General features: G+C 32.0%; 4 protein-coding genes across 5 annotated transcripts; all 4 read right to left on the bottom strand.

The window, feature by feature from the left end:
* Window positions 1–4,617: 4,617 nt before the first annotated feature.
* LOC128994829 (gamma-interferon-inducible lysosomal thiol reductase-like) lies at window positions 4,618–10,555 on the bottom strand. 2 transcript variants are annotated; one of them, XM_054419631.1, is made up of 6 exons: window positions 10,428–10,555; window positions 8,651–8,745; window positions 7,580–7,717; window positions 6,162–6,365; window positions 5,334–5,483; window positions 4,618–5,010 (listed from the first exon to the last, which is right to left on the bottom strand). In XM_054419631.1, exons 2-6 carry the CDS (start codon window positions 8,720–8,722, stop codon window positions 4,930–4,932), a joined length of 645 nt encoding a protein of 214 aa, XP_054275606.1. In that variant the 5' UTR covers window positions 8,723–8,745; window positions 10,428–10,555; the 3' UTR covers window positions 4,618–4,929. The 2 variants fall into 2 exon arrangements, with proteins under 2 accessions (XP_054275606.1, XP_054275607.1); XM_054419632.1 differs by having other exon boundaries at window positions 10,454–10,472.
* Window positions 10,556–37,172: 26,617 nt separating this feature from the next.
* LOC128995858 (GILT-like protein 1) lies at window positions 37,173–43,479 on the bottom strand. The gene is made up of 6 exons (XM_054420882.1): window positions 43,389–43,479; window positions 41,850–41,950; window positions 41,336–41,473; window positions 40,251–40,454; window positions 38,214–38,366; window positions 37,173–37,397 (listed from the first exon to the last, which is right to left on the bottom strand). The coding sequence occupies exons 2-6, from the start codon at window positions 41,928–41,930 to the stop codon at window positions 37,317–37,319; spliced, it is 657 nt and encodes a 218-aa protein (XP_054276857.1). The 5' UTR covers window positions 41,931–41,950; window positions 43,389–43,479; the 3' UTR covers window positions 37,173–37,316.
* A 631-nt stretch (window positions 43,480–44,110) lies between these two features.
* Window positions 44,111–50,170, bottom strand: LOC128995126 (gamma-interferon-inducible lysosomal thiol reductase-like). Its single transcript, XM_054420031.1, has 6 exons — window positions 50,085–50,170; window positions 48,184–48,272; window positions 47,625–47,765; window positions 47,185–47,388; window positions 46,167–46,313; window positions 44,111–44,353 (listed from the first exon to the last, which is right to left on the bottom strand). Exons 2-6 carry the CDS (start codon window positions 48,250–48,252, stop codon window positions 44,261–44,263), a joined length of 654 nt encoding a protein of 217 aa, XP_054276006.1. The 5' UTR covers window positions 48,253–48,272; window positions 50,085–50,170; the 3' UTR covers window positions 44,111–44,260.
* Window positions 50,171–52,395: 2,225 nt separating this feature from the next.
* LOC128995451 (mucin-5AC-like) lies at window positions 52,396–104,300 on the bottom strand. Its single transcript, XM_054420470.1, has 11 exons — window positions 104,220–104,300; window positions 93,710–93,819; window positions 88,712–88,890; window positions 87,667–87,797; window positions 82,109–82,284; window positions 80,746–80,926; window positions 79,983–80,087; window positions 65,155–65,268; window positions 58,245–58,550; window positions 55,804–56,080; window positions 52,396–54,167 (listed from the first exon to the last, which is right to left on the bottom strand). Exons 1-11 carry the CDS (start codon window positions 104,298–104,300, stop codon window positions 53,134–53,136), a joined length of 2,694 nt encoding a protein of 897 aa, XP_054276445.1. The 3' UTR covers window positions 52,396–53,133.
* Between the last annotated feature and the right edge of the window lie 39,879 nt (window positions 104,301–144,179).

The following is a 144,179-nucleotide window of genomic DNA, read 5'->3' on the forward strand; positions in this document are numbered from 1 at the left end:
TGGTCCCTGAGTCTAAACCAGGCTTGGGGACTTGGGCCAATGGACTTGGAACAAGTTCCCAGCAAGCCCATTGTGCTGTTGGGGTTATTTATGGGAACTCCAGTAATATTTCAAGTTTTGATTATCCTTTCCTTTAAGTAGAGTATATTGTGAATTCGCTGTATACCCAGTTATAGAAATAATTATCTTTAATCTATAATCTATCTATAATCTATAATATTATATAAAAATCTAGTGGTGTCTGTCTGTATGTTTGTTACTAATAGGCGCATAAACTACTGAACTGACTGGGCTTAAAAAATACAAAAATATAGCTACCATACCAAGGAACTTTATAGGACTATTCACACTTCGATACTGACCATGGGCTTTGCATCTTTGGCTTTAAAATTTCTGAGGTGAGGATTTTAAAAGTAAATATTGATTGGTCTCCATGGCTGCCATGAGAACACATACAATGCAATTTGCTTTGCCACCCAAATGTAAACAAGCTGAACTGTCAAACCACACTAATTCACAATTCCACAGATGGTTTATAAATAGGCATATCATATTCTCTACAATCATGTGACATGTTTATTTATTCTTATATTTGATGGTTCATTGATTATTGATTTTATGAAATAAGTGAGATTGTATATCTGTTGCTGTATCTAAGCCTAATTAATTATTTAAAATTTCCCTAATGTGAATAATTGTATTGAACGATTTTGGTGTAAAAAAATAGTGAAATTATAAAATTCACATTTACTTGAATTAATTTAACATTTTTGAACAATTGACATGTGTTTGAGACACATATATTATACAAAAATTAATATAGCGTAATTAATAACCAATTAAGTAGTTAATTTAAAGTTAAGTAGTTAAGTTAATTAAGTAGTTTTATGTTCTTAAGGTGTTTAAGGCAAACACCTTAAAAATTGAAACTTTTTTCTCAAGGAAATAATTAATTGTATATTTTTGCCATTTTGAGAGAAATATTGTTCACACCATTTGCCTTTTCACAAACTTTTTAATCATTGTCATGAAATTTTGATAATAGTTTATATAATGATAATGGATCAAATAGATTGGAAAAATAGTTTACATTTTTGAGTAAGTGGACTGTATTTTGTATAGGAGAATTTTGGTTTAATTACATTGAAAGATTCACTTACTGTTCTTGGTAAAATAAATCTTCTTAAATAAATAACTTATCTTCTTGAAGTTGAATAAAACTGACTTTAATAATAATTTTCTTGAATTTAGTTTTTGATACCAACACTTTTTTCATGCATCTTCATTCAGGTCATCCTCATTCTGACTAGCGTCTAGACTGCCAGTGCAACTCCGAGGAACGAGGATCAGAGGCGCTAAAATTGTTATCTCTATCACTGTTGCTGTCAACACGTATCATTTGTAGGTTAAATTTAAATTAAATATAATTAAACTGTCATAACCTAACCAAACTTGCTGATAATGAAAAACTCGGATGAAGGTTGACTTATCGAAAAAATAGTTCTGTTGTAAAAATAAAATTATAAAATAAATGTCTCAAATTCAATTTTATAATTTTTAAATTATAAAACTAAACTGTCATAACCTAACCAAACCAACCAAACTTGCTGATTTGAAAAAAAAATTGTTGACAAAAAGCTAGTGCTATCAGTGGGATTCGAACCCGGCACCATCCGATTATTAGCCCGACACGCTATCCACTACTCCACCAAGGCTCATGACTCGGTTCTGTATCGTTGCGGTAATGGTTGACGTCACGCCATCGACACGGAGCGGTGGTGGGGGGTTTTCCGATCTGATCCTCGTTCCTCGGAGTTGCACTGGCAGTCTAGACGCTTATCTCATTCTGTCTTCATTTGTTTATCTTAATCACAGTCACATGTTTTTTTAAGATTTAATTGTTGTACATTTAATTTTGAGTAGTTAAACTGCTTGCATTTACAGTGTTGCCAATTTTAATAATGAAATATTCTTTTTAGATTCAATGTGATATAATATAATAACATATGATAATTAGTAATATTGAAATGAATTGTAATTTAAACTAATAATAATAAATTGTAAACCTAAACATTGGTTAATGAATTTTGATTGACTTATTTGGAATAATTTTAATATGAATGAAATAAAGAAAACTAATAAATACTTAACAATCATAATTTCATATTACTACACATAGATTAGTTGTTATAATGTTTTCTAATCCAGAGGTAGCAACTACCTATCTATATTATAAATTTTGACACTTCCTGTAGATTTCACATTCTATTCTAATAATGAATAACTTTTACGAGCGTTTGATGGTCATTACAAATTACTTGTATTTTCAACCAAGTTCCTCTTAACTTAACCTACCCTCGACATAAACATTGTTTGAATGACGTTAAATATTCTAATTCTAAGCTGATATACAAATATTTCAATTTAAAAACAACCATAAAAAACTAAGTTGTGTATGCACTTGCCATTGGTGTATGAATAGTAGGAGCTATAAATAGTAGGGCTAAGTACATTTCTGTTTATTTTAGTAGTAAGAGTGTTAATGTTTTTGTTTGTTCACATAGTATATAATGAGATATTTTTACAATCAATGCTAAGTGAGCAATGCTTTTTAGAAGAAAGATCACATGTTTCTTTTCATTCAAACCGTAATATTAACCAGAAGTTGTAAATTATTGTTTGTCTATGTTTGATTTTATCATTTAAAATTAAGAAAACGCTTTGAGTTTTTATTTGTTTTATTGTTTGAAAATGTTTTTTTATATAATTAGTAAGTAACAGTTTTTATAGGTACATTTATTGGAATTGAATCTTATTTTACACTGTTTTTCATTACAGATAAAAAAAACAACAACATTTAAACATACATCAACCCCGGACGAAGGACGGGTACTCTGCTAGTTCTATATGAAGAAGATTTCACTCTACTTAGAAATAGGAATGGAATATGAAAATATGGAGCCACGGACAATAGCCAGTGATGAAACTAATATAACATTTGAAATTTAATAAGTATTAAATTTATGCTAGTATTTATTAACACATATCTGCTTCTCTCCTCAAAAGAGGAGCAACACTGAATGGCCTAGGTCCCATTGTTCTCCAATGAAGAAACTGCGATGGTGCTAGATGTCCGGACGATTAAGGATGCCGAACTTTTGAAGAAGTATAGTCCCTCCATTATCATGGTGACGTAGTCACTTTGTACCGTGATAGTCAATGGATTCATACCAATTTTCAAATGCCACATTTCAATGCATAATGAATACACACACCGATTAAACCTTTACATCAGTATAACTAATGTCACACCACTGCCCAGAACTCAGGACAAAACTAACTTGAATATTAATCTTAAAATGTGAATGCACAGAGTATGTTGCAAGCAGATAAACTGTAAGCGAATGGAACATCATAAGGTAAGCATTTTAAGAGTCAAAATGTTATAAGTAATCTAAAAAATGTTAATTCTGACCGTCTCCAAAAGTATTTACAGAATACTTATATCCATAAGTACTGGTATAAATTGATTTTGTTTATTTACATAGCACCTGCTATTTAAAATTATTGTTAGATCTTAAAAATTAAAATGGGGAACATATAACTCCGAGTCCAAAACGAAAATCAAACACTACTTGTCAAAACGTAGATTTATAAGATGTATTTATTATCTTACTAATATTATAAATGTGAAAGTTTGTGTGTTTGTTTGTTTGTGTGTTTGAAGTTCAATCACGCATAAACCACTGGACGAATTGGGCTGAAATTTGGCATGATGATAGCTTACATTCCCGATTAACATATAGGCATATTCTTATCTCAAAAATCCTTTCGGGCTCCGCCCCAGTGGCTCTGTAATTCCCCATGTTAACCTTATGAGTATTCATTTAAAGGGAATTAAAGAATTTATTCATCTGTTTCAACTAAAAAAGTTGGTTCTATGATATGGAAAAGCATTAAAAAGTTATAAGATTTACCAACAGGGTGCAGCACTATATTTTTTTGCATTTATGAAAACAGCTAATTTGAACTAAGCAGCAACAAAAAACTGTGATTCGCAATGAGGACTGTCAAAGTAGGATTGTTTACAGTTATGTTTATGTTTTTCATTTCATGAATAGTTTGTGATATTTTGCGAATTGTTGATAACTTATTTTTCTCTATTGTTTAGGTGAAGTGGTAGAACATTATGGCTATGGTAGATGTGTAATACTATAGAATACTGTAAATTTAAAAAAGCAAATTTTATCAAACTGTGTCCTCCCTTATTGCAAACGTAAAGCTTGAGTATAACTGCAATAAGCATTTTATACTTATATTCCAACCCCGTACGAAGGACGGGTACTCTGCTAGTATATAATATTTTGTACAGTAACAGATGATACACTTTTCAAACCTAACTAAATTTTCTTTTAAAGAAAGACAAAAGAAATTTCTCCTTTGTAGAGGTGTGGAGTTAGTTAAGTACAGACACATTGGTGTCAGGTGAAGATAACCGCAATGGCTGAGTGATGATCCTCTTGTTAGCGTCTGGGGGGATGAACTTCTTTGTTTTTCTTATCGCTGAAGAAGTATTACAAATTTCATGTTTTTGACACAGGTGTTAATGTATTACAGTTTCGTTTCAAAGCTTTATTTCACAATTTATTTTAAAAAATTGTCATTTAAAATTCTCAGTTCTGTATTCTGTAATTATGCTACAACATTTAGGGAGAGTCTAACAAATGTTAATGATTTTACTGTATTTTAAAACTTCTTGTTTTTGTATGCAAATTACAGATTCAATTCATTGATTGTCTCTGAACAAAACTGGATAGATCGAGCTATCTGAATACAACACAATGCCTAAAATAAGTGTAATAGTTCAACTATATATTTTTACTATGGGTTTCTTCTGGTGCATATTTTGAAACACACATTTATTTCCTACTAGCATTTATCTGGAATGTATTTACAAACAACAGATTTAAGGTCCTTTTCTGCAGCTTCCTGTTCCTCCTCGGTGTGTTTCTGGAAGAAAACAAGTTGGTTAGCAGACTTGTACACTCGTTTGACAGCTATTTCAATATTTTGTTCTATAGGAATTTTTATTTAGGATTTTTTCTTTAAATTATAAAATCAACATTTATATCACTGTAGCCTATAATGTGGTAGAAAAGTGTCTTTTTCAGAAGAGGGCCGCCACTGTTTAAACCATGGGAAAACCACAGTTAAGTTAATATTCACAGTTTTATTCACACCATAAACATTTATCAGTTTAGTGGAAAATAGTTACTCTTTACGTTATACTGTACTACATAAATTACCTACAATTTTTCAAATAATTTACTCACGTTGTTGAAGACGATGAAAGGCACATAAGTGACTTTGGGATTGTGGAAAGCGACGGTCTGATTGCCGTACGCACTTTCTAAGTTGTTACCAACAGAGTCTTTAGCACATTTGTTTATGGAACTTGGCTGCAGATTGGCTTTCCTTGCACACTGAAACACGGTTATGATTTTATATAATGGAGTAAAACCTATTAATGTACGTGTTTTCCTGTAGAAAGTCTGAAAATAGTAACCACTGTTGAAAGAGGAAACTTAAGACATCGATGTAAAACTTGTGCAAATATCTTTACCAAAACAGTGGAGTGAATGGTGAGAATTATCAATCATTTTATAAATCTACTTTATATGTTACAATAACTTGTTGCAAATATTGTAGATTAACACTGCATTGTTAAAGCCAGCGCTTGTATCTAAATCAATGTTTTAAATGAATAATTAAGTTAACGTAACGAAAGAGAAATATTTTACTTTCAAATATAACCTATTGTAATATATAAGTTTGTCAGCTAAATACACACAGAGCGGCTAGTGGAGGAATACATTTATATAAGAAGAAATATTTTCTAAGGGGCATTGATTGGTAAAATAAAGGAAACGAGCGTGAAATTACCGGTACTGTAATTTATTAAACAACATTATTGAAATTTTGTTCCAATAATTTAAGGAATTATTAGCCAAATATTTGGTCACACATTCAATGACTATGATTTGATCTCACTGACTGTGTGTGAGTTTCAGAAAATATCTTCTAGGACAAGAAGTCTACTACAACAAAATTAATTGTACAATAAAACACAATAAAAATATGCAGAGAAAGCGTGAACATACCTTGTTGCTGGCAGTTCGCTGATCATTCTGTTGCATAACACAGTCGATGTAGTTGATCGCTTTGGACAGTTGATCGACAGGACACTTGAGCGTACCGCGACTGCCGCACGCCTGGTAGATGGCGCACGCGTGCAGAATGTTACCAACACACTCCTTGGGCCCGTGTTGACATGTGAACACGAAGTGGTCGTTCTCGTATGTTTGCTGAAAAAGGAAATCTCAGGGTGAACTAACTGAAAAGATGAAACATTTCTAGACTTTTTTGTGGGTGTCATTCCGTTTTGGTGTTGTGCAATGCGCATTATTTCTTGGCGGGTTTAAATTTGATCAAAATCCTTTCATTATTCGATACACAATATTTTAAACTGATTTCTATCTCAGCAGACATTTTCATTATGTTTTCCTTCTTCCAATCATTGCTTGATAATGCAGCTTTTTATACTTACGTTTCATCACAGTTGCGTTATCTCAGGTCATACATTGGCCATCGCATCTACGTCATTCAATGGAAGGTCAACGTGGTATTGAGTAAAGTAAGAATTTCAGAACACGATAAGGTGTGAGTTCAAGCAAGATTACCATAAAACAATCTGCAGTTATTTTTATGGTGCTGTGTTCCCCACAATAGTATTTCAGTGATGTGGACCGCGTAAATACCCAAAAGTCAACATCAAAGAAACAACAACAAAGCCTATACAACAACAGTTCATACAAAAATGTTCATATTTGTAAAATGTATTAACACTAGCAGTGTTTTGCATAGTTCATTGCTATTGTCATATGAAAGTGAATAAAAATTATGGAAATTTTTTAGCTAGAGTGTAGAATGTGCAAATTTGCATTATATGCGTTCGATTTCTAATAATTTGACCAACTAAAATAAAATATACACAGTAAACTCAGTCTGATAAAGTACTAAATTAGACCATTCTAATCTGCATACCAATGTATTCAGCTTGTAGCTGAATAATCATAAATACCCAGGTACTTATGAAAAATTAGTATTTATCTGGGTAAATATCCTGGGTATTTATCCACGATTATATATACCTGGGTACTTTAATTTCCCAGTAGTACCGGTACGTAAAAAGAATTTCAACAATTTGTATATTTTTATGTAAAAAATCAAATTGAAACACCAGTTTGTACGAAATTATCATAAGGTGTTCGCCAGGGGAAACTTGTTGGGTTTGAACACTTTTCTGACAGCGCCACTATTAATATATAGTAAGTGTTGCATAAAGTATATTTATATCTGTCTCAACTGTTTCCATGATTTTAAGAGAACAATAGGTACTGCGATTCTTAACAGGCCCAGTTTTTTAAGTCAATCAACATATAATATGTTATACTTATTAATTTAAACATTTTAATCAGTATTAATAATTAATTTGTACTATTCTTAAGCTGTTATTTACCTTTGCGTTTCCAAAAGGCACCAAGTCTAGTCTGATGTTATCCTTGAACTCATTCCATGTTTTGTACAGTTGATTTACGATGAATTCGATAGAATAAGGACAGTAGCTCTCATAGAACACTGTCAGTTTAACTGAATCCTGAACAAAATTATTACATCACAATGTTGTTCGCCCTTACACTGCAGATGGCTCACCACTCAGAAAACTCACGAGAAAGATGTCTAGTTAGTGAAAAAGAGGGTTTGGCAATTGCCAAGTTAGTTCCATTACAACACAACGAAAAATATTGCAATTTTATCAGATTGCAACATATTACATTATTTTTTTAATATAATACAAACTGGCAAAAAACAAATATTATTGTTACTTGCATATTACTTGCATATATTACTTTTCGAAAGCTTTAACATGTTACCAAAACAACATTGTTTGTGTTCATTGTAGCAGAAAAGTACTTTCTAATTGATAGACTATTATTGTACTGGGTGTAGAAAGATGCGACTTTTCTTTTAGTTAAAATCTGTCTGAACAACACATTTCTTATAAGTTGAAACCTGGTAAGGTGTACGGGTAACTACACTTACAAGCAATTAATTAGTACCTGGGGGCCGAGCTATGGCTCGGTATAGTTTATTTCCATTGCACTTCATATTGAATAATCTTCAGTGTATTCTTTGCTCAATAGTAATAACTGATGATCCCCTTTTGTACTGTATTTTGTAATTTGCTAGTATACTGTGTAATTGGCTTGTTACAAGTCGTTTGTTTACTCTCTCCTTGTTATTTTGTTCAACCAACATGGTTAATTGGCAACGATAAGGCCAATGTTAAAAAATGTTGACTTTCAATTTATTTTTTACGTAGTTAGATTTTTTTGGCAGTTATAACTGCAGTAAACACATTTTTAGGCCAGATATAAATTATTTACAACATTTGAAGGAAATCTTCGAATCCGTTTTCGAGATCTTTGTGAAAGCATGCATACAAGCAAACATTGCTCATATAAGACTTAAGTATATATAGGTTAAACATAATTCTATAAAAATTCATCTTAACTTTAAATAGATTTACCTTTTTGTCTTCAGCTGTTGTCCCGTTTAGAAATCCGAAGCAAAGGAGTACGAGGATGACCGGCAAATTCATCGTCAGGCGAAGCGTTGAAAAATCTTAAAAATAACGCAGTGTACTAATCAGTTCCTTGGATAGTCAATTCAAAATTTTTATTTGCTTTCTGTTACAGATAAAAGCAGTAAGTGCAAGAGGTACTGATAAGGGGTTCACAGATTGAAACAAGACGATAAAAACACGTTACCTACAAGTACTTGCTAACTTGTGGATTGTGTTAAAAATTGGCTCATGTAGGTATTTTAATGAACAAAGAGACCGTTAAGTTAGTGTTAGATTAATCCCTTTTACTATTCGTTACACAGATGAAACATAGTCTAAAATAGTTTTTTCATTTCATCTCATAAAATTCTCATGAAACACATAAGAAACTGGAATCTTATTTGCATTGAAAGTACGGATTCTGACTGAGAAAGACTAATCGATAAGTACTATGATTTTCAACACATACACTGTTCCGATATTAAAGATTATCGTAATCTTAAACTAACAAATTTTATAAGTATCCGAGAGGTTGAAGTGATCGTCTTTAAATCTGAAGGTCGCTAGTTTGATTCCAAAAGAGATCATTACCGGTTCATTGGTCTATCAAATAATGATGCTTTATATTTTAACAATGTCCTGATGAAAAATGTAAAAAATGTTAATGGTCCACACAATTAAAAAATATTTACCTACGACCGTTTTTTAAAGTAGCCGTTTTAGTCAATTTCTTAGAATTGAAAAGTTTCTCATAACAGCATTGTTTACTTTTATAACAGCATAGTTTTACTCATAACAACACGGGTAACGGTCCAATGAGGATCAAGGATTGAGAGAGAAGAAGTAAAATTTTAATAATCGAACTTCAAGTAATCAGCTGTTCAGGCCAATTTAATTGTTGAGTGGTGCAATTATTATTTGGTACAAAATTTCGTTACATCACTGTTAGTGGCAATGAGAGGATATAAACGAAAACATAACCTCTCTTAGAAGTTATGAGTAGTGATTTTTAGTAAATAAATCACTGTCGTAGGTAAAGTAGTGTACGCAACTCACGTAAATAGTGTTAACGCAATCGTTGCGTAAACTACTATAACATAGTATACAATAATAATAATAATAATAATAATAATAATAATAATAATAATAATAATAATATGCAATTTAAAATTTGTTGTAACTTCAGTATATTGGGTAGCGAGCTGGTCTAGTGGTTTCGAGCGTGGTTTTCAAATCCGGCCAAATCACCAATGGATTTTATCTAAGTGATAATGCTGCAACCCCTAGGTCTAGCCTGAAGTAATGTGAAAAACAATTCAAAACTCGGGCTTAGCGTCCAAGGGGGGGGGGGCGATACATAAATGTTTTGTATATACTTATTGTCTTATATGCTTAATTGTCTTTCTCGGATTTCAAATATACTAGTCTTTAAACATTAACGAGATAAGACATTTGATCTGGATGTTAGACTAAAAGGAAGAAATTATGTATAAGTTTTCTTGCTGATCGTTTCGACTTCTATCCATATAACTAAAATATTTATCAGAGTTATTTATTTTTAATTTAAAAAATATTATTATGCTAAACAAAATTGTTGTAATAAATTGTCTAATTGATGTATCAAACAATTTAATATCAATTATATTTATAGAAATATTTAATCAAGTATCAAGTAATAAATGAGTTTTTATTATTTTTAATTATAAAAAAATATATGAAATACTATAATGACAAATCTTACTTTTAAATAATCGAAAACAGCTATACCAGAACCAAGTATTCTCAGAAAAGACAGTTGACCACTCTTACATCAAACAATCTGACTGACACCACAAATCTATTGACATATCATTGAACCACCGATAGGAGACATGATCAATCTCTTAAACCTGTCAAAGATTCGTCGAAACTTATCATATCTGGCTCTGAGATTGTGAATTGTTTTGTTTTCATAAACTTTGCATTTGCATGGCAGTAGTACTTACAATGAACTTGTATACTTTAATGTTTATAATCGTAATCCCATAATTACCTTTTTTAGAAATCCAAATACAGGATGACGGTTCCCCTTTATCACATGCACAGAACCATGAAACACACGTAGACAATGTCACAAGTTCTTTAAAAATCTAACACTGGCCTCGGAATCCTTTCTATTCTCAAAGAAGTATTGTTTCGTTTTGACAATTTCTGAAAGGGAAAGTGTTTACATTATTTATATTCATGAGAACGCTTCTCTTATCAGCCGTATCCAAACTGTGACTGTGATCATACCTCTTCAACATTCCGGTTCTGTTAGACTTTAAATAGTTTTATTACGTACATAAATACTTTTTGCAACAATTATCCATATTTGTGCAGACGCAGATGGCACAACATGGAATAAACATGGCCAACCTAAATAGTTGCTTGCGCTTGCTTGGTGCTTCTTGATGTCAAGGAACCCGTCCATTTGGCAATGTATGATATACTTGCCTACCTATGTTTTCAGGTCTACTAGTAAAAATATTGATAAATTCTACGGGTTTTCGACCTACGTTTTCAGGCAGTGAGATTACCTAAAAATAAACAATAACCTTGAAATGTCTAAACTATTTTGAAGGGGGGGGGGGGTTTAACTTTGTTGTTTTGCCTCTGTTGGCAAATAATTATAAACCAGGGTACAAAGAAGGGAAAAGCCTTTTCCCCAATCTTCGTTCTATTCTAACCCGTGGTAGACGGCCTTCCTGGCGAGAGCTGCGATCACAGACCTCAGGTCTTTTTTGCTTAACGACAGTAACCTGTTGATTATTTTCACCTACTGATTTTAAATATAAGTAGGTTTTCAGTTAAAACACTTTTCAGTAAGCTTGACATTTAAATTTGAATAATATACTTTCGTACGTGTGTCAGCGCTACTAATTTCATACTAGGTAGACAATAAACTTCCACCTCTAATAAAAAATATATACATACATATATATATATATATATAATATATATATATAAGTAGATATATTCATGTCACTTCTGGGCCAAAAACGGAGCCACTCAAAAATTAAATGAATTTTCCTATTTTTTTATACAATATGTTCTATTTTTTACCCTTTTAGGTCAATTTCTAACATTTTCATATTTTTCTAGAAAAAGTATATAATTTTGATGAAATTTTCATGAATATGTCTATATTTTACATAAAATTGACTACAAAACAAAATGTTTTTAAAAACAAGTAAAATTTTAAAATTTAATGAGTAGTTTTTATACAAATTTAACTAAAACAGTTTCTTTATCTTTGAATGTTTTAATTTCAGTAATAATTAAGTTTAAATCTTTTTTATTTAATTCTTTAATTGTTTTTTCATCAAATATATTAATAAATCTATGAGGTAAATGAACTTTACATTTTTCTAATTCAACAATAATTGTTGGTCCATATTTATCTTTAACTTTTTTCAAATTTTTCTATTTTATATTTTGTATTCAATTCTAAACTTTTTATTGGTTTATATTCTTTGAATTTACATTCTCCAATATTATTAATCTCTTCTAATAGATCCATTTATTACAAAAAATAATTATAGAAATTTTAAACAGTTAATAATTGAAATATATGAAAAGAATTTTAAATATCACACAACAGTTTGTTAGAACTGTTGTGTGATATTTAAAATTCTATTTTTTTAAATAATATCTGATGTATCACTTATGTTATCAGAAAAACCATTATGTTAATTTATTATGCATGGATCATTTAAAGTTGATAGATGTTTTAAGAATTTTAAAAAAATATCATCAAATTCTGGTTTTATATAAAAATTCAATTCTAAAAGTTTAAAAATCATTGGTAATAGTTTTTTAAATGATATATTTCTTTTTGTAAAACTGAAATATGCATTAAAAATTACTGTAATATTTCTTTTATCTTCAAAATTTAATTCAAAATCAATATTGAATATTTTGTTTAAGAATTGATAGTAAAATATCCAGTTTGTATAATTTCTTTGTTTTAAGAATAATTTTATATTTTTAGGTGTTATTTCAAAACTATTGTCTAAAATACATAACGTATAGATTTCATTGATTAATTGTTGTGTGCGATATGGTTGAAAATGATTAAATTCTCTTAAAATATTTATAAGATGTTTGTTTTTATTTTTTCGTTTATTAATCTTTTTTTCAAAAATAATTTTTTTACATATATTACATCCTATATAATTTTTAGTAATTGTAAAGTTATTAAAATTACGACATTTATAACATATATCCATTTATATATAAAATGTTTATATCTAAATGGAAGAACTTATTCAGTGTCATAAATGTAAGAAGAAAACTAAAAATATTAATCCAGAAATTGTTGAAATGAAGAATGGTTTGTTTAGAATTGCTACTAAATGTTCAATTTGTAAAACAAATAAAAGTAAAATAATTAAAAAGGAAATTAAACCAATAATAAAAAAGGAATTAAATAAAAAAGATCAAATAATTGAAGCTAAAGAAATTCATGCTCTAATAAGAAAAAAATTTCGAAAAAGAAAAATAGTTACATTAGGTATTGATGATTTATGGGCAGCTGATTTAATCATTATGAAAAATTATGAAAAAGAAAATGATGGTTATAAATACATGTTGAATGTTATTGATACATTTTCTAAATATGTTTGGTCAAAACCATTGAAGAAAAAAGATGGAAAACATGTATCTATAGCATTTGAACAAATAATTAAAGATTCAATAAAAATTGGCCATAAACCACCAAACTTATTACATACAGACAAAGGATTAGAATTTGTAAATAAAGAATTTAATGGAATTTTAAAGAAATATAATATTAAAATGTATCATACAGAAAATGAAGAAAAATCAAGTATTATTGAAAGATATAATAGGACTCAAAATGAAAAAATTAAAGTTTTATTTGAAATTAATAAAAATTTTAGATGGATTGATATTCTTAAAGAAATAGTTAAAGAATATAATAATTCATATCATTCAACAATTAAAATGAAACCAATTGAGGTAAATAAAGAAAATGAAAATGATTTATTAAATACAGTTTTTAAATATATCCCACCAAAAATAATTACAAAATCTAAATTTAAAATAAATGATAGAGTTAGAATAGGAAACAAAAAATCAACTTTTTCAAATAAATATAAAAACAATTGGTCAAGAGAAATATTTGTTGTTACCAGAATTAATAATACAAATCCTGTTACATATAGTATTAAAGACTTGAATGATGAAGATATACTTGGTAGTTTTTATGATTACGAATTGAAGAAAACTAATTTGTAAAATTTTATACTATATAAATGGAGAAGGAATGTTCAAAGTGTAAACAATTAAAAAATATTAATAATTTTTATAAAAATAAAAAATATAAAGATGGATTACTTTCATATTGTAAAGAATGTGATTTAATTTATAGAAAAAAGTTATATGATAATATTATAGTAGAAGAAAAAAGTGAAAAAGTATGTTTGAATTGTAAGGAAACAAAAGATATGGAAAATTTTCATAAACATTATTATAGTAAAGATAAAAAATTTGCAATTTGTATTGAATGTGTTAGAAAAATGATGAGAGTCACAACCCATTGTGAATGTGGTAGAGATTTAAAATGGCTTAGTTATCTTCAAAAACATTTACAAACTAAAATTCATAATAAAAACATAAATAAATTAGAAAATTCATAAAAATAATATTAATTTTTGAAAGTATTATTTAAAAAAATTACTGGTTTTAAAAAAGTTTAAGTTTTATTTAAAATACTTTTATAATTTTTAAATTAACACATAAATATTTATCTTAATATTTATATTTTACAACAATAATTTTTTCAAATAAAATTATTCTTAATAAATCGTGCACATTTTTCTTCTAATAAATGGAGCGTACAAATAAAAATATATTATGCCCTTATTGTAATAAGAATATATTATCTAAAAATTATAATAGACATTATAATTCAAAGAAACATTTTGAAAATAAAACTAAATATGAAACTGAAGTTAATAACTTAAAACTTTGGTGTAAACAAAATAAAATAGTTGATTATCAAAACAAAAATTTAGATCAATTAAAAGAATTAAAGAAGTCATATGATCCAACAAATTATTCACTATTTAACAGTGAAAAATTAAAAGAAATTGCTAACAAATTATCTGTTAGAAATGTTGACAATTTAAATAGAGATGAACTAATTAAAAGATTAAATAATATCAAACAAAATCCTAATAATCTAAAATATAGATCATTACAATTTATTCAAAATCTATCAATTAAAAATGGTATTAAAATAAAAGATAAAACTAGAAAAGAATTGATTGGATTATTAACTGATCATTTAAAAAATAAACCAATTCCAAAGGAAAATGTAATAAATATTCAGGAAGTGTCATCATTAAAAGGTTATTTTCAAGAGTATTATTTAACAAATTCAAATGATGATTTAGATATATCTGAATATTTAGAATCACAAAGAAATGAAATTAAAAAATTGATTGAAAAACAAGAATTTAAAAATAAAAGAGGTCAGTTATCATTATCTTGTGAATATGAAAGACAATTAGTAAATGGTGATAGTCAAAAAACCCAAATGTATTATCCTTTAAGAAGTTCAGATATATTAAACACTGATGAATTTATTGATGATCAATTTAAAAAATTAATATTAAGAGAAAATTTAAATAAACCATCAAAAGGATCTGGTTGGTCATTAAAAAGATGTTTAGATTTAAATTTAAAACTAAGTAAACATAATTCATTAAATGGTGGTTCATATGTTGAATTACCAATTGAAATAAAAAATAAAAAGTGTTGTATAAATTTCAAAAATAAAGATGAATATTGTTTTATTTATGCAATTAGATGTGCTATTGATAAATATGAAGATAAAAAGTTTGATCATCCACATAGAGTAAAACAATATAAAAATTACTTGAATGATGAAATTTTTAAAGAATTTGATTATCCAATGAGTTTAAAAGATATAAAATTATTTGAAAAAAGATCATTTGATTCCAAATATAATTATCCATCCATGTCAATTAATGTATACAGATTTGATGAAGATAAAAAGATTGTTCCATTACAAATATCTGAAAATTACAATGCGAGATTAGATATTGATCTATTGTATATAAAAAATGATAATAATTCACATTATGTTTTGATAACAGATTTAAGTAAATTTATTTCTACTCAATTAACAAAAAGTAACAGACATAAGAAATTCATTTGTAGAAGATGTTTAACACATTTTTACAAAAACAAAGATTTAAGTGAACATTTAATAATTTGTAAATCTCTTGAACCTTGTCGACCAATTTTGCCATTTCCTGGTGAAACTGTTAAATTTGGAAATTATTGTAAAAAACTTGAACATCCTTTTGTAATTTATATGGATTTTGAAAGCATTCTGAAAAAGATTAATACTTGTGAAAATAATCCAAACAACTCATATACAAATAAAATTCAGAAACATATACCTTATGGATTCACAATTTATTTAGTTTCTAGAGTGACTAATAAAATATATAAACCAATTTGTTATAGAGCAAAAACAGATGAAGAAATGAAAAATGTACCAAATAAATTATTTGAATACTTAGATGAGATTTCAAAGTATATAGCTAAAAAATATAATTCGAAAAACAAAAAGCCTATGAGTTTAACTAAAAATGAAGAAATTGAATATCATAAAGCAAGTGTTTGTCATATTTGTGAAACTAGTGGTTTTGATAATGACACAAGACGAAAGGTAAGAGATCACTGTCATTTAACAGGAAAATTTAGAGGTGCAGCACATTCAAGTTGTAATTTAAATCTAAAATTTCCACAAAATATACCTGTGTTTTGTCATAATAGTTCAAACTATGATACACATTTGTTTATCAAAGAATTAGCTAAAAAATATGGTAAAATTGATTTAATAGCAAATACTGATGAAAAATATATAAATTATTCAGTAAATTCAGGATATGGTTATGAATTTGAAGATGATAAACCTAGAAAATTTGTAAAATTCTCATTTGTAGATACGTTTAGATTTATGGCCTCATCAATTGATAAGTTAGCTAAAAATCTGAAAGAATTTAAACACTTGACTAAATTTATAAAAAAACATTGATATAATTGAAAAAGATGATGAAACATTTGAAATATTATCTTCTAAAGGTATATTTCCTTATGAGTTTATAGATGATATTGAAAAATTAAATTATGATAAAATATTAGATAAAGCACAGTTTTATAGTTCTTTAACTGATGAAAATATTAGTGATGATGATTATAAATACTATCTAAAAGTTTGGAATAAATTAAAAGTTAAAACATTAGGAAATTATTCTGATTTATACAATATTCAAGATGTGATGCTATTAGCTGATATATTTGAAAATTTTAGATCAGTTTGTTTAAAGAACTATCAATTAGATCCTGCACATTATTTAACATCACCATCATTAGCATGGGACTCTATGTTAAAATTAACAAAAATAGAATTAGAATTAATAAGTGATTATGATATGTATTTGATGATTGAAAAAGGTATAAGAGGTGGAATTTCTCAATGTGTTACAAGGTATTGTAAAGCAAATAACAAATATACCAAAAATTATGATCCTAATAAACCTGAAAATTACATGTTATATGTAGATGCAAACAATTTATATGGATGGGCCTTAAGTCAAAAACTACCATATAAAGATATTAAATGGATGAATCCAAATGTATATACAACTGATGAATGGAAAGAAACTATATTAGAATTAGATGAAAATGCTGATTATGGTTATATTTTAGATGTTGATTTAGAATATCCAAAGGAATTACATGATAATCACAAGGATTTACCATTAGCTCCTGAACATTATAATAATAAGCTTTGTACTACATTATTTAATAAAAAAGACTATGTGGTTCATTCAAGAAACTTAAAATATTACTTAAAAAAAGGATTAAAATTAAAAAGAGTCAATAGAGTGATTGCATTTGATCAAGACAATTATATGAAAAAATATATTCAATTGAATACAAAATTAAGAGCTCAATCAAAGTCAGATTTTGAAAAAGACTTCTTCAAATTAATGAATAATTCCGTATTTGGTAAGACAATGGAAAATGTTAGAAATAGATGTGATATAAAATTAGGTAATGAAGAATATTCATTAAAACTAGCTAAAAAACCAAACTTTAAAACATTTAAGATATTTGATACCGATTGTATTGCTTCTCACATGATTAAAGAAAAAGTAAAATTTGATAAACCAATTTATATAGGATTTTTACAGTTTTAGAATTATCAAAGCTATTGATGTATGAATTTTATTATGAAAAATTGAAGAAATTTGATCCAAATATAAAACTATTATATATGGACACTGATAGTTACTTTGTGGAATTAAAGAAAGATCCTTATAAAATTATTAAAGAAAATATAAATGATTTTGATACAAGTGATTATAAGAAAGATCATGAATGTTTTAATGAAAAGAATAAAAAAGTAATTGGAAAATTTAAAGATGAATTAAATGGTGAAATTTTAGAAGAATATTGTGGATTAAGATCAAAGCTATACAGTTATGAGTTTGATAAGAAAAATCCAGTTAAATGTAAAGGAATCAAGAAAAGTGTTGTAAATAAGTCAATTAATATGAATGATTTTAAGAAATGTTTGTTTGATGATGTGGAACAATATAGAGAGATGACATGTATTAGAAGTTTTAAACATGAATTATACACAGTGAGAATTAACAAATTAGCTTTAAGTAATAAAGATAATAAAAGATTTGTATGTGAAAATAGAGTAGATACATTACCTTGGGGACATAAAAATATTACTAAATGAGCGATCAACCACATGCATTAATTATACCAAAAGAAGTTTTAAATATAAATGATAACCAAATAATATATTTATATCCAAATATGACTTATGGTAAAATATTTTTATTTAGATATAAAAATTATAATATATATCAGAATAAAGAAGATAAAAATTTAAAACCATATAGAACTAAAATTAAAGAATTTATTAAAAAATATTTTTAATAAATGGAAATAATAATTATACCAAAAGAATTAATAAATAGTAAAAATGATCAAAAATTATATTTATATAAAACAAAAATATCAAATAAACATTTAGTTTATCTTTTTAAGTACAACCAATATTATGTTTATCACTTAACATTTAATTTTTGTATTATGCCATTTTTACATATAGTTTTAAAATATGTTAAAGATAGTTTTAAAGAAAATGATCAAAATATAATTAATATGTAATATTTATAGTTGAATTATTACAATTTATAGGTATATTACTTTTTTCCAATTTATTAAATTCTTTCTCTTTTATTAAGTTGTTTTATATCATTTTTAATAGAACTATATAATTTACATTTATCATTTTTATAATTTATTTCTTCAAACTCTATATTATTTAGTTTTAAAACTTTTATAAACTTATATTTTTAATTATTTAAACAAGTCACAATATTAGTGACTTGATTATTTCTTAATAAATTCTATAAAACCTATTAGTTTATTTAATAATTAAACCTTAAATAAACCTTTACAAACTTGTTTTTTTAATCAATTAATCTACTTCAAGATTTTTATGATATAAAAAACTTTAATAATTTTGATAAATTTCATATTTTTTAATAGTTTATTTAATAATTAAACCTTTATAAACTCATTTTTAATCATTTATTAACGCGTCGCGATTTTTGCAACGCGTCAAATATTTAATAAATTCCATAAATTTAATAATTTATTTGATAATTAAACCTTAAATAAACCTTTACAAACTTGTTTTTTTAATCAATTAATCTACTTCAAGATTTTTATGATATAAAAAACTTTAATAATTTTGATAAATTTCATATTTTTTAATAGTTTATTTAATAATTAAACCTTTATAAACTCATTTTTAATCATTTATTAACGCGTCGCGATTTTTGCGACGCGTCAAATATTTAATAAATTCCATAAATTTAATAATTTATTTGATAATTAAACCTTAAATAAACCTTTACAAACTTGTTTTTTTAATCAATTAATCTACTTCAAGATTTTTATGATATAAAAAACTTTAATAATTTTGATAAATTTCATATTTTTTAATAGTTTATTTAATAATTAAACCTTTATAAACTCATTTTTAATCATTTATTAACGCGTCGCGATTTTTGCGACGCGTCAAATATTTAATAAATTCCATAAATTTAATAATTTATTTGATAATTAAACCTTAAATAAACCTTTACAAACTTGTTTTTTTAATCAATTAAACTGGTTGCAATTTTAGTGACTTACATCTTAATAAATTCCATAAATTCAATAGTTTATTTGATAATTAAACCTTTATAAACTTATATTTTTAATCATTTAAATCTAATTTTATATAGAAGATTCTTTTTTTAATTTTAAATACACAATCGATCTTACATTTTCATTATTCAATAAATTTCCTTCATTATCTTGAATAGTAATTTTAATATTTTAAATTTTATTTATATTTTTTAAAGGAACATAATTAATTTCATTTGGCTTTTCACTAATCTTTAAACCATATTCAATATTTGGAAAGAAAGAATATAAAATTTCAGATTCTCTATGTAAATGTAAATGATCTTTATGATTTTCAATGCTAGGTTCAACTAAATTACAATGGATTTCAATAACATCAAAAGGTCTTAATTTTGGTAATTTTATTCCTTTTATTAATACATTTGGTTCAATCATTTCATCTTTTAACCCTAATAGATCAATTATGAAAGCTGTGACTATAATTTTAACAGGTGATTTTATTACAATAAAAGGACCATTGTTTTCTAATAAAAATTCATTTTCATTAAATTTATCATATTTATTTTTAAATTCTGTTAAACTTTTTGTAAATAATTTTTTTATGTCTTCTAAGGTGTAATATCCTTTCTTCATATTAAAATATTGATCAATTGTTTTGTTTTGATCAATAATACTAAAACCATATATATTTTTATAATCATTTGGTACATTTAATATAAAATTATCTGAATAAAATCCACAAAGACCAATACTATAATTTCCATCTAAATGAATTGGATGTTCTAATCTTAGTTCAATCTTTGAAGAATTGCCTATAATTTTAAATAATTTCATCTTATTTAAATGGAAAAATTTTTAAAGGAAAAAAATAAGATAAAATTTGATACATATGATGAAAAAATCAAGAATAATCAACCAATTAGATTGTTAATAATAGGATCAAGTGGTTCTGGTAAAACAACATTACTATTAAATTTTATCTATAAAAGATTGATACCATACACAAATTTATATATTTTTAGTAAATCATTAGAGCAGCCTGCATATATAAAACTACAACATAGATTTAAAAATATTGAAATGAACATTAACAAAAAAGTTGCAAATTTCTTTGGTTCATGTGAAGATATAATTTCATTAAATGATTGTAAACCAAATTCATTAATTGTTTTTGATGATTGTATTTTAGAAAATCAAGATAAAATAAAAGAGTATTTTGTAATGGGTAGACATAAAAACATATCATGTATTTATCTTTCACAATGTTATTCAAAAGTTGACATTAAATTAATAAGGAATAATTTAAATATGTTATGTATTTTTAAGCAAAATAATCATTATGTAAAACAAATTTTTGATCATTTTGTAGGTTCTGATATGTCATTTAATGAATTTAAGGATATTTGTAATGATTGTTGGAAAGAAAATTATGGATTTTTAACTATGAATTTGATATTAAAAACAAATGAAGGAAAATATATGACTAAGTTTTCTAATATAAAATTTTCTTCTAAATAAATGTGGTGTATGCTTGATTTAATTGTTGATAAAATATTTGTTATAATAATATTTGCCTTATCTTTAGTGTTTATTTTTTTAATTAAATTTACAGAAAATAAAAAATGATGTGTTTGTGTTTAATTTTAGATTTACTTATTATTTTTGTTTTATTTATATTAATCATTAGTGTAGTGTTGATTGTGCTTAATCGACATAGTTTATGTTTATGTTAACATGGTTTATGTTTATGTTAACATCATTTATGTTTATGTTAACATATTTTTTCTTTTAATAAATGGATAACATAACTGTTGACAAAGCTAAAAAGTTAGATGAAATTGAAAAAAAATTAATAAAAGAATTTAAAAATCAGATTAAAATTGATGAAAATTATGAACAAATTAAACAAAAAGCATATGAACCAATAACATCTGCAATTGGTAAAGTAGAAAATAAAATTGGTGATGTTTTAAATGAAAATAAAAATTTAATGGATTTAGTACCTATTGTTAATCAATTTGCAAACATATCAATACCACAATCTGAAGAAGAATTTATGTTACCTTCAAGTACTCCATTTAGACCAATAAGAGAACAAATTATTGAAGAAGAATCAACATTTATAGATCCAAATATTGTTTCACCTCAAATATTAAATAAAATCATTGGTCCAATTGCACAAAAATATTTACCTAGAGCAAAAGATGATAAATTTGGTTTGTATTGGGATAAACATAAAAAATCATTTATGATTGGTGATAAAATAACAGTAATTGATAATGATGATTTACTTGTTAATGGTAAAACATATACTGGCACTCAAGGTTTATGGAGATTATTGACATATAAAGACAAACCAGATGATAATTTATATAGTCAAGATGATTTAAATAATTACTCAAAAATTTTATGGGAAACAGATTCAATTTATAAAAATAATGATCCAAGTACTAGAAAACCAAAATCAAGTAAAGGTAATAAATATATGAATTTGATTAAATTTATTTGGGATTCTAAAGGAAATATTGAAGGATCTGGTATAAGAAAATATTCAGAAAATAAAATTGAATACAGATATATTGATGATTTAAACAAATTAGAAAGTATAATCAATTATATATATGCTCAAGAAAAAGCTGGAAATAATAACTTTATCAATGAAAAAAGGGCTATTAAAGATTTTATTTCAAACAAATTAGATGAATTAATTGAAAAACCTGATGGTATAAAATATTTAAAAAGAATATTACCAACTATAACATCACCAATTATAGGTTCAGGATTATTAAATGATTTTATAAATAATTTACCATTTGAATTTCATGTACCTGGTTTTCAATATCTAGGACCTGGAACTAAGCTTCAAAAAAGATTAAAAAGAGGTGATCCTGGAATAAATGATTTAGATAAAGCTGCTAAAGAACATGATATATTTTATAGATATCATAAAGATACAGAATCTAGAAATGATATTGCTGATAAAATATTACAAGATAAAGCATGGGATATAGCAACATCTAGTGATCATGATATAGGTGAAAGATTAGTTGCTTTACCAACATCAGGTGCTATGTGGTTAAAAAGAAAATTTGGAATGGGATTAGAAATAGGATTAAAATTTTAACCTATATAAATGGAGAAAGTTAAGGTAAATTTAACTGATTATCAAAAATCTAAAATTAAATCTGCTTTTAATAAAAATAAAAATTTGACTATACAATTTGAAATAGATCAATTTAAAAATGGTAATGATGTATTATTATTAACTAAAAGACAATTGAATAAATTAGAAAAACATAAAAAATTAAATACTGGATTAAGACTTGAATTTTCTTATAATCAACTTAAACAAATAAAAGATGGTGGTTTATTAAATGAAATATTAAATGTTGCTGATTATATTCCTGGCATAAATAGTTTAACACCAAAAGTTAGAAGAGGAGCTAAAGTAGTAAAAGACAATGTTATTCCAAAATTTAGAGAATTTATAAATTGGTTAGATCAAGAATTAGCTAATGTAAAAGGATCTGGATTAGATGAAAAAACATTAAAATATGTTAAGAAAAAAATTTCAACCCATTGACTTTAGCTGATTTAGAAAAATTATGTCAAAATATTAAGAATTTTAGAGGTGTTTTTATGAGAGATATGCTTCCAAAAGCTGTTAATAAATTTGAATGTGGTATAGTCAATTTAGATTCATTTTCTGGTAATGGAACTCATTGGATATGTTATTATAAAAAAGATAAAATTAAATATTACTTTGATTCTTATGGAAAAATTGTTAATAAACCTTTTAAGGAAATTGTTAAATATTTAGGAAAAGACAATATATTTTTTAATGATTCACAAATTCAAAATTATGATGATCCACCTATATGTGGTCATTTGTGTGTTTTTGTATTAAATGAGTTGAATAAAAATACAAGATTTGATAACATAATCAATAAATTAATTCTTAATAAATATGGATTCATTAAATATATTTGATCTATTTGGTAGACAGAAAAAAGATTTAATTGAAGTAAAAAATGATTATATTAATTCAAAATTAAATTCCATTTTTAATGATATTAATAAGGATTTAAAAAACCATATTAAGAAAACTAATAATTTGGTTAATGCTATTAGTTTATCTAAAAATTATTTAAGTATTAATTCTAGAAGAATTGTTAATGTAAAACCAAGTATTAATGATTATGATGTTGTTATAAAATCTGAGTTAAATGAAGTTTTAAATTCTATTATTAAGGTTGGTAATGATCATTCAAAAACTAAACAGGATTTAAATGAATTGGTTAATTCATTATTTAATCTAAAAATGTATGTTGAAGATTTAGAAAAACAACTTGAAGATAAACTTGCTGAAAAAATAAGATTAGTAACTGCTGGATTAGCACAAATATTAGAAGATAAACTTAATACAGAAAACCAAGAAGATCAATAATTTTTACTATATAAATGGAGTTTATTTACTGTCTTAAATGTAAACAAAAAACCAATTCTAAAGACATTCAAACAATAAAATTAAAAAATTAAAATATGGTTAAAGCAAAATGTTGTATATGTAATTCAAAGAAAAGTAGTTTTACAAAAATTTCCTCCTAATAAATGGCTCTATATAATTCATTTGATTATTTCATTATCAGAAACCAATTTCTATTAACCAATGAAGATTGGGATATTATTTCAGAAAAATATGAATTGAATGATGAGATGATTAGATTGTTTCAAAATAAATTGAATTGGGAAAAAATTGCTAAATATCAAATTTTGAATGAAAAGATTATTACTGAATACATAAATTATCAGTTAAAAGATCATATTGATTTGATTTGTAAATACCAAACATTATCTCAAAACTTTATTGAAGAATACAAATATATGTTGGATTGGGAATTACTTATTGAAAACCAAAACTTATCTGCTAAATTTATTGTTGATAATGTTAAAGAAATTCAATATTTTAAAGATAAAAATGATTATGATACTGTTGATTAAACATTTTTCAGTTGATTAAATAGATTTCAGTTGATTAAAATTCAAAATTAATAAAATTTTACTTGTTTTAAAAAACCTTTTTCTTTCCATATTTTTTCATAAATTTTTCCTTAATAAATGGCTAATACTTATGAAATTGAAAGAGCTGAATATAAAAATTTTTATCCTTTATCTAAACTACATTTGAATGAACCAAACAAAAAAACTGAATTTAATATTGATTTTGGTGATGGATTTTGTTCATCTAAGTTTCAATTTTATATTTCAGGATCATTAAAAAAATCTGATGATAAAGACTATAGTGCTACAGATAATGTAAAGTTGATTAATAATTTTATACCATTCTTATTTTCAAAAATTGAAATTAGAAAACATAATAAATTAATTGAGGAAATTGAATATCCTGGACAATTGAGTACAATAAAAGGTACTGTTACTTATTCAAAAACAGAAGCAGTATCCAACATTTGTAATGGATTTCAATCAGATTTCAAAAAAACATTTGAAGCTGTGGGTAATCTATCACATTTTGGATTAGGTTTCTTTGAAAATGTTAATGTTCCAATATACAAAGGAGGATTCAATATATGTTTTGTTAGATCTGAAGATAATGATGCTATTTTTAGATGGAAAACTAAAAAAGTTGATGGAACTTTTGATGATACTACATTACCAGGTGCTGGAAAAGTAATTATTGATGACTTTTTTATTAGAGTTCCAATAATTGAGTATAAAACTACAAGTAAAATTCAATATATTAATGAAATAACTAAAAAAGAAAAAATACTATTTCACTTTAATCATTGGCAATGTATTGAACAAAAGACAATAACTGGAAAAACAGTTAGTTTTGATATAACAAATATTTATCGAAACATCTATAATCCAAAATTTATAATAATTAGTTTTCAAAAAGGTAGAACTAATGATCAATTATATGACACTTCAAAATTTGATAGTATGTATATTAAAAATATTAGAGTAAAATTAAATGGTCACTATGAGCCGTGACATGCCCACCAAGCGTCCCACCAGTGTCACGCCTCAGTTTTTTTTTGTATAGTGCGAGTGCTGGCCTTGCGCCGGAACTCGTTCAGTTTGGGTCTGGCAGCAGTCCTGCAGACCCCGGGGCTATTTTTCCGCTGCCGAGCACATTTTCGGCAGAAGAACAGCGACTGTCATCGTTTCATGTCAAGTTTGGTGTTTGTAATGTTATATTTGCATCGGTTAACTTCTAGTCACTTTTTTACTGTGCTTCTTACAAACCTAATTCTTTTGACATGTAATTAAACGGTTTGCCAGACGTCAGATGAGTAAGTTGATTGATATTTTGATTTGTTTTAGGTTAAAATGTTTCTGAATTAGTCTTGGCCTTCAGCCACATGTTGTGCAGACTTTGAGTGGGTTTTGGCTAGTGAAAACCAAGTATTAAGCACCTTCTGTGCATTGGTATTACTTTTAATTACCAATTACTTGTTTTTCAAGGCGCTAGACCCATTTCTGAGGCTGGAATTGAACAGAGTTTTGTTGGGCCTTTGGCCAAGCTTTGTGTGGTCAGACCACAAGTTTTTCTGGTTAGTTTTGTAGTTTTCTTTGTTGTCAAGTTTTCAAAGCTTTCCCCGAGACTCTAGGCCAGATATTACCCAAGAAAACTCACTTTAAAACTCTTTTGTGCGGGCTAGGGTCCGTTTGTTCTGTGTCCCTGTTAACTTTTTATTAGGCCTAAGGCCTAGTTTGTGCTCAATTTTGTTTTGTTATTGTGGCCTACAACTTGTTTAATGTAAATTTTGTCCCTCTGTCCCCTGTAATAGTGTTTTTTTTTGTTATTTGTATTGTAGGCCATGTCACTCAGCCTAATTTTTTTTAGTTAAGTAATGGCGCCTCCTGGGGGCCAAGCTCGGTCATAATTAGTTAGTATTAGTGCTTTTACTTGTCCCCTGCAATTTTCATTAAGTTTGGATAATAAATGACCGAGTTATTTAAGTTTTAGTTTAGCGCATTTCTGTTTGCTGAGTGACCGTAGGTAACTGACCCCCTACCTAGCCTCAGGCTAGTTGGTAGGCATGGGTTTGTCTTTTAAAAGCTGCGGGCACCTGTGCCACAGCTTTTAAAAGCAATTTGTGCAAATTTGGTTGGTAATAACCGGAGTTATTACCGGTTTTACCTGAAAATGCACCTCCAGCCAAAGAATTTTTAATATTTTGTGTAAACTGTTTTTTGAAGTATTTATTGTAGTATTTATGTAATTGTTTTGTGTTTGATTAATGTGTTTTACCCTTCTGGACCAGATAATTCATATTTTTTATTGTTAATCCCAATCTTTATAAAATTTTACTGTCAGAATGTGTTGTTAAAGTTAGTAATATTTAAAAGTCTATTTATTGTTATGTTTTTAAAGCTTTATTCATCTGAAATAATTTGTTTCTAGTCATTGCTCATTGTAACTATTAAAGACAGTTTTATAAAGGAAAGCCTATTTAAAAGAAAAATATTTTTTTTCAAAGTCTCATTGTAACAGTTTTGGTCAGCAACCAGTGGTGCGGAAAAGTTTTTTGGATTCCTTTTCTTGAATAGCTGGGTAGGCCTAATTTTACACCCAAATGAAGCCTAAGATATGAACTATTACTAGTTGGACCTGGAATTTGTTAAAAGGGTCCCGGATGGGAGGTTTCGTTTTGCTGCTGTCCTCGGAGAGTGTCGCCTGGGGGGACACTCCATCTTCCACCTCCTGGGGCTGCCAATGGCCCAGCTTCTCCGGGGATCATTAAGCTACGCACCGTCATCCACCACCACCGCCTGCCACCAGCAAGGAACATGTTGTGCCACGCAATACGCAAGTTATAGCCTACTTTGAAATTACGAACATTTTAAAAGACTTTATATTTGAAAGGGGCCCCGCAATATGATTGATTCTTCGTTATTTATTTTTATAGTATTGTTATTTATTTAATTGTTAATTTTTTCAAAGTTTAAAGTATATTTACAGTTACCATCTTTAATTATTTCATTGTTAGGCCTAATTGTTACTGGTACCAGTTTTTGTAATTCAGAAGGGTAAATTTTTTGAAAGATTTTTAAATGAATTCTTTGGATGGCTGACATTGTTGATTATTGTTATTTGTTGAATTTTTGATAAAAATATATAGGCTTTGTTCACTGTTTGTTTTGTTTCTGACATTCACCCACGGCCTTTCACTTGTTAGGGATGTGGGGCGGCCACTCGCACTGTCACTATGGGGGGCATGCTTCCAATTGTTGTTCGTCTGGGGGCGGTGCGAGGGGTCGGCTCAGATGGTAGCAGAGCGTGGTTTTTTGGTGCTCTATCCACGAAGGGCCGTGGTTGGATTTGATTTTTGGGTGATTCTGGTCTGGCAGTCTTAGGAATTTTTTGAAGAAAAGTTGTTGTGGTGGGGTAAGCACACTGTTGTAGTTTTTTATTAGGAGCTCGCCCTTGGCCGAGTCACCGGGTGGAATCTGGTTAATGACTTGCATCCTTTGGGAGCAAGAGTGTCAAAAGCATGGCCAAACCCAAAATTGAAACTGTGTGTGTGTGTTTACCTCATCACACAAATGTTAGGTGTTGTTGTTTAGTGTATGTATGTGTGTATGTGGTGAGTGTAAGTTCGTGTTTTTTGTTTTGGTGGCTTAGGCGGTGTGTATGGGCAGGTTCTTCTGTTTGGGACCTCATCTGACTGTAGGCATTTCAGTCCAGAGCCTTTAGTTAGTTAAGTTTGTGAATTGTTCGTTGTAAAAAAAAAAAAATTTTTTTGTGTGTTTTGAAGGTAGACCGACTGACTGAGAGCAAAATGGGTTTGTTTGCTCCACTGCCCAATCCCATTGCTGGGGTTTTGAGCGACATTCGCCCAGTTGATGGTTTAGAGGAGGAACCTTTGTTGGAGTTTTTGGGAAAGGTGTTGCACCTGAAGGAGTTCCCAGGCATGGAGGACTCAGTAGTGTTGGAACTGCTGGTTCCACTCTGCCTGAGACCTCTTGGTGACAAATTGTTAGATTGTTTGAAACGGGGAGTAAATTTTGAAATTTTTCACAGTGAAGTGCTTGAGCTCTTTGTCCCCTTCAGGGTCATGGAGAGATTGAAGGTTGAGAGAGTGTTTCGACCTCAAAAATTGGATGAAACTCTCAGTCAGTATGTGGGTGACATTTGTGGCGTGTGGCGTGTCCTACGGCTGGACATCCCTGAACCCCAACTGGTGGACATTGTTTTGCAGGGATTGAAGCCTGAGGAGAGGTCCAGACTGATTTTTGCTCCAAAGCCTTCTTCTCTTGCAGACCTGGATAGGTTGGTCATCCTTTCACGGAGCGTTCAAGACGCTGATTGTCAAAGGGAGCACGTTGCGGGGCATCTTCCCCGGACTGGTCCCCATCCCGCTGTAGCATCCGTGTGTCGAGGTCCCGAAACACCGCAGAGACAGAGGCATCCTATTGTTTGCTTTGGCTGTGGTCAAACAGGTCACATGAGACGAGAGTGTCGTCAGAGGGTTAATCTTGCGACTTTGTCCAAAAACCTGAGTAGCTCACAAGGGGAAAGTTTGCCTAAACCGCCCTGTGAGGAAGCTGTTTTGGAGAAAGTCAGTAAGAATTTGGTTTCTGTGAGTACTGCCCCTTCTGGGAGTGCTGGTTTTGGGGAGCCTCTGTCGCGGGGTATGAGGGAGCTTGCATGCATGGGAGTGAAAGCGGCGCGCTCAACTTGCCCACGACTCAACATCTTCTTTGGTAAAACGGTGCAGAAGGCCCTTGTGGATTCTGGGTCAGCCCGTTGTCTCATTTCCTTGTCCCTGTTTGAAAATCTAAAATCTTCTGGGCTAATCAAGCAAGTTGAGCGAAGTACCCACATCTGCTGGACTGCATCGAAATCCCCACTTCCCATCATCTATGAAGCCCGTTTGAAATTCAAGATTGCACATTTTTCTTGGGTGTGGAGTTTTTGGGTAGCCAAGGACCTTTGCATTCCTGTCATTTTGGGAGCGGATTTCATCAAGCATTGTGGCCTGATTTTGGATTTAGGCAGAGGCCAGTGCTTCTTTCGTTTCGCAAGACGGGTGCTCATTCCCTTCGCAGATGAAATTGTGGATGGTGCAGCTGTGGTCGAGCCTGAGACACCCAGCAAACCAAAGGTTGATCCATTAGGGCATCTGACTCCTGGTGAGGCTGAAGCTATCAGAACATTGTGTTCTCGTTTTCCTGAGGTGCTAACGCCAAAGCTTGGAGTCACCAATCTTTTGGAGTACGAAATCCGTTTGACTGACACCCGTCCAGTTCGTTCTCATCCTTACAAACTTGCTCCACCCAAGATGGAAACACTCCGTGGAATCATCAATGAGCTTCTTGAAAATGGGGTAATTGAGCCTTCTCGCTCAAGTTACGCAAGTCCAGCTTTTCTAGTTCCAAAGCCAAATGGCAAGTCTCGAATGGTTCTAGATTATCGCAAGTTGAATGCTCAGATTGAAATTGACTCTGTCCCTCTCCCTGATTTGCACTCTGCGTTCGATTGGTTCGGTAAGGCCAAGTATTTTTCCGTCTTTGATTTGAACCAGGCTTACCATCAGATTCCCTTGAAACCTGAATCTCGACCTCTCACTGCCTTCTGCGTTCCGTGGAACTTGTACCAGTTCACACGTGTTCCCATGGGCCTAGCTGTGGGAGCCCAGACCCTCACCAGACTTCTGGACTCCATCTTCCATGACGTCAAGTTCAAATTTGTGTTCAACTATCTTGACGATCTTTTGGTGTACAGTGAGAGCTTTGAAGACCATCTGGTTCATCTTGAGGAAGTCATGAATAGGTTGCTTAGGGCTGGCCTTACCGTAAATCCCGAGAAAGTTAGTTTTGCTCAGGCTGAGATTTCTTTCCTAGGTCATCTAGTATCATCTCGAGGTGTCTGTATCGATCCGGCTAGAACCCAGGCTATCAGGGAGTTTCCTCCTCCCCGAGATGTCAAAGGCATTGCCCGTTTCATTGGAATGGTGGGTTTCTACCGGCGCTTCATCCCCAATGTGGCTGAGTTGGCGGCTCCTCTCAATGAGCTTCGGAAGAAGGGCGCCAAGTTTGTTTGGGGTGAAGCACAACAGATGTCTTTTGATCTTCTGAAAGAAGCTATCATGCAACCTCCGGTCTTGGCGATGCCAGATTTCAGTCGAAAGTTTGTTTTGCAAACCGATGCTTCCTCCGTCGCTATTGCGGCTGTGTTGTCTCAAGAGGTAGATGGTGTTAGGCAGCCAATTGCGTATGCCTCACGCACATTGAACCCATGCGAAAAGAAAAGCTCTTCGGTGTATGAGTTAGAGTGTTTGGCTGTCGTGTTTGGAGTGAATAAGTTCAGACGTTTTTTGGAACACAAAGAGTTTTTGCTGGAAACCGACAACCAAGCGCTCTCGTGGCTCCTTGCACATCCTCGCCAGCTTGGGAAAATTGGTCGTTGGGTGGTCCAAATATCTTCCCTCAAATTCCAAGTGCAACATGTTCGAGGCACGCAGAATGTGATTGCTGACACTTTATCCAGGATGTATCACTCACCTGACGACCAACCTTCTGATCAGGAGGAGCACACTGGGTGTGCCGTGCTCCTGGAGTTTCCCCTTGCCTTTTCTGAGTTCATCCCACATCAGTTAAAAGATCCCGAGCTGGCTAAGATCATTGGTGAGCTTCAAAATGGGGGAGCCCACCCCCCGTATTTTCTGTCCCAGGGTGCCCTTTGTTGTCGAGACCGACAGCGGGGTAAATCCAAGGTTGTGCTGCCTAGTCTTCTTGTACCCATGGTCTTTGCGTACTTTCACTCTTCCCCTGTGGGTGGGCACTTAGGGATTCACAAGACCATTGCGAAGGTTAGGGACATGTTCATCTGGAAGGGTATGGACAGGGACATTGCGGCACGAGTACGTTCTTGTCAAACATGCTCGCTAAGCAAGCCTGCTCAGAATACCAAGTATGGGTTGTTGTCATCTGAGGTGGCGGAGAGACCTTTGGAGAAGGTTTTCATAGACTATGTAGGGCCTCTCCCACGTAGCAAGTCAGGAAACAAATTCTTGCTTGTTTGTGTGGATGCCTTCTCCAAGTTTTGTTGGCTTTTTCCTTTGAGGAACGCCACTGCACAGCTCACCGTGCAGGCACTTCGTACCCATTTGTTCCAACACTTTGGAATACCCGCCACCATTGTTTCCGACAACGGAACTCAGTTCGTGTCTCACCTTTTCAAAAGAATGTGCTTTGGGCACGGTATCCGCCATGTGACCACTTCTCCTTACTATCCACAGCCTTCCCATGCTGAGAGGTTCAACAGAAATCTTCGATCCGCTCTCATAGCTTTTCATGCTGACAAGCAGACCACCTGGGATCAGGAACTTCCTTGGATCCAATTTGCTTTCAATACTGCACACCATGAGAGTCACAAGGCGGTCCCTTTCGAGCTGTTGTTGGGCTATCCACCCAACAATCCCTTGGCAAATGTGTGGAAAATTGGCGACCTTCTGCCACCCCCTGGTGCTGCCAATGTCAAGGCAACTTGGCAGGCGGCTAGGAGGAACTTGATCCGAGCTAGGGAATTGGTCCGGAGGAAGCACAATCGAGGTCGGTTGGACAATCCATTCCAGGTGGGGGATTTGGTTTTCTGCAAGGCTCATCCGGTCAGTTCGGCCGTGGACAAGAGAGCCGCTAAGTTGTCTCATCGGTGGTCAGGTCCCCACCGCATCTTGAAGTTCTTGACTCCTGTCTCTGTGCGGCTGGGAAATCCGCAGACTGGAGAAGTTTTCCGGAGGGCTCACATTTCTCATCTGAAGCCTTTCCGGGGAACAATTCCGTAGGTCATCTTTCATTACTCTTGTGTCTGAGTGGGAAGTGCACTGGGCCAGAGAGCTTGATCACCTCTTCTGTCCCTTGTGCGCTGCTGAAGATTTTTCCCTAGTAAATTTTCCAGCACTGGCCAGTGCAAACCCTGGGGGTGAGTAGTCCCTCCAGTTGAAAGACTTTTGGCGTTCCCCACTTCAGACACTTGAGTTGATCTGTGGTGTTGAGATCTTCTAGAATTGGGAGAGGTTGTTTTCTTTTTTTTTTTGGAGAGGAAGTCCTCCTTTGGGGGGGGAGGTTGAGCCGTGACATGCCCACCAAGCGTCCCACCAGTGTCACGCCTCAGTTTTTTTTTGTATAGTGCGAGTGCTGGCCTTGCGCCGGAACTCGTTCAGTTTGGGTCTGGCAGCAGTCCTGCAGACCCCGGGGCTATTTTTCCGCTGCCGAGCACATTTTCGGCAGAAGAACAGCGACTGTCATCGTTTCATGTCAAGTTTGGTGTTTGTAATGTTATATTTGCATCGGTTAACTTCTAGTCACTTTTTTACTGTGCTTCTTACAAACCTAATTCTTTTGACATGTAATTAAACGGTTTGCCAGACGTCAGATGAGTAAGTTGATTGATATTTTGATTTGTTTTAGGTTAAAATGTTTCTGAATTAGTCTTGGCCTTCAGCCACATGTTGTGCAGACTTTGAGTGGGTTTTGGCTAGTGAAAACCAAGTATTAAGCACCTTCTGTGCATTGGTATTACTTTTAATTACCAATTACTTGTTTTTCAAGGCGCTAGACCCATTTCTGAGGCTGGAATTGAACAGAGTTTTGTTGGGCCTTTGGCCAAGCTTTGTGTGGTCAGACCACAAGTTTTTCTGGTTAGTTTTGTAGTTTTCTTTGTTGTCAAGTTTTCAAAGCTTTCCCCGAGACTCTAGGCCAGATATTACCCAAGAAAACTCACTTTAAAACTCTTTTGTGCGGGCTAGGGTCCGTTTGTTCTGTGTCCCTGTTAACTTTTTATTAGGCCTAAGGCCTAGTTTGTGCTCAATTTTGTTTTGTTATTGTGGCCTACAACTTGTTTAATGTAAATTTTGTCCCTCTGTCCCCTGTAATAGTGTTTTTTTTTGTTATTTGTATTGTAGGCCATGTCACTCAGCCTAATTTTTTTTAGTTAAGTAATGGCGCCTCCTGGGGGCCAAGCTCGGTCATAATTAGTTAGTATTAGTGCTTTTACTTGTCCCCTGCAATTTTCATTAAGTTTGGATAATAAATGACCGAGTTATTTAAGTTTTAGTTTAGCGCATTTCTGTTTGCTGAGTGACCGTAGGTAACTGACCCCCTACCTAGCCTCAGGCTAGTTGGTAGGCATGGGTTTGTCTTTTAAAAGCTGCGGGCACCTGTGCCACAGCTTTTAAAAGCAATTTGTGCAAATTTGGTTGGTAATAACCGGAGTTATTACCGGTTTTACCTGAAAATGCACCTCCAGCCAAAGAATTTTTAATATTTTGTGTAAACTGTTTTTTGAAGTATTTATTGTAGTATTTATGTAATTGTTTTGTGTTTGATTAATGTGTTTTACCCTTCTGGACCAGATAATTCATATTTTTTATTGTTAATCCCAATCTTTATAAAATTTTACTGTCAGAATGTGTTGTTAAAGTTAGTAATATTTAAAAGTCTATTTATTGTTATGTTTTTAAAGCTTTATTCATCTGAAATAATTTGTTTCTAGTCATTGCTCATTGTAACTATTAAAGACAGTTTTATAAAGGAAAGCCTATTTAAAAGAAAAATATTTTTTTTCAAAGTCTCATTGTAACAGTTTTGGTCAGCAACCAGTGGTGCGGAAAAGTTTTTTGGATTCCTTTTCTTGAATAGCTGGGTAGGCCTAATTTTACACCCAAATGAAGCCTAAGATATGAACTATTACTAGTTGGACCTGGAATTTGTTAAAAGGGTCCCGGATGGGAGGTTTCGTTTTGCTGCTGTCCTCGGAGAGTGTCGCCTGGGGGGACACTCCATCTTCCACCTCCTGGGGCTGCCAATGGCCCAGCTTCTCCGGGGATCATTAAGCTACGCACCGTCATCCACCACCACCGCCTGCCACCAGCAAGGAACATGTTGTGCCACGCAATACGCAAGTTATAGCCTACTTTGAAATTACGAACATTTTAAAAGACTTTATATTTGAAAGGGGCCCCGCAATATGATTGATTCTTCGTTATTTATTTTTATAGTATTGTTATTTATTTAATTGTTAATTTTTTCAAAGTTTAAAGTATATTTACAGTTACCATCTTTAATTATTTCATTGTTAGGCCTAATTGTTACTGGTACCAGTTTTTGTAATTCAGAAGGGTAAATTTTTTGAAAGATTTTTAAATGAATTCTTTGGATGGCTGACATTGTTGATTATTGTTATTTGTTGAATTTTTGATAAAAATATATAGGCTTTGTTCACTGTTTGTTTTGTTTCTGACATTCACCCACGGCCTTTCACTTGTTAGGGATGTGGGGCGGCCACTCGCACTGTCACTATGGGGGGCATGCTTCCAATTGTTGTTCGTCTGGGGGCGGTGCGAGGGGTCGGCTCAACTATTATCCTGATGAATTAATAAATCTAGATATAAATAATGGAAAATTTAGAATTGTATATCAAATGTATCAAGATTATAAAAAGGTTTATTATAACAATAGTGAAATGTATTATGATCCAACAGAATTCATTGAAAATAGACCATTGTATGTGATTGATACAACAAAAACTCCTGTTAATATTTCTGGTTCAAAGAATGATATTATTATAAATATGGATTTTGATTATGATATAACTGTTGCTAGTAAAACTAATTGCTATGTGGTTGTTGTGTCTGAAAGATTATTAGAGTATAATGTGATTAAAAATGATATAACTGAAATCAAATAAAATTATTATAAAACCACCATTTATTTACTACTTTTTGACATATTTTTCAAAATATTATTATATTTTATAAATAATGAGACTACTATTGTTAATTTAAAATTTGTTTCATAAAAAAATATTAATAAATAAAAATTTTTGATTTTCAAGGTCACAGGAAATGAATATTTTAAATTTTATTATTTAATAAATTTGTACTTACCTTATAGATATATCATACCAAATTTCATGTAAATATCTTAAAAAACAAAAAAGTTATTAAGGTTTTTAGTTTAAGGGTAGTTCACCCTAAATTGGAAAATTTTAGTAAAAACATTAATTTTTAACATAATTATTCATAATTTTTAAGTTTCAGAATTTTTTGATAATTTTTTCAGTAAAATAGTTTAATAAAAACATACATTAGTTCACTTTTCTTTGATTTAGTTCAGTAAAAGTGCACATTTTCCAACTAATCAGTAAAACACTTGAACAAAATATGATTCCGATAAAACCACTTTAGATAAAATAGTTCACTTTTAGAGAACATTTTCTTTAAAAGATAAAAAATAGTCCACTTTTAGTGTTAACTGTTTCTTTAAAAACATTTTGTTTTGTAGTCAATTTTATGTAAAATATAGACATATTCATGAAAATTTCATCAAAATTGTATACTTTTTCTAGAAAAATATGAAAATGTTAGAAATTGACCTAAAAGGGTAAAAAATATAGCATATTGTATAAAAAAAATAGGAAAATTCATTTAATTTTTGAGTGGCTCCTTTTTTGGCCCAGAAGTGACATGAATATATCTACTTATATATATATATATATATATATATATATATACTAGCTGACCCGGCGAACTTCGTATCGCTTAAGTTATAGGTTTCCCCTAAGACAGACCGATGGAAAGAAAGTACCGTTACGTTTAATTTTCAAGATGATCTCGTTCGCATCGCTCAATCACGTCCTGGTTGAAGTTCGTTCGCTACGCTCACTCACCTTTGGGTTGGAGCTCGTTCGCTGCGCTCACTTGCCTTCAGGTTAGCTCGTTCGCTACGCTCACTCACCTTTGGGTTGGAGCTCGTTCGCTGCGCTCACTTGCCTTCAGGTTAGCTCGTTCGCTACGCTCACTCGCCTCCAGGTTGAAGTGTCCGGATGAATTTTGTTTTTAAAATTGACCATGCTAGATTTGTAACTATTGCATATGATGAACATAAAGAATATTTATTCTCAAAGTTTTCTCCGAGTTTTTATATGATCAGTTAGACTTAGAAACTCTATCTTGAGCATGCCAAACCTTACTTTTGGGCCTAAGTTAAAGTACATTTTGCTTTAATTGACATTATATTCCTCCACCTAACCCAGCTGGTAGTAAATAAGTTCTGACAGTACGAAACGTTTTTTAACTTTTGTTATATTTTACAATAGCAGAGGTAAAAGAGGCAATGAAGATTGGGTTGGACATATACAATAAATCACAGCCAAAACAATCCATACATATTTTATTATGACCATGAATACATGACATTTATATTGTGATAATATATTGATAAAGTCATAAATTGTAACTATGGAAATCATGCCACGGTGAAATCATATGAAAGCCTCTCTAGCAGGAGTCCAGTAAGATTAACATTTGTCTGGAATGTACTTGCAAACAACGGATCTGAGATTTTTCAATGCGGCATATTCGTCTTTCATGTTGAACTTCTGAAATTGTTCATAATTATGAATTAGTTTCAACTAATGTACTAGATTAACCAATCGGGTACTTACTATTGTACAACCCTTTGATTGAACCCAAATAATCGCATGCGCGTGTGAAAATAAGCAAAATAATCGTAAGACAAAATAAATTCCCTCTAAAATAAAAAGTTACAGTATCATGAATTTGAAATAGGTGCTATTTTTTTTCTTCGCGATCGTGCAATATACAAAGCACGTCCTTTTATGTATTCTTACTCCTTTAGCTTCACTGAAACACGTGTTAGGCCTACTGTCATAATCATGCTACCGTAGAAAAAACATTTTTTTTTAAAGAGGTTGGCGGCCTCTTTTAACCTTGCATTTGCCCGCCCACATAGACTAACCGCCCGTGCGTGGAACGTTTACAGCAAAAAGCAAGGAGTGAGCCGGTACAGTACAAAGGTGAACTGTACTGATAAATTTTCCCCATACCCCAAAATACATACATACCCAATACACATACCCCATCATTAGACATACCCCATGAGTTGGTTGTCAATGATGCTACTTTAATTATTTTTGTGTTTTGAATGTTCTTTACATGCGCCCCTCACTATGCCAAATATTTTTGTTTATTCTGAGCAGTTTTAAAATACATTTTTTACATTAAGCATACGTGTTTGCTTTTATTGTTTCAATCCTTAAAAAGGTAACTGGTATTTGTTTAAATATTTAAGATTTAAATAACGAATATACATTTTGAACAAACATTTTTTTAAATAAAGCAAAATATATAACCTTTAACGAGTAAATATTTTGGTAGAATTTAATCCAACTCACGTCGTTGATGATGACACAAGGCGTGCCGGGAAAGTCTGGTCTGGCACGCCAAGGCATGGTACGGCGAGCGTAGTTGAGTTTCAGCTGATATCCTAGAGACCCTTTGGCACATTGGTTAATGGAAACTGACTGAAGTCTGGATTGAGATGCACACTAAGAGAGAACAAAAGTGGATTACCAATCAGAGTGACTATATACGGTAAATCACTCCCCATCTGTCAACAAACTGTATGTATACACTAATGTACCATGATGTTGTCATTTTTATCATAATTATGTTTGTGTTATAAAATAGTTGATAATATGTTTTGCATTTGTGACCTACCTGTGACCAGGTGACTGTGACGTTTGGCTACAAAACATCACGCCACTATTCCCTACATGCATCAACCACCGATCCAAAAGTTTCCTTGCTCTCCAGATCTCAACATTCCAGCAAACCGTAACCATGTCGTTGGCCGGGTTGTGTTTCACTTCTAAATGTAGTTTTTACTTTTATCTTACACCCTAAACAGATCTCTACATCCTTGGATGTTTGGCTGTAGCTGTAGCCCAGAACATTTCTACCTTCTACTTCAGGCTAGCTCCAAATGGTTGCTTCTGTAGGTGCAGGCTTCAATGTTTCAATGCAACCGCCTTATACAGTATACTAGCTTCAAGCGAGAGTAATACAAATTTAATGGTAGTAAATGTATTTACTGTATAGGTCAGCTTGTTGACTATGTGCTCCAAAGTTTGCTTCATAAGTGCACCATAAATACAACAAACTAGAAGGATTAATCTAATAAATTCTACAACCCTCTCCCATCTAGTCTGACATTATAGCACGTATTTCCTAATGTGTATATTAATTGCAGGCTTTAATTTTGCCTGAAATGAAAGGATGGTTTTGAAAAGTTACCAACTTTGAATATTGCAGTAGAGATTAAATCTAAAGGACAAGCTATTGCCAATCGTTAACTCAAAGAACACAGCATGTGCTGACATAATTCTTTAGTTTCTTTCCCTGCTTTGTTATCATGATACTTGACACTTCATAAAAGATAGTATTTACAAGAAGTTGTCATGTCATATCAGCAAAAGGTTTACGGATATGGAAATCAGTCAGCGCACGTCCAGTAGCTCGTTTCAACTTTGTTTATTTTCATTCTAAAACTGGCCATAATTTCAACGTGTTGATGGTATATACAGGGTGGTAAAAAAGTCCCAGGACAGTTAAATATTTTAAAAATAATGTAGATTGGGCTACAATACTTGGTACAAAGTTACAAGGCATAAAACTCTATTTTAACACATATTCAATGATCCAATAACTCTTCAGGGGGACAGCCCACAAGGAGTCGGTAGAAAATCTTAAATTGAAGCATAGGTCAATATGCACATCAAATTAAAGGTCTTTTTTAGTAGAATACAATGCCGCAAACCGCACTTCAAAAGGTTGATCCTGCGCAAAATGGCAGATGTTCAAAGATTTCTTGAATCCGCCATTTTGAATCTTTGAACGACTGCTATTTTTTACTCAGGCATTCTTTTGAGCTTGAATTTACGGCATCGTAATCTACTAGTGAAGACCTTTAATTTGATGTGCATATCGACCTATGCTTACGTTAACAATTTTCTTCCGATTCCTAGGGCTGTGCCCCCTGAGGAGTAAGCGTATAATATCAATGTAAATTAAATGAATCTTTGAACAACTGTAATTTTGCGCAGGATCAACCTTTTGAAGTGCGGTTTGCGGCATTGTATTCTACTAAAAAAGACCTTTAATTTGATGTGCGTATTGACCTATGCTTCCATTTAAGATTTTCTTCCGACTCCTTGTAGGCCGTCCCCCTGAAGAGTTATTGGATCACGGAATATGTGTTAAAATAGAGTTTTATGCCCTGTAACTTTTTACCAAATATTGTAGCTCTATCTGCATTATTTTTTAAAATATTTAACTGTCCAGGGACTTTTTTACCACCCTGTATATGTCACTTTAGAATGCTGACCGTAGACTGTTAGCCAATTCTTCTATCCATATTCAAAGTTACTTACCAGGTCACTAGCAGCTGCTTGGTCTGGATGTTCCATGACACATTTGATGTAGTCCACGGCCTTCTGAAGCTTGTCCTTTGGACACCCTCGAGTGCCTCGTGCACCGCAAGCCTGGTGGATGGCGCACGCGTGGAGTAGATCAGCATGACACTCGGCTGGTCCGTGCTGACAGTCAAACACTATCCTTCCTCCTCGTTTAACTTGCTAATCATCATGTGGTTATGTTAAATCTTCACGATTATAATGTACAACCTCTACGTCAATAGTTCAACAAAATGTGGAACTATTATGTTTACCATACATAGAACTCAAATAATAGTATCTTAGTAAAAGATGTATTTTTTAAATGTGATATATGTATTTGAAACAAAACTTAATTGAATTTTAAATAGTAACCTACAACAATGTTGACAAGTAGTTTGATCAATTTAACATGGTTTAAATGGACAAAACTGAATGTATAACAAGAAAAAATCAATTTCTCAATCGTCCAACTAAGCTTATAAAATATCGTTATAATCTGCATAAAGTTTCCTGAATTTTATATATCCTACAGATATTTATTAAAATGATGGTTTTCGTGGAATTTGACACGAAATAAACATACAAAGCCGCCATTTATAAACGATTCAAGAGATTTTATCCATATTTTGTACAGAGATAGTGGTCAGTAAGATACACATTTTTACGGAATTTCAACGATGTAACTAAACCAACAGGCGGTTATAAATTATTTTTGTAAAAATCACATACAGACAGATAGGTCGAAAACGGAATGAAATAGGACACACGTGTTGTTAAATTTTTTGTTTCTTTTTTGACATGCTGAATATTGACACCCTGTATATATTCATGAAGAATTCGTTTAAATGAAACAATAAAGATTTTCCGATTTTAATACAGTCAGACCTCTTTAACCGACGAGGTTGTTACCCAAGTTGTACTGTTTGTCGAAGCTATTGATTGAAAAATAATTAATTAAAACACATACCAAATTAAAATCGAAAAAAAACTTGAATCCCTAAATATTACGAAAAATATATAAACAATCCATAACTTATGATAGCTTTAATGACAAAACTTACGTTTGTATTTCCATAAGGGACTAGGTCCAGCTCCATGTGGTTTTTCAATTCCTGCCACACCTTGTATATCTGATGTACAAATAAATTGGCGCAGCCAGGACAGTAACTCTCGTAAAGTACAGTTACGTTTACGGAATCCTATGAAATATAATATAGTTATTAGTGTAATCGAAAAATGTAATGACAACATGAATTTGTGTATTTACAGGAAAATAATAAATAAATTTGTCAGTAGTCTAGTTTAAATACACAAACACAAACCAATTTTTAAGTTAATAGATTTTATCACAGTTTAACAAGCTTGATTTCCATTAATAAACTTAAATAGATGGATAGATCAATTAGTAGATGGACGCAAATCTTTTGATTTTACACGGATTCCTTGCAAATTGTTCCTAAACTGTACAAACAATTTTCTTTTTATGAATAAAGGAAAACTGTAAATTGTGGTTATGTGCTGCACATTTATTGGCTATTTGCATCCATCAGATAAAATAATATTAAATTTGCTTACATTTTTCTTTCCAGGTGTTGCCGCAATCTCGTGGTATAAGATAAAGGTAACAAACAACATTAGTATAGTTGTTGTTTTCATTCTTGGATGTTTTCTTTTGACTGGAAATGGTAAAGACAGAAAATGAAAATAGTTATAAATAAGTTATAAATAATGTGAAAACATGTTATCTTTGTTGTTATAATATGTTATATATTGTAATAATGTAACATTTAAATGTAGTAACTCGATTTTACTTTATTTAATCACAATTCTATTATGTAACTGAATCATCATATAAACAACAGATATTTTAATAATGTAACATAATAGTTAACGGCTAAGGCTAGGCGCACACGAGCGATTATTTTGAGGCGACTATTTCATCGGCCGATCTGTGCATCATGTATTTGAATGGAAGCGCGCACACAGGCGATCGAGAATTGCGCCGATTTTAAAATCTGGGTTTTGCCACAGATTCGTAGGCGAGGCGATTGTCGCCCGAAAATCTGTAACGTACAGGTTGTTATCAGTCCGCGCACACGGTCGACTAAAAAATCGGCCAGTCGCTTGTTGTTCTCTACAGAAGTCAGTGAACTTCAGTACTTCAGTGTGAGTTGTGTTGTTTTCTTTGCTAAAAAGGCCACAGCTGTTATAATAAAAACTTAAACTTTCAACAGACATTCTTAAAGAACTTTTTACCGTTATCACGGTAAAGTGTATAGTTTATAAAACTATCGATTTAAAAGTCTCTGACTTACTATCGGATGCACCCAATATTTAAGTTGTCTTCTTTTTTTCTTTTATCTAATTAGAGGAGCACAAACACAGGTTAATTCAGCAAAGTCCATTTTAGTATAGCTTAAACGCACTCAAAAAACCATTTCTCAACAAAAAAATCGCCACGTGTGCGCCTAAACATAAATCAAGGGCGATTTATTTTTGGCCGATTTTTTTATCGGCCGATCGAAAAATCGACCGTGTGCGCCAAGCCTAAGTATGTTTAACTGTTAGGTTTTAAAGTATCGACAAACCACATTAAAGCTTCATAACAACCAACACTTTATTGAAATATAACTATTGCTGTTAAAACGACAACAGTTCTTATCTATTTTATTATTGATTTAGATTGGCGATGAAAATAACAATATTAGCTCCTTAATAAATTGAGTTGTCACATAAGTAGTTTTGATGTACTCGCTTATGGAAAACATCCAATATAGAGAATTATATTAAAAATATAAATATAGATTAAATATAAATTCTAATTTACATTAGGTAATATGTAAGAGGTTGACTTTTTGATAAAAATATATAATACAGTATCTCTGTAATTTACATTTTCAAGTTAAGCAATAGCTAGTCAATCCACAATTTCATGATATCTAGTACTGTATATAATTCAAGTATTATTAATTTAGCATTATAATTTATAATAAGTAACTTGTATTTGCATTGATACAAATATGCAAGACATATTCATTTAAATAATCTAATAAATTATACTCTATTGAAAACTGCACAATCTCCTTCATACGAAGAAGGCTTAAAGTTACTAACCTCTGTGGGCGCTTGGGTTGGTTTTCACAAAAGAAATCAACTTAAATAAGCTTGAAATACAGAAACCATGGATAATCAGCTTTACTAGTTATTACTAAGACAGAACCAGAACACTAAACATACCAGTTAGACACGGCTATTTGGGCTCTTGTTCATGTGTTTCGACGATGACGTTGTTCTAGTTTATAAAATAATGGAAATACACTCCTTTCAGAATGTGCCCTTATGTTTCATGACTCATTGTCAAATAAGCTTAAGAGGATTGGGACTATCTTATATTTGAAAAAGACTTGAAAAGCGTAACAGGGACACAAACAAAACATAGTACTGCTATATAATTGTTCTTTCTTACTATGGCGTAAACGAATCTATAAAATACGACATATCGAGTAATTTGCTTTTAACAAGAGTAACAGTAATTTAATCATTGAACATTCATTGGAAATAAATGTTAGTTTATTATTTGGTAATGATAATGTAAATTTATTGTAAGGTATGGTTTCTTAAACTCAAGGTGTTTGTTTACAATTTTGTATCTATAGATTAAAAGTAAGAAAGGGCCATGCAGCCCTAACTTTGTCTGTTAAAATAAACAATTTGTCATTTCATTTAATCTTCGATACAACGTGTATGAAAAACGTTCTAATGAAGCACTTAAAATATTTTATTTTCTTATCTGTTACGTTAGGTTATAACAGGTAGATAATAATAATACCAACGGCTAGAAAAGAAATATATAAATTTTAATCACTTTGATGACAACGAATATAAAAAAGATGGTAATTACAAGACATTTTACAAGATTAATAAACGAAATGACGTGTTGACGGTCCATTGTCAGTGTAGAAATCATGAATGGGTTGAAGATGACGTCACACGGTGATGACCTCCGGTGAATGACACAACTGAGGAAGTAGCTTACAGATCTCTCCGACCAGGTCGTCCTCAGCCAACTTGTCGTGTTTCTGAATACAATGGAAATCGGAAAACATCTTTAGAAATATTTTTTTGAGATGCAAAAACTGCTAGATGTATGCACACAGCACAAAACGTATGTTTACCTTCATGACTAACGGCATAAAAAAATAATAACGTGTAAACTGTTCTGATAGCTTTAGCCATCTTGTTTTCACATTAAAAGTATGATGTGTTATTGACCCGTGGTCAGGTTTATGCAGAACATAACGATTTTTAAAATTAACGTGAACACTTAATTGAAGAAACGTTGATGTTTATAGCTTTACAATGTTTACATACAAGTATAAGGCATAACGCATATCTTGGTTTTATAAGAACCTTAATATTATGTGTTATATCATACATTAATGTTATGAGTTATCGTTTAATAAAGTAAACGACAAATATTAGGCAAGCATGTTTCTTCTAAACCTCCCTTTTCAGCTCGTGTACAGCGCAGGAAAAATCTACTCATATTGTTAGAAAGATATTTTCCTGTAGATGTGCAGAATCCCTTTATAAATTAAAATAGGCTAAACAATAAACACAACAAATGAATTTAAAATAATAAAAAAACGTTTACATGGAACTTAAGGGTTGCCATGGTGACGAAATAGCAACGAAATATAAACAGTAAATTAAAACAAATGGAAGATATTCCAATGACATGTTTTATTTACATCGTAGGGTGAAAATATAAAAGTCTGTACATTATACATTTTTGGTTGAGTTTTCGACCTATGGACGACTAATAGTTTGTTTTAATAGGTAATTGATAAGCCAAACAACTACCTCCCTAAGCTGCCTTATATAAGCTTAAACATTTTAAGAGAATAAATTTATTCTTTTCTCAGATACACGTTTAAATACAGCCGTCTTTACAAGAAAACGCTATTGGTTAGTCGAAAAAGTTTAAGGATAATCACAAAATATTTTATTATTTTTATTTCAAAATCTTTGTACGATACAGAAGAATGCGTTAGTAAACGTATGAACGATTTTCAAAATTGATCTCAGGTTTAAAATAATTATGCTTGGTAAAATTAATTAGTCAAATCTATATTCTGGTATGTATTTTTAGATCCCCAGAAATTAACTAGTCTTACATTTTCCTATACACCTTACAAATCACGTAGGTTGACAAAATTAACATTGGACTGGAAAAATAACAATAAGGTCTTATAAATAGGAAATCTTTATTGCTAACGATCCACAATAGATTTAAGGTTACTGGTATGTGTAATTTAAATTTTGAATGTCAAAGATGTAAAATAAAAAACGATCATGACACAATTATTTACTGCAAGACAGTGTTAAATTGTGCTAGGTAAATACAAACTTTTTATAACATAATTAAAGATAATGGCATAATACCTCTGCAGTACTAGGCTTCTTTAAAACCTCAGATTAGATTGATTCGCTGCGTTGTACAAAAATAACAGAGAATCTATAATTTCTACCGAACGACGAGACGCCTAGAGCATCATGTGCCGACTGAGGCTAAATTTGGCTGGATGCAATGTCATTGCTGCCCCACCCCCTGCAACGCGTCTCTGCTTAAAACTTAAAAACGTTTTGTTTTAACGAAATAATGAACTTATAATGAACGATACTATTGAACTGAAGTAATGTGTAAAACAGTTACGGGCTTGAGCCTAGCGTTATAAGATTAAAACTGGTAAAAAACTATAATCAAGAGTGAAAAAAGGCACAAAAGTACACTATTGTTTTGGAGGAAACAGAATTGAAATCTTCACCCAGTAGGGTAAGGTATATTATTTGTATGTCAGCTTTATTCTACAATGTATAATGTATGCATACCCCATTGATGGCCACCGTAGGTACGTATCGTATTCTGGGCTGGAAGGCAAGGGTTTGGTTGCCGTAGAGGTTGAGCAGAGAATCTCCTTGTTGTCCGTTAGCACAGCTCAAGATGGCGTCCCCATCCAGACCTGTGTCTTGGGCACACTGAAATATAGAGATAATCATAACATTATGCAAAGGATAACAATCACATTAGCACTAAAATAACTACTATAGTTCTCTTTGCAAAGTTACTCAGGAAAATGTGTTGGCATGTTACTAAACCTAACAATGCGTATGGTTAATTGATTCTTATAGGTTTCTTTTAGGTCTAGGGGTGGGTTGAGTGCTCCTTTGGATCACCCCAGCCTAATGGAAGGATGGGAAGAGACTATTACAATAAAACAAAAAATAGGTAATGATATTCATTATTTAAAGTCTAGTCCTAGTCCATTCAAGAACTAGAATTTAGGATCATTGGGATAAGTAAAGGAGAGTGAGATACAAGAAATCTTAGTTAAACACTTAAGGCTTGAAAGTTGCCAAAGTACCTCTAAGCTTTTTAGTACCGAGTCATAATCCAAAATGGCAATTTATGCTAGACAATGACTGCAGAATAAATCATTAACAACCTTCAGCAAGGAAAATGCAAAGCTTATTGTGGTAAAAAAAAATACACCAGCAAGTCCTATCCTATCCTTTTAAACTTTATTCTCTAATTTATACCCATTGATTGGTAGCCAGTTAGTAGGTTCTGGACTGCAAAATAGGACGGGGTGCTTCCTTTTGATGACTCATTGCTACACTGGGTTATTATTCTAGTTGAGCCGAAATGGAAGTCGTACCGTTTCTTGTTCTCTTTTCCTCTGGACCAACTATAAAGTGCTCTTCATATTCTCACGCCTCAATTACTAGAGAAGAAAGGATAGTGGATATTTCTTTATTTGGTCCCAAAACTATCTATTGTGGTTCAGAAACGACGCGGCGTTTCCCTACTACTGTAGTCTAACCTAAGCTGAAATCAAACAAACTTTACCTGCTTGGTAGCTCGTAGCTGGTCGGGTTTACGTAGCACGCAGTAGATGAAGTCCATGGCAGGGCTCAGCTTGTCTACGTCACAGTCTTTTGTACCTTTGTCGCCGCACGTCTGGTACACGGCGCACGCGTGCAACTTGTTGGCCTCACACTCCTCCGGGCCGTGCTGACAGTGGAACTCCCAGTGACCGTCCACGTACTTTTGCTGTCAACGATAATTTTTACCGTTATATTACAACCACTATATAGTTTTGATGTAACATTACAATTCCAACTATGACGTAATACTACCCAGGAAATGTTTTAGCATGGAGGTAACTTAATGAAGAGTCCTACTTGCGTTGTGTTTACAAGATGTGTTGCAATTCATAAACATTCGTTGAACTACTAAGCAATTAAATACTGACGGACATATTGTACTGTAACCACATAAAATCATACCCTCGCATTTCCAAAAGCCACAAGGTCGAATAAGACTCCATGTCCTTTGAAAGATGTCCAGGCACTGTACAGCTTGTTGACGATGAAATCTTTACAGTCTGGACAGTAACTCTCGTAGAACAACGTCACTGTAACCGTATCCTGCACATACAAGTCATAAAATAGCCGATAAAAGTATCTTTAGCAGGAATTATTAAATAAACCACCTAAATAATATTATAAGAATTATCTTAATAGCATCCTCGGAAAAGTGAAGAAGATGTCGACCACACACTAATATTTTGTATCTTTTAAGGAACTGATTTAAAAGAAAAGTTGATCTATTCTAGATGTATTACTTTGTACTTCGACTGGCAATTTGAGATTCCACCGATATAATGTAAATAGTGGCCCAACCGTGCTTCTCAAAGGAAAAAGAATGAATTATTTAGTTCTTTAAATATTTTGTGAGAACAAAATATAAAAAAAAATAGCTCAAAGCTTCTGAGGTAAAATAAAAACGGGCAATTTGGAAATCACAAACCTTTACTATTTTTGAAGGTAAAGTGCTATTACTTACCCCTGATTCATCTGCATCGATTCTTGAAATCCCAACACTCAGGATAAGTAACAATAATTGGATCTTCATAGTCTGACAATAAAATGTTTCTGGAAAGTGGTAAGAAATAAATGTTTGAAAGTAAAACTTTTACTTTAGAATAAAATAAAACAATTGGTGTTTAATACGATACGTTACAGTTGTAGTAGTTGTTATATTTGAGGCTAAGGATGTAACTTAGAGAACAGGGGCCTAGGATTTTAAGGATATTTTTAGTGAGGATAGCAGGCTTAGCTGAATGGGAAAGAGTCAAAACCGGTATAAAAACACAAATCCTTTCACTTCGTAGACAAAATATTAGAATTTCTCATTATCACTGACAGAATTTAAACTGAGGGATAAGTTTCCTTCAGGCATAATGGGGACCAGGAAGTTCTAATAACATTTTAGCCAATATTTACACATTATATTTCATAGTTTCATTTGACCTTATAGATTTACATGTAAATATGATGAATATGAAATATATATTTTATTATGAAATATGAGTAATATTATTCCAGGAACTTTTGGTCTTTGATTGAGTCTGATGATGGAAAGGATGCCGGATCGAAATTGATCACAATTGAACGCTACAATAGTGATTTGACTAATCGTGTTTTTTTTCTATTATGGGTACATAATAGGTTTAAGTAATATGATATTACTTACCCACTAGAATTAAATTAAAAATCTTAAATTAAATAACTTTTCACTTAGATTAAAATATAATTAAAATACCCATGCTACAGAAAATACAATAATGTAGACTACGTGAATTTTAATTTGTGGGATTGGATTTTTTATGTTAAATATTTCCATAAACAAGTCATATTTATTCCCCATTTAAATATCATTAGATTTAACAAGTGCGTCAGTTTTCTTCTACGGGATTGAGAAAAAGTGTTCACGATAAAATTTTAATAGTATTGAATAAAATAATTAAGTTTGCCAAATTTGATCAAAATCCATCCATCACCTGCCAAACTACAGCGTTTTTGACCTCTTGGAACGTCAAAATGAAAAAAAGATAAATCACTCTGTGTTATATAACCTAACATTTGACACTAGCTATCTGAAGCTTGATTACAATTCACGTCTGTTTCCATTTTAACCATTCGTCTACCAACATTAACAGCTCCCCAATACTAGTTTGTGAGTTCTAAATATACATATACGTACAATGGTAATGTTTTATCGTCACTTTTGTTCTGACGTAGTATGAAGTGGTACATTACTTATGTAGTACGTCTTAAACATTTTTACCGTTAGTAAAAAATGAATTTTTTTATAACAAAAAAATTACTAAGTTAACAAAGATTTTGGCTAAGTTTAGAGTAAATCTGCCATTACGTGGTAAAGTAAAATATTTCTCAAAGCCTCTTTTTATTTTTTTTTAATCTTGGTAAGAAATTTAAAGTTTTCTTGTTAAACGTGTCCAAAAAATATTTTGTATCAAACTAATTAAGTTTCACCTTACATAAACTTTTAGCTGCCTTATAAAATGTACCAAGCTCATGAAAACGAGGCACTAAATAAAAACTTTATACGTGATAAAAATCAAAGAACTTTTAATTTCAAATCTAATATTACATTAAATTAAACATAGTTTTTTTTTTTTATAAACAAGCTGGCCAATTTTTTGTTGTTAAGTTTTCCTTCTCATAAACACCTCCTTTACAAAACTGAAAGGGCATCTTATTGAATATATAGACTGTAAATATATATTTTAATATGAGCACACTCTATAAGAGGATTATTCAACTATATTCCATTTGAAAAAAAAAAGAAAAAAACTGGTTGCAGCTAGTCAAAATACTCATCATATTTAGTATACGTATAGTTAACAGTCTAACCCTAAACAAACAGTTCACTGAACTTACTTTGAATTATAAAGATGTTAACGGTATTTATCCTCTTCACCACTGCTTACTTCTTGTGAGGTTGGTACACGAGTCGGTTCACTACTACCAACCTCACATCACTGAAATTGTCTCCAATTTGTTCAATTACTCGCTTCACTTTATCGAGTCTGTGATAAGGTTGCTTTTAACTAACGTTATCATTCCGTTTCTGGTTGTGTTTCATCATTAACGCATGTGTGACTGTTCTGTGCTAGCAAGCTGAACATTGAACTTTTCCTACAGTCACCCGACAAAATGGGCTTCTTGCACAGATTCTAGTAAAGAAAGCATTACTTTGGCGCACACCAGTATTACAACCAAACAACACAAAACAGCGTACATTTTATTATGCACGTAATCCGTGTAGCTTAAAAGTAAGTTTGGCAACACTTAAAGATATTATGACGACGATCAGCTGGTGCAGCGTTTCCCATTTAGTTCAATTTTTGGATTTAACCTAACCTAAAAACGTGTTGTACAGTGATTTGAAAGACAAATTATTTATATGATGTATAGTAACTGTAGGAAAAACATCATGTGTAACACGAGTGAAAACTGACATTGCTGCACTCGAGAAACTTTCTACACTACGCCTACTTATCGTGCGTAAACATTTCTCTCGTGTACAGCAAAGTGCCACTCCGCCCACTAGTTACACAAAAAACTACTTCGTACACAATGGAGTTAAACTACGCACACTCATTTTAATTTATACTAAGTTAAAAGATGCAGAGCCCTGTTGTCACAATATAAATACTGTAACTAGTATAAGGTGAAATAACATTTCTGTTTGTTTAGATTTTAAAAGGCCAAAAACTGTGAAAGTTGACAAAAGTAACTTGTAAACAAGAAAAAGTCCAAAACGAAATATCTTGCAATATAGGGACATAAAACTAAATGTAAGCGCAACAATAATAAACAACTAAAAAAAAGCTGAAACAAATATTATCACATAAGCCCAACAATTGCTTTGTGAGTTAAAATTATTTGTTTGTAATATTCACTGATTTCTGAAACATAATTCTAAATTTATATTTCGTACTCTGTCATTAAGTTACAAAAATCATAGGAACAACATAGGTACGTATTTTTATTTGAAAACTTTCTGTGCAAAAATCCATGTCCGATCATACATCTGTTTTAGGCTGTGAGTAGTGCCACAAAAATTAATTCTGTGGTATTCCGCAGTAATTTTTCAAATTAGTAAACAATCATTTAGGCCTACATTTACAATATCAATTCTATATATTTATATTTCCTCGTAAACAGACAGTTCGTCATAGAAAGCCCAATAAGATTAGTTTTCAAGTTAATTATTGGACCCTTTCAAAGAGTCCTCGTGTGGATTCGTGAGGCAACACGTGTGGAAATAATCCACGCAGGTCCTGCTTTGACACCCCTAAATGACGTTTCAGCCCTCAAATTGGCCCACATTAGAGACTTTGCTGTCAAGTGAACCGACGAATTAGCAACTCCACTCTGTAGGAGCGTAACACGCAGAAACGGTGAAATTGGATAATTTTAGAACAAAATAGAGTTAGTTGAGAACATGAAAATTTTTTTTGCATAAAAGTAGTTGCATAATGAAAAAAAGACACCAAAAATTCGCAAAAATGGTCTGGCTTAGATAAAATTTCATTTATGACACTTGCTGCTTATTTAGAAATATTCAGGCATGTGTTGGGGTCCCCTTGAAATTGGGGTTTATAGGTTTTAAATCATCAATGTACTCTCAAAATCAACTACTAGTGTAGAAAAAGAATGGCGTTGCTGTAGTTGGTGTGAACACGACCACAGTGAAATCAGCTGATTTAGCGAGCGGGAATGATCCATTCCCACTCTAGAGCGACAATGTGCTATTATGCATCCTGTTTACAGGTATGAAATGTGATCATTTCCATGCAGTGGTAGGAAAAATAAATTATCACAGATTTAGCTACAGAATATAAAACGCATTTGTTTTTTCACAGACACAGTCGGCGCTGTTACCTTTAGATTTTCTACGCCTCAATTCTGTACAGTGCGATTGAGAAAATCATGAACGGTTGATACAGTGCTTGATTTTTCAGATTTGTTTAAAAGATATCATTTTTTTATATTTTTTGTAATTTTTTCAATGCACATCAATCTTGAAACCAGATTAGAAATTTAGTAGAGATTATTAACAACTGTTAACTTTACAACACTTTTCGTACAAAGGGCAATTGACATTCATGAAACGTATTATTAAATTTTTTATTTTAAATTTAAGATTATGGTAGGTTAAAATTAACACAGCCTATATTCTTTATTTATCACTTAAACAAAATATAAAATCTAGTCTAAGTTCAATGTTTAAAACAACTTGTGCTGGTAAATGCAATTCTACAATTACAGATGAAAGGATAAGATTTTAATTATAAATACTTCATTAGGAAAAAAACCGTTCACTTTTGGACTCAATAGCCATACATACTTCAATAGCTATACATACTTTCTGTTTTCTGTAAACTGTCATAGTAATCCACAATTAAACTGGCAAAAATAGTTAAAAACTTTATTCAACATATCGCCTAACGAACTCGTCCTGGTTATCATAATCGTTGTAAAATTGTGATATCCAAACACAACTAATACATAACAAAAATTATGACTGATTATATCCTGTCTCGGACTACCTTCTAAGTAGTTCTTTACATCGTTGCTTCCAATGCCCGGACAATACAATTCTATACATACTACAGCACATTACACACATAAATACGTCCTGTATATTGAACAAAGCTGATCATGATAAATTGTGTTTTGTAATTTGGTTCATGCCACAATCTTAAGAGTTAATTTTGCAAACTTTTTGCACTTCACAGAGTTGTTTTCGTGTTAAATGATAAGTAGTTTAGCCATTTGATTGTTAATACACTATATTACTTGCAGACTATATTTCAGAATAAAATCCTTCCACAGAATTTCCTTTTAAATTTTAAAGAATATCAAGTCCCTTGCACATTATGCATGTATCAGTTCCTGCAACTTTGTGGTAGTTTTATTGTCATATGCAGCCGTTCCCCCAGCACCCGCACCACGGAACCTTACCACTCTCTCTACCAGTAGTACTGAGCTTTCGTTTGCAGATACTCAACCTACTGCTGAGATCACTGTTGCTTCTCTCTCGCTCACTGCAAGTCGTAGGGTCGTACCCTGTCACATCCGTCTGATCAACGGAGGTAGTTCTGTTCAAAACGCTCGGTGAAGACTTTTGCTTAAAGTAGACCGAAGAAGGTCTTCTCCTTCCTTTCTGCGGTGAGTCCTGATCGGAGGAAGAGGTTTGAGAACACTCTCCGTTTGTTTTGCGGGAGTCAGTGCTGATTTTGGAGATCTTCCTTGTAGCTTTGTGTCTTTGCGCTTTTCTCGCTGTGTTTGGCGAGGGAGGTACACTGGTTTGACCCGTGGCATCTGAGTCTGACTTCACTTGAGTTGCTGTCGTCGTCGGAGGAGAACTCGCACTCCTAGTATGCGATATTTCCGGAGCAACACGTCCTAGTGACATAGTCCCCATCACGCTGTTGATCCTCCTCAAACCCGGAGACTCGTCTGTTTGCGTTGTCGTCGGGAAGAAGAAGGGCGACTCGTGAAAAATATTCGGAGTCGACGCACTCGCGTTGGTGAAACTCGATGTTTGACTCTCGGTCGTGTTGGGATACGCGGGTATCGAGGGGACCGATCCGCACATGAACGGATTGGTGCTGGGAAATGAAGTTCTCGGAGGAGTCGTGAAGAACGGAGTGGTAGAGTTAGAGGAGGCAGGTAACGGCGGGATGGGTGGAGAGCTCTGTGTGGAGATGCTAGGTAGCGGAGGTACTGGTGGTGTGTCCTCGGAGACCGGTCTGAGCTGCACGCTGATGTGGGACCTGAAGGACTTTCGTCTGGCGAGTGACAACCCTGAGAGTTCTTCACTCCTGAGTATCTTGAGACTCACTCTGCACCCCTCCAGCCAGATCCATCGAGGGATCGCCAGCCTCGCTCTCAGTCTGACCAGACGTTCCCCGGTGTCCACACCCTTGTACAGGCGCCGTTCCACTGGCCCTGACAACCACAATATCATCAATGAATAGAAAATTGAGATTTTCAGGTAGATAAATATGTCTTCCCCAGAATTGATGTTTACTTAACATCAATAACAAGATTGGCAAATAACTTAGTGTTGAAAAGTAAATTAAATAAAATCTATTTTAATCTTAATTGCTCGGGGCGGTAATAAAAAGTGAAGAATCAAACCATGGGTGGTAATATAGACTCCTTTGTTAGTCGTTAAAGTGAACGTTTTGAGTGTTTAAATTAGCCAAGAAGAGGAAAGGTATCTATTTGATTGTCGATTCTTGTCTTTTTATTTTATTTTTCATTCAAACGGCCAAGACCATTACATTATTGGAAATGCAATTAAAATCTTAGAGGTAACTTATACACTTTACAGTATTTATTCATTAGCAGGTGTATAAAGCAATAAATACAAATTTTAACAGTAATCTTATCGCTTTGAGATAAAATCACGTGCTAGGGTGGATCTAGTAAATACTTTTTGGGTTTTTGTACACTCAAGACACTTTTGTTCATACTGTTTGTACTAGATTCACACTGTATTTGAGTAACTATGATCCCTATTTTATTATTACTCGTCAAATCTTGGAAGTAATAACAATTCAAACAGATCAAAAAGTGAAAAATCTACATGATCTATTTTTTTATTGTATAAAAATAGGATTTTCACAAAAAATAAATTATATTGTTAAGTTTACGGTCATCACTTCATTTACAGCGTACATATAGACAAAGAAAGTCGGCACTGTCTATTTATTAACTTCTTCTATTTTAAACTCTCATAGCCAGCCAACAGAACAAAGTTTAGTGTTGATATTAAATTAACGGCTGCATAAATTTAAGCGACACGTAGATAATTATTTTCACTGAGGCTTTGATCCTATACAAAAAATGTATGACGAATGTGGAAAAAGATTTAATATCACCGTATGAAAGCTATTTTGGACTATACTTTGAGAAGATGGATAACATGTTATCTAATGTTAATAACATTATCTATTTCTATTTTCAACGCAAATTTCATCTACACTTAAATATTATGTTTTGTTGAACAGATAAACATTACTAGGTTAAAATCTTTTACTCTTTGTTCTACAACTGTACGAAAGTCACATTCTAACTATTGAGATGAATGTAAAGTATTATTTATGATTGGAAATAAATAAAGATATGACAACCGAAATATTTTAAAAATTAGTTGCAACGTCAAGATATTTATTCTCACCCAAGTACTTAATCTTTTCCACTCAATCTCTTTTCAAACCAAAATGTTAAATTGGGTTTTGAACTACCGAGTAACATCACATCAGGTGTTTTTGGATCTCAGGCCTCTAGGACAGACTCCTCGGCCATTGCACCAACCTTGCTCTTCATCTACAAAGCAAAATAATGTTCAGTGACGATAATAATGTAATTCGGTAAGAATTTAGTACCCCCGATTGGACCTGACGATGAGTGGCATGATTGGTCGAAATCCACCTCCATTTTAAAACGGTTGAAGCATTAATAGTATTTTTTTATAGTGCCAGTGTAATTATATAAAAAAAAAACTTTAGAAAACTTCATGTATTATATCCGCATTGTTTCTCTAAAAAGTAAAAGCGCATTGAGAAATTTGTCTCACCTACTAAGGAGCCGAAGTGGGCGAGTACCTCGGCAACATTGTCATCAGGCACGTCGTGAGGCACTCCGGAGAGAGCTACGACAGTCGCCCCTACAGAAGCGTCCTCAGCTGTCAGCGAGTGTCCTCGCAGGGTCAGCGGCAGCCTCAGCACCGAGTCAGCGTCTTGCTGAGACGAGAAGCTGAGGTAACAGTTACCTCCTACCAGTCGCACACCACGCAGAGAGTGCATCAACTGAGCTGACAGCTGGTCTGACATGGCGTCTATCACCTCCTGCACCTACACATAAGCAGGCTGGAGGATGGTCCATAGGGAAAACACAGTATATTTTTACCCAGGGGTTTATAAACATCCATTATGGGGATAGCCATCTATCATACTATCTATACATATGGTGATATATCTATACTCTCATACCATCTATCAACAACTATCATAGGATAGTTTATAGTGTGGTTCGGGCCATAAAGACTTTTCCAAAAAGATATTTCTTGGAAGGAACTAGTTTTGCAGTTATCTAGAACCAATTTAGAAAAATTCCATTCAAGAACTTCAAGCTGTCCGTTGGAATGTAAAAAAATAAATAAACTCCTACGCACTCCTACATGAGACCCTCTAGATTTAGAATCTAGGTAGAACTACACATCCAATCAACCGAATATACAAACAAATTTCATTCATTCATCTCAACATAGAAAATCATAAAACCACTACTTCGGAAGATTTAACACAGTTTTTGGGAGTTTTTCGACGCCCTCTGGAGCAATGTAGACAAATTGTAGCAGATTATGTAAAGTTGTATAAGAAAGACCTTCTTTGGGGTGATTCATAATATTGCAGTTTGATTTCGATCCCAAGATAATCATAATATAAAAAAATGTAATTGGAAACAAAAAAATAAATACTAGTATTTTAACATGTGCATAGTCTGACGACATAATAAACTTATGGAGATCAGCACAAACTCACAGAAAAAAGCACGAGTTGGGGTTTCTTTAAAAGGAAAATACAAGATTTAAGATTTTTTTTTGGAATGCATTATTCATCTAGACAAATGTGTTAATCCCTTATTCTGGTCCCAAGTTTATTTTAGTGGTCGTAAAAACTTGAGCTGCCAAACTTGAGCTTTGCGCAACTGAACAAGTGTGACACATAGTCGTTTCTTGCTACTTATCGTATATCTGGCAGAGTTAGGGTTTCTTACAACACTTGGTTTATGGTGCCAACCGTGGAAGCACCGAAACCTAAATTAACCAAAAACAAAAGTACTTTCTCACAAAACAAAAGTCGTACTTTCTCATTGAAGTAAATTCGCAGTTTTATTTGTGATATGTGGAAATAGGGAAGATGTTATTAATGTTAAAATATGTTAATGCCTTTACTTTAACCAAACCGTTAAGCGCTTACACATTGTTGTCACGGAGTTATGGACAAAATATTTAATATTTAACTTATTGCGAACGTCTTGTTCAGTTAATTTTAACATAGGAAATAATTCGATAGAGTCACTTGGTTGTGTTTAAAATACCAATATTGTTAAAGCAAATCAGTTAAAAGTAAAAAATCTATTTATGCATAGGTTACATTTAAAAATGTAAGGTTACAGTGTGTGAATTTGTTAATTATATTGTTACTAGTAAGTAGGGGGAGCGAGCTGGTCTAGTGGTAGAGCGTGGGACTTCGGTTCCAGAGGTTCTGGGTTCAAATCCTACCAAATCACCAATGGATTTTATCTATGTGATAATTCCGCAACACCTAGGTCTAGCCTGAAGCAATGTGAAAAACAATTCCGGGCTCGAGCCTAGCGTCCTAGGACAAAAAAAAAATACTAGTAATTAACAGTACAATGTTTGTCATTAGCACAAGTGTAATGTACGGTTTTTACCACAGTTTGTATTACTATTCCGATGGTATTCACGTGTACTCATCCAACGCCTCAACACAGTGTTGCGACTAATTTACACAAGTCTGTGTGAGGATAATCTGAATATGAATTATTTTGTTATTTTATTATTTCAGCTAAGCAGTTATAAGATTTCAACAAGATTGCGGCGTGTTGCGTCTTGAATCACAGAAAACATACTACTATAACCCAGAATGCCAACCGCATGGTAAAAACCATGAAGTGTTTTGAGAGAGCTTTGCCTGTCAATCCGTAGGCAGCGCCACCAGCGTTGCTATGCTGAGTGCATGGCAACGCTGATGGCGCTGCCTACGGATTGACAGGCAAAGCTCTCTCAAAACACTTCATGGTTTTTACCATGCGGTTGGCATTCTGGGTTATAGTAGTATGTTTCCTGTGCTTGACTGCTCAATCTGACATCAGCTGGTTGGAGAACTGCTGACCGCACTATCCAATCACAGCAGTCACTTGATTCGCCCAACGCATACACTGTTAGTATGAAGGAGCTACGTAAAATCACAAGATTCTATCATCACTTACCGACAAATTAGTGAGGTGAGGGTCGGTAACGGAGAACACCAGAGTAAAGGGCTGGACACTGTTGAGTCTCAAGAAGCTGGGGGAGGTCGCACTGTAGGTCTCGCACTGCCCCCCAGGGTACTCCTGGTTCGGGGGCTCCGCCAGGGGGAAGGTGAAGCCCCCCGACACGGCGGAGGGTCCCCCAGTGGTGTGTTGGGAGGTGGTGCATGTAAACGTGTCATTGGTAGGGTCGCCACTCTGAGCAAAGGACTGTCTCCTCTGGAGAATTGCTGTAGTCACCACCTCCGAGCCGCCTGGAGTCAACACCTGACAACAAGAGGAATTTATTATGTAGCTGGGGAGGAAAAGAACAGCTGAAATTAGGATACGTATACTGAAAATCATGAACAATACATAGTAAACTCAAGAACACACACACACACAGTAAAATATTAAACAAACAAGTTGATGTAAGAGTAGTTTTAACATACTTTAAGACTTATCTGATGGTGGGGAAAAAATTGTATATCCTGAAAATTTATGAACAAGACTTATGTTAAACATAAGCTATGTAAACATATATTAAACATAAGACTTAATATATAAGAGGGTTTAAACACATTCATAGAGTTGGTGAATACTCGAGCTCAGTTTAATGATTTTCTAAAAAAATAATGCGTTATTAGTGGGGTTAGTGTATTGGGTTTCAGAGTGAGAGGGACGCTTTTGATTCCTGTCATATGCAAACACATTTGTATGGGTTTAGACAGCTTTCCATTGAATTTATTACAACGTCACTGGTGACGTAGAACCTAACGAAAAACAATCGAATAATGTATTGAATAATCTTCTTCAAATAGGTCCTGTTGCATCATATTCCTTCATAAAAAGTATACATGTAAAGCAATATGATAAGTGCCAACATAACACGACTAACGAATCGCGAGCTACCCATGTCAAAGACCATGTACTCGTAACTTTGCCACAAAAATAAATCTCAGATTTTACAAGTAAAGGGTCTATTTAAAAATATTAATCTATAAATATTACAATTTGGCATATTTCTATGCACTATCAGTTTTACTGTACAAAATCATCAAGGACAAACAAAGTAATGAATGGTTTCAAACAATTATAACTATGAATGAGAGTGGCGTGTAATAGTACTCGAGGGAGTGTTGCCAACATTCTCGGCGGGAAAATAACGGTAACTGTAGGAGAAAAAGATCACCAGGAGAGAGAGGTTTGCCAACTTTACAACAATAGCCGCTAACTTGGCTTGGTTTGGCAAACTGAAATCGAAAACTCGCGTTGCTCACAGCTTCAAGTGGACTCCTACAAAGAGAATAATATAAAACCATATCCGGTAGTCTTGTGAAATATTATTTTTTATTTTTGGGGACTCAAAAGAACCAGCTAACATATCCATACATAGAACCTAATGTTAAGCCTGAAAATAAGTTTGGAAGGACCACTGTTAATACCTAAAGTATAACCCAAGAGGAATAATATATCTCATTTAAGGTTGAATGACAAAGTTGGGATAATAACTAACAATAAGTCATAAGTCATTTATTAAGCCAAATTATCCAAATACAATCAACGTTAGCCATGTCAAAATAAACTAAAATACAAAACTTCTTATGTAGTACATTTGTAAAACTGTTTACAAGCAGTTATGACTACCAGCCAAAAAATCCCGGACGCTATAGTAAATCCCACTTAAACTGTTCTTTTAAAAGTCTGGTGATCCTGCTTGGTCTTCAACCCCAGAGGGAGGCTATTGTAAAGCTTTGTAGCGTTGTACCACAGACAATATAATACTCTAATGCGGCATTGTCTGTGGTTGTACTGAAAATGATGTAGGAAGAATGAACTGGAGTGTTTAGGGATTGGGATGTTAATAATAACACGGATAATAACGTGGAAAATAACAATACAAACTATAAAAATAGAACCATATAAGAATGTTAATATTTCTTAAATATTTTCAGAGTTCGTTTGTACACAATTCACACAACCTATTTGAAAGTCGGGTTCGGCTCGACCCACCAACCCCTTACAATGCTTGGAAAAAGATTGAGTGCACAACGATTCATATACATGTTTATAACGGAAGTTAAATAAGTTTTTCCTAAATTATAAGCAGTATAATGCAGTTTATCAGGGTACGTTGAATTTTGAAATCAGCAAAGGGGTAAAAAACACGGTCATCTCTCTAGTACAGTGTTTATTATACACTGCTACAATTGCACTTGTATGGCTAGCTAAGAACGGACGGATATCAGTGCAATATGTCTTCGACGTTAAGAATGTAGCTACGGTAATGCGTTTATTGAATTGTAGCAATTCCATTAATGAAAAACAATTGTTTCGATACTTGGGAAAGTGCTGAACGAAATATGGTTAAGCAAAGCAAAACAACCATGAATGTTGTGATTCCTTGCCCACAAAACTATAAGTGCCAACATAACCAACAAACGAATCTCAAGCTAGCCAGGTTTCCAACATATCAACTTAATCTCTAGAATTTTATTGAATACGAATTATCAAAAATTTATTATACAGCCTGTTTTCACTACTGTGCATTGAGCGGCTGCTTTGTTATACTTCATACTTAAATTAATCATTGGTCTCAGACAATAACAGATCTGCTAAGAACAATAACTCCATCCCACTCTCATGCTTTACATGACGTGTTTATTAACAGGTTTAATATGTGGGAAAACTTGAAACATGTATCTTTATCATATCACCCACCGTATTACAAATTATGGTGGTGAGATATCTAGGAGACGTTTTACCAGAAAATTAGTAAAGAATAGGTGTAAACCACAGCAAGAGGCAGTGAGTATTGTTGAGTCCTTAGATAAATTTAAAATCGTTTTCATTAGCAGAGATTCTTTAACTTATAACTACAAGGAAAAAAATCAGAAGTCTCTGCTTTTCAAGAATAGGACCTCTACTGTTGAAAGTCGTAAAGTTAGTCTAGGTCAGGGCAGATCAGGTTAGGTTAGGTTGGGTTAGGTTATGTTAGGATGGATATGCATCAGCTTCATCTTGCATAATGCAAATGTTGATACAGGCGACCATCATCTTATAAATACCCATAAGAGATTTTACAGGATTTTATAGCTATTTTCTTAACAAACATGAATGCGCAAATCAGAACTAGAGTACCTTAGAAGAGACAAATCTCTGTGAGAACGAACGCACCATTAATTTCCTACAGTGGCTGCAGAAACACTGACGCAACCTAGAGGCCACTTTTCACAGCGAGGAAAGTCAACTTTCTGTATGCATTGTTGAGTCGGATGGTAAGATGACAACGCGGTGACGCGACAACAAAGCACATACGACTAGACCCTCACAACAACTAGTTGGGACTGGCGTGGACGGCCAGAATTAGCCTATTGTATCGTCTATCTAATTATATCACAAGTCCAAATCTTGAGAAGTGACCTGCCGCAGCTTTTACCCATTGCCCTTTGCAGTGCAAACGTGTGATACTTTGATACAGGAGTTATAAGGTCAATTCTTCCTGACTTGGCATACTGAACTAGACAACCCATTCACGCGGACCAACTGAATAAAATGAAGAAAATAGTTTAATTAAACACATACAGTTATTTGAGATATTTTCTGTAGTGATACTATGATGGTTAATGTGACGTAACAGATGATTTTGTTACAGTAAAATATCCTTTCAGTTTGGTTTGTTTAATTAGGTTGCCGTAGTCGACAAGAATAGCAATTTCCACTAGCACATTCTGTCAGTGGCAATTACATTCATTTTAATTTGGTAGTGTATTTTTAAATATATAATTATTTAATTCAATAAAAATAATTAAAAAACAAAATTTTTACAAGGAAATGGATGCATTTTTGCAAGAGAAAATTAATTTTTTAAATCTTAATGCTGGATTTTGCATGATTCAACGCAATCATTTAAAATAATAAACTTTACATTATATGACAAATTAAACATCATCCCTTGAAATGGGTAGGAAAATAGACGTATTTCAACCCGAATAACGAGGTAAGGGTATAGAATGGGGGTGAAATGCCTTGTAGTTTTGTCATTGACTGAAATCAGTTTATTTTATTGAAAACCCAATGATTGGAGGAAAGGTCTAGTTTCGACAAGTTAAGCCTTCCTCTGGTGACCTTTATACAGTATAACCATAACCCCACATCTACTAAGCTAAATTATGCTTATGTAAACTAAGATCTTAGGACGTTAATTGTTGCGGTTAGGACAAAAATCAGCCTGAGAGTAGGCGATCAGAATAAAAGTGACACGTGGAATTTTAATTTCATCCAGCTGTGTTTACGCTATTTGACACGATTCTCAGATTAACCACGAAAAGACCGATATTTTTATAGAGGTGTGAAATATTTGTCCGGCCGAGGCTGATACTTAATGCTTCAAAAATTACACGTTTCCTATAACTTGTAATATTTATTACACGTTTACATAGATATGAAATAGTACAATTAGTGTCAATTGACCATACAGTCCAAAATTAAGTAAAATGATTGCCATTACCAGACAAAGTTTTACAGTGTCTGAAATAATAATAGCTAATGATTTTTAACTGGCACACAAACCAACATATTCTTTTATAATATAAAAATATTTTATATTTAGTATTTCTACTTAGGCCTATAAAATAGTATGGTACTTAGAATGGTTAAATAGTTGACCTAAGTACGATAAATATGAACATCTTGTGTCAAAATTCACAGGAATGCATGGAACCACTAACCATTTATCTATTCGAGAAGAGATTAAATAAACATAATCAATAAAGGGAATCAAAAATAAAATTGTTGCACACAAATAACAATGACTGAAAATTTGCAAAGTTTGGTTAGTCATTGCTTTGGAAGAACCACTTCCCGACTACCTTTTCCACATAAAAGTCAGCATAATATTTAGTACTTCAAAAACCTTAGAATGCTCAGTAATTCTTTTACCTGAATTGTTTGTAGTTCAAAAGCTCAAAATACCACTTTCCCCCCTGAATATTTAATTGTGCATAAGGCCTTAAAGACTCATTTGGCCTCGTTTATTCTGTGGAGTATTCAACAGTTTAATGGTAGAATGTTTGTTTTCTGTAGGTTGAAGGTAAACAGTTTTAAATACCAACAGTACACCAACAGTATTTTTATATAAGCTATGTATTTGTAAAAAAACTGTACTACCCTTTTCCCTTTAAAGGTTTTCTTTAATTTCTAAAAGCATCACTAATTTTACATGCGACATTCCAAATAATACAAAGTGACTAATTTGTAACGTTGGATGTGCCAATGTTATAATTACTGTATTTGCAGGTATAATGGTAACAAAAGTAGAAGCGATAATGGCTTAAAGGTTCTGGAACTATTTCGGATAAATTGTTGAATGGAGTTTTTACCCGAAGAATAACAAGTCCTCAGTATACCAGACTATTAAAACTAATTCAAAAATTCCACTTTTCTTATTATTTATGATTTATTTTGTACGGATAGTCAAATTTCACAGAATTATAGACTTAAATCTCCAGGAAAGGTATTGCGAGCCCCTCATCCTATTGGTATTTAATGTTTGTTGCTGGATGTTGGTGAAGATCTGTTTGTTTGTTTGTTTGTGAGGAGAATATGAAGTTTACACTTCTGACAGTTGATGGCAAACACTGTCATTTACAATAAACAATCATTTACCACAAATGGAATACCGGACAGAAGAAAAATATATATTAGAAAACCTAAAATTTGAAAAAAAATATAAATACATTTAAAAGCGACGTAATGATATTAAATTTTATAACTTAGATTTTTACACTATGTTAAAAAATGCAATATAGTTTGCTTCTTTTCATTAGCTAATAGCTACGCATATAAAGTTTAATTGTCTTACATCCAGATCCATTAAAACATATTGATATCCAAATACTGAATACATTGTAATTGACTGAAATTATATATTTAGGTTAAAAATTCATAATCTGTCTATCAAAACACGTTTACACAGATAAAATGCCTATTTAATGTAATATATTGCAATACAATAATTGTATTGTAGTGTATTGTATTGTATTGTAATATATTGAATAATGAGGTAGTATACAACAATATTGCATTACCTTTTCATTTATTTAACTAAGCTTGTGTCACTTTTTGTTTCATATACTTATTTTGATGGGTTTGGGGAAGTAACTAAAGGTTAGGTAACAAACTAAAAGTTAACTAAAACAATAAATGTATAACACTATCCTCGTATATGAGTTTAAAACATGTATTGAATAGGTATCTCATATGACAAATTACATTTACACTTTGGTTTACTCCTGAAAAAGGTGCATATACATTTCATAATTTTCAGTCGGGACCACATAACTTTGCAGTTGAGGGAGGAGCCTATTTACCATACGGTTTTGAATGAACCAATGAGAACCGTGCGGTGTGTAGGTGCATAGGTTGTGATATCATAGAACCATTATTGGTTAATGAATTAACGATTTATAGAAACATTGTTGAAACCGATGTATAGCTCGTACGACGGATTGAATTATCAAATATTATTTGATTGTATTCAATCCATTTTCTTTCAGAAACGCAATTCGACCATAGACCGTCGTCAGGACCTTACCTCGCGTTAAACTCCTTAAAACACGTACGCAGCATATACATTTAATGTATTTGTATGTGTTGTAATAATAGAGATCGATGGTTATACCTAGGGGCTGACAATGGCATAAGGTCAAAACACGATCTCAGAAAGAAAATAGTATTGAAAACATAAATAAAAACACATATATCGTTAGTAATAAGTACAGTAAAATCTAAAATGTAGAATATTAATTGTTAGTAAACAAAACAAACAATTAAAACAAATTGGTACAGGCAATTTAAAAATTAGGTCAACATGACGTATAAAACAACATACCGTGTATGAATGTCGGCAAGTAGGACACACACACACTGGCGCATCAAGATATCCTGGACAAGTGAGCTCACTGAGTGAGGGGCGGCGTGGCGTGGCGAGTGCGACTGTCGGCTGCTGGATTTAGATTATTGTATCGTCGGAACTAAACTAAATATACCCCGAGTCGACACAGTGTTCACCCACACCTAGCATAACACCTGCAAGTCTACTTTATGTAGGTGGTGTGTGTACAGGGTGAGTCATGCGACCGGAGGTGGGTACGATGTTGTATAACCCCTCACATGTGCAGGAGCAAACCTCCCAGCCCACAGGGTTGGATTCTGTCTAAAACAATGCCACTGGCATTGAAAAACGAAGAAATATTTCGGACGATCTGGAGCAAGATTGTTCTTTGCTAGATAGAAAACCATACTCAGTTAGAGGGTCTGCGGAAGATGCAACCCCATCGATCAGACTCTATTAAACAGGTGAATATTCAATCTCATAGCATGCCTTTATGCATTCAGCTCGTAAACTAGCATGTACTTTCCCGATAGCCACTTCAAAAAACTCTGGGAAAAGGAAACTCTTCCGGTAGTTTTGCTTGCTACTCCTCAGATTTTGAGCTAACTGGGTAGTATAACTATCCAAGTATACTCACATTCGCTTATGCACAAGAAAAAAGTTGGATTAGTTGACGATGGAGGAAGAATTGGTAAATAGTAGGAGTTATGTGTTGTACCTGCTGACAAACCAGTTTTTTACTCACTGGCTATAGTAGTAGCTTGTTAACTCGCCGTGTTTAATCGAGCCTTTACCACTGGCGTAGAACTAAAATACTATGCTAAAAATAACAAGTGACACAACCACCAAATATTCTAGTTGTATATATCTAATAAAAAATCATAAAACACATCAAAAAGGTCAAAGTACGTATGATTCTGTCTACTGACTTATGCACATCAGCTAACAAAAAGCGTTCATAAAGAGTAAAGGAATGTGTTGTTTGGTTTGTTGTTAAGTCTCAAAGGAAATTAAGAAGAGGTAAGTACTTAATAACAGTGAGGCATCTAACATTTAGTTTAATTGATGCTTTGAATTACACTGTAATGGGAATTACTGTTCTTAGATCACTCTCCGACTAACAAGTAGAATTGTGAAGTTCAGTCAAGCCTAATCAAATATTTTCGTTTAGTTATGGTGATTGAGTTCCAAAGTAAGCCATGTGAAGTAGAATACTCCTCACAGTCTCTCTTAAATACAACGATCAGCTGGGCTATGAGGCAACAATATAGTTCATACTAATCAACCTTATAATGTGCTTTAATTCTTATAAAAGTTTATTTAACACTCAAAACGCTTCACGTTTGTAAACTGCTCTTAAATGAGCAAATATGAAAATGCAAATTAGTTTTATGACGGATTTGCAAAAGTAAATAGTGTTTACTCCTAGATAATGACATAATTTATTTGATGGGTAATGGACCAAGATATAAGGTAGTGACGCCAATATCTGAGAATAGCACATGCTCAATGCCCTTTGTGGGTCTGCCAAATCTCTTCAGTTTGTCGACATGTTTGATTCAACACGTTCAAGATTCAACACGTTTGACAGAGGCCTGACTTTCTTTGCATATTAATCTCATCTTGTGTTTGTTTGTTTACACGATTCCGTTTGACTGCGTGTTTAAGCCTTGTTTGTTGTTTCAAATTGTTGCTGTTCTTCTAAATATTGTTCCAGTGCTGGTGATTATTTGAATTGTAGTGTCTTCATTGGATGTGTATCATATAAAGACACAGAGAAGGTGTTATGAATATTTGCACAATTTCTATGCAAGATAAATAAGGTGATATTATAGTAATATAAATTGTACAGGCTGTTCAGAGTATAAGAATAATGAGGTTTTACTCATTATTGAAATTAGTGTTTGCACATAAATTGGACATTTTTGGGTTAATCCTTATCTATAAACCCAGATTTGAAAAAAAGGACGCTTAGGACTAAATTGCTGTTTACAGAGTGGGAATTTATAAAACTAAATACTTTTCTAAAATAGTACAAATTTAAAATTAACACACTCATTTTAAAATCGTTGTAAGAAGTAAATACAAATTATTGAACAAATTTGTTACAATAATTTAATAGGTAACTGAAAATTGCTTTCGTAAGAAACAACTGCTTCACAAAATCTTGTTTCTACTTATGTAAAGACTATTGAGGTTTTAACTTGCGTTATTTTCAACTAAATTAGGTCTACTCATTTATGCACCACTCAATTAACAAATCAGTTTGAAATACAAAATTCACGAATAAAACTTCTCAACAATTTAATATTTTAAGACTTTTATTCAAGTTTAAGTTGTAAATTCAGTATCCCAGTAGAAGGAAATAAAAGAATGTAAAAAATTACTTAAGGCTTGTTCCAAACTTTACACCATAAACTACTTTTCAAATACAAACGAATAGTGTCACAAACATTGATAATTTATGTTTTGTTTCCATCATATTTGCAACTGAAAGTTCACTAATGTGTGGAGGAAGTATATGATTCATGATCGCCCTACTTCTGTCTGCTAAGTTTAGTTTACTGCAACAGCTAACATACATGCCATTACTGATCACATATGTCGTCTGACCTTAGACACATGAAATTCGTCACTCACTAAAATTTAAGTTATATTTCGACATTTATAGTTCTGTTTATTCTAATTTAATTATGTATTGAATATGAAGAATACGTCTAATACTTAGGTTTGCTGCTATATAGAACACGAAATATACTTTTACACTAAGTTAACAATTGAACTTAAAAATTATCAAAGAAATACAGCCAAAAACCAATTCATAGCAATGAATAAACAATAGTACTTGAAGTATAACGATAAAACAAAATGGAAATCATAGATACAGAAACCTTATTTAAAAAATACAAAATCGCTTGAGCATAAGCTAATTTGGCTGGTAAAAACAGGTTTTGAAAACTCTTGTGAAATCAATCAAGTATTGGTTAATTTAGGTTTTTGATTAACATTTCATACACATTAGGTAATTTTATTTGGGTTACGTAAAGAACGATAACTCTTACAAATTTAAGAATTGAAAAAAAATATAAAGACAAAGAATTTATTTTACAGTAATTGTAGATTTAATGTTACTTGTACTAAAAACTTAGGTGAAAAAATATGTTTTCAAAACACTACCGAATGGGGCGAGGGTGGCAAGTAATATCAAGGATCCCAGTGAAATCATTATTTTTTATCGCAATCTCTTAAATATTCTGTTAGTACCACATAGTACGAAATAATAACATCGTAGCCATAAAAAATCAATATAAGAATAACTTTCTAATCCATATTTCGAATATATTATTTCTGAGATTGGTGAAGTAGAAGTTTTAAATGCTTTGAAAAAATTAAAATCAAAAAGGTCATTAGGTGCAGATAACATTCCACCTTATTTATTAAAGGGCTGTGCTGATGTTTTAGTCAAACCACTTCACTTCATTTTCAACCTCTCATTGAAGAATAACTGTTTTCCAGATATTTGGAAGATTGCAAAAGTAGTACCAATTCCAAAAAAAGGTGTTCAAAATGACATAAAAAACCACAGACCAATTGCAGTTGTATCTTCTCCAGCTAAGGTCTTTGAGTGCATATTATACAACAGATTGCTCGGTCATGTATCAAATTTTATCACTCCTCATCAACATGGTTTTTTTCCGGGCCGATCAATTAATTCGAATTTAATAAATTTTTCACAGTACGTTATAAATTCTATTGATCAGAACATAGTGTTATTGTCTAAGCTGCATTACTATGGCCTATCTGAGAACACATTAAGATTATTTTCTTCATATTTATACAAACGTAAACAGTATGTAACATACAATGGTGCATGCTCCAACACATTTCTGGTGGACTCAGGTGTCCCCCAAGGTTCAAATTTAGGGCCTTTATTATTCATAGTATTTATAAATGATATAACCAGGTGTGTAAAACATAGTAAAATTTTAATGTACGCTGACGATTTAAAAATTTTCAAAAATATTAACACAATCTTGGATTCTCAACAGCTACAAACTGATATTGATGAACTAATTGCTTGGAGTAAAGAAAATATATTATTTAATGTTAAAAAATGTGCTGTTATGAGTTATACAATGAAAACTACCCAAACTATTGTAAATTTTCCTTATTCAATGGATGGTGTTGTCTTATGGAGAAAGTCAGCATTTAAAGATCTTGGTGTTGTTTTCGATAGTAAATTTCTATTTGCAGAACACGTGATGAACACTTGTAAGGCAGCTTATTCAGTATTAGGTTTCATTCATAGATCTTGCAGCTTTTTAAGAAATTTAAACTCAGTAAAATTATTATTTTGTTCATTGGTGCGCTCACGATTAGAATATGCATCAGTTGTATGGTATCCTCATCAGCTTTACCTTGTAGACATGATTGAGGCGATTCAAAAAAGATTTTTAAGATTTATGTATTTTAAAACATTTGGTCACTATACATTCAACATCTCATACCACCAGCTCTTGACCATGTTTGATATGACTAGTCTCAGTGACAGAAGGAAGTTAGCCGCCTTATCTTATCTCCATAAACTGGTGAGCGGTGTTCTGGACGATAGTGACTTGCTGGGACAAATCAATTTTCACGTCCCACGACACAATTCACGCAGCACTCTTGTATTTACCCCTCGTTACTCTCGTACCAATCTTGGATTCAATTCTCCACTAAATATTATGTCTCGCACTTGTAATTCCTTTCAATTTGATATATTTCATTTATCACTAAAAAAGTTAAATGTCTGTTTGTTAAATGAATTCAAACTTTCTTATCAGCGTTAATTTATAATTTTTCTAAATAGTACATATTTATTTGTTATATATTTATATTATATTTATTATATTTGATTCATGACCATCAGTATTATTTTAGTTAGTATAAATTCTCTTGTTACTGTATATTTAAATTTTATATTGTCATTCTTATTTATATTCTTATTTATATTTCATATTCTTTATTTATATTTTGAGTGAAACTGTCACCATTGAAGACGGACATTTTTTCCCTAGTTGTGTTATTATTAATTGTAATATCATGTTAACATTCCTGTTATTTGATTAATGCTACAAAGTAATTGGCATGTGCTGTTTTGTAGCATTGAAAATAAAATAAATAAATAAATAAATAATATATATATACAACCTTTTGATCCATCGTAATGAACTTAAATAGTATACTCTGAGTCTAATAAATGAGAAGTACAACATTATAAATGGAATGAATTATTCCCAAAAAGAAATTATAGCTCAATAGTATCTATTAATTATAATTATTTGATTATTTTCCCCATTTAAATTCGTTATACTTATTATATTGTGATTGAGTAGATGAGCGAAGGACATTATGAAAATTTTAATCATAAATAGTTAGTTTTTTGGTATTTGAAAATTAAAGCAATTCAATTTGATTTACTAAAAAATCCTGATACAAGCTACATGAAATTGTAGCTTGAGGTAAAGAATCCTTCGTAGCATTCTTCTTTGAAACGTATCGTACCTGGTGTATAAGATTAACCCTTTTATCATGGGGTTCTGAAGGGTTCAATCGTGAAGATCAGGAATACTGATTTCGTCGTGTGATGAACTGAAAAAAAATTTTATAAATAAAACTACTAGGCTATAGTTTAAACACATCAAATTAAAATGCTCAGCAGTTATTTAAACAATTACTGCTATTAAAACTTACTACAACGTTAATCAACCTTCATTAAAATAGTACTTAAGCGAAACGGGTTTTTTCAATATATGATCTGGCTGTGATGAAGTTTTAGATAGAAAGTACACGGGTGTAAGACACAGCGAGGAAGTAGGCCCAAGGGAGAAATAACCTGCACTCAATAACTCAAACGGCGTCGGCTTTTATATCCTGAGTGATCAACAACCCTGCAGGAAACAACGAAAGTGGCTAACAACACTTTGAAAACACAAGACACTATCATATCACTCATGCCACACTCTACAGTTGGGAATACACCTTAGAAGATCATCTTACACGCTAACACTGATTAAGATCATAAATACCACTTATGCTCAATCAAAATGTTAGTTTTTTGTAGGAATCAATAATCTTAATTTCTCAAAATTAACTAAAAAACCTCAAACTTCAGATAAACATGGTTTTAGTATTAATTAAACTAAGCTAGGCAAATTCGCTTAAACGGATGGTATGCATTGAGATGTAAAATTTTAAATTTAACGTATAATAAAATATAATTTATTATACATCGCGATTTTGTAGGTGTATAAGCCGGATTCTTATCAATAGTGAGTACAAAAAACTGTCAGAAAACTATTAACGTTATTTTTTAGTATCAATTGAATTAAATTTGAAGAACTTGCATTAGAGCCTTATGATGCGTTCAGTACGTATTTAATACCCTTGCAACACGTCAAGGTGGACAAATCTACAAAACTACTTACACAAAAACATTATTAATTAGTCAATTTAACTTAATATGTTTACAGTTGGACCTACCAACGTTTTGGAATGACACATCAGCACGCCTGGTGGACATCTAGGGTACGCACATCGCCGCATAACGGAACACAACTACACAAACACAACACAGTCTACACAAACACAATACACAATACAGCCTACACAATGGTAGCTGCGACGACGGGCTACCGCGGTGGCGGGTCGTGTTGTGTTTAGTGTAGGTCCGAGAAGCTGGATTTAGATCATTGTATCGTCGAACTACTAAATTTACCCAAACCATCAGCATTCTTCCCTCTCCCCTGGAATACTTATCAGTGATCTTTAATTGTTTACTAAAAGTTGCACTCATCTGGAAGCAATGTTGTACCTGATTAGAAGATGATTTTCTCTGGTAAATTAATTTTGAAAGGTTGGACGTTGGGTCAAAGTTGTTTGAAGCTAGAAAATAGTCATATAGGTTGAATCTTTCCTATTGTATAACATTGTAAAAAATAAAATCGTTTACAGAAACATCCTGATCCATTCAGGTGAGCAAATGGAGCAATGAAACGTAAAAGACGATTTAATTATATGTGTATCAAGCTAACATAGCTTTTTATGAAAAGATTACAATATATGATTATATACACTTTGATATTACTCGCATGTTTAAGGAAACACGCTTTTATAACCGTTTCTTTGCGTCTAATAATGTATATTCTAAAATATGAAATTTACGTATTTAACGTTCAGTACATTGTAAAGAACGAACGGGTTTCTAAAATATATTCCAATGGGCCATAAAAATAACAAAACTCTACCTATTTTCTAACAAATAATAAAATGTATTTTTTACAGTCGTTAAATAGGTACTCGTTCTTATTGGTTGAATTGGTTCTAACTTAACTTAAAACAATCAAGGACGAGAAAATATAAGAACAAAAGTCGTCCCTACATGGTTAGAAACATATCATAACAAAATAATTTAAAACAATAAAGTCAGCAAATAAAAAAATTAGAAATTAAAACGCTTGTGTTATTTTGATCCATGTTTCTGACGTTGTCTGAGGTGAGAATGTGACCTTGTTTGAGATTTGGTTAAAAAACATATCATGTGGATTATAAAGTCTATTTGCATTTAAACTATACGGTTCTATGGCTATAAATCTTGTACTTAGATTTCATAAGAATTATGGGTTTGGTAAATAATAACCGAAGAAATCTCGACCCAAAAAGAAACTCTGCCAAGAATTCGTAATTTTTAGGTTACTAGCTATTGTTTCCCTCTTTCCAAACTCTATTGTCGTTATTGTTGTCCTGACACAGTTTTGAATTTCATTTCTATCTCCTTATACCACTGAATACTTGAGATTTACTAAAAAAGATAACTGTTTATATACGTCAAATCTACATTAGGATTTCGATTTAAACTACAAATACATTTCCTGTTTAATACGGATGTAATATTCATAGGTAACAACGCCCGTATTCGTTTCTGTACTTTTTTTAATGACAATTTAATTTGATTATTCATATATGCCCTATTACTTGAACGTCGTTTGAAGTAGGTATTGTTAAGTTATTGAAATTTTGGGGGCGATTCATTCGAAATAAATTCATTACTACCATCTTTATAACATTGGGCAGAAATAAAATACGAACTGTACAATATGTTTAACCTCCTTTTATTGATTTATGTATACTGGTTGTTAATGAAATAGAAAGTTTGGTAATTGTGTTTTAATGGGAATAGTGATTCATTAAATAGAAATTCATTACAGTACTACCATCTTGGGACGAAATAAAATAGGAACTGTACAATATTTTTAACCTCTTTTTATTGATTTGCGTATAAATATACTGCTTTTTAATTAAATAGAAGCCGCAAATATTTTAATGAAATAAGTTTAAAGCCGCAAACATAAGAAAACCAGTTAATTCAAATAGTTTAGACTTTAAATTTATTTCACTTGAAAACAGTTTAAGATTTAAAAGAACACTAAAATTTAAAGTTGTAGAAAATAGTATCGAGGCACTATCACATAGCCTAATCCGTTTGTGATTGGTAGGGTTTGAACCCCCACGTTATACCATTAGAGCAGCTTCCTTCATAGAGCGAACGAGGTGAAATGTAGTATCTCATTAACTAGTCAAGCAGTAACAATTATCCATTACAATGTGTTTAGTTTAAAAAATATTCTATTTGAAATTATCTTAAGTATTTTTAGGTCCATAAATCGTTAAGACGCAGCTGATGCTTATATTGCGGACGATAAAAACGACGTAACATGATCAATCATTCCTTGATGAATTGTATTTTAATCAAGTATAAAATATTATCTAAATCCCCAAACCGTTTCATTGTTTACTTGGACCGGGAACGCACCCTCGACAGCTCTGAAAAAGTAAGAGACAATTAATTTCACTAATCGATTCCAAGGAAAGTGTAAAACATTTGTCAAGGGTTTAAACTGCGTCTGGATACAATTGATTATTGAACAGCTGATTAATGAAATTGTTTACAAAACTAGCAATCTTTATACTTAGCCACTTGCCTAATCATTGGTATGTTTAATGTCGATCTTTGTTCGTAGATATGCACAAGGAAAATTTAAAATTACAAACTTTGTATACAGTATAATTAATTCTTTTAATTTAATAAATTCATTATTGAAATCCGACTAGTAATTAGGAATGTAAAGGTATTTTATGTTTGCCTTATGTTTTTGTAATCGAACAGCACATTATACTTAGCTGAAAACTGAACTGCAACAACTCGTTGAAGGAAATAGTTTGCAATTTTGACTAACTGTGCCGGTACTTAAAATCAGCGAAGCCCTTACAACAATAATCGGGGTGAAGTAAATTTTTATCACATCGTTTTAAATATTAAAATAAACATTTATACATCTTTTACTTTGTGAATTACGTATCATTCTAACTTAAATAAGTTTTTATAAATTCGACAATCAAACTCATAGGCTTTTGATAAACACATGTAATATTTTATAATTATAACTGCGAAGCCCTTTTTACTAGTTTCATTGTTAACCATTATCCATGACCTTCTACACCGGCTTGGTTAAAAATAAACAAATAACCAGGTTTTATGGGTAGTAAACTGCGCCAGATAACTTAGTTTACCTTGGAACACCCTGTCGGTTCTAATAACAGCTCTTGACATGCGATAAATGGTAGATTAGTTTATAAATTGCAGTTACTAAAAAAGGCAATTAAAAATAATGGTAATTGAATATTCAAACTAAGAAAAGATCATTCAAAATATTAGTTTAACAATGTGGTTTGAAACTATTTGGCGTTTTGGAATTTGAAGAAAATAGGCAATTGTTGCAAGGTACTTAATACAAATCATGTTCAACAGAGCGTAGTTGGCATATTAACAAATGTAAATCAAAATATCGAACTTCTCTGTAAATACATTACGTACAGGTAAGGGTAAGGCTCAGTGCAAAATTATAGACACATTTATACTTTTTACTAATAACTGTACATGAATACATTTTCTGTTAATAAATCTGATAAACCTCGGTGAAATTGACTCATAGAAAGGAAAAACTAAACCTGTGTTGGGGTTAAATATTTAAACATTTTTATTTTTAGAAGAACATATTGTTTATTTGTTTCTTTATTTGTGTTTATGTTTATTTGTTTGTTTGTTTGTTTGTTAATGTTCCGCTAAATGACTGCGTGATTGGTTGCTAAAATATTGAAAATGACAAACGGGTGGAGGACTATTCGATTAATTGCTCTAATAAATTTTTCATGGACAACTTGTTTTATGGAACATGTAGACAAAACTACTAGTGAAAGTACAAAGTGTTCTCAGGTGACGGGAACACTAAAGTTGAGGGCTGCAAGTTTACAAGTTACGGCTCTGAACCTGAACAGCCGCAGTTTATGGGCAACCCCTTGACCCTCGCCTAATACCTTCTGTAAACTTGTCCGAATTTTGGTGATAAGTTCAGAATACGCTTGGTATTATACAAAATAAATAAGAGTTACAAATAACAAATACCATGTTAAGGGTTTCCTGTAATGTCATAACTCTAATGATTTAAATTATTTTAATTTTTCAAAAAGAATTAGATGTAAAAAAATGCATCGAATGAGGAAATGTCGATTAATTATTTCATGAAATTAACATTAATTGTGTAAAAATCTACATTAATATTTATGAAATTATCTTACAGACGTTATTTTTATTGTAGTTTAAGTTGTATTAGGTTTCCATATATTTTTCTTGATATAAAGTAAATAGGTACTTAAATGTAAAAGATTTTTCAAACGAGCATTAGGTCTAATCAAACTCTTCAAAACGTCATGTCATTATAAATATATCGTCAAAGTTCTTTGCACGATCTGCAATGTTTAAAGAAGTTCGTCCCCGGGCATTTTTGGAATCCATATTAGTTTTAATAACAATATCCGTTTGTATTTTTCGATCGATCCAACTCGGGAGACAGCAAGGGGTTGAGACCCTCCAGACAACCCTTATGGATCAAGATGGATCGACCAAAGCTGTCATTTTAAACCCTCCTTATGAGCGTCAGCTGCTGGTGTTGTTTTACTTTCAATTTGTTAATGAACCAATTGATCATCCACCCTGATCCTCCCTTTAAAAAAATCTTCAATTTAAAATTGTTTATCAAAATTAATACATTGTTAAAAAAGAACAATTTTCAAAACGTATAAGCTTTTGATAAACTTATACGGTATCCGTTATCCGTTAGTGTAGATGTGTTTTTAAAGATTCAGTTTCCTGTTCAAAGTTACTTTGTTAAGTAAAAAGCTATGAAGAAAATATCAGTTTATACCTACCAATTTTTTTGTTAATATTAACAATCTAACAACTTGTTTCTTAACTGTAATTTTTGAAAAATGATAAGTATACAGTAGAACCTTGATAACAAGACTCTCATGGGGATTGTAAAATAAGACTTCTTATCAAGGTTGACTTCATATCGAGGTTTGTAATAACATGTGATTAGGGGTAAAATAATTTTAAGGGGATTTGAAAATGACATTTGTTATCAAGGGCAACCTACTACGTAAAATTATAATATCTACACGAGAAGGCAATAGAGCATGTTATGAAAATTAAGTACAGAGAGACATCATTGAATGTTAACAAAAGTACTTCAGAGAACTATTGTGAATGCATTATTTCAGATAAATATACATTGCTTTAAAAAAATATCTTCAATTGAATTCAATTGGGATAAGTCCTTGCTTCTCGTCAACTTACAACTTTAACATTTTACTAACCGTTGAATGACAACCACTTTTTTCAGAAAGGGTTGCTGCTATCCATACGTTACATACCATTAATAAGTCAAACGTATGCGTAACTGGTTGGTTTAAACCATGTTATATTGGCATAAACTTAAGCACTTTCCAAATTTAAAATTTTTAGTTTTAATGTTACTCAGTAAAAGAGTTTTCTTAGCTATATTGAAAAGAAGAGAAAAAACTACCCGCTTACAAGTATATTAATTTAAACTTATATAACCATTTTGACCAAAATAAACACCAAAAAGTAATTAATAAAAAATTCCCTGTACATTACACTAGGTTCACTATATTGCATTTGAATGGACAAAGAAAGAAATAATAAAAATGATGCAACAAATAATGTATTTTTATATTTAAAAAGTAAACATGTGAAAAAAAGTATATTAATGTAATACAACACATTTTTTATGCACAAAATACTTACAAAACTTTAAATTACTATGGACTTCTTATTACACCACTTACATAGTTAGTTTTTAGTAATTTATAACCTCAGATCTTTTGGTTCTAAAGCATTATGTTACTATACTAAGCATTATGTTAGACATGACCGATATAGAAGCGGTATTAGTTGGCAAACAAACAAAATATTCTGGCTCTCGTTTGGCCATAAAATCTATATGGCGCTGGGTTTCTGGGATGGCGGTCTGGATGTAGAACAATTTACTTGCTGGGCGCGAATAAAGAAAATTACACCAGTTTTATAGAAAACTCAATGGCAATTGTTAACTAGGGTTGCTTTCATAGCAGTGAAAGCCAGTTGAGCGGAGCGATCACGATTCATAGTTGTTAATAAAGCAATAAATAAAAAAATGTTTATAGATATAATACAAAATACAGCTATTTCATCAATGTAACTTATCAGTTTCGCTCAGAACTATTAACGTCTATAACAAGTGCCATAAGTAAAGATGTGGACATTACATCCATATCCTTTCCTGTGTTTGCTTGCTAAATGTCATCTGGTAAACCCGCGGTTCTGCTTTGAACCCGACCTTGAACCTAAACCAATCGACATTTTCTCAATCTTATGATCTTAGCCAGATTTTGCAATTCAGGCAGAAATAATCCTGCATGGATCCATACGATTAGCAGATGCAACTTTTCAAAGAATTGTCTGTTTTGATAGAATTAAATAACGTCTTGATCAGCATTGTACGTGTTATTAAATTTACGGAAAGTAAATAAAAGAAACGTCTTATAACACTTAAAACATATATTTACGCTTATACTGTTACTCACAAGACGGATAGAATTGAACAAAATAGTTGTCACCATACCTTATGAGGTGTGTTTTCTTAAATTTTGTACATTTAACGTAACTATTAAAAGCATAGTTTTCAAACAAGTGTTCTACATTAAACTATATCAAAACATTGCCAGAAGTAGTTGTTCGTGCGTTTCGGGCGTTTATTGCTCGTCTTCATTTTCTACAAATATCAGGCAGTTTTTGAGAATGCATTCTGAAATTTTCCTTAATATGACACTCTCATGAGAATTATGTATTTTCTTGTAAAACGAAATCGCAAAAAATACTTTATCCTTCTTGGGCAAAAATATACCCCAAGTCGTTGCCAACACAACAATCAATACAACAAGTGTGTTACCAACATGATAATATAATTAAAAACATTTCTAAGTAAATAATAAGAAAACATGTTCATAATAGCCTATTTAGATAAAAATATTGATTTGAGAATATCTAGTCATTTAATACAGCAGAATCATGTAGGGTTTTTAATTCCCAATAACATTAGATACATTGTATTTGTTATAACCTTATTTAGCTACGTAAATCAAATCTGTAAAATATTGTACCTATTCGATCAGTGGTGGTTTCCAAATTACGACTTTACTACATGAATTACATTGTAACTTAGATGTAAACTTAAGACTTTCTCTGTATTACTATATTTGATCAGTGGTCATCATCCGAATTATATCTTTATCGAGAATTAATTATAATTATCGAGATGTATCTTTTACAAAAACAGTTTGAGTCTATTTCTGAATATTTGAATAACAGTTAAACATTTTTTTTATTACAGTAGGCCTACATTTATTTAGTTTATAGGAATATTTTGTAAATCTAGTTTTCAATAATGGACAATGTCACCTGTTCCATCAGCATTGCTGAAAACTTGAAATGTATTGTGACAATAAAGGAATATTTCATTTCATTATATTCCTTTGTACTGTGTTTAGGTCGTGGATTGATTTTAACATTTGCTATGATTCGAGTTACTTTAAATTATGTAGGCATTATAAAAAATTGAAATTGGTTTCGTCTAAGCCTTCCAAGCATTTGAATAAACAAAATTTGTAAGTTTGGGTAAAATATGTTTAGCCGTTATTAAGTTAATGTGTGAGAAAGTTTTCATTGATTACGATCCCAAAGAGCTTCGCTTCGCTCCACTCAATTACAATTTCACTTTGCAATAGAGAATGTCAATAAAAATGTTTCTAACACGCTTTTAAAAATTTTAGAAGAATCTTTTCGTACAAGTACACTTTAATTATTTAAATACCGTAGAAAAATGATCAAAAAAATTTGTTCAGAAACTCTATTTGCAGTGTTAAAACTTTACACCTGCTCTTTGTACACTAGACAAATAGAACTACTATCCAGACGTGAACCCCTTAGCAATACGCTAAGTCTCAAGTACACAAAGAAAACACAGAAGACACAGGGATGAGAAAAAAATTATCAATAATAATCGCTATATTCATTACTTGATACTTGACAAAACTTGGTCGGATGTTAAAGAACTTTAATTATTTTGATAATGATAGTAGCCATATAATGTTTCTCAAAATTTAAGTAACCAATTAAACTCGTACTAAACATTATAAGTTTTTTTTTAGAAATCAACATACTTTTTTATAGTATGTAATATTTACAAATCTTGTACGATCGTCATCAACCTAAGATAAAATATTAAATTATAGCCTCTCTTGTGAAGTCAAATTTCATTGTGATAGTGAATGTCAAGAGTTTAGGTCTAAGTTAAAGATTAAGTTTAAGTTTGGCAATTTACACTCACCGGTTCCACAGGTTCACGACCAACGTTGACAGAGTCCAGGAAGGTTTGCAGGTTCGAGTCTAGTCCATGGAAGTAACTTGTGGGTGCGGCTGTCTGCTGCATTGGCTGTTTGGAAAAAACAGAGATACATCATTTGGTAAAACTCCACCATTTATATTGATACAGTAATATAGCATGTAAAAATTATCTACGACTAGGTTGTATTTGTCAATACTAATTTTCTAGTCAAGGTATGAACATCGCTCGGTAGATAATATTTTATTCCAAAAAACTATTTAATACTACAAAATTATATCTGGAACGAAATAAAAAAGTACCTAAATAGTATCTCACAAAATTAACGTAACAACATTCGAATTACCAAAATAAAATGGGTCAAGAAAGAAAATTGAACTCACAAATTTTTACGACATCTTAAAAATGAAATACAAATTTTCCTTCACGCTTTCGTGCTCAAACTACATGGATTGAGAGGAAATAAATCAAATTATCAGTGAAAAAAAATCAAATGTCAAACAATCCTAGTAATTGATCCTTTGGTATACCAGTGCCATAATAATTGTTCCCAAATTTAAGGTAGAATAGATTTTGAAAATTTTTCTGAAACCGCTCATATTTTTGGTTAATTTACATGACATCATACCAAATGCAAAAACAAAACTAAACGCATGGCTGCTTAAACACTTTTGTAAGGTAATCTATAGTTTGATAACTACGGTGTCCATGCCAAAAAGCCATTGTCTATTCCAGTTTCCCCACCTACCACTGCCGAGTGTCCTGTAGGGAGAGGACTGAACCCCATGGTCGGTAGGAGTGTGACGGGGGTCGGAGGTACAGCAGGCACGGGGATCTGGGGGCCAGGGATATACGAAGAGTCCGGCCAGATGACGGGGGGCTCCGCCCCAGTGGTTGGTGGTCTTCCGGGCACTCTCAGTGAATCATCTCTGAGGAAAAGGAAATCTTGAGCTAATTGTACTGAAGACCAAATGATATAAGACGAAATAAATTAAAATGCAAGATAGGAAAACCGGCTATTGTATTATACAGGTAGTTTAAATAACATGTTAATTCGTTGGTTGAAACATGTTTCTTAAATTTTTCATCGCTTGGCATAGGCGAACAGTTTGGTCATTTATTGAGATCTTGTTAGTTGAATTACAATACAAATTATTTGTTTAAAATTACGGGGTAATGAACATTTGTGCTAGCAAGTTTATAATGAACAACTTCAGATTCGTTATGTTAGGTTTTAAAAGTAGACTACTTTGATTTTGATATAAATATTTATCTTCTTGTAAAACCTAATAGACATTCAAGTCTTAAACACTCTTCACAACTTTTTAACTTCTAATAATATCTTCTAATAGTATCGTAAATTTGGTAATTTCTTAGCTAATATTGTTCCATCAAGTAGGCCTACTTTTTAGCACTCTGGAAACTCCAACGTTGAACATGTTTGATTGAGGTTAAACTAAACAGAGAAAAGTTATGTTGCTAAATGATTTTCTTTGGTAAGGCCATACACTTATTTGTTGGATAAATATTCATAATATGAAGGATTTATACTTTTAAATATTCATGCGAAAAGCTAGATTTGACTGTGGCAGAGTCCAGTTGAAATTAACCTGCTACGATTTGTGAACACTTTATATCCTTGAAAATTTCTAGACTACTTTTTGTTCTTTCAATATGTTGGTATAACCGACCAGCAGCTCATTCAAGGCCATAGAAGAAGGCAAAGAAGCATATAATTTCCAAGTGCAAATTGTAGGCAGAAATTATAAATGAAAATAAACGTGAGTGTCCTAAAGTCAATTAACAATTTCTGTCGAGTCTTGCTGTAAAGAAAACTTATTGTAAACTATAGCATCTGCTGTGTGCAAAACATTAAAAACTAAGGCAAGGAATGTAATTGTCTGGTTATATAAATCTGATCTCTTCTCCAGAATCCAAAATCAGGGGAGCAAGCTGGTCTAGTGGTAGAGCGCGGGACTTAAGTACCTGAGTTCTCGGGTTCCCGCTAAATCTCCAATATGCTTTATCTGAGCGATAAACCCTAGGTGTGACAAATGACACTGGGTTAAAGCCTAGCGTACTGGGACAAATGTTAACTTAATCAACCTCACTTGAAGCTAACTGTCCTCGGTTTGTCCTCCGCAGCATCGGACCACTCGGACTCCTCCTCTACCACACTCAGCTTGTCGTTATCCTTGGTGTGGTCCTCGGTCACCTCCATCGCGGTCGGGGCTTCGCCCTCGGCACCACCTTCACCCTCATCCTCATCCTCATCTTCTGACTCCTCCTGTAATGTTAAATAGTCAGAAAGATACAAAAGAAATATGCAGATCTTTGCAAAGTTGCCAATAACATGTATTTTATCCTTTACAACCCTATAAATGCTCTATAAAAATCCTGCGTTTCATATTTAGTATATTTACAAATGAAGTGATAATGTTATAACAAATGCTTAATTGTTAAAATTATTTATTTTAAAATATGATGCACACATAAGGGTTAAGAAGAAACACAATTTTAAACATTTCTCCAATTAATCATAGTAACTGAAGCAGTTCTCAAAAATGTTACCTGAATAAAAAAAATTCTGATAAAGAAGGTTTAAGATAAGATTAACCAACACAATCTTATGAGTTACTTATATATTAGCAGTAACTATATGACTACTTTCGAACTAGTTGTATCATAAATAAATGACTTCTTACAGTACATCCCTCAAATAAAACCGAACCTGTCATTAATTCTATGAATAAAGAAAATTCTCAGTTTTTTAAGTCAATAAACTGAATGAGAAGAAAATGTTCACCATTCACACATGCCATGGACATGTAGTAATTCCATAAAACATGTTTATAATGCAAACCGAATCTATTTGCTATAACCGAAGAAGGTATAGAACAAAGAAAATATTTTTTTAGATTGATACGTGGATACATGGAAAATAATTTAATAAAAGTCTACAAATTGAAAGTTAATCTCAATACAGCCTGTGACGAGAGCCTACCGTTGTCAACCCTCACTATAGAAGGGCGGAGAGAGGGGAGGACAGGGCAGGAAGAAACGTGCCTCACACATTTTTGCGGCTAACCATAATTGGTCAAATTTGGAGGAAAATTGAATTCCCTCATTCCTCTTTGGAAAGATTGTTGATAAAACTCAATATTGGTTAACCCTTGAAGTTAAATGGAAAACAAATGAGTTATTTTGTTATTTAACAATCTAATGTAGCGTTTGTTGTTCAAACAAGAGATCTCAATCGATTATCCAAACAGTGGCCTATTTGAACGTTCAGTACTTCTTCAGTAATTTTCATTCTGTGATAAATAAAAATTATTGTTGTTGATTTTTATTATGTTAATACTTTAAAGGGATTTAGTTTCATAATTGAAACAACGCTCAACAAAAACGATTCTAATTTTATTGTTATCAAAGAGAAATGCTGTGTAGTCTATAAAATTAGTTGTCGAAAAATTAACATTTCCTATAGATGTAAAGAACATAAAGTTGTAAACTTGATAAGATTATGATCTTGAGTAAAAAAAAATACAGGAAAGTTTTGTTGTTTTCACCCCGTACAATTTTTGAAGATGAATTAAATACAAATTCCATTGTAACATTTTACATTTAGTTATTCAAACTCAAGTTTTATCACTAATTACCTTTTAGGCTATTGTTAAGTAATTGGCTGTTTAACTATTCGAAGTAGCTAAATATCCAATTCAATAGTTACAATAATGTAGAGTAGTAAAATAGAATTTATTCTATGGTTGGTAGCAAGATCAGGCGTTTTGGTTTCTCGAGCTACTTATCTGTCTTGCGGAAAGTTTCATTCAGTTTGAAGGCACTTAGATTAATGTGTGCATATTACATTTGTTTGCTTTAAATGCACAGCAAAGCTTTTCCTCTGTGAAATACGAAATACGAATTTACTGTAATACTAATAATGTAAGTTAAAAATCCGAAAAAAGTTATTTTGCAAATGGTTATTTATGCTACTTTCAAAATAGTATACAGTATATGAACAAAGAGATTTAAACGTGTATGATTTTATCTGAACATTTTGACTACCCTCATAGATTATAAATAAGTTTTATACACTTCCTACAATAACTGATGTAAAAGATTGTTGTAGTACATTGTTCATTGTACAAAAAACAAACCAAAATAAAACCACCTCTAGTCCTAATAGCGTAGTGGGACTTTTGTAAATGTTTAACCTCTCGCAAGAATAGGTCGAGTATAATCACGTTTCTTAGACGTTATAAGACATGAAAATAAGTAACCTGTCACATACTCTAATCATAATCCATTTACTGTACCGTCTCATATGGTACCTACTTGAATAAAAATGGAAACATACCATCTGATAAAAATACCCCCGCCGCAGCAAACCTGCCGACTAAGCAAATTTCCATTTGTCTGAATTGATTTTCAGTTAAATATATTTTAATAACATTAGGTTTAATGAGTTGAGTACCTAGGTTTGCTGCTACAAGGAAACTAATAAAGTGTGTTTTTGAGTAAAATATTGATAGCTTATTACAAAATAAATAAATTTGCCAAGTTTGATCAAAATATATCCATAAACAAGCAAACTACAACATTTGACAATATTCTTCATAAGAATAACATGGGAATTTTAAACTTACATTTTTTTTAATTTTCTCCGTTACTAATAACCGAACAAATATACTTTTATATACTAAATTATTTGTTTTTTAAGCTCTTTCAAAAGGTCTGAAGAGAAATTGGGAAATTTTGTGTTTTGAGGGTCAAAAGTGAGAAACCCCAATTTTTACCCCATAAAACCCCCTGTAAAGCCCCGTTCCCATGGCTCGATCATGCTGGTTCGCGAACTCATTCAAGTTTATCCCGCTTTACACCTTTAAACCAAATTTCATCAAAATCGGACAAAAATTACTCAAGTTTTCGCGTTCACGGACGTATATATATACATATATAAAGATTTGAACGAATGGTGTTTTTGGCCTCTGGGGACATCAAAATGAAAAAGTAAATCGGTCCCGGGTCTAGGTCTTACCGTGCCACCTACGGTAATACTGTAGCTACTTCCCTATATAGTCTAGGCATATTAGGAAAGTTAGCAGAAAGTTTAGGTACAGTCCTAATCATCCCTTTTCTTTATGTTTTTTGGGTCGCTGAACACGAATATGAGGTTTGCTGACAGATATTTTGCCCGGAACATTGGTTATTTTGTGAAAAACCTTAAAATTTTGGGCAATTTTTTTTGGTTTTTCGGGCAAATCTCGGTAAGTATATGTTTTTGATAAAATCCTGCTTTGTAAAATTAAAGATGACAAAATTTACTACAAGTTTCCTATATAATGTTTGTTTCTACGACGAACCGTTTCGCCACTAGAGCACACTAAAAAAGGCCAGAAGTACAAAAAATTAAAAACATTGCTAAATGCTGCCGTTTTACATTACGTTTCCATGGAAACAACCCATGTTACGATAAATTGAACTATTTATTCATGATAATGAACTGAAACACACTTCATAAATCTATGCCAAGATGTATGACTGACTGCTGCAACATTTCCCGTTCCCACAAATCCCCATTTATTTTCTCAGCACAGGGATGTTGCTGGCCACAGGGTTGACACCTATAGTGTATGGTTGACTGCTATAGTGGTTGAGAAAAAAGGATGAAATACATTAAAAGAGTTGTAGATAACTTTTAACTTTGGTAACGTCAAATTCAGACGAGTAGACCGTGTCCAGCCACTTGCCATAGTAAATAACGCGATGAAAGTAGAGAATTCTTACCCGTAAACCCCAACACATTGTTTCAACGTATCAGCATCGCTAAGAATTCTGATGAAAAACTAAAACACTTCTTGTCCTTCTTACGGAGAAAATTCCAAAAATCTGTAAATTTAAAATGCCCATGTTATTCTTAATGGAGACTAAGTAAACTGTTGTAGTTTGCTTGATTATGAACATGTTTTGACCAAATTTGGAAAATGCATTCATTTCATACTAAATTGTTACATAAAAAAAACAGCTTTTAACCCTCTCTTTTGCAGCAAACCTAAGTACTCGTTAAACATTTATTTAAATAGGGAATAAATGTGATATTTCTAAGGAAACATTTTAATGTAAATCCAATCAGGGAAATGGAAATTCGCTTAGTCTGCAGGTTTGCTGCGGTGGGGGTATTTTTAAGTGTGTTTCAGTTTGTTATCATGAATAAATAGTTAAAATTATCGTAACATGGGTTGTTTCCATGGAAACTAATGTAAAACGGCTGCATTTAGCAATGTTTTTAATTTTTTGTACTTCTGGCCTTTTTTAGTGTGCTCTAGTGGCGAAACGGTTCGTCGTAGAAACAAACATTATATAGGAAACTTGTAGTAAATTTTGTCATCTTTAATTTTATAAAGCAGGATTTTATCAAAAACCCATACTTACCGAGATTTGCCCGAAAAACCAAAGAAAGTGCCCAAATTTTAAGGGTTTTCACAAAATAACCAATGTTCCGGGCAAAATATCTGTCAGCAAACCTCATATTCGTGTTCAGCGACCCAAAAAACATAAAGAAAAGTGATGATTAGGACTGTACCTAAACTTTCCGCTAACTGTCACTTATATTCCTAATATGCCTAGCCTAATAGGGAAATTCGCTAAAACCAATGCATCACACAAATTTGATTCACATTTCCACTGAAAACGAAAATATAAAACTAAGCGTGGCCGATGGTGATAAGAGCACATTTGATGGAGGAGTAAATGTCCTCTCAGCTGTCGAGTGTTGATAGGAACAATTGTAGTGGGAGCGATAGCAGCGCTGCGGTGACAGCTCCATTAACTACTGTCACAATGTTACAGGTAGGGGCTATTGTCCAAGATCTGGTGTAAGAGTAACGTAAATAACACTACATCGTTGATAAGTGATATGGATAAAAATTTGTTGTACATTTGTAAGTTAAAATTTTTTAACAATTACTTATGATTCATATAAGATAGCCCAAGTGTCGATTCAAGTGAATCATGTTCTCTTACGATTTTTGAGAGTGCGAAGTTTACTTATTCAGCTACCATCAACCGGGCATCTCTTTAACTGAGCGTAGTGGTTAAAACATCATATCCTTCTTCAAAGAGATAGGGATAAATGGTCGTGATCCTCTACACCTCCCTTTTAGACTAGCTTGCAACCCTTCCGCAGATATGTTTTATGTGCTTTACTCTTTTCTTAAGTAACTAAATGATCAGAAAAATTAACGTAAAATGTGTATTGTAGGATTTCGGCTTATGCAGCCATTTGTTATTAAATCAGATCTTTAGTCCCAAGGTGGCTGGAAAAGAAGTTATTATAGATAACACCTGGTATTGTATTGGTTGTGTACCAATTAAAATGCAACCACCTGGTCGCACGGGGCCAATCTTAACGTTACAGGCCCACCTAGCTAGTAAACAAAAAGGAGAATTTTCTCAGGAGAAGAGAGTTTTCTCTTTATTTGTGGACTTCTATCAAATCAAAAGTGATAATTTAATATTATACGTATACAGTATACAGTTATGTAATCTGAGAAAATCTGCCAGTTAAAAATACAGAATCTAAGGTCTGGGTGTGTTCATTTTGCAATGTGCTTTCCACTTCACCTCTCAAAATCTATTTACTGTTTTGTCAGGAATGTTATAGTACCTCCTCAGTATCGGTGGAGATGTTCTTGGATTTGAGTATCGCCTCCAGTCTGTCATACTCGTCCCGCAGATTCCAGATCTCCCTGCGGAGTTGGTCGTTCTCCCGCCGCAGCTTTTTAATGTCGTGTTGACCTGTGGTAACGTACATTCAATTGAGAAACCCAATAAGCAATATTATACATTGACCAAGGTTGAGATAATTCTATAACTACTTGGTTGGTAATTATGGAATCGTAGGATATTGATGTACCTAATAAGGATATTTTAAGTAATTTGCCTTTAAAAAGGCAGTAGTATATATTTTAATAAGACTATGTTGGTAGTTTATTACTTGATACTATTTTCTTGAAGAATTTGTTAACTTAAAAGAAGCTGACCTCTCTTTTTCATTCTAAAACATCAATCCCTTAGACTATCGTGCAATACTATAACAAAAACATTTGGAGAATCTTCCTTAAAAAGATAGAGTTTAAGCATATTTTTTAGAGACGCAGTTATATACGTGCCACTGCGTTCCTCAGAGGCCTGATACAGGGTGTGTTTTAAAACGCAACACAAATATTACAAGTACTTTAAGAGACACTGTTTAACGAGAAAACAAGCTATATATTGGTATCCCTGTTTTATTTACATGATTGCCGATCAGCCGATATGCATTTACATAGTTATCATTGAGGTTTAGGGCTATTGCGAATTTTTGTAAATAAGACTCAACATGGTGTTTTACAAGCTCAAATGTAGTATAATTTTAGATCTCCGATTTGTTTACCTAATACGGATCTGGTTTCTGGATTCTTCATGCCTTAATAATAGTTTACTTATTAAGGTACTGGAATCACACTTGGAAACTTTCCTTCAAAACTTTCATGTCATACAATGATTTAAGTAGTCTTCTAAATTTTCGAGCTTGGGAAAACTTGTTGGGTTTTATTTATAATCAATTCCTAATAACCCTAAACCTCACAACAACTATGTGCAGCCGATTTTACATTCTTCTTTTTAGATTATGTTTAGATATATACTACTGTGGTTCGTTTCCACCATACCTTTCTCCACCTCCGCGTTGATGTTGATGGTCCTCAACCGCAGTTCCTCGTTCTCGTAGATCATTCCCCTGGACGAATTGCGGTCCAACACGCGGTTGGGTTTGACGTTGACATCTCGACGTCTCGCTCTCAACATGGACGACGTTCCGGGCGCCATCGAGCTGCGGTCTATGATCACACTGAAACACAACGCATCAGAGTCAGATGTCGAGGGTTCAAGTCTCTGAGATGTCATACAAATTTAAATTTTGTTTGCAAAGTTGATTTTTGTGCTACATTGGTTCACTTGTCATTGTGTGATACTTTTTGTTTAGGGTTTAATGAATACGTCAAACATCTCACCTCTTTAAAATAAATTAAACATAAAATACACAAATAATTGAATTGAAATTTTACCTTCGTCAGCCAGCTCCTGATTTGTTACGACTTGTTACGGCCGTTTCAGCATCACTGTGCCATCGTCAGACTATTCAGCCAAAAGGCGTCGTTAAAACACAAAAATACTTTTACACGAAACACACATATATTTGTAAATATGTTTTTGTGTTTTAACGACGCCTTTTGGCTGAATAGTCTGGCGATGGCACAGTGATGCTGAAACGGCCGTAACAAGTTGTAACAAATCAGGAGCTGGCTGACAAGGTAAAATTTCAATTTAGTTATAGAACCAGCTCAGGGGCTAGAAAATATGGATTATAACACAAATAATATTAGTAATCGTATTTTTCAAATTTATTAATGAAATTCATTCGATAGTTAAAATGCTAACATTCCTAAATAGTTCAGCTATAACTAGATGAAAAACTAAAAGCTTAGAATGCAATAATCTAAAATCTAATAAATTTCATGTTCGGCACCCATTTATTACTTATAATTTTCTTATTAATCTATCCTTCACAGTGTAACAAGATAAGAGGAAAAATTAAATTCAGCCACTTATAATTTATATCTAACTAACACAATACAATAAGTTAAATTTTACTATTATACTATTATATTTTTAGTTTAATTAAATCCAAGATATAAAGTAGATACCAATTATGTAAAATACATTTTTTTGACGTACCAAGGAATTGGTTAAAGAAGAATTAAAAAAATATGTTGACTCTAGTTAAACAAAACAACTGCACTGTTCAAATTTAAAAGTAAGTACTGTAGTTTATTGAAGCAAGCGCCGACATTTCTCTGTTGGCACTTGCAGTACACCAGTGAACAGCGGCTTGCCTTTATATAGATGAAGGCGTTTGACATAATACTTCTTTCGTACATTTCGGTGATATGTGATAACAATACGAATACATTATGGATGTGTTAACTATAGTATACTAAAGAATGAACTATCCATTATTTTTTCTATCTCAATACTATTACAGAATATGATTAGCAGTATGTTAATTTTACTTAATTAAAAAAATATAAAAAACCTAGAAATTAATTAAAAATTTTTAAATTTTACTATATTTTTAATAATTTGATTATACAGTTTTAACAAACATATTGATTAATTGTAAAACCTTATTATGGCTAACTGAATCTTTACGTCTTTGAATTCAGTGTCAACAACTTTACATCATTTTTCTGAGGTTTAAATATTTCTAAGACTATTAATAAATACATTAATTGAGTAAAAACCAAGTTTTCTTTGTACCTTCAGGGAACCATTCAAGCTATTTGCTTAGAAACTTTGATGTCCCTCACTTGATGGAAAATAATAGTTTAAGGTTGGTTTGTATTTATAACAGAATTTACTGAACACTTTGCTAAACATACTAATTACTATTTACTTTTTTTCTTCTTCTTATAGGTTTTTTTCTCCTACTATTGATTTTTTAAATGATAATCGTGTTGCTATTAACATTCTATGATAACACGTTGCAAATGTCTTAAATGCTTAAAATACATGTTATATGCCACCTTATAGGTATTTTTTCACATTTTCTCGGTTGTATTGTAATTTACTTACTACGATTACATGTTAAAAATACCTTAACAAGTTTGAGATGTAAAAATGTAATAAGGAAATAATCAAAGCTTAACAGTTCGGTTTGGTTATAATAAGTCAAATGCACATAATTTTAAATAGCTTAATATTAATATTAAATTTCAGTAGTCAATTGGATACAATAAATGATGATTTCTTAGTGTGGCACATCAAGTTTAAAAGCCTTTCTTCTACTTGAATTTTAAGATCGTTGGGGGCAGATTTGTTGGTTTTACAATACTAACCAATAACTCATCTGTGAAAAGTGACAAATTGCTTTTTCACAGAATGACTACCTATACAGAATTTAACTACGTGTTCTTCGACATTTAATATACATATTTATTCGTTATGTATCTTTAGATATCTTATAATCTTTAGATCAACAAACAATCTAATTGGAAACTTCCAGCCTTCAATTCATGCAAAATTACGCCACTGCTGAGAATTTTGCATAGCACAAATATATAACAAAATAATGTAAATGCGAATCGAATAGTCAGGGCTGTAATACAGGAGCTTGAAAAAATTACGCTCTTTAAAACTCAATTACATTCGTTAAAACAATAACAATCGTCAATACTAAATTTCTTTTTACATTTTCTGACGTTGAAGTATAAGGTTGTGAACCAAATTTGACCTACAAAAACATGAACAACCATAACAGAAATATTGTTATCCGCTCTTAAACAATTGTATAGCTGAAAAAGTTCAATTCCAATGGTGCATTTATTACTGTAACAAATTATTAACAGGTTATACAAGATTATTTATGGCTCATAACAAATATATAAAGAGGCAAAAATCGTAGGACATAGAGAATAGCACATAGAACTTTATTGTGCGTATTCATTCAAATGGTTCCATGGGGAAATAGCCCTTTGATCTCACCAAGTCCCATTCATATTTGGTTTTGGTTGATTCTCCACAGAACAAAGATCCGCTACGCAACTGCAGAAACCCGAGTTGGGTTCTTTGTTGGCATCAAGACAATGCAGAAGCTACTTAAGTGAGTATAACGCTGTGTGCTTGTATATTGCTTCAAAATGCTAGAAAGTTGGAAATAGTTTCTCATAGAAGTTGTGTTTGTCCTACTTAATGACATTTAACATAGCGGGGGTCTTAAAAATAATCATTAATGAACTGTACCAATCCGTAAAGTTACTCTAACTGAATTTTATCTTCTATTCCAAACTTTAGTTGGCTAAATTATTTGTCAATTTTGACCAGAGAAAAAGTAACAAGCCATAAGAATCTAGTTTTCGTCATAGAGAAGCTGGTGTTCATCAAGCATACAACTTTTTACTGAGAGGTTTGTTTATAATTCGTAAGAAAATTCAAGTATACATTACTTTTTTTTTTTTTAAACATGATATTGTATGATGTGATATATTCAATAAACATAGTATTCTTACTTGGATGTGCTTCTCAAAAACGATAGTCTACTGCAGAGTGTATTAGAATCGTATATCTCGACTAAACGTTGTAGTTATTGATTTAAGTATTATTTTTTTAAACATAAACCTAAGAATCTGTATTATTGGGAAGATGGGTACTCGTATAAGGATTGTATACACATTTTCACTGTATATGCATTCAATTGCAGTGTATAAAATACATCAAAATTTATATATTCAATTTATTTTTTTAACTAACAAAAATCATTTTTCCGTTTACTCCACACCTTAAATAATGGACGTAAGCTATATACAATCATGCATTATAATGTACAGTACAACACATACAATTTTAATACTTACCTTTTACGCTTACGTTTCAATGGTAGAAAGTATTAACACATACAATCAATGCAGACGTATTATAGACTACACAGCATATACACATCTACATTATCATAGTGGTTAAGGGTGTTTCATACGACGAAATAAAAACTATTTAAGGATACACAAAACTACACAACAATTGTATCTACGTGAAATGTTAAATCTATTCCTTAAAATATAAATATAACCTATTACACTTATAGTTTGGTACTAAATTAAGGCATCATTGTTACAATGTAGTATATCAACTGAAATCAAGCTATGAATTATATTCAAGTTATAAGTCATAACAATGTATATCCATATTGAGCTTTGGTAACAACTTATCCACCAACTGCACCTCAAGCTGTTTTAAAGCTCTTACCTGTTATCTAGTACATTAAATTACATTGGAGAAAAAGATAAACATATATATATTGTTAAATAATAATTGCCTATTTCCAAACTTGTAACTAGAATATATTAAAGTATAATAAAAATGTTTATCAATTCTGTGATACACAAAAAAGTATGGTAAATTTTAAAATGGTTTAAAAATAAATAAATTCATGTAAGTACATTAGTTTACAACGTAGTGGTAAATAGATTACCGATTGTCATAGTCGTTAACCAGGCTACTCAAAGCATGTCACTTTATTGTGTACTCATATTCAGCAATATGAAAAAGAGTGTTTTTGATTTGATGACATCTCGAATAATAAAAATTGTAAAGTAAAAAATGCAAAACATACACTGTTACACAATTTTCATCAAATTAAATATAATATTTAGGTATATCGTGGGCATTTGGGTTGAAACGTAACCTATACCAGTAAAAAATTTCATCTTTACGTTTCTAACCATAGTTATGCGGTACGAAAATAACAGTCTCGTCCCTTAATTTCACAGAATATAGGTTTTGCCGATCACTATTTAATATGTAAATACTAGGTTTATCTGAAGAACTGTGAAATGTCAGAGAAATCAACTAAAATATTTCAGAGATTTTAAACAGCTGAAACAAGATTCGAAAATTGTCTTTAATGGTTCAAACATTTGACAAAAATACTGCATTGCAAATACTATATTTAGCAAGCATTTGTGTTTATTTATGTTTCCACGTCTATGTTAATATATGCAAAATATACCTAAGACCTCAGTAGATTGAATAATGAATGTTACTTTATGCTACATTACGGTTATGTTTACTTCGCGTCCCCAGACACAACCTAAGCACAACTCCAGTGTACGTACGTGTATCCTTTGGAGCGCAGGTAGTCGCTTCCACAGCCACAGTAATCTCTTCTTCTTCTTCTCCAAGACTCCGACTCCAGTTCCCGCCAAAGACTGCGTGTTTCCATCCGCTACCAACACACACACACTACTCACTATACTACTCTACTGTACACCGTGCAGGGGCTCTAACATTGTCAACTGTCAGGGTTATTTCCCCTGATGTGTAGGAGGAGACTCATCCACTAAACACCTATTTAGACATTCTGAAACACATCTTCAATACTTCTATATCTAGGAGCCTACCACATGCAGGACACATAGACCATCCAGTAGCCTTTATAGGGTACGGTGAAAAGCAATACAAATAATTAATTGTTGTACCATTGGTTGTGCGGTTTTTGACTAGTAGTTGTTTAAAAGATCATAGGAAATACGAAATATAGGAAAAGAGAGGACAATTTGTTTCTACTACAGCTGTTGTTTAACCGGGTGCCAAAAAGTGCAATACACTATTCTATACCGTATTATAGAACTCAAATATAAAATATAAATATATTCAAAGATTATGCACATTTAACAAATTCAATTTATTATTTATCCTTTAAGACGGATTTTCCAACTATTTTTGTCATTGTAAAGCCTCATACTGCCGATCAAAATTTTGGGTTTATGTATAATCATGTATAGATTAACAGTAAAGCTGTAAGTATATATAAATTGGCATTTTTCTAATTAAGAATAGCGAAAGAAGTAATAATAATGAGAAAAAAAACAAAAAAAAAAAACAAGCCTGGATTGTAATTTAACACGTGTCTCAAGATAACCTCAAGCCTCATCATTCTATTAATACAAATGTTTTGTAATTTGTAGAACATTTAAAAAAGCAAACAACAACAAAAGTTTAAATATACCAAATATATTAAAATATAAATTTACGAACTCATTTTTATTCGTTCTAAGTGGTGTTACAGAAACCAAACATATATTGATAAAAAATATTAAATGATTAGCTGAATGATCTAGAAATAACAATGACGTTGTGGAGATTTTCTCGAAACTATAAGCAATTTTGTCTAAACAGAGGAACTGTATGAACAGAAGAAGGTATCTTAAATTTTATTTATCTTTTTGAAATTGTTCAAGCCAGAAAATTGTCGTTTTAAGAGTAAGCGGAAGTAATATTTGGTGCCCAGACATGTCTCATATTATTTATACCATCTCAAAATAGACGGTGGTTACAAGTTGCGAAAGTTATTTCAGAGCATATCTTGTCCGTGACGAGTTATTTTAGAGTTGCTTGTTAATTTGGTTTCCTGTTTTTACTGTCAACGATCCATCTTGATCCTTCTCCTGTCAAGTAAAGGAAAAAAAAAATACAGATACAAATGATAAATTCCATTGCTAATCAACGAGTCCCGGGACTGAATTCCGTACAAATATATTTTAAGTCGTGAATGTTTTTCGTCGTTTATCTTAAATAAATGCCAAGTATATTTTAATAATTATTTATAGAATTTTTATTTTAATTTTAAACACAATGATTCTATAGGACAAACAAACCTAACTAAATGGAGGATTACAATAAATAGATGTACTGATAAACCGTATATCGATGTACAAACGTATCAAGATACCCTATAGTTACAATCGTATCTATCGATTCATTTGTTTTTCATGGTAGACTAGTTTGCAGCATTACGGTGCATTTTGTATCTCCGAAACACAATTTTAATTATTTTTGCTAGTTGATATTTTGTAAGTTTGTTTTTTTCGCCATTCGTTATATTGCTATACTGTAAACTAGTATATTAGTACCAAATTTGTTATTGTTGTTTAGTTTATTAACTATTTGTTTTAGTCATTCACTTAGTCCTACGTTAGCGTTTCATACTGTCATTGGTTGTTTCTGCCTTGCACTGTTATCAGTTACAGTTAATAAGTTATTACTTTTCATATTGTAAGTTGATATATAATAATATGTCATATCATAAGTTGATGTATGATATCATATTTATACTCAACGGTTCTTCTATATAAAAAAAATATTTAAAAATTAGGCATCCTACGTTTTTGTACATCATTGCTTTGTTACATGGAAAAATATAGATCTCCGTTGGAATGAATTAATAAATAATCTTGAGTACTGTGTTATATTAAGTTTGAAAAAGTCTCTAAAATTGTGTACGTTTTATCTTACAGCAGAAGAAATAAAGACTAAACATTTCCTTGTAAAACTCAACATTTCGCTTCCTTTTAATAATAACAAAACGATATTTTATGAAAAAGTGAAAGTCGCATTAAAACCGCTTCTTGTAAATTGATTGAAAAAGGTTTCAAGGGTGCAATAATCTAGAGATATTGCAGTCTGAAGTGGGAATAGACCGTGAAAGTGGAACAAAAGCAGAAGAGTGGAGAAGCGAGTAACGGAGTAGGGTGGAACAAAAGGTTGTCTCGAAAATTCACCTTCTTCTACCTCCGACACGTGAGGTTTACTCTTGTATTTCATTAGCGTGTCTTGCGCTATTTTGCGTATTCTGTAATGAACAGGAAATGTGAACTCGTTCAAAGAGACAATGATAAAACGAATCATATCAATATTGTAAAGCAAATGGAAATTGAATATTGTAAAAGTAAATGAATTGTTAAACAGAACATGAGAGAAATGAGAACGGACTAGGGATGGTTATTATGTTATTGGTAAAAAATATTCTCAATTCTTTTGTAAATTAAAAGCTTTCAATTAAATAGAATGTGGAAGTAAAATTATTTTCTTTTGATAAACGATGGACAAATATTTCATGACTTCGATAGCAGCGATGTATTAGAGAGGTGGGTCCAGTTTAGTAAAGGATAATAATAACAAACCTTACCCAATCATTAACGAGCAAGTATTTCAAAATGTACATTTTATTAAAAATTTATATTCTGTAGCTCATCAAATACAGATTTGTTATACCAGTACCCTCCATAAATATTGTGAAGAATACATATTTCTTACTTCATTTTCGATTCCTGTTTACGTTGAAAGTATATTTAAGAAGAACAAATACATGTTTACATGAATTTACAGACTTTTAAAGTTGCTGTTTGTAAACGCTGTAGTAATATATTCAAGTAGAATGAGTTTAATTACGTATACCTAATTAGTACCTAATTTAACATGTTGAATCCTAAGTTTAATGTGTTACGCACGGAACTGTTGTAAAATAGAAAATTAGAACGGTTTGAAATAACACTACTTTTTATTTGTCAGCCAAATTCCAATCCTACCCTATATGTATCTATCTGAATCCTTCATTTTAACTTTTCGCACTTACACTTAAATCTCATAGTTTTCACTCTTCCTAACAGAGGGAATCATAAAATGTGTTCCGAACATAAAAATTATGTTATGTGAAATATTGTTTCTATTATAATAATTAGCATTAAATATTTTTTGATCCAAAAGTTAATTTAATATCCAGGAAGTTGTAGGAGGGGCTAGCAAGGCCGGTTTTCATATGTGGCTGTCCGTACACCGGTACTTCGCTATTTGTGGATTTATGTGGTGTGGAATGGAATAAATCGGCGTGCAACAATCAAATCTATCTATAGCTGAGCTGAGCTACACCACGACGACGACAGCTGAGAGGGGCAACTAACAGCTGTAGGGATTTAAAAATATGTTTTTACTATGTTTAATTGTTTGTATTTGATATTTGAACGTTACAACGAATGAGCTAATTTCACAATGTTCGTTCTCAAAATTTTAAAGAAGCCCACATTTTACAAAAATACTTAATTTCGAGTGAAATAATTATATAACTTTCAGTCACTACCTAACCTTTTTTCTAGATACCTATCAATCAATCATTTTCCTTATGTTTACATTCAGAATGAGCTCTTAAAATTACTTCATGTCCCCGTAAATAACTCGAATTTATATCTGTATTATTAAGTGGTCGATTTTAGTAAGTGGCTTCAGAAAAAAACTTAAAAATATTTTAAAATTTAACATATATTGGTGATTGGAGGTCTTGAAGCACAGATTTGCAAATTTAAGTTTCATGCTTCAGAAACTACATAAACGTTGTATAAATTAGTTTATAAATAAATAATAACTTGTTCCAGTATGCGAATCAACCCAGTAAAAGTGTATAAGAATTGCAGTATTATTAGAAATAACGAACATAAATATAACGAAACAGTAACTTTATTATTGAAAACTATAAAGTGTTATTTATACTCAGATACAAATAGATACAATTTTGCTATAAAAATGCTTTCTCAGTGTAAAGAAATAAATAAGAAAACTAACGGTGACAGAAAGTTGGTTGTTGAGAAGGCGAATAGGTCAACAAACTGGAAACTGACAACAAACTAATATTACCTCAGTCGACATAGTTTCTAAATATTACTCATCGTCTGTTTCAATAATGATCTAGTATAACAGAATTTTACCATAAAAAATGAAACCACTTTAAGACTGAACGGACCTTAAATTATAAATTTTAACAAAGGACACAGCCTTGAAAATATTGGGCGAAGGCATCAATACTATAAGAGTATTGATTGTCGTTATTTCAGTCTGCTACAAAGGCTTTTCGAAAACAAAGATTACTTGGATATCAATTCATTATTAAATTAACGTGAGGGTTTCTATTGGTTGACTGTAATGTGGAGTGAGATTCGGGTGAAATTGATGATGGTTTACTAAACTGTCCATCAAACGATTTATAAGTCTATTGGTACAGGTTAGTTAGCGATTACAGAAATATAATACCCCCGCCGCAGCAAACCTACAGACTAAGCGAATTTCCATTTGCCATTTGATCAAAATATGTTCATAAACAAGCAAACTACAACAGTTTATTTATTCTACACAAGAATAACATAGGAATTTTAAATTTAAAGTTTTTTGGAATTTTCTCCGTAACCATTAGGCGCACAACAACGCTTCAATATACTAAGTTATTTGTCTTTTTAAGCTCTACAAAATGGCTTGGAAAGAAATTGTTAAATTTTAAGTTTTTACGGTCAAAAATGGGAAAACCCAATTTCTACCCCATAAAACCCCCCATAAGACCCCTGTTCCCATAGTCCGATCATGCTGGTTCGCGAACTCGTTCGAATAAACGTAGGTTTACACGTTTGTACAACATTTCGTGAAAATCGGATGATTTTTGCTCGAGTTATCACGCTAATGGACACATATATAAATATATATATATATGAATTTGAACAGATGGCGTTTTTGGTCTCTAGGGACCTCAAAACAAAAAAGTAAATCGGTCCCGCGTCAAGGTCTTACCATGAGTACTACGGTAATAGCTTATTCCCTATGTGGGAAATTCGCTAAAAACACAGGCAAGTTTATATTCTTTAAGTTTCTACGCAGCGTGTATATAAAAAATAATAAATGTGTCTCATCAAATACAATATTCCTTGTTATTGCTCGAACCTCTGAAATACGATTTGAATTAGTGAACTATGAAAACAAGATATGACAGATTTAGATATTCTGATGCCATTTTTAGCTCTAGTACATTTTTATTTCAGGATAAAATATTTAAAAATAACTGATAACAAAGGACAAATATGTGAAATCTATATCTACATTGTGTATAGACATTGATTATGTAATCGTGAATGTACAGTCAATGTTATAGGGCTTGTCCACTGTCTAACTAAATAGAGCATTACAGTTTGAATAAAGTTAAAACAAGCAATAATTCAGACGTAAGAATATGCAGTTTATTATAAAAATGCATAAATTAAACGCTGAGATCCCAATGAAAACGAAAAAAAAATATTATAATTAAATTCTTACCTTATGCAGAGTCCAAGAGGTGAAACTTTTCACAAAAATGGAAACCAATTGAATTTCTCACCCGACAAAATTGATTATAAAGCGTTGGGTGACCATTTGGTCTAATGGGGCTCAGGTCCCTCCATTAACATTCATGTCCGTTCGCATTAGCAAGTGGAGCTGACCACCCGATAATCTGGGCGAAGTCCGTCCCTTAGACCGTGGCTGGCAATAGATTACCTCGACTTGACGTGAAATCTGCTAGCAAAAACTGCATAATGATGCTTTGTGAGATGAGTAGGACAAACACGTTGTTTGTAATTAAGTATTAAGCGTGTTAAATGTATGGCGAGTGTTTATTAAATGTAAACAATTCTGAATGGACAGTATGTGGGCTTAAATGTATACAGACTTACATGAGCCAATTCTCTGAGGGTTCAAAATTTGTTAAAAAATCAGTTAGTCCAACTGAAGGTTTTTTTAAGAGGGGGATTTTTAATGGAGACTCATAATGCTAAAGTTATTTAATAGTTAGTATATATGATTCCCCTCCCATCTCTGATATTTAGGTGATCAAACTCAATCTTTATATTTATTGTGTTTATTTACAGATTTCTTGTGTTTTTGCTTTTGTTGAACGTTTGATAATACAGCGAATCTATTGTTGACGCATACAACTTTTGTGAAACTATCATGTAGGCATAAAAATGATAAATACTATCATGAACTAAGGATGAGAGTTCTACCATATAAACCTGACTGCTACGTGGCTTAACCTAACATTTCCGAAAGTAAACAAAGTGTTGAATATATTCCTTGATTCATTTTTTGACAACAGTTGAAATAACTACTGCATGATAAATAAAAATGATCCGAAATACTATTTTAACCATATTCACATTTGAGACAAACATAAAACATAAAATTTCATAAACATAAACCAATGAGTACATTACAGAAAATGATTGTGACGAAAACTCTATGATATTTCCCCGATGTTTTCCCCGACACTTCTTTATTTAGAACAGTTTACTTTCTGTAACAACTGTTTCGCACGAAATGTTTGAACGCTAACCAGCTTGCCCCAGACTGATGCAAATATTTACCCTCCAAAATCATGTGTTGTACCAAACTGCCGCCATTGGTTGGCCGCTTGAACAACTCGTCCCGCGCTTTTGGACCAGTCAATTGTTTCGATACTAACTGAACAAGCAGAGCTGTTGAGTCAATCTAATCAAAGCTTATGTTCAGCAGATTTTATCAATTTTTGTCAATATCAACGGTTTAAGTTCGCCGTATGGATAAAATATAAACGTAGGAGCAAGCTAGTGTACTTGGTAGAGCTTGGAGCTTTGTTCATGAGGATCCGGGTTCAAATTTAGCCGATCATCAATGGCTTCTTATGCAGAAACCCCACGGGCATAGCCATTTAAAATACTGTAAAAAACATTTTATAGCGTTGGGACACTTTTAATAGTTATCTTAATATTTAGTGGCTTAAAATTTCCATGAATGATTAGTAAAGCAAAATTTAGTGATGAACAATAGTGGAAACAATCAATAAACAATATAAATTCTACATTTATACAATTTATTCAAGCTATAAAAGCACAAAAACTTGGCTGTTTTTGTGGGGTTTCGGTTTGTAGAACAACTTCTGGCACAATATCGTCCACCTGCACCGTGTTTTATACCTCGCTCCAGCTCCATGCCAACAACAACTCGTATGGTACATATCTACAATAACTGACCACGGCTAAACCACAGCAGCCACTAATATACCTTCTGAGAGGTCAAAGATGTATAATGATCCATATTTATTTTCCTACGTCGTTGGTTTGGATGATTTCATAATGCACTTGGATATCATGTCATCATGGCCATCAAGGCAAAATAAATATACTTTTCATTTAGCTATAGAGGAATCAGTTGTAAAAGATCTCCTAGACATATTACTCTATGACCATAACATTGTAGTTAACTAATGACGACTCGGTTGAAAGAACAGGAAAACAACTTATTAAAATTATATATTAATTAATAAATTGTTTTGTCTGAGTTCATACAAAAAATTAAGATTATGTGTTTAAAGACATTGGTTTCCATCCAAGCTCGTCTAAAAGCTGAATTTTGACAATAACTGTATGTAGAATTATTACCATGCAGACTGAATCAATTTGCAGTTTTCAATACGTGGATTGAATTTTACATGTTGTCTGGTGGCAAAAGAATGATATATGTGTCGAGCTCTAACGTGTTGTGACATTTATGATCTGGTTTAAAAACTCATGAGTGACACGCGGTCAGTGACTTGTAAAGAATGCATTCAAGTTAACTCCATCAGCTTAGTAGTAATTGACTTTTGTTCATTTTCTAATAAAAATATAGCTTGGCTACCTGAGTGTAACTTTTAATTTTGGTACCGGTACATTAAGTATTTATAATTTAGATTTAGCAAACGATAGGACTATAATTATTTATTGGTAAAATTTAATTTGTAGTATTTTCTTTGGATACAAAGACGAAATTTTACGTCTGAGAGGAAATAGTAGGCTAGATGCACTTATGACGGTGCGTGCCACTTATTAGATTTTATATTAGAATTTTGTTTCCGCTATACAATATTTGATATACGTCTAAACTAGATCGCCGTTTGAATTTGGCATGATTAAAACGTCGGTGTACAAGAGAGTATTGTTTTGTATTTACCTACACTTCAGTGGTTTAATTCATAAAAGCTATTTATATTTTAAAACTGGCTATTGCTTTAAAATTTAAATACATGTCCACTTTACAGAAATGCATTCATTATGAAGGTAAAAATTACAAAAATAATAAATTATTTAAATAAAAAAGACTCATCCAAAAAGCAACACTCTACAAGCTACACGGTGTCAATGGTTGTATCAGGTGTACCACCTGCGAGGCGATCTGTCAGCTGTTACACTGCTGCCAACTGGACAACCAAAATATAGAAACACACAACAGTACTTTACACCGACACACCTGCCAACTGAAAATCGTACTGTTAAAACATGCAAAGATACTATATCCGATGTATATAGCTTTGAGTACAAATACATTAGGGAGGGGTACAGTAGACGATTGATTCCCATTTGGATGTTATAGTGAAAACTAAGTGATACAAACTGTGTTTGGTTATTGTATGCGTGGAACATAAGGGCAATTCCTTATAGGGGAAACTTATGACATGTTTTTTAAGGTAAACTTAAAGTGTATTCTTATGTTAACAAATTATTTCTTGTCGGTTTATTAACTTTGAAAACTTAAATACCTTACGTTCCGATAATATACCATAGTATGAAAAATTTAAACTTTGATACGAGCTCACTCTTTGAGTGTGTAGTCATTAACATTAGAGTAGTCATATATATTACCATTGGCAGAGTCTAATACGAGTTTTTCTCTTGGTACACTTAAATACACAACAAATTAAATAAAAAAAATAGTTAAATAAATAGATAAAAAATTTATAAATAGTTTGCATTGATAGGGCAATGCAAACTATAATCTTAAAAACTCCTCAAAAGAAAGCTAATTAACTATTTGGAAAATAGTTTGTTGTGGATTTTATGTTAATTAATTTTAAGCTTTCGGACCACTGATTACAAAGAATTACCTTTTGTAACAGATTATTATTTGCGTTCTAATTGCTTTACTTTATTGGTTTTTAGTGATTTTGTGGTACAACATAAATTTAAAATATAGAGATACAGAGGAAAATTTTACATTTATGATATGTCTAACAATATGAAATTTTAATTCTTGAAAATTGCTCCAGCATTAGGTTTGATTGCATATCAATATAAAGATGAGTATTCATTGAAACAGAAATGACTCCAAAGAGTAATGCATGTACATGTAATACAAACTACAGCTACAAACAGCCGTAAAAATTATAAAAAAATATCTATGATAAAAAAAATATAAAACAAAGGTTTCTATCAAGCATTTAAAAGGAGCGTTTACATATTGTCTTTACCATGACTGATGTGAATAGTCAAAATTGTTTTCTTTAGTATGTACACATAGTAAAACAAATTACAAATTAACTACAGTAAGTCTTTTTAAGTATTAAGGCATGAAACCTTCTTTGTCACTTGTTATTTAATAATTAGAAAGATTATTGAGATCGTAGTTTTGTATCATTTAAATAGAATATATTCCAATATTCTAATTTAGTTATAAAAGTCCCTAAAGTATATTTTGTGATCCCTAATCTCATTTAACATGTTACCACAAGATAATAATGGATGACGAGCCTTTTAGGCAAAAATAACAAATATCTTACAGATTAATAAACAAATTCCATGAATCGGATGCGCATTATCAATGATCTTAAATTTATTCATTTCCTTGACACTGTCGTTGTTTTAAATACAAGTGTTACTGTTCTTACTACTAAAATTAAACATACTAAAATTAAAATATATAAAATTAAACAATCAGAGGTAAAACGTCAAAGGGTTTTCAAAGGTCTGGAGTTTAGACATAAGAAAAGTGTTAAAAAAATTGTAAGTACTGGAGGCAAAGATAAAAAAGTTTTTTTATAACCATATCTAATAACTCCAATATAAATTTAACTGACCAAAGCTGTAATCTTTATTATAAAGGTAAACCATGTCCGCTTACAAAATAGACTATAGTCAAATTTAATTGAATTACAGTAATAACATACCTGTTTGTTAATTATCCGATAACGTCGTTACTAATTCTGACCACTTCCTGTATCACTGGACTCGCAAATCCTCCAGCGACGGAGTGGCGCGAGTGACTCCCGCCAAAAATAACCTCCTCCATGACAGTCAGCTGTTTTACAGGTAAGGGAACAACGGAAGGAGTAATTGGAAAATAAACAGCTGATTTGGGTATTTGATAATCTTTTGATTTTCGTATAATATTTAAAGATATCTGGAGATTTGCAGGTAGGAAATGTTGGTAAGAGCTAAATAACTTATAATTATTTCATCCTCAATGATAATTAAACGCTAAGGGTTTACAAAGAATGTATAAAGTGTAGCACATATTGAACTATTATTCATTAATCTGTAAAAAAAAAATTGTTCTACCCAATGTGTGCAAAGATTATTAAGGTATTAGTTCCCTTACTGTCTAGAATGTCCTCTCCATTGACTGTAGTAAAAGCTAACACCAACTTTTATTCCTCTTTAAGAAAAGTATAACTAAACCAATATCGAAGAAACCTCTTATTCAAAATAAGAAGAGGACAAGGTATATGCATAGGTATATGGGATTACTCCATCATTATCTATTTGTGATTTAGGTAAGTAGGCTAGGGAGTTTACACATATACAGCAGAATAACATTAACTCTTAATCAACGCTGTATCCCTTTGTGCCACTTAGCTTAGTCTAATGGACTATACATTAGCCCCATTCCAACAACATTGTCAAGTCTATACAGTATACGTATGAACCCTTATTCATGCAAGGAAACTGTGAGTAAATTTATAAGATTTAGCAATGGGACATGCAATGTTTGACTAAATTAGAAACTTTGCACAGCACGTTTTATTTCCGATGATTGTACGCATAGTAATACAGTAGAATAAGGACCGAAAGTGTGAGCCGAAAAGCACGGTAACTTAAATGTATTAAACATAAATAACAGAAAAAAACAATTTAATACAATAATATAATAATAATTCCTGACAGTCATAAGCCAACTACTGAATTGTCCCATGCATTGTGAATGAGTAGAATATTTCCCAAGATAATTCTTTAACATTACATAAAGAACGACGCTGCAGATTCAACTGTGCCCTAAAGACCGCTTTAAACTCAGTCGGGTGCTTCATTTGCCTGCAAATGGGGTGTAAGAGAACAATCTGTTCTAATAAACTCTTAATGAGTAAACAACCGGATGTAATGTTTATTCTTTTGTATATTTTTACAAATTTGCACGAAAAATAAGCAATGCAAACCAGTAAGTTGTCCTTGTCGGTATGGCTTTTGTGGTTGGTTAATTGTGGTATCTAAAATTATTGTAATAAATCATAGTTTATGAAAATAACCCTTGAAAGACTACATTTTCTTATTTCCAAGAATAACACTGTTGTATCAAGAATAGTTGGATAGCTGAGTGGTTGTTTAGCAATCAAAAGGTTGCCTATTCGATCCTGAGAAAAAGTTAGTTATAAATACTGGGCCAAACTGTCCTTGATACAACAGGTATTCTAATAAAAGTATCCAGTCTAAAGAAACGGCTTATGTAATAGTGTAGGTACACAAATTATCTCACTCGATTCAATGCCAATTGAATTGTCAAGAGAGTAGAACTCGAGAGAGTTTATAATTAGCAATGTGTAATGTTCATAAGCTAAAGTAATGACAGTGATTTTGATAGTTAATTTGTTGAATTTCCTAATAATTAATACACAGGTAGCAAAGATAAGCCAACAGAACATAATGCATTTTAAAATTTAGACCTAAGCATAGAAAATTAAAAGACAGAATCAGAACCAATCAAACACCCATACATTATGATTTATTGCATATAACTCATTAACACTAAATAAAATCAATAAATTATCAAAGTTTTTTCTCCAATATTGCAAATAGAGCTTAAAATAAAGCTAGATTATTCTAGATACAAACAGATTGTAGTGTTAGTGACTCTCTGTAGTGGTTCTGTACTCTACTCCCAGACGAGACTGTATTGAGGGTTGGAGGCGGAAGGGGCGGGTACAGACTAAGAACATATATTTTGATTTCTCCAAGGGCCAGGGGTTTTGTCCCGTAGTTCTAAAGGATTGACTCATGCGAAACCAACAGCAACATAAAATCTCTGACTCGATTCATATCCATTTATCAGCCTAACAGTTGTATGTATTTACGTGATATGTTTGCTATTTCTTTTTGCTTTTGTCTACGCCATTTTTATAATGATGTAAATTTAACGCGTTTAAGGAAAGCGGTCCAAACTCATTTTTAAGGGTTTGTGGATATGCCGGGAATTGAACATGTGCCTTCAGCGTCGAAGGACCAGACACTAACCCATGGCTAGCAACTTACCCAAGTTGAATTATTGTTATTGAACTTATTAGGGGCTAGGAGCTTACTCTTTAAGTTATAGGTATTATAAATTGGTGTAAAATACCTGCATTTATGCGATCTTGTGTTGTAGCTGAGTTGCTACCGGTTTCAACTCACATTGGAGTCATCTTCAGGCGGTTATAAGATGTCTTCTCGCTTCATTCGAAGGTCGTCAAATGGATAATAAATAAACAAAACACAAACACGTACACGGACATAAAAACGAACATTTAAAGCTGTAAAAATACTGAACACGGTAGGCCTACGGGACACGACACGACGTGATCGGGCGAAAGTTATGTCTAGACTGCCGGTCAGGATCAACGTGGTCAGTGATGACGTCATGCCTGGATTTCCCGATCAGCTGATAGTTCCATTCACAACTGTCCCTAGCTCCATTATCTTAATAGCAGTGTCGTATATGTAATTCGATTGGAATGAAATCTTGTCGTTGATGATGTTTTGGCTGTCAAATTTAACAGCCCTGTAGATTTCGAATTCTTCCAATGTGTTTCCATTGAATCGGTCGTTCGATAGGTGTAGGATTTTCATATTACTGTCAATACTATTGTAATTGTGGTTGAGAGAAACCAGGTGTTCTGCGAAGGTCGATGTTTGTGCAGTTGTAGTCCTTTTCGGTAGATGTTCTTTAAACCGTTTACTAAAAGATCGGGATGTCTGGCCTATGTAATATTTTGGACAATCACTACAATTGATTTGGTACACACCGGTTTTTTCGAAGGTTGCTGTAGGTGTCTGGGGCGGTTTTTTTAGCAAAGATCCAAGTTTATTGTCAGTTTTGAATGAGACTGTGATACTATTGTTATCCATTATGTTTTTAAATTTGGTGCTGAGGAATGAACCGTACTTCGCAGAGACATAGGTTTTCTTTTCTTTTGTTCCAGTTTTTTTTTTTTATTTTTATGTTTATAAGTCAATTTGTCGATCAGGTTGCTTTGGAAACCATTAGAAACAGCTATATGTTTAATTGTATTAAGTTCTTCTGTGTAATCTATTGAATTCATTGGTACGGAGAGGAGTCTGTGGACAAAACTGTTGTAAGCTGCTAATTTTTGAGAGTATGGATGATGGGAATCTGAGTGGATAGTCTGATCTGTACGAGTTGGTTTTCGATATATTTTAAATGTGAAAATATCATTGTGTTTAGTTATTGTAAGGTCCAAAAAATTCAGGCAATTGTTGGTTTCCTCTTCTAATGTAAATTTAATGTTCTTATGTATGCTACACAAGTAATTGTTTAGCAAGGAAAGTTGCCTGCTATTACCGTTGAACAGAACAATGGTGTCGTCCACGTACCTATAGTAAAAGATTATCTTATCTTTGTACCGATTAGCTGAGGTAAACAAATGCTTGTTCTCAATGTGATTGAGGAATATTTCCGCCAAAATGCTGGATAATGGAGAACCCATTGCTAGTCCGTCTTTCTGATTGTAAAAATTATTTTCAAATTTAAAGTAATTCTGTTTTAGTATGATTCTAATGAGTGCTATGAGCTCGTTGATTGCTTCAAGGGGTAGATTAGAATTCTTATGTAGATTTCGTTCCAATATTTCAATTGTTTCCTGGATTGAAGGGATTACAATTATACAATGATTATACAATGATACATAATAATGTATCACGACAGCTATGTGAACAAAGTAGAAGATTTTATGAGTAAAACCAATACAATAGAACTCTTAGATAAGGATCCTACAGCCAAAAATTCTAAGGATATAAACAAAGCCATCTCTATTAGTAAACATCTGTTAACAGCTAACGAAATATTGAACCTGAAGGTAACTAACCCCCAAGCACCTATTCTTAGAGGACTTCCGAAAATACATAAGCCTGATATACCCATCAGACCTCTGGTCAATTTTATACCATCACCTGCATATAAGATAGCAAAAAAACTGGACAAAATAATCAGGAGAGAAATTATATTAGAAAATAGCCACAGCATCAAAAATAGTTTGGAATTAGTAAACAAAATTAAGACACAACCAGTAAAAAGTAATATGAAGCTAGCATCCTTTGACATTGTCAACTTATATACCAATGTACCAATCCAGGAAACAATTGAAATATTGGAACGAAATCTACATAAGAATTCTAATCTACCCCTTGAAGCAATCAACGAGCTCATAGCACTCATTAGAATCATACTAAAACAGAATTACTTTAAATTTGAAAATAATTTTTACAATCAGAAAGACGGGCTAGCAATGGGTTCTCCATTATCCAGCATTTTGGCGGAAATATTCCTCAATCACATTGAGAACAAGCATTTGTTTACCTCAGCTAATCGGTACAAAGATAAGATAATCTTTTACTATAGGTACGTGGACGACACCATTGTTCTGTTCAACGGTAATAGCAGGCAACTTTCCTTGCTAAACAATTACTTGTGTAGCATACATAAGAACATTAAATTTACATTAGAAGAGGAAACCAACAATTGCCTGAATTTTTTGGACCTTACAATAACTAAACACAATGATATTTTCACATTTAAAATATATCGAAAACCAACTCGTACAGATCAGACTATCCACTCAGATTCCCATCATCCATACTCTCAAAAATTAGCAGCTTACAACAGTTTTGTCCACAGACTCCTCTCCGTACCAATGAATTCAATAGATTACACAGAAGAACTTAATACAATTAAACATATAGCTGTTTCTAATGGTTTCCAAAGCAACCTGATCGACAAATTGACTTATAAACATAAAAATAAAAAAAATAAAACTGGAACAAAAGAAAAGAAAACCTATGTCTCTGCGAAGTACGGTTCATTCCTCAGCACCAAATTTAAAAACATAATGGATAACAATAGTATCACAGTCTCATTCAAAACTGACAATAAACTTGGATCTTTGCTAAAAAAACCGCCCCAGACACCTACAGCAACCTTCGAAAAAACCGGTGTGTACCAAATCAATTGTAGTGATTGTCCAAAATATTACATAGGCCAGACATCCCGATCTTTTAGTAAACGGTTTAAAGAACATCTACCGAAAAGGACTACAACTGCACAAACATCGACCTTCGCAGAACACCTGGTTTCTCTCAACCACAATTACAATAGTATTGACAGTAATATGAAAATCCTACACCTATCGAACGACCGATTCAATAGAAACACATTGGAAGAATTCGAAATCTACAGGGCTGTTAAATTTGACAGCCAAAACATCATCAACGACAAGATTTCATTCCAATCGAATTACATATACGACACTGCTATTAAGATAATGGAGCTAGGGACAGTTGTGAATGGAACTATCAGCTGATCGGGAAATCCAGGCATGACGTCATCACTGACCACGTTGATCCTGACCTGCAGTCTAGACATAACTTTCGCCCGATCACGTCGTGTCGTGTCCCGTAGGCCTACCGTGTTCAGTATTTTTACAGCTTTAAATGTTCGTTTTTATGTCCGTGTACGTGTTTGTGTTTTGTTTATTTATTATCCATTTGACGACCTTCGAATGAAGCGAGAAGACATCTTATAACCGCCTGAAGATGACTCCAATGTGAGTTGAAACCGATAGCAACTCAGCTACAACACAAGATCGCATAAATGCAGGTATTTTACACCAATTTATAGTATTTAAATGCGATCAGGAGGCTAAAATTTAATATAATGTTATAGGTATTGGTTTTAGAGTAAATGGTAGGAAGACCTAACACTGTAAGTTTAAATAACCTACATGCCCTCATCTGGTTCAAATCGAGTTTTTACCTACCAAGTAAACTTTTTTTGATTTTAATAATTTGTTTAATGTTTTGTAGAAAGTCGTCTTATTCTTTATAGTTTAAAATTCTAAAAGGTATACAATGATTCTTATTCATACGGAGATAATCTTTTTGGTTAACAACTAAATATGTGTGCTGATAATAGTAATAAGTTACGACGGTAGTACGAATAGTATGTATGTACAGTTTTTATACAAAACCACAACTTGAACTGAACTGTAGCCAGATAAATTCATAATCTTGGGCTTAAAACTTTAAAATCTGCTAATCACATCTCAAATCACATGTGAATTTTTATAAAACAATATGAGTATATAAGCAACTTAACTAAATGTTAAACTACAATGTTAAAGTATTGTATGAACTTAAAATAAGTTCTTAATTTCGTTGATTCCAAGGTCCAAAGACAAATTCAAATAAAAGTAACATTCACACAAATTACGTAAAGTGGATTCTATCGTCCAAAACTCCGCTTGCCATTTCTTAGCGGGTTGAAATGTTCAACATAAGAATGTAGAGGAAGGGATGTAAGAGGAAACGGATGTGACCGGATCATTAAATCTCTGGCGAGGACGAGAATCTGCGAATACTGCTAGAGACGGGCAAGAGGCCAGCATATATTGGTGACATAACATAATCCACTCACTAGTGTTGTCATGGTTAGCATTGGTCATAACACAGATAAATACATTGTGTGAGCTCTTGAATATCTGTCAGTGTCTCTTGTCTTATTTTTGGCCACCACGTTTACACAGGGGGTGTTAAAGTTCAATCAGTAATTTACACTTATAAATTTTGTTTTCTAAGCTTATTCAAGGGGTATGCATATTTACGAATTTAATTTTGTTGAATCCTTGGACAATTTTACTGTGATGTTTTCCTCTTCAAACTCTAAACCAAAGAGTCTGCAAATGCGCTTTTCGTTCTCAAATATCTTTTGATTTAAAACATTAATTAAAATTTGTCTTGAAATAAAATAAAACAAAACTATTTATGAACCTGTAATGTATCTATTACAAAAAAAAGACCGTTGCATTACTAATGATAAATTTGGAGAAGTAGAAAACGAGTTTTAAAACGTGTTTTGAATAAAAATTATTTTGTGCATGTTGTGAAGAACACATTGATCTGAATTGTTCTGTATTTTTTACTTTGTCTGTTAGTCACCATAGACCTAATCGATTGTGGGGTGATTGAAATAAAGCTTGAAGTAACTCTCACAAAATAAGTCGAAAGACAGTATTGTTGCGAAAAGGTGGCAGCCGACCTCCAAATAGCAACAATCATTCCCTGTATATGTCTGTATATAGCTTTGTTGGAAGGACAGATTTAACTCGTCGACTAAAGAAAGTATTTAATGAAATCCGTTCATTTTTTTACAGTATTGAATGTATGATCTATGCACATACAAACCATGCATCGCATGAATGCTCATTAGATGTTTTCAGCTTATTAAATGTCCCTTATTACTTTGTATACCACTAATTTTAATACGTTTGGGCTGCAAAAATGTATTATTAGCTTGTGAAACTTCAGTTGTAGCAGAAGTTTAAAATTAACTTAGTAATCCAGTAGCCACATAAACATATTGTTTTTCAGTTATAAAACCAGAATTATGAATTTATAAGAATACTCTCCATGGGATTCGCCCCCAGAGTATGAGTTAAGGATTACATTCTTGAAGGACTTTTCTTATTTTTAATATCGCTGGTGGCGCGCCTCCCACAAAGTCCCAGCAGGGAGTCCATTCCACTGTACTCCCCTCAGTAACCCGCTTAGAATACACGTTACCCGCGAATCATTGAACAGATTTCAGATCTTTTATTCCAATTTTTTGGCATGAGAGAAGTATTTCTCCCTTATTTACGAATATTTGGTGCTAACTGAATGAACTGAAAGGGGAAAAATACATATTGTAGCTAATGAGTTCAGTTTGTTGCTTAATTGTAAATATTAAATGTATTAAATGTAATTATTATCTTAGGATACTCTTATGTTATAAAGAATGTATACTTCTGTGGATATTTTTCAACAAAGAAATCCTAGTGAGTCCCGGTTTGAACCGTGTTGACGAGAAGCCGACGCGACGTTTATATACAAACGCATGTGTAAAAATATAAAGGAGTGTAATGACCCCAAAACTTCGGCAACTTACAACTCCCATACTACTGTGATAGAGTTGTCATTGACTGTACCAAGAGTAAAGACGTTCTGAGGTTCTCTGTAGTACTTTTCTAATGAAAAGAATTCGTTCCTTGTGTCAGGTAAATGCTAAATACATGAGGGTTAAATTTAACTACAAAACATACGTCATGTAGCAGAATTAAAGTGACATTAAGTAAGAATTCAATCCGGCAAGTTGTAAAGCGGTCGTAGTTCACAACGACTTATTTTACAAAATCTTGGAATTGATTCCAGGCTGAGACTTGAAAAGAAATAGTTCTTTTTAATATACAATTTGTTACATTTTTCACAGTTAATAATTATTTTCCAGTAGTAAAATGTTTTATATAAGACTTTAAACCTGACAAAATACTATACTATTTTAAGCTTATTAAACGACCTTTTTTATCACCTGAACAGAAGTGAACGAGTATTAAAATAGCAGAGTTTTACAACAACAGGTCAACGCCTTGTTTACACAGTTCCCATTCACATTGAGGACAGTTTTAAATCTCAGTGTACAAACTACTTGGCACACTAGTGAGTGATTCATCACTTCTCAGCGTTCCTAGCAACTGGACATCTAGCGGAGTCCTTAATACATCAATTCAGAACGAAAGTAGTAGCCTAAAAGTAATAAAAATAAAGAACTTGTTTACGTTGTCTTAGTATACATTAAATTCCTTTGTTTTTTGTTTTGGTAACGTATATCTTTGATTAGAATGTTCTTTGATCTAACTCTTTGATTGTAGTCGTGTTTACTTGATTTTGGTCATGCGATCTGCGACATATTCAATAGTATTTAGTTTGCGGAAGATAGATAAAGTTGAATTAAAAATATAATATTATGGTTCGCTTGTGCAGCAATGGAAAACAGATTAATGTCAGTACAAGTTCAAGAAAGTTTGAACCAAATGTAACATGTATTCTGTCTACCCCAGTGTTTATTTTAGTGAGTTATTATATAGCCTCTTAGATCTAGTTTTTTGAATCTTCTTCATCTGTCAATAACGAGTTTGTAATTTAACCAGAGATGCTATTATTATTTAACTACTCAAACATACTTTGAAACACAAGCTGGCATTGACTTTAGGCAATGACATTTTGAAAACAAACATTTTGTACTCTTTAAAAATGGAGTGGGACTTTGGATATAACGGTAGAAAGAACCAAGCTGATTTTAGTAAGAAACATTTTCACCATTGTGCTAAACGGGCTTTTGTGATTTAAGGGTCTTTCATTTACACACTCTATTCCGACTTTTCTGATATATTATTTACAACTTTAGACTCTCAAGCAAATATTCCAGGTGGTATTCGGCAAAACAATGGGCGGCCATTGGCAAACAAACCTAGTGTTGATAAAATAACCCCGTTTACAGCTGCTTGTTTACTTGGACTATAAACATTTGCTAAATATACTAGAATGACTAATGCACCGTCCAATTGATTCGAATCGAAAGTGGTAAATATGCTGGCATTCTGAATGGTCCAAGTGTTCTTCTATCCTGAACCAAGTTAGTGATTTTTGACGGTTATCTTAGATCGTAAAGTATTTTTTATCGTTAAAGACTTATGTGTTGAACAGGTTGCACGATGTATTGAGGGTTTAATTGTCAATGTTTAGGAATTGTTTATTAGTGGATAAGATTTAATTATTTCAAAAAAGTCTGCTATGATGTAATCACAGATGTAACTTTCAGAAATAGAGGTATAGTGCGTGGAACAAAGGTAAAAATCTTTCACTTCCGGAGACCAGCACCATACTTTGGGAATCAACTAAATATATGTAAAAGAGTAAAAATCAGCCAGGAGGCAAGCTTTAAAATAATTATGTCACGGGCAGTGACGTCATCAAAATGGCCGCTCAGCCAATTATAATAATGCCGCATATCTCGTAAACCGCGTAACCGATTTTGACGTATGACATCTTATTTGAAAGGTCTAATCATTATTTACAAAAAATGTTATTACACCTTTAGCGGTTAAACCAACGGTTTCTTTGTATTTTAGAAAATATTATTTTTTTACGCCCCACAAAATGGGTTTTTAGATTGATAATTTGGAATAATTAAAATAATCTAAATTTACTTTCCACCGTTGAATCCAGCTTTAAAAGATGAACAATTTAGTATTTTGAATCATCACTCTATGTATATTGGTTACCGAGATATTGAAAGTAGTAAACACAAAACACTCTGTCCCCCATGTTATCCTTATGGTAAAAATAACATTCTATATCTCAGTTATTTTTTAACGTATCTTAATACAACTTGGTATGCGGTTTAACCTAGTTGAGCTACTTGATAATGACTATAAAATATTTATATTTTACATTTACATGGCAGCAAACCTACATACTCATTTCCCATATTATTCATATGGCGAATATTTATGCATGATTATTTATGAACATTGTACTGCACTTACTCAGCTTTTCCTTACTTTACAGCTTTAGACCTTTTCGGGAGTTTTCAGGACTCAGATTGACTGAACTTGTAGGAATTATGATACATTTAATTCTCAGAACTGTTAACAAAAACTATTGACAAATGACTTCTACTTCGAAACCCCATAGACCAGGGCAATCTATTAGGAGGTCCCTTGACGTCTTGGTTGATCGGCTCGAGACCCCTCTGTCCTGTTTTGCTGTCCTGGGTTCCCCACGTTGGTTCTCCTTCCTGACGCTGTCCCGTTGTAGCGACTCACAGAAGTCCTATTGACACGGCTCCTGCAGTCCTCCAACTGGCTCCCTTTTGGAAAAATGCTGAGTGGGTTACTATCCCAAACGCATAAGCTACCGTCGGTTTTGCCCGTTCCGTTGGCAGATGCAGACTGCCGTCTCTCCCAGACAACTCTTTCTCTTCTTAAATAGTGGAGGTGGGCCTCTTCATCCCCCTCCAGACGGATCCATAGTCCCGGGAGGCAGCTTTTTTGGACACCGGGGACTTCAACTGAAATAAAGCGGATGCCGGGGCTCAACACGCTTCTAGTGCATACCCCACCAGTGGCGCCTACCGACGGGGTGGGGCCCGAAAGCCCAACATGTCGAAGTCCCCCAAGAATGCTCCTTATATAGGGTCGTAACTCGTAAGATGCTTGGAGAGTGGGGGTAAGTACCCAGTATCCGCCCCCGGCCGAAAGTACTGGGCACTTTTCCCTCGGGTCACTGAGCACCATTCCTCGGTGCTTTGGTGTTTTAGCCCATATTACATTACCCAACCTTGGCCTTCTTAAACACTTCATTACAACATATGCTGTCAAAACTTGACGATAAGCGTAATTTTAATTAATTAGCGAAGTATTTGAAATTCCCTGAGTGTGCAAGTTTTTAGTATTTTGCAGGTGGATTTTATATCAAATGGAGTGCAACTTAATCTTGTCTTGAAATAGTTCGTGCCTGCGTCTGAATTATTTTCGGAATTTGTCTGAGGGAGATTCTCATCCAAGCAAAAAAAAAAAAAAAAAAAAACGGCTACACGTATTATATACAATAAATATATAATACAATTTTTTAATTTGTTGAAGGGAAATAACAGAAATACAAAGGTTAAATAAACAGTCTAATGCTATGTAATAATATGTTTAAGTGGGGAATCCACAGTCCAAAGCCTGAAATGCATACTATTCCTCAGGTAGGGTATCCACAAAAAAACAATCCATAACTATGTTTTGAAAAGCCCAAAAGATTTTTACCCAAAAATAAAATTACTATGAATATTATATTCTTCAGGTAACCACTTTAAAAATCTAAACGATCAATAACTATGTTTTAAGAAACACAAAAAACGTCTAACCCTATATAAAAATTACTAGAAAAATGTAAACTAAAAAAAACAATACGTTAATAAGGATTTTATCACGTTTCTTATTCAACAATTGCGACAAATTGCCATCAGATCTCTTGTCGGTTATCAGTCTGACCAACCCAGGAAAAAAATATTTCCCAAAATAAAATTACTAATATTTATAAAACCCCCGTTGCAGTAGACCTGCATACTCAGTGAATTTCAAATGCTTAAATAATTAATTAAAATTACGCTCAACGTCAAGTTTTGTCAACATATGTTCATAAATAATCAGGCATAAATATTCGCGATACGAATAATATGGGAAATGAGTATGTAGGTTTGCTGCCATGTAAATGTAAAATATAAATATTTTATAGTCATTATCAAGTAGCTCAACTAGGTGAAACCACATACCAAGTTGTATAAAGATACGTTAGAAAATAACTGAGATATAGAATTTTTTTTTTCCCATAAGGATAACATGGGGGACAGAGTGTTCTGTGTTTACTACTTTCAATATCTCGGTAACCAATATACATAGAGTGATGATTCAAAATACTAAATTGTTCATCTTTTAAAGCTGGATTCAACGGTGGAAAGTAAATTTAGATTATTTTAATTATTCCAAATGATAAATCTAAAAACCCATTTTGTGGGGAGTAAAAAATTAATATTTTCTAAAATATAAAGAAACCGTTGGTTTAACCGCTAAAGGTGTAACAACCTTTTTTGTAGATAATGATTAGACCTTTCAAATAAGATGTCATACGTCAAAATCGGTTACGCGGTTTACGAGATATGCGGCATTATTATAATTGGCTGAGCGGCCATTTTGATGACGTCACTGCCCGTGACATAATTATTTTAAAGCTTGCCTCCCGGCTGATTTTCACTCTTTTACATGTATTTAGTTGATTCCCAAAGTATGGTACTGGTCTCCGGAAGTGAAAGATTACTAGGTAATATATTGCTTGTTCCACGCACTAGTACTATTTGTCGGGATGATAAATACGTTTTTTTATCATAGGACAAAAATAAAGCCCTCTCGTTCATCTTGGTTTTTATTTTGTATTATTTTCTAACAACACTGGCAAATAATTGTTGATAAGATTGTCTAATTTATTGACAACATACAATCCTCTAAGGGAGATTAACTTCATTAAAGTGAAGTTACCACCTTTTAAATATATAAAGTACTACATTCATTTAAATGATCTCTCCAACTAGCCCGAACCAACCGTGGAACTAATTATGGATGGGCTATATACCTTTTTAAAACTTATTAAGACTTTCACTACTCAAACCAGTTAGAAAACAATTTAGTACGTTACAATATTATTTCATGCCTGTTAGCTATTGAAATAATCAATATTAATCCTTATGGAGAATAACCTTACTTCTGTAGATTTATTGTTTATGAATATGTTCAAAGCTGACAAATTTCTTTACGTAAAAGTAACTTAGACTGCCTGTGCGATCTTTGCTTAAACCACTAGAATGTCTTTTCTAAAAGCAATACCAATGGTTCTGCAAATAGTATTTTATTAAGTTTTATTAGTATTTTATTAATTAGTTTGATCTTTAATAAGTTGATACAGATTATTTGGCCATAAATATTTTAAAATATGCATGGCTGGTGTTAATGACTCAATAAAAGACGAAAGCTCACTAAGTATGCAATCTTGCTGCAATGTGGGCATTTTTTTCACATGTTGATTCTAAATTTGCATTACAAATATCTTGGGAGAATGTGTGTGTTTTTTTTTATTACGATGTAATCTTAAACCCCTTCCGTGGTTGTAAAACAATACACTGTACACATCCATCACACATCACATCTGTAAAATTGCAGATCTGCTGCGGAGCTCTAATACCAAGATCTGTACACAATCGCCCGCTAAGCCAAACAACAGCAAGCGGTCGCCGCCACAGTTTAGTTAGCTGTGACAGTAGTGTATGAGTACGGGAGATGTCTCTGACTGGACACAGGCCAAGTTAGGGCTATTCTGGTCCATATTGCCCGCAAACCGTCCATTTCAACTGTGTCATCTACTGGCTCGCACCCGCATCAGTAGCTGATTTATCGATTTGGAGAAAAATCGAGTATTCATTGCAGGTCAATTGAATACTTTTCATAATGTACAGTGTAATTATAAATTGTAATTATCTGACTGAAAGATTGAATACCTCACTCTCAATTGTATACGCATATAATGATGCAATTAGATCTGTAATACGCTTAGATGCATATTCTAAGGCGAGAAGTGAAGGATGAGTGTGTGAATGAGGGAGGGAACCTAAGATCAGAGCTGGCTCTTCAGCCAGGAACATTTTATTGAAAGCGCAATGATTAATGTTAACTGAACAGTATTTTAAAATGTGTACCCTAGCACACCTTATCTATTAGGCACACTTTATCAGAAATATGGACGCATCTAAGATATGTCATTAAAGACAACAATGAAAGGAGTTTTAGTTGTAAGAAACCAATGAACTGAGGAGTCTTTTGTAATCTGTGCCTTTTAAAACCTTGTAGGAAGGAAAATCGTAGCCAATCGGATTCAAAGGCTTAGAGTTGTAAGGGATCAAATTATTTTTTATAACTTCATTTTATATACTCTTATTGTAGAGAGAAATCTCTCGAATCAGTGAATCTCAGAATGTATCTGTGAATCTTCAGGCAAGAATGTATTTTCAGAAAGTAAATAAAAATACGTGAGATGACCCTCTTGAAACAAATATTTATTTTACACTAATTATACTGTTAACTCACGAGGTGGTATATACATATGAAATATGGTGAGTGGGGGTCGATTTTGATTTTACACTTCAATCAGCACACCCAATAAGCGTGCAATGCTCGTAAATATCACTTACGAGACCAAGGTTGATCAAGAAGTTATTTAGAATGTATTTTGCATAGGGACAGCTCGGTCCAGTTCGGATACTCCTCTAAGATGGTAAACATTCGTTAGAATTGAACCAGCGTCTTCTGAATGTCTAGATTCCCATGTTACTTAGCTGTGCATTAAAAATAATTATCTAGTATAATATTCAATTACTGTAATTGAAAATGTTAATGATTTAATATGTGGTAGTATGATGTTAAAAATAGTGATTTGTATTTTATGTCGACATAGCTGTTTAACCAATATAATAACTTATCAAATTCAAGCGTATAACTAGCCCATCAAATTTGGTTAGAAAATAAATGTGTTGACAAAGTTTAAGAATGATCAGTAATTTTGGTCCAAATTAGATAAAATTTGGCTTGAAGATGTAGGAAGGGATTAAACTTGAATGAGTTCCCAAAATGCAAGATTGGATTATGGGAACAGGGTATTAAATTCTTCAGAAATTGGGGTTTTAAATTCTTATGGAATTGGGGACTTTAAATTTGTTCACCTAAAACATGATCATGCCCAATCTGTATTGCAGTCAGAAGGATCTAAATAAAAAAAGTTGTACATTGAAGTGTTATCGTCCAATTAAATGTAAGGGAAACAATCCAAAAGACTGTACATTTTAATTTCCATGTTATTCAAATGGATAAAAAGAAAACTGCTTTTGTTTACTTGTTCATGGATGTATGTTGATTAAACTGGGCATATTTATTTATTTCATCCTATACTATTAATAAAAAAAAAACGCTTTTTACATTCCCCATAGCAGCAAACCTAAGCGCTGGTTAAATCTGATGTTATGTAAATGGGGAATAAATATGCCTTTTTATCGAAATATTTTTGTACAAATCCAATTATACGAATTGAAATTTACTTAGCCTTCAGTTTTTTTGCAGCGGGTGTATTTTCTGTAATAGTACCTTATGTCAGTATTTTTTTTTTTTTTTATTAGAGCCAAATAATTGTAAGTTAACCAAAGGATTTATACAAATAGTTAAATAAACGTAATTTGTTTATCGAATTACAGCCGCACCCGGATCTTTAACAATTACTGTAAAGTTATTCCTCAGTATATAATTACACAATATATAGAAAATTATGATTTTTACGTAAATAAAACAAACTGTAAGTAGAGAACTTCTATATAAAAGTGATGCAGTTAGTACTAAAAGAAATTAAAGAAAAAACTATGTTTTCATTCATAATTTTAGCGTTTTAGGGCAAACTAAAGAGTCACCAGTACAGTAGGCCTACGTTAGAACGATGTTTGCGATATAAAAATATAAAATGGATCATATACATTATTATGACCATAGCACAACCTAAATTACCTAGTATCCAATTATTGTTTTATATTGAAGTCAATAAGTTTGCCGTAAGTCCAAAAGTTATAGTTCAAAAGGTGCAATTTACACTGAAAAATGTATAAAGCACTTTTTGTATTGGCTTAAAATTTGACAAATCATAAATATTGGATGGTTGTATGAGCGTATATCTTGTACATTGGGACATATATACAAGTATTATTTATATTAATGTTCTTCCTTGGGGACCTAAAGGACTTAAAAATGTCAATAACATAACAACCAATGACATAACTAGTTGTAGATGTTAGCCTTTGGATTGCCTAATTGCAGTTAATTAAACCTATTGACATAAATAGGTTGAAAAATATTTCAATGAAAAAGAATTTAATATACATTTTAAATATATTTTTCTAATCTTCATTGAATTGAAAATACTGATGCAAACAAGGAAAACCTCCCAAAACAAGTAAAATCTCGATCTCCAAGCAATACTGTAGCTACTCATTTCGAACCTTTTTAAGGTCCTTGTTTCCTCCACAAACTATTGGGTTAGTTTTTACGGTTCAGTCTATTAAATAAAACATGAGTGATAATGTTTGTTGGTGTACTTATAAAAACTACGGTACTGTGGGTGTTGTAATTATTGAAATCACTAGAAATGAAGAAAACATGCTTTATAATTACGTTTAGGCGTGTCGAGTTTAGTCTTAATAAAATGTTATTTTTAACACTAGCTACGTAGATAAAAATAAACTGCAGAATGTTTTTATTTTATATACTACAAGTGTTGGTAATCTATTTTACAGCAGTCATGTGTTTACGTTTGGCCACTTTTAATTAATTTTTGTACGCTACAGGATAATATTCACTGCAAAACGTTTAACTAAAACGTTTAACTAAGTAGCAAAAAAGTAAGCCTAAAAAGAATTTGGATTTTGTAAAACAAGACTTTTTCAATATTTTTATTTATAATAGGCTAACTTAACTTTTGCTTGAGCAATCATGATTACTTTCCTTAATTAATTTTTTTAGTTCATACTAATTTTATTTTAACAATATTTAAAGTTCATAGGTCAATGCACATTTTATGAAATCAAACACACAATTGTTTCTATGCGAGACGGTAGTCTAGATATGGTTTTTATTTGTATTATTACTATCAACTACATTCAGTATTTCCAAGAGAAGTTGCTGTGCAATAAGCCATTTTTATTAATAAATATCATGATAATATAACTCAACATTTATTAAATTAAGTTAAATAAAAGTTAATACAGGGTCGAACAAATTGACTAATAGACAAATATTACTTTACTCACCGGAAACGAAAAGATTTTTCACAGTAGGTACTCCACTTTTGAGGTTAACTAATCTACGACTCCATTACTTTAGGACACAAAAAAACACGCAGCTCCAGCACGAAACGCGGCGACCGACTCCCGCCAAAAATAACCACACAGCCCGTCGTCGTGACAGAGATAGTCAGCTGTGCAGGTGATAATAACAATGGTGATCAGCTGATAAACAAACAGCTGTGTTGACAGGTCTAACAGCACCTGTTTAACCAATGTGGCTAGACATTTGCAAATTTGGCTTAGAAGACTACCAGTGAAATCAAACATACTTGTTTGTGGTGTATTTTCTATAAAATAATTATTAATTACTTATAATTATTATTATAAAATTATGACACTGAAAAACACACTAAATAGTTACTTGACATTTACCTGAAAACTTTTATGAATGTAAAAGAACATTTAGTGGGAGCTCACACATTACAGCAGCAATGTCTTATTAAGCCAGGTTATCATTAAAATGGGATCAAAATAGGTGCTTAAACTGAATTCGCTACTCTAATTTGTGTGCGTAATCGAACATATTTGAACATCTTATAAATACAGTTAGGCCCAGGATCATTTTAAACTATAATTGGAAATAACAATTTTTTTAAATTTATTTTGTTATTAGAAAAACATAATGTATGGAGGCTCTTATGATTCTTTACTTTGACCAAAAATACAGAAAAAAGTACCTAAGAAAATAAGAACATAAGCTGTAACAGTAGAGTCTTTGCCTTGGAAGATGTAAGTGTATGAAAAGGTCCCAGGTGGTTTGCAGGCTATAAATAACTGTTATTTTTCACACAGAGAATGTGTTATTGCAATTCCTCAAGTACAAGACTGAGAAATTCATATTAATTTTTTCTCAGATGTGGCAACAAGTATTTAATTTCCACTTAACATTTATTTGCGCTTCGGCGTTTTTTTCCTTAAAATATATATTTAACATTCCCAATCAAAATTGTGCGATGATTGTTAATAAAGGGAATAAATATTGGAATACAATTATGATTTCGGAATATATTATTAATTTGATACCCTATGATGTCTCAAATTATGCAAACAATATGTGTATTGTAATCAATGATATTTTGACCAAAATATTATGAATAGAACTTGGTGTTTCTACAAATCTATGATTTTATCCTACTAATATTATAAATGAGAAAGTTTGGATGTATGGATGTATGGATGGATGTATGGATGTATGGATGTATGTTTGTGACAAGTGAACGCGAAAAATACTGGTCGGATTGGGCTGAAATTTGACATGATGATAGCTCACATTCCCGATTAACATATAGGCATATTCTTATTTCAAAAATCCTTTCGGGCTCCGCCCCAGTGGCTCTGGAGTTTCCCATGTTAACCTTATGAGAAATGGAATTATTGAATCTTAACAGCTGTTTCAATTAAACAAGTTGGTTCTGTTCTATGATGTTCAATAGCATTAAAGTTACAAGGATTACCAACAGGGTGCAGCACTATTATTTCTTTTACATTTATGACAACAGCTAATTTCAACCAAAAGGTGAGTGAGCGTAGCGAACGAACTTCAACCTGGAGGCGAGTTAGCGTAGCGAACGAGCTAACCTGAAGACAAGTGAGCGCAGCGAACGAGCTCCAAACTAAAGGTGAGTGAGCGTAGCGAACGAGCTCCAACCCAAAGGTGAGTGAGCGTAGCGAACAAACTTCAACCAGGACGTGATTGAGCCATACGAACGAGATAATCTTGAAAATTAAGAAGTTAAACGGGGCAAAGCCCGCGGGTTACAGCTAGTATCATAGATAAAAATAGGTGTAATTTTAAGAAGAATAATACCATTTCAAGCTACAAATTATCAGCTTAAAACAATAAGAAAAAAACCTTAGCAAAATGGTTTTTAATTTAAAATGTTCTAATAAAGACAGCCAATGTTTACTTTTGATGGTACGTACATAAAAAACAACAAAATAAAAACCTCTAAAACACTACAGCATTTATTCTCAGTATAATATGCAGAATTTATAGGCTAACCCTATAGTTTAAAAAAAGATTTACAAATTAATTTTGGAATGTATAAAACATACATTATAAAATCATATAACATACGAAGAGCGTAAGAGACTGAGTAAATATAACGTTTCCCGTGAGAGGAAGCAGAAATTGTTTTAGCTACTGCCCGTAGGGGGCGATATATTTGAAGGGCTAAGAACTCTCCACAAACAACTGGGCCAAATACTTCTCGTATGTCTTTCGATGCAGAGACCGTAGCTTGTATCGATATTACAATATTTATTCAACTTTCACTTACAGATTGATGTAGAAAGCTAAATATAATGTAAATGAATGAACTGGTTAATAATGTTAAGTTCCTATTAAGGTTCCTTGCGCTTGAATAGGTAAATGAAAATGGGAGAAAATAATCTCTTAAAATACCGAATCATAAATGTTTTGTGGGTACCTGTAGTACATGTAGTATGTAATTATTGATAGATTTAATTAGTATGTAATATATATTTATTTAGTAAATTAGTATTGTTAAAGGACACAGTTCTGCAGAGAACCTATGATATACTATCGTATAAAATATTAGTTTGATATAAATATCGTTTACAATATTTCGGTCGATATTATTGTTGCATTTAAATACTGTGAAAAGTCTTGAAAATATTTATTGATATCCAAAACTTAAGCGTAACATCTCTATTCGATACAATATAATATCGAACTAGTATTTCGCCTGATGATATTACATCGTAAGCTCTCTACGCTAACGTATCCTTGTTGAATATAAACCGTATTAACAGAGATATCTGAAAATATAGTTACAGTCATGACATAGACAACTATAACAGTTTCGAAATAGAATTAAAAAAAATATTGTTTAAGCACCCAATCGTTTAATTGAGATAGTGATACACACTTAAATTTTAACAAGTAACACGTTTAATTGAATAATTTTTTCTGGTAACAGAACCCACTAACTATCAATGAAGTGTTTATATTTCTAATCTGGATACCATAAACGATATGCAAACTCGTGATTTACATTAATTATTTTGGGAAAAACTTTTTTTGGTTGCAGAATTAATAGTATTTTGAACATTATCAAACAACTTGGCACAAGATAAAGAATATATAAAAATAATACTTAGAAATAAAAATAGTATTATAAAGTATAATTAAGTATTCAATGCTAAATAATTACTAAAATATCGACTTGAATTCACGTTAAACTTTACTATTTGTAGCATTTTATTTTCAATATTTTATTTTAGCTATTTTTTGTTAACTTCAAAAACAATTTTACTACATTTCCTTAAATTAAAATATTTTATTCAAGCAATTTATACATTTTAGAAAATTATTTATTTGAGTAAAACTATGAAATTAAATTAAATTCAGAACAAAGCCAAATTTAACTTGAAAGTCTATAACAGGAATATTCTATGAAAATCACTGTACAGGTTGAAGCAAGGTGATGTGATCATATGGCTGGAATGTTCCAGAAGTTGTGAATTTTAGCCAATCAGAGAACAGTGCACAGTCAGCATGCTTTTTCTAAGTTGCATGCTCATTCTCTAACTGTCTGTCTTGTGAAGTAGTAGTTTGATGCATGTGACTAGCATAAGTTTTGTTGTAATTTTAAAATTCCCCCTTTTGGGTAAGTAAGTTTCAAGTAGATATATTCATTTGCCTTGCTAAACCTAATTTTTGTGAACATGCCATATTTATAATTTTGTAACCAATTTGTTTGATGTTTTTTTTTAGTATAGGTACCTTTTTATCTTGAAATAATTTGCTCTTTAAAGAAGTGTATTTAAAGTAGAGTATTAATTACTTTTGGTTCTTTTTAGGGTTGACGTATTTGACGTATTTGACATATTTGAAGTATTAATGAAGAATTTTACCATTTTAATTGTTTTGAAGTAAAATGTTTGTAAGAACCCCTTTTCAAGTAAAGATTATAAAATGTAAAGGAAGATTTATTTTTACTTAATAAATTTCAAAGCATGAAGAAATTATGAATATTATTTTATTAATTACCTCCAAGAAAATATTTTATTAACTTTATACCAATCTAAATCAAGTGTAAGGTTGCTAGCAAGAAATAATTTAGTAACCCTACATATTGAACCTTTACAACTCATCCTCGAGTTGAATTTCTTTGCCTTACACAAACCAGATAGCTAACTTACTTGTTCACAACTTGGGGAAACAAGTTGTCACGAAAGTGATTTAAAGTTTCACACTAAACGTCTTTCACACATTCGTGTAACTTTGTTGGAATTCACTTCCAGTTTCCCTGAGGTAGATAAGTTTATTGGGAAACTGGAATACAGTGTAACCAACTTATAACCGTGCGTAAAATGTTTGGATATTTTAATAGTTATTCACTATTTTGGTCGTCTCTAAATATACTGTATGTAGTCCTCACTTACACAAGAAATAAAATAGTTTATACCATTGTTTAATGGACTAGGTGTGTAAAATAAAAAATAAACATGATTGCAAGTCTGGGGATGGTCAAGTAAACTAAGTATAAATAATTTACTGGCCACACAAAACTTATTTTTAATGTAATATTGGTTGCGTAGATATAAATAGGTTATTTGTAACAGTTAACATATCGTTGTACAATTATATCTGAATCCAAATGTGGTATAGTAAAGGCTTACTTGGAGTGCCAACATTTTTTTACAAACATTCCCTGGAGTAGTATCTCAATTTGTTCAGTCAACAATTTAGCTGGTATTTACAATTCAATCTTTCTTATAAAAATGAATAGCCACATTTTAATCAATACAGATATACCATCATGCTATAAAATAAACCATACAGTTTCTAAATAAAAGTTACATAAAATATTCATATCTGGTTCAGTAGAAGGCGGCGAAAGGAAAGCTGTAATTATCATATTTATACAACTGAATACTTCATTTAGCAACCCTTATTGCAAACTGCGTTACTAGAATAATGATTTGTTAAATATTTTAGCACTTTTAAACCAGACTAACTTTTCCTTTACGATCGTTGTAGTGCCATTCCTTTAAAAAAGCTATGTGATCTATTAATAAGTTTATAATAAAACACACCTGAAAATTTCAGAACTTAAATTTGTCATTAGTTTTACATTTTTGAGAACACAATTCATATAAGTATTGCATTTATTTTGTATTAGTAATTATTTTATCTAGATAGAAATAGTTGATACCAGTTATTTGTGTTTGGTTCGTTATATTGTTGATACTTTTTACGTAAACATTTAGCCTGTCATATAAACATTAATATTGCACGATTTTAAAATCTTAGTAAAAAAAGTAAAAAAATTAAACGTCAAATAAATATTTTATCTTAAATGTTTCTTTAACCTTCTTTGTCCTTAAAATATTGTACTGTTAAACAAAAAATATTTAATTTAATTTATAATACTTTGCCGTTGCAACTTATTTAATTACCATTAAGTTAGTATTTATTTATTTTTCCAGTTTCAACATCTAGAAAAAAATGTTATTTTAAGTTGGCTTGTTTGTAGTTTTAGCTTTTGCTGGATGATGTTCTAATATTATTCAACAAATACAATTTAAGAAGGAGAATTATCAGGTAAATTATTCCGCAAGAACAAAGGTGAAGTACTTAAAAATGATTATCTGGCTGGAAAACCTTCTATCCAGTTTTAATCCCCTAAAACATTACAATTTCTTAGCGCTGCAATGTGTCCACAAATGACAAAAAGTACTCTAGTCCTATGTTTGGCACTTCTTTGAATTCAGCTGCAATGAATCTATCATGAGAATACGCCAAGACACTTTAGACCGGTGGTTTATTCATGGCTTTCAACTGGGCTGTATCGTATAAAAGTATTTTACGAAAACCGTAAAAAAAACTTATATAAACATTTTACAAATAGTTCAGTCATTAGAAACATTAACAATGTTGACAGTAATTTCTACTCGTTATAAACAGTTTCTTACAAAACTTATGACGGAAAATGTAATGCCCAAATATTGTTTTAAGCAGTTTAAACTATGATGAAAAAAAACATTTGAGCTACTATTATTTATGATTCAAACATTATAAATGTGTTTATTTGTAACGGAATACACCTTTTATTGGCTTACTTACTTTGGTTTATTTAAATTACTTTCAAAATTTGATTATCATTTGTTTCTCAGTATGATTAAACAACCCCTCCTCAGATCAGAGTTTATTTATTTTATATTTACACAAGTAACCTACTTTAGGTGTGGTCTTCAAAATGTGTTTGGAGACCTTGAATGCTCTATAAGATCTTATAGCAACCGTTGTATTTTTACGGTTTAAAAGCTAGTAATAATGGTTTTACATCAGCCATAGTTATTTCACCTAAGGTTACAGACTCGTAAGGAATTCGCAAATTGAAGTTACAGCAATTAAAGTAATGTGAAACCCCTCTTAAGCTGTCGACAGATGGTTCATGTATAATTCAACAGAATATGGAGGAGGGTTGCTTCTTATTGGCATACTAAACCCTCACACTTTATTTGGTGAAACTTCAGAAAACAAGTTTTTAAATATTAAGTTTATTTGCAAGTTATACCTGTTTTAACATAGCGCATGTATCCAATCGACTTGATGCGAACCATATTTGATTGTAGTCATCGAATACTCTTATATACCTTTCATTGTTGCTGTCTAATATATTATGTATTTCACCTAAATTGAAAAAATACTATTTTTAAGATGATTGTTAATTTAAACTGACGTCAACAAATAACTTCATGATACTTGTTATTTGTCTACGGGCTGTAAATTAACTTGTTGTTTTCCATTTAAACTGTACTCACATACCAGACAGTTAATATTTATAGCCAATAAATTATAAAAAAATAACAATTTCAACGATTTAATTGGAAAATAACCTCTTACTTGTTAACACTTTATGTTGATCGTTTTTATTTACACAAATACTTATTTTAGGTAATAAAATCCTCCTTTTCACTTTTGTTTGTGGGTAGCTTTACTAACAATGTAATAGTACTAACAAGATTTAATTTAACATCAAAACCTGTGCCGGTAGATTTTATATATAAATTAAGAATTTAATACCTGCTACCTATGTTTTGTATTGTCCACTCCACCAAAATACAGCTGAGAATGTTCAATGCAATATCAAATTAGAGAAAAGTGTGCAAAGTAAGTGTTTGCACACCAACGAAGGGTGAAATAACGTGTCGGAAGCAGAGAAACTAAACTTTCAGTCCACACATCGGCGCCCTTAATGAGTTCGGGCAGTGAAATTAACGTTAATGGATTTTAAAACTTTAAAACCCTGTTTTGTTATAAACTTATACTATGGTTTAAAAAGCACTTAAATAACTTTTAACCTTTAAAATGTTTCATTTCATGTCATGCTTTATGAGTTGGGATACTGCAAAAACATGTTTGACTTACGTAATATTTTTATTTTTACAAAAATGTAATGAAACAATCTTTAACAATGAGTAGGGGTTGGTTCTCGTATAGTTTTGCATATATTTACCTACCTTCCGAACCTGATAATTATGTATTGGAAAAGGAAACTAATCGTTAAAACACTTGTCAAACGGAGCAAATCATTTCATTTTAATGATTTTTAATCTTGATAACTTTAGAGGGAGCCCTTGATGCTGAAACTTAATGTTACATGATTAATTTAGTAACAAAATGTATTCACTCAATATTTCATTAATGTTAATCATATTCTATTACTTTTTTTGAAATGAGTTATATTTTATTATAGTATAATACTTTTATTTACAATTTTAGAAGTCAATAATACTCTTCTAAGACAGAGGTATTTTAGCCATTACTTCAATATGCAAATAGTTTGTTCAAGCATGCATTGAACTAATTAGAGAATATAGAAGAAAAAGTTTTTTATTAAAACAAGATTATTCAAAGAATTACATAAATACTTGCACTATATTGGTTCTTACTACAGCATGTTTGATTTCTGCAGCAACGGTTGAACAACATGTTTCATGGAGGCTTTAATATTTTAAAGGTATGAAGGATAAACTACATTATTGTTCCTCTGTAATCTAATTCCTTCCAGAAGAGAGTTTCCTTTCAATAGAGTATTGAATCTGAAGGGAACGAAATTGAGGAAGCCTGAGAAATACAATGGTTTGATTCCAGGCTGTAATGCTATTGGTCCAGCGATTTCTTTACAAATGATTATTTTATCTCAACTTCAATATCACATTATTGATAATATTCATTTTAAAATTAAGATAAACAGCAATACTGATTTTGTAAAAATTTTAAAAGGTACTCTTGTTTTAAGTATGTGGAATTGGTGACCAGTTAATAGCAGTAAGAGGAAATGGTAATCGTAGTAGGTAAGAATGTAAATTCCGGTAGGTTTTTAACTACTGATGACTTAACACAAGATTCAATGCATGGTTGTTAAAAAAACTGCTTACCCTGTAGCTATGAAAAAAAACTGCACAAGGTGCAAGCGGGTTGCATGATGTACTAATTTTTAAAGTTTGTTTTCAAAATTTCAAATTCAAATCTTTTGGTGAAGCTGTATGCGTTTTGAATTGCTAAACTCTGTTGTTTTGTAATACAAAGTAGAGTTGTAAACAAATAAAAAAGGTTAGTAAAAAAATGATGGAAACCAAGATTAACTGAAAAACTTTATTACTTAAGACTTATTACCTAATTATTCTTCCCAATTTCATTCGTACGGTACGTGATTATCAAATACACGTATTTTTCAGAGAGCTAGGTGAAACGCCCATGATTATTTTTCATTTTACTTTAGGTTGCGGCTTTATCACTTACTTAATATGCATTGGCGATTGCTGGGATTTGTATTCGGGAACTCAGAGTCCAAAGTCTTGTGCTCTATCACAAGACCAATTCATTGCCTTTTAAATACGTGTTTAGGTTAGATGAACTGTTTAACATGCTGTAACCGAACCCAAATAAGTTGTAAACAAAGAAAACGATCATTGCAATTAAAAATGGTTACAGTTCCTTAAAAAGTAGATTTTTAGATGTGGTTTTGATGTACCAAATCTTATTCATTTATCTGTTGTCGTTTAGAAAATATTAAGCCAGTGCGGGACTTTATATACACCCTGTATATACGTTGGTTGCTGTTTCGCTCCATAATGACCTGTCAGCTTCATTGTAAAAGTAAACATATATCTTTCAACCCAGCAGTTTTAAAATCTGCTACATTAACATGCGTAGAAGCAGTTTGATGAATCATTCTGTCAGGAAACAGACTTCATTTGTTTCAAGGCTCCCCAAATCTTTCCATTTCGTCGTTTCCCCTTTTTAACATTCCATTATTTGTCAAGTCCCTACAGTAATCCTCGTTTCCTCTTGCCATTCTTTGTCTTGTGGTTTAGTTTCGCAACTTAACTGTGAATCCTGAATAATTATTTATTTTGTTTATTATAATTGTGATTTTGTTTGTTGAACTTACTCTTCTATTATATTTATAACCGGGTTTACAAGTAGAAAATTTAAAAAGTTTACAATTAAACATTTTTGTTAATAGTAGTGTTGAGTTAGGTAAGTGTTTCCGTTAAAACAAACATACATGCTGTGTATGTTTGAGGTTTATTATTCACCACAGAATATCCAACCAGATATCTTTACTAAGTGCACTCAAACATTTCAAAGCTGTTACCTTGTGAGCAAAATTTAAAGAGGCTAAGAGAGCCTCCTCCTTTGTTGACAAAATATATGAAACTTCATATATAATTCATAATTGCCTTTCTTTTATGTTGAATTTAAGTAGTACTTTGAATTTAAGATAAATATATAATAGCATTGCTACACATCTATCCACATATTTTTAGAAGTAATCGGTAAACGTGTATTTTGTAATACATTATACAATATATTTATTTACATACGAACACATGTTTTTTAATGTGATATTTAAAAATATTTCGTTGATTGTCCAGAGACTATTTCTCATAATTATTATTAAATAATGTCTTTTCCTTAAGGTTGACGTCCGAAATATATTTTTTCGCTAGACTACAAACTGTGATGTTATTTTTAGTTGGCTTGTTTGTAGTTTTAGCTTTTGCTGGACAATGTTCAACAAATACAATTTAAGAAGGAGAATTATCGAAGGAAATCATTCTGCAAGAACAAAGGTGAGGTAACTTAAAAATGATTATCTGGCTAGAAAACTTCCTACCCAGTTTTAATCGCCCTAAAACATTACAATTTCTTAGCGCTGCAAAGTGTCCACAAATGACGAAAAGTAGTCTAGTCCTATGTTTGGCACTTCTTTAAATTCAGCTGCAATGAATTTATCATGAGAATACGCCAAGACACTTTAGGCTGGTGGTTTATTCATGGCTTTCAACTGGACTGTATCGTATAAAAGTATTTTGCGAAAACCGTAAAAAAACTTATATAAAACATTTTACAAATAGTTCAGTCATTAAAAACATTAACAATGTTGACAGTAATTTCTACTTGTTATAAACAGTTTTCCACACAACTTATGACAGAAAATGTAATACACAAATATTGTTCCAAGCAACTTCAACCATATTGATCCTAAAAACATAATTTTAGGTTTTCCTATTTATAATGCAAATATTATAAATATGTCCATTAATAATGTAATCTTTTCTCGGTTTAGTTTAGTACAGAAATCACTTTTAATTGGTGAATAATTATTTATTTCTCATCATGATTAAACAACTCCTCCTCAGGTCACATTTTTTTATATATATTTAGATATAAAAATACTATTAATACTATAAATACTATAAATACTATTACTTGAGATTGGTGTGGTAACTTGATTTGAATCTGTTACATTGTAAAATTGATAATAGAAAAACCAATCAAATAAATTCAGAGACATAACGTGCTCATTAAGATCTTATGGTTGTATTTTGATGGTTTGAAAACCTAGTCATAATAGTTTTGTATCAGTTAGTTATTTCACCTAAGGTGACAGACTCGTAAGGAATTTACAAATTGAAGTTACAGCAATTAAAGTAATGTGAAACCCCTCTTAAGCTGTCGACAGATGGTTCATGTATAATTCAACAGAATATGGAGGAGGGTTGCTTCTTATTGGCATACTAAACCCAGACTCTTTATTTTGTGAAACTTCAGAAAACAATTTTTAATATTAAATTTATTTGCAAGTTATACCTTTTTTTACATAGCGCATGTATCTAATCGACTTGATGTGAACTATATTTGATTGTAGTCACCGAATACTCATATATACCTTTCATTGTTGCTGTCTAATATATTATGTATTTCACCTAAATTGAAAAATACTATTTTTTAGATAATTGTTAATTTAAACCTCTTGACGTCAACAAATAACTTCATGATACTTGTTATTTGTCTACGGACTGTAAATTAACTTGTTGTTTTCCATTTGAACTGCACTCACATACCAGACAGTTAATATTTGTAACCAATAAATGATAAAAAAATAACAATTTCAACGATTTAATTGGAAAATAACCTCTTACTTGACAAGCCACAAGACACTTATTGAGTTATTTCAACACTTTATGTTGATTGTTTTTATTTACACAAATACTTATTTTAGGTAATAAAATCCTCCTTTTCACTTTTGTTGGTGGGTAGCTTTACTAACAATGTAATAGTACTAACATGGTTTAATTTAACATCAAAACCTGTGCCGGTAGATTTTATATATAAATTAAGAATTTAATACCTGCTACCCATGTTTTGTATTGTTCACTCCAGCAAAATGCAGCTTATACAGCTGAGCAATGTTCAATACATTATCAAATTAGAGAAAAGTGTGCAAAGTAAGTGTTTGCACACCAACGTAGGGTGAAATAACGTGTCAGACGCAGAGAAACTAAACTTCCGGTCCACACATCGGCGCCCTTAATGAGTTTGGGCAGTGAAATTAACGTTAATGGATTTTAAAACTTTAAAACCCTGTTTTGTTATAAACTTATACTATGGTTAAAAAAGCACTTAAATGACTTTTACCCTTTAAAATGTTTCATTTCATATCATGCTTTATGAGTTGGGTTACTGCAAAAACATGTTTGACTCACGTAATATTTTTATTTTTACAAAAATGTAATGAAACTATCTTTAACAATGAGTAGGGGTTGGTTCTCGTATAGTTTTGCATATATTTTACCTACCTTCCGAACCTGATAATTATGTATTGGAAAAGGAAACTAATCGTTAAAACACTTGTCAAACGGAGCAAACCATTTCATTTTAATGATTTTTAATCTTGATAACTTTAGAGGGAGACCTTGATGCTGAAACTTAATGGTACATGATTCATTTAGTAACAAAATGTATTCACTCAATATTTCATTAATGTAAATCATATTCCATTACTTTTTTTTAAGTGAGTTCTATTTTATAGTATACTACTTTTATTTACAATTTTATTAGAAGTCAATAATACTCTTCTAAGACATGGAGATATTTTAGCCCTTACTTCAATGTGCAAATAGTTTGTTCAAGCATGCATTGAACTGATTAGAGAACATAGAAAAATTATGTTTTTTTTATTAAAACAAGATTATTCAAAGAATTATATAAAGACTTGCACATTATTGGTTCTTACTACAGCAAGTTTGATTTCCGCAGCAACGGTTGAACAACATGTTTCACGGAGGCTTTAATATTTTAAAGGTATGAAGGATAAACTACGTTATTGTTCCTTTGTAATCTAATTCCTTCCAGAAGAGAGTTTCCTTTCAATAGAGTATTGAATCTGAAGGGAACGAAATTGAGGAAGCCTGAGAAATACAATGGTTTGATTCCAGGCTGTAATGCTATTGGTCCAGCGATTTCTTTACAAATGATTATTATTTATCTCAACTTCAATGTCGCGTTATTGATTATATTCATTTTAAAATTAAGATAAACAACAATACTGATTTTGTAAAAAATTCAATAGGTCCTATTGTTTTAAGTATGTGGAATTAGTGATCAGTTAATAGCATCAGTTAATAGGTAATGGAAATCGTAGTAGGTAATATTTATTTATTCATTTATTTATTTAAATGCTACAATACAGACTTACGTCCAATTACATTGCAGCATAGTACAAATACTCATAATACAGTACATACTTTGTGTGGACACGTGTCAAAATGTCTTTTCTTCATCATGTAGGCAACAACACAATATTAAATAAATAACACTTTACATAAACAACAGTACAACAACAACAGAAAATGAGCAACTTAAATTAAATTGAAACACAACATGTAATATGTTTAATGTTAATGTCAATCATTAATTCCAATGGATTTTAAACTGCCGATGACTAAAAACAAGATTCAAATTCATGGTTGTGGCAGAAAAACTGCTTATTATAGAAATAAAAAAAAAAAAAAACTGCAGAAGGTACTACCAAAATTCTTACTCAATTTACTAAAGTTTGAGTTAAAATGCAAATTCCTCGGTGAACCTGTATGCGTTATGAATTGCTAAACTCTGTTGTTTTGTAGTACAAAGTAGAATTGTAAACAAATAAAAAAGGTTAGTTAAAAAATGATGAAAACCAAGATAAGCTGATACATTTACCTAAGACTTATTACCTACATATTCATCCCTCTTTCATTCGTACATGGTTTTCGAATACATGTATTCTTTAAGGAAGCTAGATTAAAGGCTCATGATTATTTTTGATTTTACTTTAGGTTGCGGCTTTATCACTTAGTTAATATGCAGTGGCGATTGCCGGGATTTGTACCCGGGAACTCAGAGTCAAAACCTCAATGCTCGATGTCTTGTGCTCTACCACTAGACCAATTCACTGCGCTTCAAATACATGTTTAGGTTAGATGGATTGTTTAACATGATGTACGGTACACTAACCCAATTGAGTTGTATACGAAGAAAACGATCATTGCAATTAAAAATGTTTACAGTTCCGTAAAAAAAGTAAATTTTTAGGTGTGGTGTAGATGTACCAAATCTTATTGATTTATCTGCTGTCGTTTAGAAAATAATAAGCTCGGGCGGGACTTTATATACACTCTGTATCTATGTTAGTTGCTGTTTCGCTGCATAAAAATCCGCCAGCTTCTTTGAAAAAGTAAACATATATTTTTCAACCCAGCAGTTTTAAAATCTGTTACATTAACATGCGTAGAAGCAGTTTGATGAATCATTCTGTCAGGAAACAGACTTCATTTGTTTCAAGGCTCCCCAAATCTTTCCATTTCGTCGTTTCCCCTTTTTAACATTCCATTATTTGTCAAGTCCCTACAGTAATCCTCGTCTCCTCTTGCCATTCTTTGTCTTGTGGTTTAGTTTTGCAACTTAACTGTGAATCCTGAATAATTAAGTGATTTTGTTTATTGAACTTATATTATTATATTATTATTACCCTACTATTAGATTTATAACCGGGTTCGCAAGTAAAACCTTTATACAAGTTAACAATTAAAAATTTCGTTAATAGTAGGGTTCAGTATAATTTCAGTTAATACCTTATATCATGCTCTGTATGTTTGTTGTTTATTATTCACCACAGAATATTCAACCAGTTATCTTCACTAAGTGCACTCAAACATTTCAAAGCTGTTACCTTGAGAGCAAAATTTAAAGAGGCTAAGAGAGCCTCCTCTTTTGTTGACAAAATATATGAAACTTCATACATTATTCATAATTGCCTTTATTTTATGTTGAATTTAAGTAGTACTTTGAATTTAAGATAAATATATAACAGCATTGCCACAAAACTATCCACATATTTTTTGGATGTTAATCGGCATACGTGTGTTTTGTAATACATTATACAATATATTTATTTACATACGAACACAAAGAATGTGATATTTAAAAATGTTTCGTTGATTGGCCGGAGACTATTTCTCATAATTATTATTAAATCAACTCTTTTCCTTAAGGTTCACGTCTTAAATATATTTTTTCACACTACTATGCTACTCTACTGTGAAATTACCTGTTTTCGATACCTGTTTTCTACCTCAGAAAATTTATCATTACATTGTTTACTACAGCAAAAGAACGTTTACTATCTTTTTTGGATTTTGCCGACGTAAACAAATAAAAATTTGTTATGGTTTTGTCAATGGTTTTAATTTACGACGACCAAAACTGTACAACCAAAGTAAATATTTTGGTTTTGAATTAGTTTAATAGTTTAGTTTAATATTGATGTTATAACCTGACAAATTATATGAGTTTTGTAATGTCCAAGAAAATAATTAGTCTTTGTAGTGTAGCGAAAATTAACGTTCAAAACACGAGTGAAGATGAGTGAAAGTGGGTCTATAATTGTTCTTGACCATTAAAAGTGATCGATAAAACTCGCACTTCAAACATGTTCTCAAATATTTAATGACTCATTTTCTAATCTTGTTATGAGATATTATAACAATATTTCTTCCGTTTTCTAGCCCTTTAATACGAATGTTAAATGTACAACAATTTTATATGTAATAAGAAAAATAATATGCCGGTGTTTACATTGATAATGCCGGTGTTTACATTGATAATGCCACTATGAGCTGATAAAGCTTTGTTGAAAATAAAAACACATCAACGACTCAAAGTGTATGATTGATAATACAAAGCACATACACTACGGACAATACACAAAATACGTAAACAACATACCTATAATGGTAATCCATCTCCGTAGCAGATGCATGGATGCAGCCCATTGCACACCAATTAACAACATTTGCTCTTTCATGAAGATTCAAAACTTTATTTTTATTTGTACAACTGGCCACTAGCACTACTACTGTATTCTATACCATACACCATGTTGGCCTCACTAAACCTTCAGACCGAGATTCTCACAATCTTGTTAGTCCCCTACATTGAACATGTCACACACATTACGTAAGATGTTTGACATATTGAACCCTCACACGATACTTGTATGATATTAAAATTACTTTGTATGTACCTAAAAATACATGTTGTTATGGCATTTGTTGAAAATGTACAACACAAATGCTGTTTGTACCTTAATTGGATACCTTAATTGGGTACCTTAATTGGATACCTTAAATGGATAGCTTAATTGGATGGTTTTTCATATGTCATTTATTGAAGAGAATACTCATCATATCGTCTATGCAATTACCAAAAATGATAACAGGTTGTCATTCTATACTTCTGCTGTCCGATTTTTGAAATAGCTTGAATGTATAACTAACACCCCATTTGATCTGATGGCAGGTATTGACTAGACAACAACGTCAACTATACTTTGTTGATAAGCATTCTTTACACTTTATCATGTTAAAAAATGTGTGTTCTCACTCAGTAACTTACCATGTAAAAAGAAACTCTCCCAAATTCAAATTATAATAAATGCATACAATTTTCATTTATTTACTTTGGTTTTAATTCCGTCTAGAAATTTGTCTTTGTATAACAGTTTATGAATTAGGAATCATTTTGAAATTCTTTTAAAGTGAAATCAGTTGAAATAAACTAGAGAGCGAAAAAGTGAGCGTTTTGAAAGCTAAGAAAGTTGCGATTCTTCAGAACACGGCTGAGTTGACAAGGCGTTCAGTTACGCGAACATCTCAGCTTCACTTTTACACTTGATAGATTCCATCTCTCCGAGAATGGCGAAGAATATAAAGCTATACATGTGAGAGTGACAAAGTGTTTGTTTAATGACTGTTCCCTATTTAAAAGTACAAATATAAACGGACAACATATGGTAATTATTTGTTAAATGATCAATGCGATTATCTTACTTGGTCTTCTAACCGTCTCGAAGTATTTGTTTATTACACATTGTAGTGTGAAGGCTTTTAAAATGTATTGTGTTATATAATATCCATGAATTAAATTTGGATTGATCAATAATGTATTTAAAAAATGTTTACAATGCTGATTTGTGAGAGAAGAGTGATTATGAATTCTATAAATGAATTAACTTGAAAATATGGCGAAATTAAATTTGACCAGCATCGAAATTATATCATTATAACCATTGACTTACTCTCTGTGTATAGTCAAAGTTATAACTCTCCTTATGCTTTCCATGCTAGGGGTTTAATGTTCTGATACAGTCTTAGGTAGTTAAAAAATTGTAGGGTGTATAAAAGAAACAACTTCATGACTATGTCAGTATTGAATTTTTAATTTTATAATTTCAACTGTAAAACGATATTGCATATTTTACGTTAAATATTATACTAACCTTTCTTAATAAAAGACCTTCCGGTTAAAAAGATTGAGGAAATAATCAACAAAATGTGCTGTAACGAATTCCAAGAGTGGGGACTGTATGTTTCAAATATAACAATACAAACACGCCGAATTAAGATACCTTAATTAATAAATTTGCTTACTATACTACGAATATAACGATTAAACGTAAAAAAAACATCCATCTGATAAAATTACATCAATTTAAGTGTAACAGAGAATTTTAGTTTGTAAATATTCTTTCTAAATACTCAACCGATGTTCATTTAATATTCATCAGGAGAGGGAAGGTGTTTTAGATTAGCATACTGGTACTCAAAAACTGAATACTTCATTAAGCGTTGTTCACCAACACGAATTACGCCCAGGGAATGTTAAATCAACTCTGTGGCCTTTTTATTTGTATATTTGTTTCTAATTGTCTAAAGTTGTTTTCAAAATATAGTTATACAGTGCTACCTAAATAAAATCCTCATTGCAATAAACGATTATATTTCAAACACTATTCAGGTAATATTAACCAATGACGTTGCCTACACATTCTAAAAACTGGAAATTCCTCAAACCCAAAATATATCATAGCTTTTTTACTACTACCTTAAATATAATAATATAAATATATATGAATCACAATTTGATGGATGTAAAAATTATTAGGTTTTAACGTATAGGAGACTAAAACAAGTGTGTTGCCTACTGGTAGGTAAACAAACATATTATTAGTTTAATCTTTTGGTTTTTGCACAGTTCATAGTGCAATTGAATCCACACGTATGCAAAAGCAGTAGCTGTAATAACTTAAATCAATTAATAAACTAATCAATAAAATTTTAGTTGTCATGAATTATTTTTTTATAGATTTACATTAAATGTTTTGGAAACGATTATTGATAGCGATTGATTTAGATTAAACACAACCGACCTACTATCCCCCACCTACCTTCCCCAACCTATTCCCCCCTTCAAATGTCACCCAAATAATTTTTCTACTTTGCAATTCTCTGCGTATTTGTCAGCGTAATTCGTGAGAAATCGCTTAGCTCGAATTTGGAAAATCACGAGTTGTGGAATCCAATATATCCAGTAGCGGCCATGCTCGGTGAGTTCGTGACAGGAATGAAGGAAAGGGGTTATCCAGGATCAGAGGAAGGGAGATTTAATTACCTAGCATTGTGACGTCATCGAGGGGAGATTTGGCGCCCTCGGGTACGTCCACGCCGACCATAGTCCGTTTATCCTTAGAAGTTAGGTAAAGATTCTATTGTAAAGTTTTTTCTCCGAAACGGATTTTATTCATTAGGTTTATAGTTACTAGGTTTAATGATTATATTCAGTGTAGATCTTTTTTCTGCTGCAAAAATAAGTCCTAGCCAATTTTGGCGTAGCAAAAATCTGTTTTTCCCATACTTTGAATTGATTTATGAAAATTAAACATAGACCTATCATGTTGATTACTGAATGTTTGAACGAAAGTGTGAAGAAAAGAATCGTAGCATCTGCTTACAGACAAGGCCTTATAAGACATAGCATGAATAGTGCAAAACAAGAATAAAATCTAGTTTAAAAACGTTTTGCTAAAATTATTACAGAGAGTGTGTTTACTGAGCAATTGGGGAACACCCTTATCTAATATTTAGCTTCTACTACTGGATTTTTCCTCAAGCAAAGCTCGGTCTCCAGTTTACTAATTCATTATTCTTCTAATTAGGTAATAAAATAAATAAAACTTGTATCATACTTAATCACTGGGTTGTGATTATTTTTACTGCCTTCACTTCAACAGTGCATTGAATAAGTACAAAGACATTTAAGCCAAACCTTTCCACATTAAAAATTTTGGAATTTTTGCTCGAACAGCGAAACTACCTTTGTTTATTCCTAGAGAAAGGTTTTTAGGGAAAAAAGAATCTATACTAAACACTTTCATTTTATATTTCTGTGATGATATCAGTTTGAAATCCTAAAAGTGACGAACATTTCAGAGAAGATCTGGCATAGCAACCTCGGCCTTGTATCTAATATTGTCCTAAGGTAACACAAGTATCGGCCTCTTGAACCTTAAGTTTTTCAAGTTAGAAAAATATATTTTAATGCAAAATCACACAGTGTGAAAGGTGTGTATAAGAATAATTAACAAAACTTGAAATAAAGTCATATGATCATTTTTGGTTAAACAAATTTAAAGTGTAATTATATCCGTAATCACTATTTCTCAACAAGACAACAAATTCTTTTTCATGAAAAAGTTGTAAAAGATGCGAATGCCCTTTTAATTAAAAACTTTGGACTCCTTTATGAAAGGTAACTTTTCTTAAAATTTGTCATTTTCTCTGTCACAGAGAAGTAATTATAAACCAGATCCTGAGCAACTTCTGGGGGGTGACGTTTAATATCCGTTTAATTTTAGGCGGCTAATATAACATTGTCATTGAAGTTAGACAAAACACTAAAGGTTTATCCTCAAATAAATACAGTAAGCTATGTAATTTAATGAATCAGAACGTTAGTCCTTTGAACATCGTATTCTGAATTACTTTAGATTTATAACACATTTTTAACAAAAGGTGTAGAGAAATTTTCAATTTTTTTATTGCTAATAAAATACTAAAAATAGGTTCAGAAACTCATCAAATATTTAAAAATTTATTTCCGAATATACAGCGATTGAATATCATATGTCAAAATGTTTTATTCTAACATTTGCTAGTTTTGGCTGAAATGGATTCTAAGTTCATTTAACTGTTAACATTAACAGCTTTTTTAATACCTATGGTATGTTTTTGTAACATAACGTAGCAAATTATTGATAAAGCAAATAAAATTTTAGGCGGTTACAATAAAACAGCTGACCACCAATGTAAATTTATGTTGTTATTTAAATTTTTTAACAATTTCTATATACAAATTGTGTTATTCTTATTTAAAAAATGATGAAAATCTACAAGTATTATTGATAAAACGACTGAAAATGAATTTTATCAAAGTCTTATAGTCTCTCAGAGTCTTAGCAATAATATTGTAATAACATTACAATATTATTGCTTAAAAACCCCCAGTTGTGTTTATAAACAAAACCCAGTATTTAAATTAAACTAAATAAAAAGTAAAGTAAATTTATTATTACTTACTTTCCGTGTCCGGAAACGAAACTTCGCTTTTCTAAAAATTAGCTACCGATATGGCTTTGTCATTCGCTTGTAAAAGATCATCTAATGTGCAAGACTGGTCTAGGCGTGGACAGATCAGCAGATGGCCAGGATCCTGAACAGGAACAATTTGAATTAGTTGTTAGTAAAGGTTTTATAATTTTTAGTATCCAAGTAGATATTAAATAATAATATTAGAGAGTGTAAACAATATATTCGCCACACTGCGTCCAAGGAGCGTCATACTTGTACATATTTCACTGGCCGATCCAATCTGTGTAATGGAAGATGAAACTCGCTATAAATCGTCTTCGTTTCACATTCACTTATGATAAATTGTTTCCTGCGAAATAAAATGCATAAGAGAGGAACATTTACAACATGCATAAAATGATTACATCGGCGCACATTAATTCAGTGTGAAAGTGAATTGTTGGTGATTAATATCATAAAAGTCCTCATACTTAGAGTATAACAAATGGTAATACAGGATGAATTAGGTAGTATTATGGTTAGTTAAATATATGGCAACAACAGGGCGTAAAGTATAACGTAGAAGTTAACAGTTTGAGTATTGATAATCTGATAACCCATTATTATAAATACGATTTACACGTATTCTAATAAGGTTAGCAGTCAAGAACCAACTCACCAAGTACCATAAATATATTCCCAACTATTTTAAATGGTCTAGCACGATTTGTCTATGGTAGTGTTTATTTGACTTGTAGCTAAGTATAATTAATACATTTAAAGAATTAGTTGTTATAATATTAATGCTACTATGTAACTGGGTTTATCCTGTTTTGCAGCATTGAAATAAAATAAGTAAATTAATAAATAATGTTGTGACTTAGATGACTGGAGCTTGCTGTAGGATAAGGGTTTACTTTTTAAACAGAGGTCTAAAAAGTGAGGAGAACGTTTCCTGTATTCGAGAACTCTCTCCACTATATCCTCATCAAAACTCGAACGACTATTTTCTTAATTCACATGAAAATAAAAACTGCAGGGTAATAAAAACTGAGTCAAATCAAAAAGTTTACTGCAAAAATGTGCGATGGTTTAAAATACATTTATTTTCGTTTTTTAGGCTTACACAATGCCAATAGGTTCAGAGTAAGGTATGGTTAGTGGTTACTCATGTTCTACAGTATAACGGTTAAATTTTGAAGGATGAGATTATGAAACAGTTTGAGATAACCACCAATATCTATGCAATATCGTATCTGAATTAATGAGTTTCCCATCTGCAACCCTAAGGAAAGATTATTGATGTCAACTATCAGTGTGTTGAGAGCAATTTTTGTGTCAGAAACAGTAAAAACATCATAATGTTTATATCTGAAGATTTAGCACCTTTTTAATCAATCTAAATAATAAGTGATCTTATTTCATAATTAGTTTTGTTTCTAATCCAATTCAGGATCTGGTGAAATTTAAAGAAAGTATAACAAAATAATAAGTCGCAAAATACTTAAAATTTATGCAAAACTGAATTATTTATTGAATATGTCTGTGGATTAGAAATGAGAGTAATACAACTTTTATATTTAAAACAAAATTACTTTTTTTCATCAAAAGGAAAAAAATAATTGGAATTGTAATTACAGAGAGAAGGATTCTTTACACTTGGACGTGTAGAAACAATCTTGTCCAAGAAGACTTTTGCAAAACTTTTTCATTCAACAAATACAATTTTACTTTAATAACAGATTAGCTTCTAAAATATTTCTAACCATACGACTAAAAATGCTCTTTAATGCATTTCTTACAAGCCGTACTGCTACAGTTACGAAATTTTTGTTGGGATACCTATTACCTAGTTATTCTGTTTGTGGTACTCTTTTCCATCAAAAATTACAGCTTATGTTTGCCTAAATGAATAAAGAAAAAACACATATTTGTTTATCCCCATTGCTTTTGAAAATTATCACCATTGGACCAATAACCTACAGTATACACTACTACAACAACAACCATGCAAGATTACCGAGCGCCTACAAACACTGCATATGCATTTATATGTTCTTTGCTGCA

This window comes from Macrosteles quadrilineatus, unplaced genomic scaffold, assembly GCF_028750875.1.
Source record: "Macrosteles quadrilineatus isolate MER2022 unplaced genomic scaffold, UCM_ALF_1.0 Scaffold_5__1_contigs__length_97177068, whole genome shotgun sequence".
Taxonomy (NCBI): domain Eukaryota; kingdom Metazoa; phylum Arthropoda; class Insecta; order Hemiptera; family Cicadellidae; genus Macrosteles; species Macrosteles quadrilineatus.

Coding starts and splice junctions, on each gene's coding strand:
- LOC128994829 (XM_054419631.1), bottom strand. CDS start 8,722: ATGAATTTGCCGGTCATCCTCGTACTCCTTTGCTTCGGATTTCTAAAC. Junction 7,718..8,650: donor CAACAGCTGAAGACAAAAAG/GTAAATCTATTT, acceptor AATTTTGTTCAG/GATTCAGTTAAACTGACAGT. Junction 6,366..7,579: donor TGCCTTTTGGAAACGCAAAG/GTAAATAACAGC, acceptor TTCCTTTTTCAG/CAAACATACGAGAACGACCA.
- LOC128995858 (XM_054420882.1), bottom strand. CDS start 41,930: ATGAAAACAACAACTATACTAATGTTGTTTGTTACCTTTATCTTATAC. Junction 41,474..41,849: donor CAACACCTGGAAAGAAAAAT/GTAAGCAAATTT, acceptor TATATTTCATAG/GATTCCGTAAACGTAACTGT. Junction 37,398..38,213: donor CTTGTGTCATCATCAACGAC/GTGAGTTGGATT, acceptor GAACAATTTCAG/AAGTTCAACATGAAAGACGA.
- LOC128995126 (XM_054420031.1), bottom strand. CDS start 48,252: ATGAAGATCCAATTATTGTTACTTATCCTGAGTGTTGGGATTTCAAGA. Junction 47,389..47,624: donor TGGCTTTTGGAAATGCGAGG/GTATGATTTTAT, acceptor TATCGTTGACAG/CAAAAGTACGTGGACGGTCA. Junction 44,354..46,166: donor CTACGGTGGCCATCAATGGG/GTATGCATACAT, acceptor CATTGTATTCAG/AAACACGACAAGTTGGCTGA.
- LOC128995451 (XM_054420470.1), bottom strand. CDS start 104,300: ATGGAGGAGGTTATTTTTGGCGGGAGTCACTCGCGCCACTCCGTCGCT. Junction 82,285..87,666: donor TCTCCACCGATACTGAGGAG/GTACTATAACAT, acceptor TTAACATTACAG/GAGGAGTCAGAAGATGAGGA. Junction 54,168..55,803: donor CCACTTCGGCTCCTTAGTAG/GTGAGACAAATT, acceptor TGTGGTTGTCAG/GGCCAGTGGAACGGCGCCTG.